The sequence below is a fragment of the Zosterops lateralis genome (assembly GCF_965231275.1).
Source record: "Zosterops lateralis genome assembly, chromosome: 5".
Classification (NCBI taxonomy): Eukaryota; Metazoa; Chordata; class Aves; order Passeriformes; family Zosteropidae; genus Zosterops; species Zosterops lateralis.
This window is the reverse complement of record NC_139766.1, coordinates 27,817,247-27,961,425: the sequence shown is the minus strand read 5'-3', so window position 1 is coordinate 27,961,425 and position 144,179 is coordinate 27,817,247. Positions and strand designations below refer to the sequence as shown.

The following is a 144,179-nucleotide window of genomic DNA, read 5'->3' as shown; positions in this document are numbered from 1 at the left end:
TGAACCAAAGCCCTGGATCAAACTTCAACTCTCATTTAAGCAGATCCTTTTAGTCAAGAGAGTTTTATTTGTTAATCTGTGTTGAAACAGTCATTGACAGGACACCTTCCCAAGTGACAGACACTATATTTTAAAAAAGAAAAAAATAAAAACCAAATGCCAGAGGAATAGATTCCTTGTTGAGTGGGTGGCAGCACACAAGCAGCACAAGCCACTGCTTTGGAAGGGAACAGAGTGATCCTCTGGTAGCTAAAGATGTTCTGCTTACATATGTTGTCATGAGCAGAGAGAACATACAGGATTTATCTTCAGATTTTGGTGGCATTTCAACTGCCATGTTCTCCCAGCTCTAAACACATCTGCTGAGCACAACATCCAAGTTAGTGGGAGTCTGGAGTCAGTTATGAAACCCCTACCTGGCCACACCACTAATCCTTAAATTGCAGGAAAGGATTACTAGCCATGATGTATCTAAGCATTTAAAAGGTGAGGCAGCAAGAAAGGAAGCTAATCCAATCCTCATATTAGCAGCATAATTATTTTTAGGAGAACACCTCCTTATGCTGCTGCTGTGTCTCCTACATGGAGACACCCTCTCCCATCCTACAAGGAGATACATTAGCATGGCCATATGTTTTGAGGAAGGCTTGTCAGCTGAGGCACAGAGCTGCTGCTTTGGCTTCTGGAACAGGATACCTCCCTGCCAGCCAAAATCTTTGTGTATGTGTCTGTTCTGCACTACACAGTGAGACAACGGCACAGAAACCCCAGATTCTGTTAAGTGGTAAAACTAAAGCAAACAGGGAATGGCAGGGAGGTTCTAGAAACACATCAGAGAGGTAGAACCTGTAAAAGAAAAGTTAATTTAAGATAATGAGCAGCTTGAATAAGAGCTAGTATGTATTCACTGGTCATGGGGAAAAAGTCAAATACACAAAACTTCCTGCCCTCCACTCCCCCTCCCCCAAGATATAAAACTATAAGAATATGGGGGGGAAATGCCCAATATATAGAACAAAGTATTTGTAACAAGTTTCAAAACTGGAATGAGATGAGCTCATGAAAGAAATGCATGTCATAGTTGCCCATCACAGGAGTGGACCGCAACTCAAAGGCTAAGGAAAGTAAAATGCCAAATTACTTCTTCATAGCGCCATGAAAGTTGTGTGTTGAAAACATGAAAATTGAAAAAATCCTAATGAACCAGTCAGAAAATACAAGTATAAACATTCTTTAGCAAAGCTGGAATTTGAGCAGCACTCTAAATCAACCACTGTTAATCCCAACTACATGGAATAAACATGTTATTTTCCAAGAGTGGCAAAGCAGTGGCTCATGATGACAGTATTATAGTAAGGCAAAAGGCTAAAACTTCTCTGTATGCAGCAACCAAACACTTTTCTGAGCAGGAAGAGAAACCCTTACGCAGTTTACCTTTCTGTCTTTATTCTTTTACCATTTACTGCTTAACACTAAAAAAAATCATACTCCGAAGGTTCTTGCTGCACTGTAGAACGTTTAAGGCTTAGTCTTGTTCTGACACTTATTTTAAGCCTTGAAGTAATTTCTTCAGACAGTTTTTCTGTTCTTCCATTACCATCTAGGCTAAGCAACAGGATTCTTAACTCCTCCTGCAGAACTGGCTCAGGCAAAAGCAGACTCTTTCCATCTCTTGGGGCTCTATATCAACCCAGTATATAATTCCCTATAACAGTCTGTTATTTGCTGCAATAACATAAAAGAGAGCAAATACATGCAGGGGAAAGAATTTAACAGGGTACAGTCATCACATGCAAATTCTATATTCTTCTCTATTTGTTTGAAGGCTAGAAAGGCAAGCTATTTTAAAGTGATAATTGACTTCTATTTCAGCCCTGTAAAGAAAAGAAATGTCATCCACTTTGGGTAATTAATTGCATTACATATTCCCATACACCCACATACATTTGGAGCAGGAAAACATAACTCTCTGACAGCTACACTGGCCTAAAAAATAAAAACCCGACAGAAACATTTAGAGATTTCAGATCATCCAAAATGAAACCAGACCGTAATTTTGCTGACTAGTACTGGGGGCAATAAGCTTTAACTAATATTTTTCTTTCTACAAATTTGTTGATGGGCACAAACCAATTTTTGCATCCTCACTTCACAGATCTCAGTCCTTTGACATCATTGAGGTCCCTACACTTCAGTTGAGAAGAATATCAGCTGTTCTCTGTTTTGGGGGATTGCTGTCTCCAGCTCACTTGAAAGTACTGCTCAGGTGCAAATTAACAGAGTTTTTCACATCCAGAGTGAAGTAGGTCTTAACATTTCCTATGGTCAGAAAACAAGGATTGGAAATAGAAATATCAGTTAAAACATCAGCAAATAAATTGTGATGTCAGATGTTGTTACAAAGCAGAATTATCATCTCATATCTCTTCATCTTCCTTAAGTTTTTGGAAGTGGGTAAAATTTGAATACCAAGCAAATTTTAGTAGGTGTAGATGTTGCTTAGGAGTAGATGTTACCACTATTTTCCTTTTCTCTGGGTGAAAGGTCAGACCTTCTTTTCTCAGGCCCTAATTTACCAAGTCTGACTTCCTACTTATTTCATTTTGAACCATTACACATTTAGAAAGATACCCCGGCTAAATATAATTTTAAAAGACAGTTAATTTTTCACATTTAAATATAAGTAAAAATGTGGTTCTTGAGGCAGTCTGCAGAAAATACATGGTCCTCCAGAGTTGTTGCTATCCTGCCTTCACACAATGATGCTGTCCATTGGAGTCAGCTCCAAAGGGGAAGACTTGGAGAGGCCACAGCCCTGGACCCACGTACACATGGCAATCTTTGTCCTCCCACTCATTGCTTCCCACTCCCTCCAAGAGCCTGCAAGTGCAAGAAGCAGCTCATCTGGCTGTTGAGTAGCAGAAGAGCAAAAGGGCAGTAAATCCTCCAGCTTGTTTCTTTCCACTTTGCGCACAGACCCAGTCCATATGTTCTTTTCTTCCTGTAGGGTCAGTGGCAAACAGCTGCATGTTCTCCCTGGCCACAGCTGCAAGCACCCAAAATGTGCTGCAAGACTTACAGGGACAAGCAGTAGCATCTAAACTTAGTTCTAACACTACTTCTTCATAATTCTTTCCTCCTGTAAATCAAGAAAATCTAGGGCTTGTTATTTGAATGAAAATATTAAAGCCAAAAAGCATGCTAAAATTTTCAATCTTTCCCTCAAGGAAAGACATCCAGTCTCTAATCTCATCACTTTAGCAGCCAGATCTAAGAGGATATCATGCATATAGGTGGAGTTCTTCAGAGCTGGACCACATTCTAGGCAATACCAACACAGCACATCAGTGCTGCTGCCCAGCCTCTCTTTCACTGAACCTCTGTGCTGTGTTTCCCAAGTCAGCTGTGGCACAGATCACACTTTGCCTGCCTAAAGAGATCTCTCATGCCAGCTAACGTATATAGATAGCCTCCTCTAATTTTTCAAAGTCGATACCACATTTGATGAGAATGAAATCAAACATTAAGAACAAGAAACATATCAAAATCCTCTGTTCCAATATGAGGATGAGGCCCACATAATTATATTCCGAAATAAGAGATACAGATATATGTTACAGTTACATGATGTCAGAGATATCAGTGCTTTGGGGAAAATTGTAACACAATTGTAACAAAAGTTGCTCAATGCTCAACACAAAGAATACAGCATGATTTAAAACAAATGCCCCAAGAAGCTGGAAAGGAACCTGTCACCCAGACAGATGCATGTAGAAAATACATCTCTGGAGACAGATTTATGTGGATTAAAAGTATACAATTTGAATCAAAAGTGTCAGATCTGAACAGAAGCCCAAGACTTGAAGTGATACTTGTTCATTCATCTATGTATTATTTTATATTTGCTGCTACTGAAACAAATTGCTAAGCCTCCACCAGAGCAGAACTGGATGAAAGCTCTAAGGCATTCTAGGACATAATAACAAGGATCAAAGCATCACATTTAGAGATGAAATGATTGTCACTTGTCTAAAATCATCTGCCAGTGTTGCCTTGTGAGCAAATGAATGCAGACCAGGAAAGCAAAACAGAAACAGGGAGTGTTTATGATTCATTTCGTTGCTGGCCATGATTGGTTTATGATACCTTTTATGTAACCCCACAAATTGGAAGGGCAGAGTTACATGAAGGTATGATCCTTATTTCTCCATTTCTATTGAAGAAAAAGACACCTGTATTTCATATCTATTTAAATACCCAGTTAATTATTGCTATACCATGTCCCTAGCCAAATGCACCCTCATTTAGATGATTTTTTTTTGTTTCTGTTGTTCATGATGTTCCTTTTAAGCAGCAGTCATTTCCATTTGGTCTTAGCCTAAACAGCTTCTCTGGAAGACAGCCCAATTAAGCAGATTTTCTTATTAAGCATGCCCCAGTTAAGTGATGTACATCACTATCAGATCAGTTCTTTTATGATTTTTACATACTGAGCAGAGCACAGGGCACACTTTACATTGTTTTCAAGCTAGTCTGTCCTTGCACAAAGAAACTATGTTTACATTCATTTTAACAAAACAACATCAAAGGTATGAAATCTAACCTAAATATGAAGACTTCTACATAGTCCTGTGGAATTTTTTGATAAAACTAACCCATTTCCTCTTTAAGTATTTTATTGAAGTGAGTCTCTGAAGAGAAACTGACTTCTGACACCCCAGCACTCCCAGCAGCACATCTCTGTGGAAGAGGGAAGGGGCTCTGTTTCCCTGGGCATCTGGAAATCACCTTCACAACTCGCTCTGTGCTCCAGCACTACATAAAACTTTTTAATATTTAATTTAATTAAGTTTAATTGAATTAAATTAATTACATCTTTTTTTTTTCCTGTGGGAAAGAGCAATTCAATGACAGCCTCACAGTCATTTCCTCAGGTTATATTTCTGGCACTTGGCAAGGAATCTGAAAAAAGTGTTGGACACAGGTCTTATTTTCACAAGAAGATTACTGTTAAAATCAATGACACTTGTACATTATATTCAATTAGAATACCAGTCCTTCTGCAGCAATGAAATTAAAAATAAATGCTGAAAAGGTAATCAAATTAAAAGCTATCACTTGCTTTTAAAGAGTGTTTAGGTGTGTTCTGAGCATTCCACAATACTGACCTAAAGTCCTTATGTGTTGTTTCAGTACCAAATGCGATTTTCTAAATCAACTGCAGTCAAGCAACTGGGATCATTTTGCAATCCACATATTTTTAATTTTTTTTAATGAGTGTTGGAAATACTAAATAAGTTATGCCATAAAACAATTTTCTGATTTGATTTTTCCATCAATTGCAAATAAAATGGTACTAGGGAAGAAAACCTGACTGTCACTATGAATTGTTGTTTTCTGAAGTGTGCAATAATTTCATTATGTTCATATATTAGTCCAGTTTTCTTATTTTATCATAGTAGTTCAAATTTTAATTGCAAACATTACTTTTGAGTTTGAAAAGATGCAGCCCTTGTGCCAGAAAGATAAATGAATTACTTTTGTACCATCAGAGGTTGAAACACAACCATCTGGTCCACCAAAATTGGCCTGAATTTTTCAGTATTTTTTAAATGGCACATGCTGAGAAAAAGCCTGCTCCAACTGAAGTAAGTGGCACAACGCCCACTAATTTATATAAAGCCAGGATTTCTTCCAACATGTCCTAGTGAGAACACTTTGCTTTTCTGGACTATGCACAGATTCTGTACTGGCTACAACTGTGTTGGTTGGGTGAGATGAGATTTTTTTTTTTTTCCCTCTCCACACAAACAACAAAATCAAATTGTGAAGATATATTCAAGGTGGACAGAAACAAGCACTGGCAAAGAAGCATGTTTCTGGTGTTTGAATAGCAGGAGATGGAGGATTATTCCCCTGAAGGTATAGGGGAAGGAACACACATTTCTCAGTTTCTGTCAAGTCCAAAGTATTGACAAAACACTGAGAAATATCTTTTCCTGTTGTAATACAGTATCTCATTGACTGTCAGCAATGTGTGGATTTCAGGTTTCTTAAACTGGACAACTACTGTACTACACTTCTGGTAATACACTTCGTTTAAAATGGACACAGAGAGACCCACATCTCACAAAAAATTCACAGTTTAAGAAAGAAAATTATATATTCTGGAGTAAGCCAGTGATATTTTCACAAGAAATACTCTGCTAAGGAGTGATACCTGCAGTTGTTTCATGTAATTTAATTCTGGCTTTACTTTATTTACAGAGAAAATGCTGCAACTAAAGAGCAAAAAGGTTAAGTGAGCAGTGGTTTTAGGTGCAGTGGCACCATTTCCAGAGACTTTATCCCATGCTTCACAGCAATGGGACAAAGTCAGGCAGCCACGCTGGCACAAAACTATTCAGTGGAAGCACGATAAATAGACAAAGAAAGTAACCTGTGATTTCCATGTTCAGTTGTGGTTCATTACCCAAATATGTAACTATTTAAAGGTTATTTATTTTACTGCTTATACTGGAAATAAGGTAGCAGCTGCTTAGATGTATATAAGCAGGCACACACATACACATTTAGAAGTATATCTACACAAGTTGGATTGCTTTGTAAATAAGGTTACTCTGAATATTTTTAGATGCAAATCAATTCTATTTTCCACTCTACCAGTAGGATTAAATTTCTGACATTGATGAAATCCAAAGACGCTAAATTTAACTTGGTGATTCGAGAATGATTCATAATGAAACCCTTCTTTTTTCATAGCAGTGGGATGGCACCTATTTTATTCTGCTTTATTCTAGAGATAGACATTAGAGTGTACCCATGATGAGTGTAATAGCAGTCAGATTTTAGTAAGCCTACCAGATAATGATACTTCAGCCATATTCTGGGGGAAGTAGAGAGGCTAAAATTTTAGCCAGAAGATTCCACATCTATTGCAGTAATATGATGTGAAAGAGATTATTTGTACAAGCATACCTTGTTGACTTTGATAATTTGTAAAAAAACAGACCTGAGAGTTTTTCAGGAAAGAGAAAAATAAATATCAGGTCTCTACACATTAAAGAACTACTGAATTTCCCTCAAAGATTAAAAAGGAAAAAGAAAACCCAACCCCCCCAAAAAAAAAGAAAGTCAAGTCTTGAGGACTAATCTGACTTTTCTTTACAATACTTTTCTTTTTTTTTTAAAATAAATATTTCTATTCCTGTTACAGGTCAAAAATTCCCAACATATTTACCACAGTGTCATGAGTCTGCTGTAGGCATTAGTGAAGTGTCTCGCCTACTGCTGCCTAGCAAGTACATATGTGGAACATCTGTATGTCATCAACAAACACATAAATTCATTATATTGGTTTTCTGTCAACATTTTGTATCTTTTAATTCAGGGGGTTTATGCACTAGGATTAAACATTTATTGTAATTTTTATTTCATTGCTAAAGATTAAAACCAAGCAAATTTTCCTCAACAAGACAGAAAGTGTGACTCAAGGTGTTTTCCTGGAGGAAAAAAGTTGAAACAGTTAAACAGAGATACTTCTGTAAACTTTTTAAAATTAAAATAGACAACAGTTATTTCTCCTGCTATTTTTACATGTGAACAACACCATATTTCTCTGCAGACAGTTGTCATAGAGAATCAGAGAATATGCTGAGTTGGAAGGGATCATTGAGTCCAGCTCCTGGCCCTGTTCACACACCTTAGCTGATGTTTATGACACTAGAAAATTCAGCCTGTAATCAATCATGAAAACTAATGGTTTCCAGTCCTCCCCTCAATTAATTACATCATATAAATAAAACTTATATTAATTATTTAATTTATAACCTATATAAATGCATATATTATATATATAAAACACATACACAAACTTTTTTTATATATATATATATATATACACACCACACTCCTTTCTTAGGATCTGGAATTCTACAAATGAATGCATACTGTATAAGACCAGTTTCCTATGCTTAATCAAGATATACAAGAATATCTTCTCATGTAAAATATATGGCAGTCCTGAATAATTTAAAAAGGCTCAAACGTTTCACTCTCTTTGATATCTAAATATTGCCTACTAGAGGAAAACACAAAGAATATCTCTCCCCCTCTTTGAAATTAAAAAAAAGTATCTTTAGTGGAACCTGAATTTTATTTAGACTACATACAAGCAATTTGAGGGAGAGAGGAGATGGGGAGCTGCTCAGGCATTTTATGATTATTCCCAGAAAAAAACTTTATGCTCCCAGAATTTTAAAGTAAGAGAGACCTTTAGTAATGGTCCAGTCATGTTAATGGAAAGATACTGAGAACTCTACTCTGAAATGACAGAGTTGCAAGAAAATTAGGACATATTTACATTAGTGTTTCTCTTATTACGATATTGCACAGTATTCCATCAATCCCATGGTTTTCACTTAAAAGTCAGTTTCTAGGTTTTCTTCCATCTACTGTCACTATTTTTCATAACTGAAGATCATTAGTATGTTAAAAGTTAACCATTTGGGATTGTATTACACTTTTAATAGTAATTTTTGAAATCATTTATGTTGAATTAGAATTTATTCAAAGTAATTTATTGAAAGTCAATAAGCCATCACCCTCCCATTCAAAAAGGTTCAGACCCTAAAGAGACAAGAGCAATTTTAAAGGAAAGGATTTAAGTAATTTTGAAATGCTGTCACCTTCAAAGCCATATTTTTTTCTGGGCAGGGACACCTTCCTCTGGACCAAGTTGTTCAAGACCTTATTCAACCTGTCCTTGAACAGGGATGAGACACCCAAAGCTCTTCTGAGCAACCTGTTCCAGTGCCTCACCACCTTCACAGTAAAGAATTTATCCTCTATAACCAATCTAAGCCATTCCCTCTTGTTCTAACACCACATGTAGAACCATCACTACATAAAGAATCATCTGTATTATTTATTTTTCTAATCAAGATTTCTTTAAAAATAATTCAGTGTTTTTATCACTCTCTTGCCCTTCATAGGCTGATATATATCTTTCAAAAATGTTAGATAATAAACTAGAATAATAATGAATAAATGGTTGTTAAATGAAACATTTAATTACAGCTTTCACAGGCAAAAGAAAAACTATTGTCACTGGCTTTAAAAAAAAAAGTCAAATTTATTCCCAGAAGTGCTGACAGAGTACTCTGAATTATGTATGGTTTGTTTTGAAACAGGAACTCTTAGAAGAGTAAGAACCTCACATTGAAGGAACATTAAAGTTCAATTTAAGGATGAAAAATTGGGCAAGTATCGTGACAAGGCAAGGTTCAGACAACCTTCAGAACTGATTACATTGTAATCTGCATAAGCCTTTGCATCACTGAATCATCACATTTCTTGTAGAAAAAAGGCAATGAACTCCTTCATACACATCTGTTGACAGTCAATGGAGACATCTTAAAGAAACATCCAGAAAAGGAGAAATGTACAGAAAGGAAAAATGACACCTGCCACATCAGTCTGAATCTTCCTGCAGCACATTCTAGTGTTGTCTATATCTGTTACACTTTTAGGATTGGAGAGTACCCAAAGACCAGAACTAGCTCTGGTTCATTATTCCTACCAGGGCACTTGGTGCAATGCAAGTTCAGAACAGTGGCCTGCACCAGTATCATCTGCACATAATGCTAACTCAACAGCAGAGGGACACAACACCTCATTTCCATTCAGGCACTAACACACCTGGTCAAAGGCAGAGCTACTGTTCCAAAAGCAGCTCCAGAATTATGAGAAAAAACCCACCTACAAGCAGAAGCAAAGGTCACTTGTAACTATTTTCCAACTAAGTATTTTTAAGCATTTCAGCACTAAATATTGCCAAACACACATAGCCTGGACTGCCACTACACTTAAGTCCTGTCTCTGAGTGGCAGCCCTAAACTCCCTGCTCATCTCCCAGGCTGCTGTCCCTCTTCCCTCTCAGCAGAGAGCTGGTGGAGTGCAGTCAGCTGGGCCATATCCCAGGTGTGCTCCTGGGCTTCCAGCTCTGCAGGCACTCATGCCATCAACCTCAAGGCAAAAAGAAGTCAATGTTTCCCAAGAACATGCTCTTGTGTCAACTGCTGGGATAATAATCCAAGGGGAGCCATAACAGGGGGGTATCTCTTAAGCTAGTCTGCTCCAGGTGGGTTGGCTCTCAACAGGTTCCCACAGGCTGTTGGAATATTGTCCTTTTTCACAGAAGAAACATCGGTGTGCTACTCCTTAAAAACGTGACAGGATGCTGCCCCACCTAGTGGGAGCACCTCTGTCTTCCCCTCTGCTTCCAGGCAGACCTGGAGAACGTTGTATAAAGACACATTGTAAGACACTTCTAATGGTTTGTAAAATTGTTAAAAATATCCTGACAAACAGATGTGGGAAGGATTCCACAAGTGGTTTAAATTAAAACATTGAGATCCTAAAAGCTTAGAAAAGCCTTTAATGGAGGGGAAAGTATTAAATAAATGCTTCCTACATCTGAAATGTTTTCATGTGCAAATACTAATTTGTTGTCTATTAAATTATGTTAAGCAAATGTAATTTGAGAACCTGCAGCATAAAAAAGATAAACCTTCTATCTTCAATGCAGTTATTACTCCATGCTTATTGGCTAGAAACCAGATGCAGTCTCATGTTTACTACAGATTACAGGTAAAATTTTCTTTTTTAGCTATTTGGGTTGGTATCATTTGCCAATTCCAAGCTTTCATAAGTTCTATCAGTGCTACTGAAAATACAAGACCAAAATTCTGTCAGTTCTATGCAAGTAACACAGAATTGAATCCAGTCTTTCATTTTCACCTCCCAGCTAGCTGTATCTAATGCCAAATCTACTACCTGCATGGCTGCCCTCTCAAAGAGTGTGAACTGGGTATTTTTTTCCCCAACATTTCATCTGCCTTTTTCTTTCCAAAAAACCTCCACATGTTTTTTGTGTCTTGAAGACAAAACCAAAAGCTGTTTCTAAGTCAAAATTTTACTAACTATTCTATCTGGCACAGCAGAGCTGCTGCCTCATTGTCTTCAACTACTAATGTTCTAATTAGCACTTCACACAGAGCCTGAACAGAAATCAGTTCCATGTTCAGGTGTGACTTTTTTGACACTTAAATTTTAACTGCTGTGTTCTTCAAAACACTCACTGGCTTTTATTTGAAGAGTCATTCTTAGGAACACCCTACAAACTAATAGATTTTGGAACCTCACAAAGCAAGTCCTTAATGGTCTGCTTTACCCTCATAGAATGACAGCACAGCAGATGGAGAGGGACATCCCCACAAGATGCTCAAAGGAACGACAGGTCTTGGATGCAATCCTCCAACATAAGAAATCTTCCCCAAGAAGAAGAGAACCCAGCCTTTCAGTTCTAAAAGTCCTCCAAACAAAAAGTTACACTAAAGAACATTAAGCTTACTGAAGTTTACCTGAACAGCTAAATGCAATTTAATTACTTAACTCCCAGGACTGTCTGACAGCTTAACTAAAAACAACATAATTAATAGCAACAACTTAGAAGAAGATGCTATTAAAGTTCAAGCACTTCCTCCAGACTAACAGAAGTAATACTTCTCAAGAAGAGATTGTTCTCTGCCTGGTGTTTTGGTCAGCTCAATGCCTATCTAGCCCCAGCAATGACCTTCCAGCACACGGCTGGCATGGCACACCATACCATGCTCTCCTGGAGTCCTCAGCCATGGTGGTACACAGCTGACCTGAACTGACTCAGGGGACATTCGATACCAAATGATCTCTGCTCAGGTGTATAAGCTAAGGGACTGGAGGCATGTGTTATTTACAAAAAAGTTTGTCTTTTGGAGCAATCACTACATGTGCTAAAGCCCTGCTTCCTGGGAAGTGACTGAACATCTCCTGTTGATGGGAAGTAGGGAATAAGTCTCTTGTTTTCCTTTGCTCCCACACATGGCCTTTGCTTTATTAAATTGCCCAGGAGATTTTTTCCATCTTACTTTCTCCTTTCCCTTATCTGGCTGAGGAAGGGACTGATAGAGCCCTTTAGTGGGCACATGGCATCCAGCCAAGGTCAACTGACCACAGTCCTTTTTGGCACCCAGTATGTGACATGAAGAATTTGAGATAAAGAGTGTGAAGAGTCCTATTCCTGAAGACAAAGGAGTGGCAGAGTTAGCAAGTGATGAACTGACCTGAGCCCCGACTCCATGTCCCCCTGTGCCTCTGGAGGGAAGGAGGTAGAGAATGGAGGGGTGAGGAGAAGGTGTTTTAACACTTAGTTTTTATTTTCTCACTATCCTACTCAGATCTGATTGGTAATAAATTAGACGAATTTTCACAATGTTGAGGTCTGTTTTGCCCATGACAGTCATTGGTGAGTGATCCCTCTCTTATCTTGACCCACAAGCCTTATATTTTCTCTCCCCTGTCCATATGAGGAGAAGAGTTACAGAGCAGCTTTTGGGGGCACCAAGTGTCCAGTGTCTAGCCAGGATCAACCACCATAGGAGAAGCAATGGAGGCACCCAAACAGAGAATATCCTTTTGCACTTGAATGGAAAATTTTGTTTCAATTTATAGGACAAATTTGGATGATCCCCATAGCCTTTTTATGAGGAGCTATAGTCTCAGCATGCTGCTCCCAGCACAGTGTCCCAGAGCATGAGGCAATGCACCAAGCTGAGAAACTGTGAACAAGAACAGCATGGGGTGCCCTGGAAATACAGGGATTTGGAAAGTGCACCTGCAGATATTTGTGGTACATTTTGTAGGATGCCTCTTAGCAATGTCCAGCTGTGGGTCAAAATCAACAAGGATGAACACTTGACAGTTCACTTCACCCAGAACCAAGGGCAAATGCAGAGTGGATCCATCACTTTGGCCTGTATTCCAGTAGCTGGATGGCTGACAGGAAAGAGGAGGCCTTCACATATAAAGTATGACAGACAGCCACCAGCAAAAGACAGTCACATTAAGCCTGACATTATGATCCCAAGGTGTGGGATATTGTCAGTTGTCTCAGTGACAGAACCCCCCACCAGGCACAGCTTTCTCATGGCAAAGCATGTAAAGACCTTGTGCTGCTTCCAACAGGAAAATGCTTTCTAGAAGTGACAGCTATTCAAGCTATAATAAATAAACTATTCTATGTATTAAAAATAAAGTCTATTCTATTAGATGGGAGTGAAGGCATTGATAAAATAATAAAATTTGATCAAAGCAAACTCAAAAGGAGCCAGACAAACTCATTAAACTATCTGCATGGAATGTCAGATCTAAAGAAAAGTTCAGAGTGGGTTTACTGGCCCCTGACACCCGAGTGCATGCAACCACATCAGATCATTCTGCTCCACAAAGGATTTTCCTTTCCTCATTAGAGAAACTAAGACAAGCATTGCTTTTTCCTGTGTTTTCAAGTTACTGAGATCTTAAGACTTTTTCCTTCCATGAAGCATTCCAAACAGAAAAATTTCTAAAACCAGAGCCTGTTCACCTGGCCTACAAAGAGACTGTAAGACCACATATTACAGAAATCTTAAGATCTATGAGATCTTATCATCACCAGAGCACAGACTTTTCCAAGACTGGGCTGTCAGTAGGTGTTGGAACCACCAACTCCAAATAAAATCCACAGAAGCTCTCCAATGTCCAAAGTACACCCTGGCAGCTGGCTGTCTGTAAGGATCTCTGTGCCCCAGAGCTGTGTCTGCAGACTTGTGAAGGACTTTGTGGGTTACAGCTGCTGTGTCCTGGTGGGACAGATGGAAGCTGGACCTGTCCCTCTCTACTATCAGTGAGAGCCAGCAGCAGATGGGGGTTCCTCCTGCTCTGGGATGGGAAAGGAAATGAGAGGAACATAGGAAGAATGGCATACCAGGCATGACTTTTCAGAGAAGTGCATAACTTGGATCCTTCAAGCAGGATTATGATACCATCTAAGGACTATTACCAAGCAGGATTTGCAGATAAGGTTTTCTAGGGTCTTCAATTGGTCTCCCAACAACATATCATAATTAGATTAGAGAAGACATTTGGATAGCTCGACTGCACAACTCAGTCAGCTGCACAAACTGCATCTCCCCTTTCAGTCCTCATTCTTTAACCAAAGGCACACATTTGAAAAACAAAATACAATGTTAACTGTGAGCATGCAAATGACTTTAAAATCTGGACTTTTAATTATGGTTCAATAGGTTGTTTTGTTCATATCCTCCATTTTCTAGAAATAAAAAATAATTTCTTGAAGCTGAATAGATTTCTGGACAGTGAACTTATCTCCATATAACCACTACTGTTCCAAGATTCTGCCTTCAGGAAAGAGAAACAACACTGCAACTCCAAAGCATTTCAAGGTATAAATGGATTCCCATGCGTCAAGTCTAAAAGCACCTCTGAATCACTTAACCCATGAGCTTCCAGATCTGTTCCCTGTCCTACATAGTGAGGACAGAAATGATGACTGCTTTTCCACTTGCTGCTGTTAATTGAAACTAACAGCCTGATACCATGACATAGCATGACATCCTGTATATATTTATTATTTTGGTGTGGAATCATCAGTCTAGTAAAAGGTATTTCACATCTGGGTGAAAAAGCAGATACGACTTTTTATGAGATTATAATGACTTCATAATTCTTACAAAGACAATTTTCCCTAATGAACAGAAAATAATCTTCTTTTTCTAATCCAAAGGATGAAAGTAAAACACAGCATTTGTTTAAATAAAGGATTTCCTATTTGGGACTATTAGTGTGTGCAAGAACACAGCGCAATAATCAAAGGCAAAGGAGAGTGAAGAAGAATGATTAGCACAGAATAAGATACAACACTTCTGCTTCATATTTGTTTTCTTTAAGCAGGTTTTAAAGCTTTTAAAAATTTTCAGTAGCTTACTATGTTAGAAGAGCATCATTATGACACTTTGATTTACAAGAAAAAAAAACAAACCCAAAATACTCCTATAAGGATTTGTTGAGCTTGTTCTATCATGCATTCAAATATCTCTATATGCACAGATGGTGTTATCCAGAGTTAGTACATCCTAGCATCCTGCAAGCATAAGAAAAGGCAAGAAGTTGTTTCAAGAACATTTCCAGATTTGGAAATAGACACAATCTAATTGCAGATATTTCCTCTTAATAATTAAATTTACTGAACACTTTATTGAAAATTCTTCCACAGCAGAGATGTGAACTCTGGTGAAAACATTACTGCTTATGGAAAGGAAGGCACAGCAATATGCAGCAATATTTAGCAAGAGGATCTGAAAGTATATGAAACCTGTAGTCTGAAAAAGAACTCTCATAGCCTAGTTGAACCACTGACTGCCTAATGACATTGTGACTCTTATTTTTATGTTATTCACCCTCATTTTCACTGATGGTTATGCAGATAAAAGTATTCGTGATGAAATTTTCCCACCCACGATAATATATTAAGGACACATTACTTATCACTTATATAACACCAGGATTATTTTTTCAAAAGAGGATTGTGTAATACAAAGGATTACCATTCTTCAAAACAAAAAGTATATGCAGAGCAACAGCAGTTACAGGCAGACTGATCAAATGCTTCTTCTGCCTAAAGTGCCATTACATGTCAATTTAACACAGCACTGAGTAAGCTGGGACTAAAGGAAAACACACAAGACAACCGCTATGAAAGGCTGAAAATCTACTTGTTCTGCTAATAAGTTTTTTAATTATATCAATAATAACAAATGAATGAAACATTTAAATTATTAGGGTCTTTTGAACTGCCATTGATGTCACTAAATATTCTGCTGTGGAAATGCAATTTGGTTAATAAAGCAATATAAATTTACCTTTCCCATCAGGTTGTGGGTGGTTATTTCAATATCCTTTCTCTCTGCTGGGGCAGTGGCAGCTCTGTGCCCATGCCTTGCTGGAATTTCAGCAATTTCAGCTGACAGAGAGCGTTACAGTGAACAAGGCTTTATAACCTCTCTGAATTCTTCCACTTTCTAGCAAAAGCTTTGCACTCACCCACCTTTATTTTTGTCACAGTTGCTAGGATGCCTTGGCGACAGACACCAGAAATATCTATGATTTGGAGACAAAGCTGGAGGCAGGTGTAATCCACACCAGACCAAAAGGAGAGCAGGAGGCTCCTGCCAACAATCATTTCACCAGCAGAGATTCCTTGCAGCAGCAAAAGCACTACCAGGGATAGAGCAAATCTACTTGCTGCCATCTCAGCCTCTGTATCCCACCTGCCTCACAAGGAGCACAAGGAACAGATCCAGCCTCCCATCACTGGGGAAGAAGGAAAAGTGCCTCTCAGTTTGGACACCCACCTCAGCCAAGAGCCCCGATACACCCCCCAGGCTTTTCTCCTCCTTGCTGTTGGTCATCCCACTGAAGTAGTAAAAATAGATCCTGGACCTTATTGTTCAGGGCTGTGCTCTAGCTTCAGCTGCAAAATCTGCCTCCTGCATGGGGTGTTACAACCAGACACCGCAAGTCTTTACAGAGGATCAGAGCTGGCCAGAACAGCTTCCAAAGACCCCAGTGATGCTTCCTTAGTGAAGCTCACACAGATGCTGGCAGAGAGTGTGCTAGAAACAAAGCACAAATGATGTATGTGCTTGTTTAAAAAGCTCACACAAAGAGGGCTTTTTCTTTTAAATGTTGCTCATACACTTCTGCATTTTAAAAGTCAAACACAATCAGGCAATTATTTAGAATAAAATGCAATTTTTCTGGGTGATAAATGAAAATAGTTTCATTAAGTATTAAACATCTGTTTTGAAGGAACTTCCCCTTATTTACATAAAATCTGTGTGCCATTTTACAAAATGAATGCCTTCTCTGCTAACAGTGTTGTGGAGGAAGGGGTTTGTTGCACTGGACTCATACAAACAACCTTACTTTCTTCACTTTCTCATTGAAAGAACTTTTATTGCCAGACTGATTGTAGCAGGAAAATTACAATGTAATGCTACACCATAGTTAAAAATCCTTTTGGCCTCTAATGTTAGACAGAAAAATTGTTCTGAGAATAAAAGAACAGATGCTGACAGCCATAGCAATTCTCGATGCTCATGCCAGGAAGCCATATTTTTTTGAAAAGGCTATTCATAATGTGAATAGTGCTTCATGTGAAGAGAACTCTATTATACAAGACAGTACATATTTGTAGCTAAAGGGACCCCCCCTCCAAACATACCCATTGATTTTTTTTTCCCTTTATCCAGATTTACTTGTTTTACAACCTCTTTTTGTTCTATTAGTTGCTTCAGTGCTCTGAACACTTCTTGTTTACACATGTTGCCTAAAATAACAAACACTAAGCAATTCTTAATATAAGCGGAGAAATGTATTTGCAGACTGGTATAAGAATCCACAAAAGGTAAACTTTTAGAAGAGAAAACTCTAAGAAATCTGACCTATATATTCTTTTATGAAGTAGTTTTCCCCCTAAAGGCATCCACTGTTGCTCACCCCCTCATACCCTGAAACAGAAGCATAAGTTGTAGCACTAGTGTAAATAGACTGCTGGAGCCTTGACAATGTTTTCAATCATGATGTCCAGACTAGATACCAATGACAAAAATATCAGATTTTCCCAGTCTACAAAGGAAACAAACATTGCCAGGTGCTTTCTCATTAGAAGGAGTATCCTGCACTCTGTGCAGAGTAGGACCTTACTCTATTACCAAGCTATGCCAGCTGTACCTCAGACACAAGAGAGCATTCCTCCTGCCCACGTCTGTGCTGTCTATGCTCCTGGCAGCAGAAGCAACCTTTCCAACTTCTGGCACCATCCAAACCTTTACAACAGGCTGGTCCAGGTCAGAGAGCACAGACGTGGCAGCCCAGTGAAGTTCCCCTCCCAGACAGCAGAAGGAAGTTCATCATCTCGGTGAAAAGAAGAGGGAACATCCTTGTTACACCATCCAAAAATGTCCTGCCACCCTATATTGCCATCAGCCACAAATCTGTATAGGCAAACCATGGAGCAAACCAGCTGGGCACACACTGCTTTTTAAAAGTTTCAGAGGTTTAGGAGGGTACCTCCAAGTTTTGGTGCTCCAGCATCTCTTCCCCAGTCAAAGCTGGAGATGAACCTCCTTGTTTTCCACAGTCAAACACCAGAGCAAAGTGTTCTTTTTTCCCCCACAGCCCTTGCAGCTGCATCTGCAAGATTCCACTCCTGAGTGAGAGTGCTGTAGGAGAGTCATGGCTAAAATAATCACTGAGAGAGTTTAAGTGTATAAGGAACTTCATAAAGGCTGAATAATGGCAGCTGAGACAGGATTAAAATACATATTTAAAAGAAAACACTGTCATGTTAAAGCGACATGTTAAAAAAACCTCATATATAGGAACTGAGCTGAACTGTATAGAATATTAAAAATTCACATGTAAAGTCCTTCTCTCTTTCATCTTCTCCAGTAACTCTACATTTCCTTCTTACTTCCACACATCACTTCTCTTTAGCAGTTACTATAAATCTTTTGACAGGTACAATGTCAAAATTATAGAATAAGGTTTTTACATCACAGTAGGCAGAAAAGAAAAACCACATCTTTAAAATTATAGTTTAGAACTTAATGTTCTAAATAACTACCGGTGAACAGGCTCCTGATTTGACCAAAAGTGTATCCACACACTGGGTTCATATCTCCTGTTTTCTGAGTTTAAAAAATCACTAGAAAATCTCAAATGCACATAAAAACTTAATTAAATATTTGTTTCTCTGAATCTGCTGAAGATTCCTGTCCTACTCCTTTAAATACACAGAAAGAGTTATTAGAAGGATTTTCCCTGATAGAAGAAAAGTTGTCTTCATAAACACTTACTATGCTGAAATCAAGCCAGCAAAAGGCCCAGAAATACATATCTCGTTCATGATAAATGACTTCTGTTTCATATAAGGTGACAATTATGCAAAGTGGACATGAGGACATTCCTTATTCTCTGTCACATAGGCATGCATTTTCTACTGAATTCTGAGACACCATGTTCACTGTAAAACAGATGGAATGCTTTCTTTTTCAAAAGTTCTTTTGTGGAAAAGCAGCCTATTAGTCTGTACTTGAAATGTAGCATTTTACAAAAAAAAAAAAAATCATCTCTCATTTATCTGGATAGAAAACTGATGATGTTGGTACGTTGTTGAGTAAGGCCGATAACCTTTCAGAAAGCTCAGGCAAACAAAAGGTATGAACAACATAGTTTCTCACCAAGAACAAAAAAAATTATTTTTATATGGCACATTTTTGATGCCTGTATTGATATGCTACCCAAGCCTGCAGCCCATACAAGTGGCATTGTGACTTTGTCCTTGGGGTGACAGAATGCATTTATTTAGATTCTAGCTTTTCATACAGCACAGTCTCGTGCCCCAGAATGGCTTGATTTAGTCTGTTTTCTAGCACAGCACAATAGCTGCTTTCAACAACAAAACTGTTTTCTGACATTATATTTTGTTAACTCCATTTGCAAAGAGCCAACTTGAAATGACTGCTGTGGATGGAAAACATGCAGGGAAAACTGGGCCTGCTTGACAGCAAGCCTTACTTTGGGAGCCAGGTTACACACACACTCCAAATTTTGTAGTGTGTCACATTTAATCTGTAATGTGCATAGTAAATCACCTAAGCACAAAAAATGTCATATAAAACCAGCAATGGTTTATGATGCAAGTTACAAAGTCTGCTGGTTATCCTCACAGTTTTGAAAGGTCTTCATTTGCAATGGGCAGCTTCTGTGACTCATTTGTCATCTTGCACCATTTTCTTTTCATACCTTTGCCTTATTCATTACATACATTAGAGGGCTGTCTTGGGCATTAAAAAGTAAAAACAGAGTGTTTCAGTAGTCCAGCAATACTAAATACATAGTATCTGTGAAACCACACTCTTTATAGGAGGCAGCATCACTAATCCATTTAAGTCCTGGTGATCATTCCAAAGCTTTTCAGAGTAGAAAGAGATCCTCAGAAATCAAGCTAAAACAGAGATGTTTGAATGAATTTTTCAATACCAGGAAATCTTTGAGTGAAAAATAAGTCACTGTTATTTCCAACAAGAATCCAGTGCAAAGACTGGATCAGTGGACCCTTAACATATGCCAGGATACTGTATTGGCAGGAAAATACACCAGGCTTATTGTGAAGACAGGAAGAAGGCCAGTTTCTGCACAGAAACTACTAAGAGAGCTAGGGATTAATTTCAAAAATTCTGATGCTCTTCTGAATTTAAAGCTTAAAGCAGACGCTCCAGGTTTTATGCCTTAATCTAGATTTGCTTAATCAACTCATAAATCCTTCAGCAAGACAAAAGAACAGTTTCTAGGAAGTTGGTTTCTTTTTTGCTTCCTCTTCACAGAGACAAAGTCAGCTTAAGGTCAGCATAGCTCAGATGACTTCTTGCTCCCAGGCATATCACTGAGACCTCTTTCTTTGTTTTAGACAATAAATTTAACATCTGGCTTGGACTGTCATAACTAAGTCATCACTTCTTGCAAGTCCTAGCAAGGAGCAGATCCCTCTTCATCTACAAACCCAGAATTCTTGTCTGAGTCAAGTCTTGTTATCTCCTGTGCTGACCAGAGAAGGCTGTTGTTTTCCAGGTCTGGCCCAATGCAATTCCAGCCTTGCTACTATCAGTGGCCATGCTGGCAGACTGGACACTACCAGAACAAATGTCATGCATATTAAATGTGGGCATGCACAGGCATATACAAACCTATAGCCTAAGACATTGCCAGGATCCTCTCTGCTTTTATGTATGTCTTAAAGAGAAATTTAACTCCAATTATACACCACAACAGATCGCTTTGAGAAGCTGAGAAGTGCAAAGGCATTTAACAATGTAATCAAATTGTTGAGTTACCAGATGAAGCAGTACAGATGTTGCTGCATGTATTTTCAGAGATCATCAAGCAGAAGAACAATTGTTAAATGCTTGATCTAAAACCACACGTGCATAAAAGCCAAAAGTACAAAAAAGTCTTTTGACTCTAACCTGCTTTTGCATATGTCAGTGTTTGGTCATGACCTGCCTGATATTCCTCATCTGTTGACTTAATGTCATGAGTCATTTGCCATCCCCCACTGGGCATTAAGTCACTTGTATTGCTTTTCTTGAATATACACATAGATAAGCTTTGTCTGCCAAGAAAAGGAAAAACTAGGATAAACAGTTTTTTAAATTTTATGCAACCTAGATCAGTTACTAAACAACCTCAATTATAAAAGAAAACAGAAATAAAAAAATTCATGATACCTTTCAATTTAATCAGCTTCAAAATATCTTCTCAGATCAAGCTGTCACCCACTTTTCTGAAAGCTTTTTTCTAAAGCAGGAGAAGATAGATCTGGGTGAGCATTATTCTTCGGCAACTAGTAGGTGCAGAAAAAAAATGCACCACTTGCCTGAAGGAGCAGACCTACTTCATGTGGGCTTTTCAAGAAGCCCACCATTATCTCACTAATGAAAAATAATCAAAGTAGTCTTCCTGGTTACATTATTAATGAGGGAAAAAAAAAAAAGAGTAATGTTTAGAAAACAGCTCTTTACATGAGCACATAAGAATAAGAGACTCCAGTGCTTCTGTATATGGTACATCCTAGAGTTTTATATTATTCTGTATTTTCTAATGCATTGGAAAGCTTTTTTTTTTCAATTCCCAATGTCAGAAACCTCCACAATTACTCTTCCTTAGTCCAGTATGTTAATCCCAGGCTCTTGTCAATGGGAGATCTGCCAGCTGAGAGAAAGCAGAGTACTGCCTTACAAAAGTAAGCAAGAAGAGGAGCATGCTTTCCAGTAATTGGGCACACAGTATGACTTGATCCCACCACCAATGAGAAGTCCATGGCTTTCAGTCCAGTCAAGGCTGGGGCAAAAAGGACATACACACTTATGTTCCTAAAAGTAAATGGCTGGGTTAAACTTTCCACACAAGAGGAAAGGCTGCCATTTTTCAGTGGATATGAACCTGCATACAAGCATCAAAGCCAACTCCAACAACTCAGAGAGGACCAGCAAATGAGAAGAGATTGAGACCGGGAAGTTGGAGGGCCTGGCTACTGGACACAAAGCACTCCTCACACTCCCTCAGCTGCCCCATCCGGGCATCAGACAAGCAGAGAAAGGTTCTCTTTTTTGGATAGATCAGGACAGCCTATTGTGTTTGCTGTACTTCCTCTGCAGAATAAAGATCTTCAATCAGAAGTGTTTTAATGGGACAGTCTGAATGACAGGTCCAAATTCTTTCACCATTAGTTTCTCAATGGATCCAACACTTCTGTGATTAGCAGAGTGCTGCCCTAAAAAAGTGTCTGCCCAGCCTTTGAGATAAATCACTCATAACTGGGAACAGCACAACACCAGCCAGCTGCGAACCCAGAAGTGCATGCCCCCTCCTTAGCACAGTGCCCACAACCTGAGGCTGTAAAAATCACAGAATGTTTAAGATAACAAGAGACCTGAGATTATTAAGTCCAACTTTGGACTAGACACCACCTTTTCAACTAGACCATGGTACTGAGTGCTACACTCAGTTGTTTCTTGAACATCTCCACGGATGGTGACTCCTCGTGCGCAGTCCATTGCAAAGCTTAAGAACCCTTTCTGTAAAGAAAGCCTTCCTGATGTCCAACCTGAACCTCTCCTGGTGAAGCTCAAAACCATTTCCTCTTGTCCTATTGGACTCATCCTCTAGTCACCCGGGAGAAGAGGCCAACCCCCACCTGGCTACACTCTCCTTTCAGGCACCTGTGGAGAAAAAAAGGTCTCCTCTGACCTTCCTTTACCCCAAGATGAGCAACCCCAGCCCCCTCAGTTGCTCCCTGCCAACTTGGAGGCCAGCTAGAGTTCACATTCAATTACAAGAAACTGCAAATTACCTGAAAATTTTAACTATCATGTTCCCTTTGCTAGCAGTGAAAACTTAGTTTATATTGTGGGGGGAAATATTTCTATATTGTTTCTTATTTTTCATTATGACAATAACTGACATGACACTATTGCTATATTCAACTGTTCATAATTAAAAGCAGACACAGATGTAGGAAGATGTACAGAGCAAAAAACCATCTGTTACTTTTGGGGAAAAGGGGGGAAAATCTGATTAGGTACAGTCTACTTGATTTTTTTAATGAAGTTTATGAACTTGTCAGAAAAGATTTCCATATATTACAAAAGAAAAAGAGCTTTGAGCGACAAATGAACCTGAAGAGATGTGTATATTTATTTATATATATACACACACCCATGTCTTTTACAAGACACAGTAATTATGTAGGTGATCAGGAAAGTATTTGCAGAGAGCAATGCTTACTAGTACCTTTGGTGGAGAGGTCTATTATACCTTATCTTGACAATTATCTAAGACAACTAAAGCCAAGCCTGTGTCCTAAACAGCGTATGCGGCCTGAGAATGCTCTTTATGTCCTTCAGATACGAAAACATCTGTAAAGAACTCATTGTAAATGGCTTTATGGATGGATCTGTATTTCACAGCATGTGAAATAATAAGATGTGACGTTAGTAGTCATTTAACATAAAGACGTAAAGAAAAATATTATTCTCCATATTCTGTGTTATTTTCTACATATACTCTACACATAGAATTTTCTCTATTCTAATGTCTCCCTAGCAGACATTAGAATTTATAGAGAAAAATTCTTTTTCCTAAAGCAAAATATTATTCTCTACCAATCTGCTATCTGATACAATATGATATATGATATAATAATATCTGATATAATAGCTATTGGATATAATAATCAAGGCCAGGTTGGACAGGACTATGAGCATCTTGGTTTAGTGGAAGGTGTCCATGTCCTTGGCAGGGCAGCTGGAACTGGATGTCCTTAAGGTCTCTTTCAATCCAAACCATTCTATGATCACAATGTGCTACAGTTAGAAGTGTCAAATCATTGTAGCATGTATTAACCTATAATTTGTTAGAATATTAAAAAAAAATCAGTGTATTAAGTATGGTATTAATACAGTAAGCAATAGCTGAGCAAAAATACAGGCAGGAGACAACCAATGAGTTAGATTTGCCTTAGGCACTACTTTGTTACACCCTCTTTCAAAGTGTTTGCACATGAAGCAAAAGAACAAATAACTCACAGTGAAAATACTTCATGTCATACCATGAATCAGTTTTGCATTCCTTCTCTAGATGTGCTGCATACAAAACAAAGAGAAAATATCCCTTTTGTAAACAGATGTGTATTTCTATTGGTCTTGCTATTTACTGTGAAGTCTGCTGTGAGGCAGTGTTTATTTACATGCTAGAGCACTGGGAAGAACCTGAGTTTCACTGTCAGTCCCCAGGTTTCCTCCATCAGAAAATAATTTGGGTTTAGACCAACCCATCTCCCCAGGCATAAAACAGATGTACACATTGAAAACAGAAAATACTAATGAATAAGTTTTTATGGGAGAACTAGTGACTGTTGATGAACATTAGGTCTTTAAATATTTATAAAATAAGGAATATTTTGCAAAGCAAATGCGGGATATTTACTTGACTCTTCCTAAAAAAATAAAAAAAAATTTTAAAAAAGTTGAATATTGTGACACTGGAATCCCAGGGGAGATGCAAGATATTAGTGCAGCTTGTAGGAGATAAAAGAAAAACAAGAATACCAATTATTTTTTGAGAAAAGTCCATGACAAATAAGACTAAACTGTATGAAAACTTAAAGAATGAGACAGTACATATAGCCCATTGGCAAGATCTTAGGCATTCCCTCATCAGAAAAAGGGAAAAGAATAAAGTATGCACAGGTTATAAGAATAACAGCAGCTCAGAAAGAGCAAAAGTACCACGCTCAGTCAGGTGGAGAAAACATATTTGGCTGACAAGAAAGCAAATCTATGTGCAGCACAATGCTGCTTCTCCTTTTAATCTTTTACAAACTTACCAGAGCATTTTGCTGTGAGGATAAAAGGCACTGACCAGTGGAGCCACCCCAGCAGAGGCATTCCCTCACGCTTGGCAGCACTTTACTGCCTTTCCATCAGCTGGGGACCTGGGCCAGCAGCTGCCTGTGCCACCCCTATGCAAGGACAGAAAGGTATCCTGCACTTTACATTTATATCAGAATTGTTGCCATTTAAGTAAGAAAGCTGTCATGTCCTTTATTGTTCACATTTTGCCCATATGTAAAATAAATATACCATTTATCAAGGGGGATCCAGATTCAGCAGCACAGACCAAGAGAATACCTCAAGAATTACCTGAAGTGGCAAACTGCTGTTTTAAACCCAGTCTCTGTGCTTTCATGCTGCTTTCTCCCCAGTCTGACCACACACACCAAATTACATGGCTATCAACTGAACAAAAAGCCAGCATTCTTCTTTATTTGTGGGAATGATGAAGGACCAAACAGACCACACAAAATTTATTGTCTCTTTCTTGTACATCACCCTGTGCAAGTGAGATTGTCATCCCTATTTTTTAAACCTACTAAGCGGCTTCAAGTTAATTTATTTACTTCTTATTTTATTATTTTATTATTTACTTCTTATTTTAATATCAGTTGATCAGTGACATTATTTTAATATCACTGATCAAGCAGTCTTCCAGATCTTGGCAATGGTTAAAAAACCCAACAAAAAATACCTAGGAGCCAGACCTCTGTGCAAGCACAAAATGTCTCTCTAACCAGTTCATGAGGCTCTTGACAAGGAGTAAAATGAAAGGACAAAGTTGCTGCCACTGTCACCCATGTCTAGGATCCACAAATGGAAGCTGTTGTATTTCACACCAGTAACAGCTCTGGAAGAAGATTTATGCAAAAGTAACAGAGAATAAAACAATACACTTTCCTGAAGCTCGAAGCCATAAGATGTTAATTCTTCTACTAAATCCAAAAACTCACAAAATGCAGTCACTTAAACCACTTAAACTCACCACAAAAGTATTACAGTGACATTTCATTCCTGTTCTAAAAACCTTTATCAGAAGTCAAGAGCTGACTACTAGACACCTGCAGGTTTTTGCATCCATCTGTATCTGCCTCCTGCTTCACAGGGGATCCCTGGTAGTGTTTAACAGAAATATCAAAAGTAAACATAGCTGGAATGTTTTTGAGGGTAATCTTTGAACAGTAAAAGAAGAAAAGAACTCACTTTCTTCTGTTACCAGCTCCAGAAGATTACAAAGTGCCGACACATGGTATAACCAGTCTGTATTTTCCTGATTTAAATCACCCAATGAAAAGCCTGGGAACAGCTATTGAAGTTTTAATTCCTCTCCTTTTTGACTGAAACAGAAGACTGCTTCCCATCCCCATATACCAAGAGGTTAAAAAAGAAAAAGAACTTTCTTGAAGAAATTAATGTCTTCAGCTTCTTACCTCTCTAGGAAAAGTCTGACATCAGTTGTCTTCTTACCCACATCATAGTAACCATTACATGATTCTAATCAATCAGCTTATTACTTACCATGCAACACCAATAAGCATTTTTCTGTTTATTTTTAGTATTATAAATTATTTCAAGTTTAGGGCTTGCTTCTTGACATTTTATAGGCTGCTTGTTGAAATTTGGTAACTCATTTTAACAATTACTTTTTTCTGCAATTTTATAAGATAGTTGAGAAAAAAAGACCAAGCTGCTTTTTTTCTGCTGACTGAGACCAAGAATGCAAGGTCCTACAAATTTAACTAATGGGGCTTTAAAAAAATCACAGTTGCACTCAAGAAAGGACATAAAAAAAGGTATCCAAATGTCCTCTTTGTTTGCAGACTGATAGGTTAGCAAAAACTTCTGAGCTTAAAATTACAGGAGAGAGCTGAACCTTGTAAGTGACAAGAGAACAACGAGTAATTGCAATTAATTGTGAGAAGAGCAAAGCTGGCACTGCAGTCCCCCAGGCACGAGGAGCAGAGGCAGAATTCAGCATGAGCTCCAGCCATGGAGCACAGAGACCAAAGCAAACACGTACAAAGCAGCACACGTGAAGGTCACCAGATAACAGTCTAAAATTATTAAACACAGCTAAAGCCCTTCCCAGCACCAGTCCCCAAGCAGCCTTGTCTTCCCACCATTTGTAGGTTTACTTATGAAGGTACAGCTATCTATTCCTTTAAATTTTGGCACCAGCCACCTTCTCCGCTGGATCAAATGTCTCAGATGTGAAACCACTGATGCTCTTCAAGGCACAACAATAAACATGTACATAGAAGAGTAACTCATGTTCCCCAGGGGCCGAGCTGACTCCTCACAGACCTCACTTTTGAAGTGTGTAATAGAAACACACACTCCTCTTGCCTCTTTCCTCGAGCAAATCTGGCACTGCTCCAGTGAGCATGTAGTGAAACCTTGCATGAGTTGCTCCTGCTCCCATGCCAGCACATATTTCTCCCTGCTGAAATCCCTTCTCCCAGCACTGGCACTTTGGGATGGCAATGCAGTGAGGTTGCTCTTCAAGCAGGTGCTGTAAGGCTGATATTTACTCAAGGACTGCAGAAATGAGATTAGGCAGGCTAGTGCTGATCTATAAAATTATGATGTATTAAGTGGTTTCCCTAATTTGTTATTTGGGATAAAAATTAATTCTATTATGCATTACATTATATTAAACAACATACACGTGAATTTATGCGCACACACCTTTACTGTGTAATATTTTAATAAATATATTATTCTATAATTCAATATCTCCTAATAATTAGAACTGCATATGTAGAACCAACTTTTACAAAACTACTATTAGTACCAGAATTCTTTCTGCACTTGTATGTTTTTTGAAGATTTAAAAAAAAAAAGTAAGATTCTTGGGGAGTGGGAGTTAAATGCTCATTTGGAAGAGAGGATTGAAGAGAATTAAGATGATTCACAAAATGACAAAGAATAAAGCCAAGCCAAAGCATTTCCTAAGGTGTTTCCCACATTATGCTCATTTTCCTTTTCTTTCATTGTGAATCAAGCAATTTCACTGTCTGAAAATGCTGAATTTACAATATTCTAAAGTTGAACTCAATATTTAATCCTAAACCATTCAGCACGACAAAGGTGCAATGAATATTTTAAAAAAGACTTGTCAAAAGTTTTTTGGTTTGATTTTCTTCTCTCCCTACTAGAAATCAAGGTTGAGATTTGGGCATCGCTTTAAGAATTATTTTTTTTATCAATCCAGTCCACTTTCCCTCATATTCACTTAGAGTTATCTATTTTTTTAAAAAAAACCTCTTATTTTAATATTTTGTTTAAAGAAAAATCTTCAATCTCTCAGTTTAGGTATTTAGAACATCAAATGCCTTTCAAAAGTAAGAATATTCATTATTTGGCTAACTCATTCTGAGGTTTGGAGCCTTTTGACAGGAGCCTCAAGTCATGCCATGTTGGACATCAGGAAGAATTTTTTCTCTCAAACAGTCATCAAGGATTAGAATGGGCTGCCCAGAGAGGTAGTGGAGTCACTGTCCCTGGAAGTGTTCAAGAAATGCCTGGATGTGCCAATTAGTGGTGCCTGGTGTTCAGTCAAAGATCGGACTCAAGGTCCTTTCCAACTTTAATAATTCTATGATTCTATGGGCCAAATAAAGCAAATTCATTAGAGGAAGAGTAAAGTGAATTATAGGCAGACGCTAAAAAGAACATAAGACATCTTCTTGGCATCCTCTGCCCAAAAAATCCAAAACACTGCACAAAAGTATCCAATGGCATACAAACATACACAATATTGCACTCAAAATGTTACTTAAATTATTATTATTCATGAGATAAGAATTAAGAGGTTAGAGAACTGAAAAATTGAAGCTGACTTAATGGGCAGTTAGGCAACGTTTTTTCTTCTTGTTTAGAAACAAAGGCTTGATTTACGAGACAGCAGCCATGCTCTGCTCTGCAGACCAAATGATTCATTGCCTCACAAACCTTCCTGCTGCAGTCAGTGTTGTATCATCAGAATGCCACATGCAGGCTCCAGCCTCGCAGATCTAGTCACAGTTCTACAGTATAGAAATACTTAGCATTTATGGAACATATCTTTCTCCCTACAGAAAACAAATATTAAATTATGCTAATTATTATAGCACTCCAACTAAAGCAGGGTCAAACTTAAGAACAGCACGTTCTAACAGCTACATAACATGAAAAAGCAACAGTGCTACTAATGTAGGGAGTGTGCATTAGTAGTTTACATGTGGTAAAAGTAATGAATGAAAATTTGTAAAAACTACACAATAATCACACGATGACCAATAGCGGAGTCCATAGTACCATGTGCAAAGAACTGATTGCATATACACAACAACAAGCTGTTGCTTGGGCTTTTATGGATTTACTCCTGGACACCTGGGACTCTGTTGCACATTACAGTGTACTGTTTTTATTGCCACGGGTAATAAAGTTTTGCATTCAAAAATGCACATGACGAATTTGAAATGCAGTTCAGTTCTATGCCTGGGCAAAACTGAGTCTGTTCCCTGGGAGAAATGGGGTTAGACACCTGTGGTCAGTTGTTCCCATGCCCCAAATGAGTAGTAATACAAAAGAGTGTAAATCTCAGAGAGTCAAAGGTTCCCAAAGTTCAAAAGTGGTTAGGGAGACAGACTGGACATGCAGCCAAAAAACCTCAAAAGGGAAGGTTAACACTGCAGAGCACACTGGAGGCAAGGAGGATGTTTTTGACTCACCTGAGAGAAGTAAAGCCACGTATGAGATTATAGCAAAAATGTGGTCACTGGTATTTAGTCTGCAATTTAAAATATTTATGCTTGCTTTTTTGAGACTACTTAACGCTATGTAGTTATTGACACATTTAAAACGCAACTGTTAACTGCAGTCAGTTATAATGTTCAGCAATTCTATTATTGGATTTGATTAAAATTATTAAAATTAGTTACAGCTTCTAACTGAGGTGCATACAAAGTGAAGGACATGGAATGTAGGACCACATGAACAGATTAGTTCAAGGGATGCAGAGGTACACAGAAAATTTGTGGAGGTGGAAAGTCACTTCTGCAACAACTGGAGTTTCTTCAAGGTATACAGCCTTATACGCACATTCATGTACTCCATGTACATATCACAGACTCACAGAATGGCTTGGGTAGAAAAGCATCTTAAAGACCACCTAGTTCTGACCCCTCTGCCATGGGTAGAGGCACCTTCCACTAGACCAGATTGCTCAGAGTCCCATCCAAACTGCCCTTGAACACTTCCAGGGATGGAGCATCCACAACTTCTTTGGGCAACCTGTTCCAGTGCATCACCACCCTCACAGAAAAGATTTTTTTTTTTTTTAGTTTCTAATATCAGTATCTAATATCAGATACTATATCTAGTATCTTCTCTCAGTTTGAAGCCATTCCCCTTTTTCCTATCACTACATGCTCTTGTAAGAAGTCCCTCTCCACTTTTCTTGTAAGCTTCCTTCAAGTGCTGGAAAGCCGCAATTAGGTCTCTTCAAAGCTACCCCTTCTCCAGGATGAACAATCCCAATTCTCTCAGCCTCTCCTTGTATGAGAAGTGCTCCCTCCTTCTACTTGTCTTGGTGGCCTTCCTCTAACAGGTTGATGTCCTTCCTGTGTTGGGGACCCCAGAGTTGGATGCAGTGTTCCAGATGGGCTCTCACCACAGCAGAGGGGCAGAATCCTCTCCCTCCCCTGCAGCCCACTCTGCTGTGGATGCAGCCCAGGACACATTTGGCTTTCTGGGCTGTGAGTGCACATGGCTGGGTCATGTCCAGCCTCTCACCCACCTGCACCCCCAAGTCCCTCTCGGCCGGGCTGCTCTGGGTCTGTTCATCCCAGCCTGTGTTGATACCCAGGAGTTGTGCTGACCCAGGTGCAGCACCTTGTCCTTGGGCATGTTAAATTGTGTGAGATTCCCATGGGCCCCCTTGGACTGTCCTGGTCCCTTTGGACTGCATCCTGTCCTCCAGGTGTGTCAACGGCACCACTAAGCTTGGTGTCACCTGCAAACCTGCTGAGACTGCATTCAATCCTATAGTCTATGTCATTAATGAGATAATAAATAGCACTGGTTCCAATATGGACTACTGAGGACCACCACTGATCACTGATGTCCATCAGGACTCTGGATGAAATGGTCCAACACATTCCTTATTCATCTAGCACTACCCCCATCAAATCCATCTCTTCCAAGTCTAGATGTTGTAAAGGATCCTGTCAAAGGCTTTACATAAGTCCAGATATGTGAACAAACCCTTCAGCAAAAAAAAAAAACAAATCACGTTTGACTGGAGTAGTAGTGAGGGTTGTAGGAGATTGGAGGAATGACTGACTGGCTCAAAACAGCTGGGAAGTGGGAAGTGCTGGGGGGACAGGATGAGTTCTGTGTACAGGGAACGATGCACTGCTCCACACCCTGACCCCACTGAGCCTTAGTCAGCCTCTGGTCTGGGCCAAAATGATGGCCTGACCTCATGGGGCCTGTGGTGAGCCCCAAAATGATGCCAGCCACATCTGGGAAACACTAACGCACAGGCCTGGGGGAGCACCCAGCAGAACAGAGCAGAAAAAAGCACAGCAACACATGTGCTGAGTTGGCAGGCTCCACTGGATCCTAGAGTACTGATTATATACCTTTCTTTCTTTCTTTGCTCTCAAAATATATTGGAAACCAGACTAAAAAAATTCCAGTCAATGCCTTAGTAAGTGCCTTGTTGTGTCTAGAGAAGTTATAGTTCACCAAGTTAAACTTTTCTAAGTGTGTGAAGTGCCTTACTTTGTCTGGATGTTGTTGTAAAATTTGCCAAGTACATTATTCTACCTGAAAGTTCTATGCAAGTAAAAATTTGTTGTCAAATTCCCTGAGAATTTTGTTTTCTCCCATGCATCACCCAAAGTGAATCAAACTACCTTCCACTAAACCTGCTGAGTGGGGCGGGGCATTACAAAGATGATTTCTCAAACCAGACAAGCTGCAATTTGTAAATAAGCACACTGCAGATAAAATGAGGCAAAATGCAGTCTAGCAGCTAATGCTGCCGTCAAAGTTCTGCTCGACAAACAAAAGCGTTCAACATCTTCTCAGAGTCACAAATGGGTCTTCAGCTTCTCTTTCACTTTGACAATGTAGAACAGTCACACAAAAACACCTGGGCTGAGAAAGAATTACTTCAGTGACCCTTCTGGCTTACAGCCCATCTGCCTCTTACTGACACAGCCTCTGTCTGGAAAGGCTCCCAAAGAATGCCAGGAATGGGGAACTTTAAGGCATTGGGAATCTATCTTTCCTGCTGGAAAGGGTGTTCCAGCAGGCAGGTGCACGAGGGGATGTAACCTTGGGCCAAAAGGAGCTTTCACTTCACATCTGAAGTAACCGTTGTGTGCTCCAAAGCTTACCTACATTGGCTTTTTTCCAGCCTCCTATCCAAGGAAACACAATAACCTGAAGCACACAGTTTGTCAGATATCAGGTGTTGGTATCAGGCTACCAGATCCCAGCACTCGTGACAGTGTTCAGCAGGCTGTGTGGGTGGCTGAAAGATTAATCTACTTGCCAGAAAAAACACAGCAGGGCTCTTTAGTACAACCCACCCTTGTGCTGTCAACAGGGGATGTTGGAACAGGGTGGTTGGGAAGAACATCAAAACCCACATGTATGAGCTGAGGGTATCTGCCCTTCCTCCAAACATGAGCAGTGGATGAAGCAATGACTGCCAAAGCTTCAGGGCTGAGAGCAGTATGGCACTGTTCATCATCATAGCCCCCAGATGGGCCAGCGTAGGCTACTGCAGATTATCTACCAAGCTTGGAACAGGATCCGGAAAGGACAAAAAAAATCAGCTTGCTTCTTTCTTTTTTTTTCTTAGCAACTGACAACTCTGACAGCTCTGTGAAGTTCCACCACTTCTTTTATTTCATTTGCAAACTTGTCAATCTCAAAAAAAAACAACAATCAAAAAACCCAAGAAAACCAAAATAAATTGAAAAATGCTACTTTTACATCTTTTATTTTGCTTACCTACCTAAGACCAGTATGGTACAGAATAGTCTCTACATTCGCAGCACCACTCTCTGGAGTAACTGGTGGTCATTCTCCATTTGAAAAGACCAAGAAATCATTTATGATGGGTCTCCTAAAGCATGAATGCTAAGATAGAATTGTGAGCTCTCAGCTAAGATTTAGAAGACAGTGTAATCTTAAGAAGAAAGACTTTGCAATTTTCTTCCAGCTTTTAATTACTTCTGTCCCATAGTCCCCAACATAATTTTTCCAGTCATTAATTTCATCTTCTTTGGCTCTTTGTTGACTTCTTACTTTGTCAATCCTACTTTGCAATTGTCAAGATTTCTGCCAGCAACCCAACTTCCCACCTACTAGTTCACCCTGTATCCTACTCCTTCTCTAGTCCCAGTCATCTATCATCTAGGTCTTAGCTCCCCTTCACATTCATCATGCCCCATGTTCATGGACTATCCCACTAGCCAGTTCCTTGTGATAGCTGTACCCGTGCTCTCCAAACTTGCTCTTTCCCATGTCAGATGGATCTCGGGCTCCTCCAAGGATCCCATGGTACTTTCCTCCCTCACACTTTCTGCCCAAACACCAGCAGAGGAATCACTATGAAAGGAGAGAGGAGTGGATGTCAGAATTGATCCAAATCAAGAGATCACAACAAAAGCTCTGAACTGCTCTGCTCACATACCCTGTTCACTTTGGAGACATCACATACAGGCAATTCTGCCACATGCAGCACTGATGGGGGAACAAGGTACAATCTGATCAACACCAGGGTGCATAGATGTTGAAGATTCAGGAAACTAGAAGAGAGCTCAAAGAGTAATCTGTTCCACCACACTGCTCCAGAAAGAATTCAACCATATTTATGTCATTCCTGATTAATACTCAAACAACATTTAATGATCTAAAATCATGAAAATTCAAACTCAGTAATCCTTTCCATTGCTTCAACCTCATTATTGCTGAGCCCACTACACATCATCTGGTTGGGCACAGGTGTGGCCAGCATTGCTTTGTGCCATTATAAAGTTATCATGTCTTGTTAACCATGACACTCTTCATTCTTTGAGCTGAAACAATTCCAGATATTTCAGCATTCATTCATAAGCCATATATTCTAAATCTTGTAATTATTTTCATTCCTCTCCTCTGGATACTCTCCAATTCATACACATTTTTGTTGAAGTGTGTAGCCTACCTGGACACGGTGTTACAGTTGAGGAGGACTTCTCATGTCTTCCATGCTGTTGTTCTGTCTTATGTATCACCATACATTTGTTTTTATTGCAGCAGCAACTTGACTAATCTACCATAAACCACAGCTCTTCCAAAGAATTACTGCCCAATCCCTTCCTTGTACAGTTCATAACTAAGTTGTCTTTGTCCTGTTGAAAACCTTAATTTTAATTCTGCCTCCAGCATAGTCACAGTCCCATTTCAATTGCTACCACAAATAAAGCAAGTACCACGGAGGTCCCTGTTAAAAATACTCTGTAGCACTGGGTTGAAGAAACATGTAATCTCTCATTTTATTTGCTAAAATTTTCACAGGTATGTGAAAACTACAATAGTTTGTAGACTTGGTATTTTAACTTTATTTGTAGACTAACATTTTGTAGACTTAGGACAGAAAATTTGGGCAACTTTCATGAACACAGTAAAAATGAAGATCAGATAAAAGGACACTGCCTTAGCAGGATCTGGAGCCTAGCTAAAAAGCAGAACAGTACCATGTTTCTGAATTATCTTAGCATAGTTTAGCAAGGCAAAACAACTAGTCTAATTCTCAGATAATTATTAATTAAAATAAAAATTTACATGAGTCACAAATACATGTGATGAACTACAAACCACATGGCTAAAATTTGGCAAAGTTACAAGCAGCAGAAGAGGTTCTATAACATAGAAAGCAGTTTGGTTTTGTTGGCAGATGAATCCTCTCAACCCAACTATCACACATATGTGCCAATAGATACCCAAAGATAATACAGATTCACAGGCCTTTCTATCACTATTTTTCTCATCTGGCCCAAACTGTTTCACAGATCACTGTAATTGTACCTTTTTTTTTTTTCTGTGCTGAAGTTTCAAATGCAGCTTTCTCAAAAGCTGCAGAGAGACAGCGTGTTATTTTGAAGAAAATCAACTTCCTTTGAAGAGCAACATGAAAGTCAGAATTTTGTATGGTTCATTTCACTTCAATTCTTTTCATCACACTCCCTCCACGTTTCAAGTTAACAGTAAACATAATCCTTAACGTGAAGCATCCTCCTACAGAAGCCTTACCACAAATCACTAGACTGAGCTGCTTTATGAAGCTGCCCAAGTCTGACAGCTGACTTTCAAAATATGCTGAGTAATGAAAGAGATGGTCAAGCATGCCAGCAAAGTGCACAGCAGTTTGCACTCCCAAACACTCAAGTGTGAGGAAACTCTTTGCTTATTTTGATAATTTTCTTACTGTTTTGCTTAAGGCAATAATGAAGAAGAAAATAAAGCTTTCAAATGTGTCAGCATTAAAATGATAAGCCATTTCAAGGCAACGTTGGGATGTGAATTAAATGAACTAAAATCATCTGCATGACAGTATTTTCTTAAATGTCTTTATTAGAGGCACGAAACTTTTACTCCTGTAATTTGGTACACAGCATACACATACAAAGAAGAAACTGAACTATATTTAAAAACGTATTGATGTACTTTACACATTTGTAGTGGCATCTGAATTAGCTTCACTCAATGTGTGGCAAAATAGCACTGTAAGCCACTTACCCAGCATAATATGCAGCAAGATCTCTACATTTTTCTTCCCACCCAACTTAATTACCAAATCACTGTGATTTGGCTCATGTGATGCACCAGTCTTGAACAGCATTGACTAAAAAATATTTGTTACAAGTCACTTTTATTTCTTTGTAAGGATTCACTAATATAAGTGAAAATGCTGAATGTGAAGCAAGGGAAATGTGTATGCTTCTAACAAAATATATTTTAGCTCTTAAAGAAAGAAGTCGTGTGATGCAGAGAACCAAAAGGAGTTACATCAGGAAATGATGGAAAACAATAAGAGTAAGATCTACAAAACAACTGATTGTTCCCTAAAGGCAGAACTCATGGAGTCTCCACAGAAACAAACACAATTTTTATCCATCACTAATTAATTTAAATAACTGGCCCCTCCAGTAGAAGCAATAATGTAATTAAAGTTAACCATATAACTTTAGGTTGCCTTCTATCATAAAACTTAACACCAAGTATTTCTATTTTACAGTGTACTTTATACAACTTTATTATTTTTTGTTCAAACACATTGGCTGGATGGCAACATGCAGGTGTTTAGAGCATCTCAACATTTACATCATGCTGATGGCAGCTATTATGCAACTACATTGCCCTGAGTCTGTTGATTCCAAAGAAATTGACTGTACTTTTCCAACATGCCAATAGTAGGCTTATCCATTTTTGCCATTATTCTCCTACTTGGCCCTTTATGGAATAAAGACTGCATTGATTTTATGGGAGGGAAAAAAAAAATCCCTCTCAACAACCGGAGTCAGCAATTTTCAAATATGAATAATTCAGAATATGAAAAAAAAGTATTGTCTCTTGGCTTGTGAGGACAAAAAGTCGAAACACAGTCATTCAAGCTTACACTGTCTACAGAAATTCCGTTTGTGTTTGGTTTCATTCTAAAACAGCAACTAAATATATTCATATTCATAAATTCATCATCATTTCATTCAACACTTATTATGCCATGTGTTTCTTGTTTAAAAAGAGCTTACCTGACACATCTATAATAGGAATATTGAAATAACTCTAAACTACATTAGTCACAGACAAATCCATTTTCAGTGACTGAGATAACTGGCAAAACACTATTCAGAGTGACTAAGAGCCAAAGCAGAAGAAACCACAAAAGTTATTTTTATTGCTGTAATCAGAAGTGTGAAACCAAAACTACTTTTTAGAGTCTGTATTTAAAGTGAAATATTATTGCCAAACAATATTTTTAATAGTTAATAAATTTTGTTAAAGTTTTAAGAAACTGTATGTTTAAAAAAAATTATTTTACCAAATGCTCTTCCATTTCACAAAGGCTACTACTTGTGTAACCTCACAAAACAATAGACCAATATAAGACCTATAAGGAACAAACTCTGGGAGGGGGGGAAAAGAAAGAGAAAAGTCAATGTCTTAGCACGAGACTCAGCAAGCCATTCATACTTCAGACCAACTGTGCTACCAGTGCACTTCTAAAAATTCTGTTATACAGTATATAAATAAAAAAAAATAATAATATTTGCCTGTAAGGGTGAAGCAATTCTCTTTAAAATGCAGGGTTGCCCAAGTGGGTATTTGAAAATGGTCCTTAATTTTAGAACACGGTGCACTAAGAAAAAATTTCCTATTGGAGAATAATAGACCCAATACCAACCAGCAGTGACCTCTTTGCTACATACCATATTTACCAATAAATATTTCCAAGGTAATTCTTGCAATTATCCAACTGGAGCACAAATAAATACACAAATCACTTTCATATAAAATTTCAATACACTTCATAGTGTTCAATTCAAGCTAATTGTTGCAATGAAATACTCAACCACAAGCACAACCTCTAATCTGATAAACTGATAGCAGTCAAAAAAGAGTTGAATTTGTCTATTTGATGAGTTCTTGACCTGGATTGAAACCACCCAAAGTAAATAATACACAGAAGTGCTAACTCCTGCAGTGTCAATGGCTTCGTTACAGAAACTCATGATAATATTAACACCCATGGATTAATGTTTTGGTATAGTTACAAGACTTAATTGTCTATGCAAGGTGCAATTAGATTTATTTCAGTGATGGGAGTTTACTGAGCATGCATTGCTAAATACCAAATAAAAGTCAGTTCTGGCTCTAATTTATCATTTTTAATCTGTTAAAATATGTTACTGCTATCAGCTATCTTAAATAACCCGGAGTCTGAGAAAAGAGCTCTTTTCAAACAATACCGTTTAAGGTATGTACAGAAAATCTGTAACAAATTACATTATCTATGTATCTATAACCGACAGAATATCTATTATTAGGCCTGTGGTTGCAAATTACTCTTCCCTTTCTCCGTGGTCCCATCCCCCCAACAGCAGATCATTTTCAGTGCCATTATTGTCAGGCATATTAAATTTTCACGATGGACAGTTGTGGTTTCCAGGTCTCTGTTTACCCCTTGAACTGTGTTTTAACTGGACACTTTTACACTTAAAATGACAGAGCAGAGACACAATAACGCTTTACGTGCTACAGCCACGGAGAACCACATTTGTAACTGACTAGAGGCAATACCAGCAAAAATAATTAAAAACCCCCGAACCGTCATTCAATAAAAATCATTCTGTGGCATAGAAAAGATGCGTGTTACACGCATTTCTGTCGCTGAAACAGAGGTTCTCCAACTGAGGAGATGGCGAAACGAAGGCGATGGGTTTCCATCCCCCCGGCTTACCTGCTCCAGCTGTTGGGAAGGCTGAGGAGAGGCAGGCACGGGCTGGGCTCCTGGCGGGAGAGCACTGGGGTGACAAATGCCTCACGGGAGCCTGAACAAAGCCACGCTGCTCTAGAGAACAAAGTCACCTCTCTGACAGCGCCTGCTTTTTTTCAGTGAAGCCGAAACAATACAGGACTCCCCGGGAAAACGCTAACAAAGGGGAAGCAGGAGGAATGGGAGAGAGCCAGCCCAGCCATTGAATGCCGCGGCAGCGGTGAAGTGACACCTTCTGACAATGGCCCGCGCGGCTCCTCACACCTTCCCCCGAACAAAGGCAGCCCGAGAGCGCCGGGGAGATACTCACGGGGTGTTCCTGCCCGTCCTCCGGCGCAGCTCCTGCCCCTGGGCTCGCCGCCGGCCTTGCCGCCCCAGAGGGCGCATGCAGCACGGACGGGCGGCACAGAGCGGCGGGGACAGCCCGCACGGCCCCGCACGGAGCTCCCCGAGAGCCGAGGCCGGGCTGCGGACCCCGGGGAGGCTGCGGAGCTCCGCTCTGCGCCGCGCCTCCCTCACCCCGGCACCGCGGCCCTTGCGCGGGGAAAGGGGTGGGGCGAGGGTCCGACCTGCTCCCTCTCCCCGCTGGCAGAGGGAAGCGCCGGTGGCTGCCGCGGGCGCGGTGCCGCCCAGCCCGTCCGATGCCGCCCCCGCCGCGGCCGCCCCACGGCAGCCCCGCAGCGCCGCGCCCCGGCCAGCCCGCATCCCTTCCCGGCCCGCATCCCTTCCCGCATCCCGGCCCGCATCCCTGCCGGCATCCCTTCCCGCATCCCGGCCCGCATCCCTTCCCGCATCCCGGCCCGCATCCCTTCCCGCAGCCCTTCCCGCATCCCTTCCCGCATCCCTTCCCGCATCCCTTCCCGCATCCCGGCCCGCATCCCTTCCCGCATCCCTGCCCGCATCCCTTCCCGCATTCCTTCCTGCATCCCGTGCCCGCATCCCTTCCCGCATCCCTTCCCGCATCCCTTCCCGCATCCCGGCCCGCATCCCTTCCCCTCCCGCATCCCTTCCCTTCCCGCATCCCTTCCCGCATCCCTTCCCACATCCCTGCCCGCATCCCTTCCCGCATCCCTGCCCGCATCCCTTCCCGCAGCCCTTCCCGCATCCCGGCCCGCATCCCTTCCTGCATCCCTTCCCGGCCCGCATCCCTTCCCGCGGAGAGCGGCGCCCGGCCCCGGCTGTGGGCACGGAAGGGGTAGAGCTGGGTTTATCCGCATCCAGCGGGTCCCAGCACTGTTGCCCTGCCCCAGGAGGAGAGGTCCGCAGCCCCAGATGCCCCGCGCTCTGAACCCCCGTTTGTTCTCCTCTCGCCGCAAGACCGAGCCCAGCGCCCGGCCCGTGCTGGAGCTGGGCAAATGCTTATCCCCTAATTTACTGAAAAATAGGAGGAACTGCAAGAAACAAAACCAAAACCAATTGTCCCCCAACACAGAAGCACAGGAATCAGCCTCCCTTCTTTCTAATAAGCTTAAATTCGGTATTTGGATCAGCTCTTCTGGGGCCCCACTCTTCCAAACCAGCTCTCTACTGCAAGATTTTACCAGTGCAGACACCTGTTCCCTGAGTTTCCCAGGAAGAATATGGTAAAAGCAGATGCTGCACTTGGTCCCATCCAGACTCTTCCACTTTTGGAACCAGAATTGATCAGGTGGTTCATGGTCGCCCACTGCTGACAAGGATGTTCTGTCAGCCAGATCTCCACATTCAGATGGTCCCCGGAGAAAAAGGCCTTGCAGCTTTACATTTTGTCCACTCTTTAATTTTTTGGCCCAGCCAGAAGTGTTCTTCTGATATTCTTAAAAGGAAATGGGTTGGTAAGACCAAGGCTGGGTCAGACCAAAGAGCTATCTTACCATATTTTTTTTGTCTCCAACTGTGCCCGATACCAGAAGTTTTAAAGGAAAAATATAAGTTTAGGGGGCATTAACTGATATTCTCCCACTCCTCAGTGAGCTGTTGCTCAGTGAATTCCTGCATCAAAGTGATATTTGTGTAAGAAACTAGTCTATGACTCTGAAATAAATACTAATTGCTAGAAATCACTTTTTTCACCTGCAGTCTTGTAAAGATGACTAGTCATACAAGCCCTGGGAGGCACAGTCTGTTTGTTCCCTGCTCAATCCCACCACAGGCTACCAGGCACTGGTAATTCATAGTTTTAGGCTCGTGCACCAGGTCTATTTACATGTTGTTAAGTATATGGACTCTGTGTGTGTGTGTATATATATATATATATATGGATTTATATCCAAAATATGCAGATACAAAGCACCTCAATTACCAGAGCTCAATTTTGTAGCAATCCCCAAAAGATTCAGGGGGTTTGCTGTGTTTGGCTTTACTGCTCTCTGCAGAACTTACACATTTTTAAGAGGTAGAATTGGGTGATAGAGATAGAAAACTTCAAAAGTAGCCAGCAGGAAAGAGGTGAATCCAGCTTTTGCTAGTTACTTCAGATCGGTCAAATTGCTCAATTATGTCAGATCTTTGTTGGCAAAGGTCAAACTTTTCACTTTCCTGGAGCAGGAAATAAGTAATTTATTTTTTTTCTTAAGAACTGACAATTTCTGGAAAGCGATGCAATCACAGATCTCAGCAGCAAAATTATGAATGGGCTTCAGGCATGAAGCCTGAAGGCTTTATTAGCAAGCCTTTTGCTTTGAGTTCTGTGTATTTTATTATAGAAATATTAAAAATCTATAATTTCTGTAGAGAAACCCAAACCTGTTCAGGATGTGCCGTGATTGCTGGAAAAGATGCAGGTCCACTAGGTGGCACAAAGACGCCATGTAAAAGCCAGCAGCAAGCCGGGGGTGCCTTCCCTCCCATTCGACATCTTTATGTATTTATGCAAACCAAATGGGCACAGATAACGACTGCAGACACAGCTATAGTCCAGCAACTCACACATGTCTTTTCAAATAAAAACAAGTTCAGATGTCAACATGCTCCTTTGGACTAGAAGCTCAGTGAAAATCTCCCCAAAGAGCAGTATCTGCTCCTGCAGACCTTGACTGACTCACAGCTGAGTAACCATGCTGAAACTCATTTCTGTGCTGTATTCATGAAAATACAGCCATTCCTGCTCAGGATTATTTAAACCAAGAAGAAGCTACCGATAATCTCATTTTCCTCCATTTCCTCCATTTGCCATCATGCCATTCTACTTAGTTTAATTCCTGTGCCATCACCTTGAAATGGTAAAGGACACACCACTGACAGCACATGGTGGGGCAGCTCTGTTTGGAGGATGTCAGGCTTGCAAGCACACACAGGTGGGAAAGGCAACCACCATAATAAATTCCAAAACTCACCCAAGCTCTAATGCAGATATAACTAATATTGAGACAAAACACTGGCAATTATTTTTATACTTGTAAATTTTTAAAATGTCAAAGATCATAATATAGATAATAAGGGTCAATTTTACTACAGCTGGATAAGCAGTTACCTGATCACACTGTGGGAAACTGTACGAAGGTTTCCTGCAGCCCCAGGAGTGTTACCCCTTTGAAGATTGCCTAGTGCAATAAATACTTATTCAAAACAGGGTCACCTACATCAGGCTGTCCAGGACTATTCCCAAGTGGGTTTTGAATACCTCTGTGGAGGAGACTCCACAACTTCTCTGGGTAGTCTGTTACACTGTTTGATCACTCTCATGGGGAAAAAAAATAATTCTTAAGTTTCAGTTGAATTCCCTGCATTTCAATTTGTGCTCATTGTCTTGTACCTCTGCTGGATACAACCAAGAGGACACTGTTCAGAGGTTTTACTCTCATCCATTTTTCTCCCACCCAGTTACACATGGAGATGCTCCCTCTCTTGAGCCTTCTCTTCTCAAGGCTCAACACACCCAGCTTGCTCAGACTGTCCTCACGGGAGACATGCTCCTTAATCATCTTTGGGCTTTGCCATACTTTTCAAGAACATCCATGTCCATGTTGTCTTGGAGCCTTACGGAAGACAGTATATGCTGGGGAGCTGATTACCTTGGGCAAGGGTAACAGGGGTAACTGTGCAGGGAATCTGTTGGAGCTCCCTGTGCCAGCTCTGCTGCTGCCCTGTGGCAGAGATAATAACCCTGCAGCCTGACAGGAGATGGATGGGTTGGTTGTTTGTGGCTAAAGCCCTGCGGTAACACCGCAGCCACTGACACTGTTCAGCTATTGCTGATCAAGCATCAAGGCTTTCTCTCCCCCACACCATTTATACTGCAGGATGAATGGTAAGGCTTTAGGTCCAGGAATTAATATTGCTGCAGCTACTATGATCTTTGTGCGCTCTATGAAGGGTCAGAGGATGAAATTAAACTGGAATACCTTTTAATAGAAAAAGCTGCAAGACTAGAGCACCAAAACCACACTCCCCTGGCTTCTTACACTGCTAGCAAAGACAAAGAAGTATAAAGTTCTCTCCCAAGGAATGATTTAACCCCCACCCAAAACCTGCAGGTTTCATTAAGCATAACAGCATTTGCCTAGGTCAGGCTGCATATATACATCAATTTCTGTATAAAATATTTTAAATTGGAAGACTGAATCTCTCAACTTTTTAATTAGCATCCCACAGGAATGTCAGCATTTCTCAGACTGAGGATGACAAAAAAAGAACAAATTTGGCTTCTCAGCTGAACCCTAGAATTACTTACTTATCTTTAGGTTAATTACCTAATTTTAGGGACATAACTTAAGACAGAAAACCCCCTGAACCAACTAATTCTAAGAATTTCTCAAAAGCAGATTATGTTTAATTGAGAAACTCAGGTTTTAATAAACTGAAAACATCTGACCTTTTATTATCTCTAAATCCCCTTGCTTCTGATGCTAGACTTTCATTGTTTTATAGAAAAACAGCCCTAACGATTATTGCTTCTCCTTTATTATTTCTCTAAAGCTCTTTTTCCCCTCTCCCCAGCTGCAGACAATAAGACAGACAACTTGAGTATATGGAGTTTTATCATGATTTCATGTCTGCCACACTTCCTCTGCAACTCCCTCCAGCTGAGGACTACACACAAGAGCCAAGGGAGCTTTTGATCTTCCAGAAGGTGAGAACAGCATGGAAGCCTCTTGGAGCAGAGTCCAGGTGAGCCACATTAACATTGTGCCCATACAAGGCTCATTTCGTACATGGCATATGCACCACTCCACAGATTTGAATCTTCCACAAATTTGTGCTTGTTTTCTACTGCATGAATTCAAATACTTGATTTAAAAGTCAATTTGTTTAAAAATTACTTTTGTTTTACTCTAGTTGCTTTTAAAAATGTATATAAAATAATAGTAACAAGAAGGCAAATTGACAGCTATGCTACAATCTGAATATTAGTACTGTTTTAATATTAGAAATCTGCAATAGGCTTTGGTCACTGAAATGATACCAATTTTATTATGACACCTGTGTTCAATGAGGTCCTAATTCTTTGTAATTGATATATCCATGCAGGAATTACTATTAATTGAAGTGTTATGGTTTTAATTGTAATGCCAAAATATGCATTTTTCAGTAAGATGAAATACACTGTTTTCAATAAAGTGGAACACTAGCTTTTAAAAAATAATTCCAATTTAAAAGGGTTTATTTACAAAATAGGATGTTTAAAAGTCACCACTGAAGACACCAAGAGCAGGACATGAGTTTTCCCCTTCTTACTAAATCAACCTGAATAATTAACACCAACTAGCATGAGTGGAAACTACTGACTTAATTACAAACAGTATTAATAGGTAAGTAACAGAGACAACAATGTCCTCATTCCTGTAAGTGGCAAACGAAAGACCTAGAACGCAAAAAGTGTAAGATGCACCCACCATGAGTACACAGTTCCCTACATGGCTGAGAAACCTAAAGTGATACAAGTATTTTCAGGTACTTTGGAATAAGCGTTCTAAGCTGGTTTTAATCAGTAAAATTTAATATATGATATAATATTTCCAGCTAACATAATATTCTTCATAATTTTAAAGTGGAACAATCTTGTTGCAAACTAGATAAAATCTAAGAGCAAATAAAAGATTTTTTTCCCATGTTATTTTGTTTGCACCTTAGAGATGCTTGCAATGTTAGCTGGTAATCACAGTTTTTGTACTGGATGTTAGGCAAGCAGAACAGGACCTTTTGGCCAGTGCAAGGATATGCAGCAATGCAACCTCCCATTTCTACTGCTCTGTATAATTCTTATGAATATCATGTCACCCTGCTGGCGTGGAATTATTAGAAAACTGTATGTTCCTAACTGCATCTTACTTCAAAGCTCAAGTTTGAAATGCTCCTCTGCTAAACATAGCAAACACTTTCAAGATTAGTTCTCACTTCATTTGCCTAAAATGTATGTCACAACATAAAGTCCTGTGTCACCTCTCCAACAGTTTGAACTTAACTGTGTGAATGATTTCAGGTGTTGCTCTGAGCTTTTAAAACCAAAATTTGAAAAACATCTCTGGATATGACTCAAAAGTTTGAATATAAAATACTTGGAGAATTTTTTAATATTTGAAGTATTTCAATATGTCTTTAATTTTTTTTCTCTTTACTTTTTATTAAATATGGGGATATTTAAAATGCAATTTCACACAAAGGTTAAACAAAAGCAGATTGACAGAAACAGGAAGAAATAACTGACATATATTTTTATTAAGAAAAGATACAATAAACAAAATGAATTCACAAAATAGATAATCAATACATTTAAATACCATAAAGAATAACCTGAAAACAGAAAACACTTGTTAGAAGCACAAACATAGGAAATCATCATGACTAGAAAACATACACTGGCTCAGCATTTTTAACACAGTTGGGGATGTTATCCTATGTTAGCTCACATTAAGATGAATAAACTGTAATCATATGAAATAAGCAAACAAATAAAATAGTAAAATGAAAATGAGAGATTGTCAAATCAAGTACTCATTTCCTTCTTATAATAACTATGTTTCCAAAATAGTAACAAAGCTTAGCTGGGCTTGACATAAAACCTGTCAAACAGCCAGCAAAAAGTCAGTCACTCCTGCCAGTTGGGAAAGCAGAATTTTGCAAAGTTGATTACTTCACCCATTCTCAGAGGTTTAAAGGTCATCACTGATTTGAAGAAAACAGAGGTAAAATACAAGACAGTATTCATAATTTATAGAAAAAAGTCCTTGTAACAAGGTAATGCTTCAGTTACTCAAGTACTGGTTATGCCTTGAAGGTCACATTTCTGTGGAGAAAGAAAAGATGTCAAAAGTAACTATTATATTTTACTAATTTTTATTAGGATTAAAAGCAGTTACTAGCTTTAGCCTCCTCAGATGCTCTTGTTATTCCCAAATATCAACTACTAGCATATTATTTAAAACCCTACACCACTGACCCATCACTAAAATGATTTACAAAAGTAAAAGTGAGACGAGGAGGAAGAGAAAATTTCTTGAGAAGATCAAATCAGGTTAGAGAGAGACAGCTGTAACACTACAGAACAGTAATTACAGAGTACACTTTACTCTGGTAAGCTCCCAAGAAGGAATAAACAAGAAGGATGAAAGATGGTAACAGTACTGCTGAGATCACTCTACTGTAATTGATACATTTAAAATGCAAGATACGCATAACAAATGCATGTGAATTCAATTGTTAAAAACCACCTTCTTTAAAAATACACATTTCATGACAATGGAGTATTTTTTGGTAAGATATGGTACAGAGCTGACATTCTGAAAACTAGGGATACAAATATTAGATAAAAATAGTGCACTACATGATAACACTGTAAAGCAAAGAAGACTAAAGACAATTCTCTACTAACGATAATCATTCTCAGAAATATATTATTTGTCATCATCTCAGTCAAAATGTTGTTTTGCAACGCAACAGGGTATGCCTAGGGGGCTCACCAGTAAAGCAAAAGGCATATCTGCTGTTTCATCCCCACTGTCAGTATCTCATTTGCTACAGTTTCCACTTTTTGCTTTGCCCAAAAATTCTCAGAAGAGAAAAATTGCTGACAATGGGGGTTCATGCCAGGCTGAGCTCAGTTCTCAAGAAACCTGCGGTTTTGTTAACAAAAGTAAGCTTAGAACAAGCCATATGTATTTACCAACAAAAAGAAACTTTAAAATCTGTTCGTTAGATTCATGAACTGTCACAGCACACATATTTCCTACAACAACCACTCTTTATCTCTCCCTGTCCTTCCTCTTTTTACTACAATTTATTATTCAATATAGGACAGGCGGGATATACAGTCAATAATCAGGCCTGTAACATATAACTGGCATAATCTAGAACAGCAATAACCTCTGAAAGAACAAAAATGAGATTATAAAAGAACAGGTAAGAGGCTGATTTTGATTTCTTTTTTATGGACTATAGTGATCACAATCTTAGACACTCATATATTCAAGCACTAAAAATGAAAAATATATTAATTTTTTTTTATGCACTTGTTTTGGAGATAGTTTTATCTAATGTGTAGGGTTCAAATGCATTTTAGTTTGACTCTTCTATGGAGTGTCTCCTTCATTACTGTACTTGGGAGAATTTCATGGCATTCCTCTTAATATGAACCATTCATTGTTTGGAGATAACTATTAACAGTAATAAACTGGTAAAGTATATTTGGATATAGTTATTGGTAGTAATATGAGGCAACAAATATTTGAAAGCTGTCAGGTGGTGCAAGACATTAAGAAAAAAAAGGAATGAGAATCCACTATATTATATGGTCTTTGGAGAGCACTTTGCATTTATTGGTTGCAATCAATATTTTATAGTAAGAGAGACAGCAAAAGCAGAACTTAGAAACATCTGAAGTGTGTAACAATTTCATATAATCACAAAGGTATTGTTTAGGAACAGTTTAAACCTAACTCTTGAATAGGAAGTATCTGCTGAAATCAAATCCCTTACTTTTCAGCTGCTGCTTGATCAGCTCTTCCAGCACTACGTTCTGGAGAATGTGAGGGAGACCTCAGTGTGGAGCAGAGGGGAGGTGAAGCCCGGAGAGAGGACGTGGAGAGGCCATGGCGACGCATCTCCTGAACTGCTCGCTCTCTGCCAACAAACAGCAACTTCAGTTACAAAACACCTCTGCACCAGGCTAAAGGAGGAAAATAGACCTTTGCAAAAAATCTCACTTACTTGTAAAGTCACTCAATTCTATTTCTATTTTCATGAGAAGGGATTTTTTTTATTTTGAGAGGCAGTGGTAAACTCACAAAACTTAATGAAGAAATTCAGAAACTGTGTGAGATTTTTTATTTTTTTAATTAAGCAGTTTTCAAGATGAAAATATTAGATTTTGCACAAGAGGAAGAGAGTTTCCATAAAAGTTCCTCACTATTGAAAAAAACAACAGCTTTAAAAGTGAGAAAGAAGAAATAAGGAGGGAGAGTCAACTCACTGAAAAACCAGCATCTTACCGTTCAAATCGCTCAGTTGTCAGTTTCCTTTTTAAAACATCACAGTCAGTCTGCATCTGTGCAACTTTACTTCGAAGCATGGAAACCTCTCTATTATTGCTGCTTCTAAAAAAAAATCATGAGAAGCAATAAAGTTTTCTTTGAACAATGTCAGCTAGGAGCTCAGAGAAGTTAGAGCAAGATAAAACAAAACCAGATACTGAACGTGTTGTTTCACAGACTAAATCAAAGACAAATTAGAAGCAGCAAGAATCAAATGAATGCAACAGAACGTTTCTGAACGAATCTAAGGTGAGAATGAAGCAAGAAGCTGGCAAGCCTCTCACTACATCCTGACTACATCATGCTCTTTTTCAGACAAAGGTAAACACAAACATGTTTGGTAAAGACAAAACAATTAAAATATTAGTTTATTGCTTTACTGTCCTCTGTTGCAATTTGAGATGGTTTTTATGTAAAAAAGAAGAAAAAAAGCAGTAAATATCCACAAAAATTTACAAACTTAACAGATATGGCTTCAGTAAAAAATGTATCAAGTAGGCTGGAAATATCTGGCTAGCCATAAACACAACTGAATCAAATCTAAGTAAAAATTGTATTAAAGCAAATACCAGACTAGCAAAACCCAGAGTCTGAAAGCATGTTAACTACACCCTCGGTATTTGGGCCCAACTGTTTCCATTGTAAGAAACAAAATTAAAAGGACCCTTGAAAATCTTAAGAAACATGATTAATATACTTTAAAGTAAATCATCAGCTTGGCCTATTCAATGCTTAGTAGCAAAATACCATCTATTACATTATAAAGGAAGAAAAAGAAATCATTGCATGTAAAATAAGTTGTCTAAACATGAATCTAGACAGTTGTGTCATTCCATACAGTCTTCAAAGCCACTGTGAGGTGGAGTGCTCAACAGTAACTTCTGGAGAAGCAAAGTTGTACTAGTTTATTGGTAAAGCGCTGGATTGGAATTCTGAAAAATGAGTTCCACTCCTAGCTCAGTCACAGACTTCCTGTCTGGCACCCGCTGGTCTTTGACTCCAGGAAGATGAAAACTACTCAAGAGATTTGTTCCAATAGAACCGCAGAATATTTTTTCCTGTGTTCCCTATTCATCAGTAAAATTCCTAGAATGGTATCTTGATCCAGATGTTGAGAACAGATGCAGAAGACAAGGCATCTTGATGATATTTTATAAGTCCTTCAAAGACAGGCATATACTTTCAGGACGGAGGTAAGAATTCAGGGCCCAATATCATTATTGTAAAATAAGGAAAGAAAGCAAACAGTTTGTAAGTTCTGAGGTTATTCCATGTTAATGACATTTAAACAAAATTAAGAGCATTAAGTAAATCACTCCAAAGTTTAGAAATATTTTGAAACCCTTTATGCACAGTAATCATCATATAAGTTTATATGATGATACACAATTTTAAGAGGACATTTGTCTCTTTCACAGTAGATACAGATAGCTCTCAACAAGTAGTTTAGCTATTCCATATTCTCTATTTAATTCTTTAATCACTCTAGAACATCAGATCTCATTTATTGTACTATCATCCATGTAGTACTCAAAGTAACACAACCACTTACTCTTTACACAACTCGTACTACACTGGAGAACTTCACAAGTTAAACTTAATTCTGAGAATCCTTTTTAAGTCAGAGATTGTAGCAGTGACATTTTCTAAATAAAGTGGAAGGACAGATACTATAAAACCAAAACTTTAAATAATGTTCAAAAATATTGGCACTTGATTTTTGTCAGCTGTGACATACTCTAGTCACAGCTGTGAGCATTTAAAGTTCCTGCTCTTCAGACAGCAACTACCACAAGCCAAATATAAAATAAGGTATATGCAACTAGTTCTCACACCTGAACCTTGCCTAGTAACATGCAGAACCATTGACACAGAGTGGAAGGCAATTCAACAGAATGGCCACTCTTCCTCCAAGAGAACAAGAGAACATATTCCTTCTTCCTGCAATATCCAACCCTATTAACACTGCAGATATTGACATTTACAAAAAACAAATGAACCCTACAATGTCTGCAAAAAAAATTGAAAATCTTACTATGGACATAGTTAAACAGAGTTTTACAATGTTTGTACACAAAGTAACTGAATTCAATTTAATTTTTAAAATTCAATTTAATTTTAAATCTCCTTCTTTGCTTTTCTTGGTGGTGGTTTTGGTTTGTTTTTTTTTTTTTTTTTTTTTTTTTTTTTTTTTTTTTTTTTTTTTTTAAATTTTTTTTTTTATTTGTTTTTGTGTGTGTGTGTGTTTGTTTTGTTTTGTTTTGTTTTTGTTTTGTTTTGTTGGTTTGCATTTTTTCTAACTTTCACATTGAACTTCATAATCAGGACATTCTATTAGTTTATGTTTGTTGTATGCAATTAACATTTTGTCTCCCAAGTAAACAAAAATCAACAATACTAAAACATGAAGCAATTACTTGCACAGAGGTAATTATTTATGTAATCATCTCCACATTCACTGAGATCACTGCTACTTGAAGAGGACCATCATAAAGCCACAAGTTGCAGCCTCAACATAAACCAATCAAAAGCATATTTCTTGTACATCTGTGTTACCAAGTTCCAGACAGTTTAACTGGGCTATATTCTATATCTCATAAGGAGTATTACCTGTTCCATTGACTTCCATCTGTTTCCTTTCTCTCCCTATGTTAGTGTTTACAAAACAGGTGTATCTCTATGTCTGAAGTTCTGCTTTGACTTTACTCTTCACCATCATCTGCATTCAGCTGCTACTCCCTTTTCTTGCTATTTAATGCAGAGCTACCACTATACCTTGCTGATGTATCCTAAGGGGAATTATCATGTCATGATACTTGCAGGTTTTGTTAAAAGCTTGATTTGATGTTCTTAAAGGTCTTTTTCAACCCAAATAATTCTAAGATGACACATCATGGACTCTTCAAATTCTCTGCTCCATAACATGAAGAGAAATTTTTAAATTTCCGAATTCTCTTCTACATGAATTTCACACACAAATACCTCCTCTCTTAACATCATTGTTCCAAACAGATTAGTCTTATACAAGTGTTGCTAAAAGTTATTGCTTTTTAGGCAGATGCACAGCAGAACTTGCTGGCCACTTTTAGTGTAAGTGTCAGGTTTAGTTCTGTTTGCATTTCAAAGGAATAATAAGTGATACGGGACTTTTTCCTTAACAGTTAATATCAACAGCAGCAAAAGTACTTATGTGTTTTTAAAGCCCTATGACCTCACTATTTATTATGTAAGTGAGTCTTTAATCAACAAGGACAACAGGCATCTTCAGTAGATAAGCAATCCACATTTACCATGAATTTCATATACTTCAGGGGTTTTTTGTGAGCAGTAAACACGTTAAAATTTTATGTAGAGGATGTATCCTTTGGAATTCCTGTTTAAGTTTACTGCTTGCACTAAACTGATGTCCACCAAAGTGCTGATTAAGAGAAAGCACTGTAAAGACAGGAAGGACCTGTAAAAAAACTTTAAGGAAATGATGTCATGAAAGGCCAAAAGACATTCCTACAAAAATCTGCTCAGCCATACCAAACACACAGATTTTGTGAATAAGTATTGTCACACAGAAACAGTTCTTTTGCAAACCACAATAACACACACACACACACATTTGTTAAAACTTACAGTTTGCTCTCAGCCAGTGTTAGCTTGTCTTTCAGTAACTGAATTTCGGTATCTTTCTCTTGGGACGTTAATTGATTCTGAAATTCTTTGTCTCTACTAGTAGCCAATAACGTTTCAAGATTCTGAACTGTAAGTCTCTCACTGGATAGCTGCTTTTTCAGCAACTCTACTTCTGATTTTATATCTTCTAATTCTCCTAGAACCTAAGGCACAAATTTTATATGTTATTAATACACTAATTTACAAACACAGAGAATTTTATTTTGTGAAGAGCTGTTACAAAAACTGAACTGATTGGAAGTTAAATAAAAAAGAATAGGAAACTGAGCTCACAAAATAATGTAAAGCCTACAATTATTTTAAACTATATTTAATTTAAAACTATTCAAGCTGTACATCTATGATATGTTTTACTGGGAGCTGCATTACTGAGTGCTGGAAATGCTTAGGTAAGTATCTGAAACATGAATTGGCTTTTAACAGTAGAACTTTGCACATGTACAAAAAGAATATTTACTGTACTTCATTCTATTTGACTAGGTGAGCTCACAATTAGCCTCTTGGCTTTTGCTGAAAATGGAGTACTTATTTTCCTCTTCAGTTCTGTGAATATAAACAAATTTTTCTGTTCTCAAAGTCTTGAATATATAGTCTCAGAAAGGCTGACAAAGTCACTAAATGAAGATGAAATCAGCTGTAAAGAAAAAGGTTTAGAAAATATGAATATTTAGAACTATTTAAACTATTTTGAAATATCTAATGAATTCCAGCTGTATCTAAATTTCTTAATTGAAAGTAAGTCATTAGGATAAGGTCTTCACTATCTAAATAAGAAGTACACTATTTGCTTTTTATAAAGTTTGAGTAAATTAAAAACCAAAAAGTAATATAGATAATCTATCTATGGTACAGCTAAAACTACACCAGCAACATTTTGCCATGATAATGAATCAAAGAAACTCCCTCTTTTTGTACAAAACCCACAGCTACAGATCTGTATATCGTAAAATTTACAATTTATATAAAAAAAAACAAAAACAAGTGATGTAAACTAACTTACCTTGCTCTCAGAAGTAATTCTTTTCTCCAAAAACTATTAAAAGCAAAGGGAGTTACTTTGTTATTGCAAATTTAATTTGTCTTTGCTGCTTACCCTTTCATAATCCATACTTTTGGACATCAGCTGTCGAGCTGCAAGTTCTTTGCTAGCCTCAAGTTTCACACAGAGTTCTCTCACAGAAGTGAGGTCTGCCAACACAGCAGCCTTATCCTGATTTTCACGTTTAAGATCCTCTTCCAGTCTGGACATATTTTTTGTTATGGAGGAGATCTGAGATTCATACACTTGGTGTGCAACAATATGCTAAACAAAACAAAATATGGATACATTTTCAATGTTAAATTTAAGAGTTTTCTGTTGAATAACCTGGGTTTTTTAACACTTTATCCTTCATTCAAAATTAATTTTCCCTATAAAATTAACTTAATATTCTTTCCCTCTCCCTAAAACATAGCTAAGGGCAACTAATAAACCATCTTTGCAATTTTTAATCACCAACTTGAATAATTATACAACTACTATAAAAGGGTAGAGCAAGAATTAAAAAGCTTAAACCCCAAACATACAACCTATTTTTAACTCAACTTACAATACAGTCTCTAACTCTACCGGGCTAATTAAAAGTATGGGACAAAATGTAGCCATTCTACAACAATTATGGTCTAGAACTTCTCTGATGCCTATGAATTTATTGCTTCTAAAATATAAACCTCATTATGTTCTATGACATTGGTCGAGGATTCAGTATTATGGAATCCTGATTCTGAATTTGGATGTCTACCAGATTTTTACCTTGACTCCAGCCACCAATGCTTCAAATACTTCATTCAAAACTTCAAAGAAACTTAAGAAAGAACTAAGCTTGCAAAATACTCATAAAGCTATATGCAAACATTCTGAAGCAACTAAACAGAAGTTTCTTACAATGTCAGAGTAAGAGTGATAACCCAAGAGGAGATCTAAAACTATGAAAATATATGTCACGATTCTAATTTTGGGCAAGCAGGGGTGAAGGAAAGCACATCTAAACAGAATCAGTTACTGTTTCAAAAACTCCAGTGTTCATATTTGAAATATTCACATATGGAAATTGTTTTCCATTAAGAAGTTAATAATCATACATTGACTTCATTAAAAAGCACTTGGATGTATCCCACTTTCCTAGATGGAATTTCATTGCACAAGTTATTACCCCTTGAATCTCTTTTTCCAGAAGTCCTACTCTCTCTCTCAGATGTCTCCGATCTGTATCTACTGAAAGGAGTTCCAGTCGTATGGAGCTGCTTTCTCCTTCAGCTTGATGAGCCTTCATTTCCCAGTCTTCAGCTTGTGTATGGAGCATCCGGAACTTCTCTAACAATTCCTGGTTTTCTTTTTCCTAATGAAACAGTAAATCACTCTGCAATGATCAACATACCCTCAAGTTACTTGATCTTATTTCATGCCTACTCCTTACAATCTCTCTTCTTTTTTTTCCCCCAGAAAGTAGAACTTCCTTCATTTTCTTAATCCCACTATCTGGGAACTACTAAAGGGCATCTCTTTTCCAAGTCCAAATAGCAAATAAATACAGTGATGGCATTCAGTTTTATTAAAATGGAAGTTCTTACACTTAGAAGTTATTTTGAATCCAAGTATCAGGATAAAGGACATTTAATCTGAGCACTATTTTACCAGTACTATTTTTTCATTTTCATGCAGAACAACAGATAATTTTTTTCTTTTCCAAAAGGGTAAAATAATTAAAATCATTGCATAAGCTGCTTGCTGCCCACAATAATGAAACAGTACTTGTTATTTTACTGATTGCCTGGTCAAAACCCAAAAAGCAAAATAACATTCAAATATTACATATCTGTCATTCTCCAGCATTTTGGCCAACTGAAACATGATCAATGAAATTGTGATGTGCTAGAATTAATCAGTGCTTCAGATCTAACAAGATGCTACATGAATCCCCCACTAGTAACTTTAAACACTTCAGAGAAAAGCAGGAAAAATAAAAGAAGGAAATGGGACAGGCAGGGAGAACAGCACCCTAACCATGCAATTCTTACTTTGTTTTACTGAATGCAGTAATGACTGCCTACAGATTATATTTTTACCTTTGAAGCTATCAAGGTCTCAAATCTGGAGACTTCAGTTATATAATTATGAACCCTGGTTTTCATTTCTTCTTTTTCACGTATTGCATCTTCAAGCTCGATACTGATGGCCTGAAGAGATTGCATAAAGGCAAAATTGTGCTTTGCAGTAAATTAGTCACTATATAATACTCCAACAGATGAAATCAAAGTAATTGCATATGCTCTCAATTTTTTTTCTATTCTACTTACAAAGGTCTTTGGGATTTGTAGGGTTCAGAAATATCCTGTTACCTTAGATACACCAAAGAATTTCCAGGCAGGAATAATCACAAAAAAACAATGCCTATCCCACCAGTCCATAAAACATGCAGCTTGCCTGATGGCACACCCTTCTGAACTTTGGAAAGTTTGACAAACTGGTGTTTGGGAGCTGGAATTTTTATAGCCTTAAGATTCACTATCCCCGAGTAAAGGAAAGTTTTAGATCAATAGAAAGCCAACTTTATAACAAAATAACATTTATTTTAAGGCAGAATTGCAAGATAAAATAACTAAACGCACTACTAAGATCATATGTAAACATCAAAAATGCACCATGGAATCTGTTTGAGATATTTGAACTGCTAGCTCTGTCCCCCTCAGGTTCAGCTCTCATCTCCCTCTGAGTCCTCTAGCCTAGAGAGCCAAAACTGCAAGTAGCTTTTTCTATCTCCATAATCAAGTGTGGGGAAAATAAAGGATGCTACCTTATTTCTTTCCCTTCTTCTTTTTGTGGTGTATTACTCCTCATTAGCCTTTTTACTGTATGCCTTATTTAACATATGCTAAAATCAGTCTGCTTGTCTCTGTGGTATCCTTCAAAAACACTGGGAAAACTCTCATCATTACGTTATGATAATATTCAGTATTTCATCTTATTAGACACCTGTGAAGAGCAGGTCTAATTTCAATAATACATCCACATATTTATACATTGCACTATAGGTTTTGCAGGAACTGTTCAATGTCCTACATCACTTCTTTGAAACATGTTACTATATTATAGTTTCTGGCATCAGACACAGTCAGGTTGACTGAGGTGAATTGAAATAAATGGTTTAGTTAAAAATGCCCTGATTGTTTTTAGTGTTGGCACTTACAGTGAATTCAGACAGACATTTTTATCTCAGGATCAAAGTTGTAAAAGGCATTTGAGTCTCATGAAGAGCTGCAACAGTTGTATTTGTTATACAAATTGAACGTGTGAGTTGCAAAAAAATTCCAGGTTTGCTCTTAAGATAACTCTCACATACTCCCTACATAGACTTTCTATGCCCAATAAAATACCTTTTTTACCCTATAAAACACTGGACATTTTTGTTATATATTGTCCATACAGACATTCTATACTACAGGGACATCCATGTCCTGCACTTGGAGCTGGGAGGATTTTGGTCAGCAATAACCAGCTGGTGCACAAAACCAACTCATTATTCCTCCAACACCCTAATCTCCAAAACAGCCTCGTCTCAAATATGGCATACCTTACTCAATAAATTCAATGCTTCATGGAAACTAGATGGATGAAATTAATGAATCACTGCACCAGAACAAATTCAGATGTGCTACCAATCCCCCTTCTCTCCCTCTTCCCTGATAATCTGATGTCTGCCTTAGGAGTTTCTTTCTCCCTCTCAATAATCATTTCCACAGATAATAAACCCCAATCTTTACCAATTAAATACCAATTTCCAAGTGATATAACCAATTAACACAATTTCATTATATTATAAACAATAAAGTCCTAGATTTGTTTTACTTAGAATTCTTTTTTAATCTGAGGAAGGGCTACCAAACCGAAAGCTTGTCTATTTCTCCCTCACTGCATTGACTACACTTAAGTATCTGAAGGATTGCTTTTACAATTTCTGCCCAATGATTTTCAATAGCCCAGTGCAAGAAATACCAATAGTTCAACACATCAATCAAAACTGAGGATGTAGCAGTTTTGATGCAAGCAAGCAATAAATAGTTTAATACAGCAGTATCATGTACTGTCTTCATACCTGGTTTTCTCTGGCCATTGTAGCCAGGTCATCTTGCAGTCGTCTGTTTTCTTTCAGAGCCATTTCCTTTACTCTTCCCATTTCTGCAAGCTCTACCTGAGATGTATCAAGCTGGTGATGTAAGCTGGATATCTCACGGTCTCTGTTGTTCAGCATGTCCTGCATCTGGCTATCAAGTAAAAACATTATTAAAGTTGTCCCTTCTTGTACTATACCACATACTGCTGAAAATAATCAAGTAAAACTCTTGCTCTCTGAATGACGACAAACTGAGTCTAAATAAAATGTAAAGTAAGTATGTAAAATGTCAGTACACAAAAAATAAGATGGTTTTAATCTTCAGTTTTGAAGACATATCTGGTAAGATGTATCTTATTAGACAAAGAGCAATTACAGATTATGTTTATCTATGTTTGGTAGTGATTATGGTAATTGCATATTTTATAAGCCACAAAGGAAGAAGACAAATAATTTACACTTGAAGGACAATTATCAAAAGAGTAATGAAAAGACTAAATAAAAAATTAGAAATATAAATATCTATAAGTTTAAGTAAACTTTTGCTTTATTTTTTGGTCACATATAGTTCATGCATCAATGCAGCAAATATTCAGTTACATTGGCCTTCAAATATTTAAATATTGGTGTTTAAATTTTTGCTTTTAAGAATGCTATAGTTTAAAAAGAGGAAAGAATGAAAAATCAGAGGAAGCCCAGCGAAAAACTACATAAATACATTTTAATCAAAACTCTACTGGTATCTTAAGCTAGAAGAATTAGATTGCCAATCATTAAGAATTCAGCTCTGAATCTTACCTGGGTCATTATAATATCTAGTGGAGTGCGAGAAAACTATTTCTTGACCAAGAGTTAGGAAACATTACCAGTTTAGGGAAATGAGTACAGACAAGCAATTGGTAATGGTCGTTGTAACAGTTTCTTAACAGCCTGCAATGTAATTGCAGAGGAAATGTCTTTGAAAGCTGAGAACATCCTTCTCAACACAGTACACTCAAACGGAATTAACTCAATTTCATCAAAATAACTAAAAGAGCCATCTACTTTCACTTTGAAGCTACTATATAAAACAAAACCTCCAAGGAAGGCATCCTACTCTTTACTTACTCTGTTGAGGACTCCAGCTCAGAGAGAGTTAAACGTAAATGAGCAATTGTTTTCTCCTATGAAAAAAGATCAAAAGTTGATTTAGGTATTATTATATTGCAACATAAGAAGATACTTCAAGTGAAAGAACTTTTAATGTAAACCTTTATTGTAATTCTTTACCAATAAGTAATTTCCAAGTTTCTTTTCTTTACTGAGAAAAGATTCTCTTGTCATTGAAAGAGATGGGAGTCCACTATAGATTTTGTCACCTCAGGTTAGTACTTTACACCTCAATAAATACCTCCACATGCAAAATGCAAACAAATGCTTCTTTATTTTCTTGAGGTATTTAGGGAATACAATAATATTCATAATTAAAGTTCTGCTGAGTTGGCAAATGACTCTATTGGGTCCAAGCATAGTGTTTATATGCTCTGCACAGGCTTTGTCATCAGGGCAAAATGTCTCCTTAAAACACAACTGCTTTAAAAATCCCCAAGCGGAACGCAAAGTAGTACTTTTACTGGACATACCCTGTTAGCTAAGTTGTCATCTAAGCATGCAATTCTTTCTGTTTTTTCATCTACGGTTTCTTGAAGACTGTCCTTTTCTTTGTCCAAAACACTAATTGTACTTCTCAGCACACTGACTGCTTCTTCCTGTGAAGTGCTCCTCTGGTTTAACCTATCTAAAAACAAAAGAGTAAGTGCTTTCTATTTTAAAAACAGGAAATAAGCACAAAAATAGTTACAGATTACCTATTATTTCCTTCAGCTTTATAATTTCTTCATTAGCTGTCTGCAGTTCATCATTTTTGAGGGACAATCTGTGCTGTAAATCTTCAACAGACTTCTGGAGTTGGTCATTTAAGAGCCTGGAAAATCAGTATAGAGTTGAAAAAAGTTTGGGACCTATTCTGGGTCTTCAACTGTTGCTCTTAAGCTGCTTCAAGGGTTGGAACAGTTCCAGCAAAACTTCCTGACAGGGCTGTATCACCAACCAGCAGCATGGGGTTGTGCCATACTAACCATCTTCTCCCTTGAGGAGAGGGAGGACTTAAGGATTACTGAGGCCAACACCACTGGGTTGCTCTGGACTCCTGCTGCAAATCCACCTCAACAACAATGCAAAATGGAGTACTGGAACCTGGGTGGAGCAACCATGTTAACCAGAAACATCCACCTCCTCTGGTTTCTGTTACTCTTCATAATGTTACTTGTATCTTTTGACTCTTGCTTTATAAAGGTTTTGATATGTAGCTCATAGCAGTAATTATCAGCTACACCACATTTTAAGAAGCAACCAAATTGACAGCTACAGTTTTGATCCTACTTTTTAAAAATAAAGAGCCTGAAAGATATTTGAAATCATCTACCTACATAGTTGTTTTTCTTGGAAAGAAATATCAAAGTTACTTAGGAAAAAAACAAAACAAAACAAAACAAAACTCCAAAGTAACTAAATGGATTATTTATTAAACAGATCAATAAAGAATCCTTCTCGAGTGGGATCCCACAAAAGCTAGAGAAGCTTTTCATTCTTTTAAAAAACTTCACCAGTGCAGAATGCAGCATGTCTCTTAATAAAGATTGCTTTCATCTAGTTCAAAGTGATACTTTAGAGAGGAAAAAAAAAGGGCAGGGCAGCAAACACAGCATTTCTACCCCGCTCAAAATAAAACCAAATGCTAAAATGACTAAAGCCCTACTCCTCAACTTCTTTTTGCAATATCAGTGCTTTACACTGAAATTAGAGGAATCCAATGAGATTTTTAATTTTTATGATTGTTGTCACAATTTTACCAACAAATACACCAATTGTTTTACCCAGAGTCCTCTTTGTGCAATTGGGAGCATAAGATGAACTGCAAGGCCTGTTGCTCAGCTTCAATTCTTCCTAGTAATCCCCCAGGTGCTGTGCTGTTCAGAGTGCAGTACTGCTCAGGTGGGGAATGGGGGATACCACACAGATCCTGGTTTCCCTTGTAAAACATCCAAAAGATGTCATCTACAGCATTATCTATCCTAAATGATCTGTTACATCAATGGCTCTCATTTCCACCTCTGTTTTCCAATTTCTGCCTAAATTTATTCAATACTGTTGTTATATGTGTGTATTATAAAATTGGCTTTTCGCAAGATGTATGCTATATGATTAATAACATAGTAAAGATATAAAGGTATAAGTTTATTTCTGCTATTGGTAAGACTAGATATAAAGGGAGTAGTTGATGTAGCAGCTGCTTAAACTGTCTGTTTGGTTGGGATAACATCCAGTGAACATGTAAAGAAGACTCTGCTACTGATAACACCAACTATCAGCATCTACCACCCGCAGAAGGCACGGACCAAGGCCCAAGCTGGACACGATAGAAAGGACACGGCCACGAAACACGCATGCTCTAAAAAGGCGGACCCAAGGAGGAACCATGCAGGGCAGTTCCTGGAATATGGAAACTAGTTTATGGAATTTCATATATCGATATAACGAAAAGGGTATTTAACGAGTGTCTCTGAGAAAGCAAGGTGTGGACTTGGCTGAGTGCCAAGTCACCCGGCCGGCCGTTTTTGGTTTTTTCTTATCTCCTAATTGTCTTAATTATTTTATTAAACATATTTCTTAAAATTTACTAAAAAGTGAACCTCGTTTTTCACAATTTGGGGGCTCTTGCCGGGATATACCTCGACCCTGAAACCCCATGAAAAGCAGAGCGAGGGAGGCGCCCCGCCTGGTTTTTGGCGGCCCAAAACTTTGTTTTTCCTGGTGAGAATTGGGGATTGCAGGTAAACATCCAAAGAGACAAGCAAGGAGAAAGAAAAAAGCAAGTAAGGAAAAGGGAAAAGGCTCCCTAAAACTGCAGTATTTTTTGCTCCGTAAAAACCTCGTGCACGAAGAACCTGAGGAAGAAAATGGTTGTGAGTAATTCTCAGGGGAGCGGGTTAAAAGGGGGGTCTGTGTGCTGTGTGAATGGGACACTGGCTGGGTACCTCAGACTGGTGAAGTGAGTGTGGTGTGGCTTCTCATGCTGTTCGTTATCTCGCAAGGGAAATGGCTAGCACAGAAGTGAAGCAAAAGATAAAAAGTGTGAATGCGACCCCCGAGTGATTGGGACGGGATCCCAGAGGAAAGAGGGGTTGTAAAAAACCCTGGGTGGCTGGGACGGTCCCAGGGAGGGGTTGGACCCTCAGGAAGGGAGCCGATAGTTTTCCTATACAACCCACTGGGAAAACGGGATACTGGGGGGGTGGAAACGTTTGAACCCCCTGGTCTGGGACGGGGTCCCAGGAAAAGGGGCTGGAGCCCTTAAAGGAAGAGAGCAAAGGACACCTAGACTTGCTGCTGAATTAAAAGGGTTACGTAAGACCCAAGAGCATTTAGGGTTTGGCCAAATATAGGTATTTTGGGGTTTTTGCCAGATTGAGGATAGAAACACAAAAAAGCCTTGCAGGTGTAAGGTCCAAGACACCTGGGCTTTGGAAAAGGCTGCCAGGTTGAGGAATTCTAAAGGCTTGAAAAGTGTGATAATCTAAGAACATCTGGGGGTTAGTCAAATACCTATGAGTAAAAACTAACAATTTTTTTTTTTAAAAAGGGTACCAATCTTTTTGTGTTGTCTTTGTGTAAGTGGAAGTAAGTGCAGCTGAAGAGGTGTGCTTGTTGTGGAGTTTATTTGTGTTAAGGAAGTGAATTGTTGAAACGGTTAAAATGTCTGAATGGAAAAGGGGGAACTGCAAGGGAATTAATGAAGAATTCAGGTTCAAGAGGGCTGTCTAAAAAGAGGATTGGTGCAGTTTTGCAGATTAATGGGGAAATTAATTTTGAAGAGTTTTTATTGTTGTTGTTATTGTTGTTCTTGAGTGAATGTATGTGTAATATAGAGTGCTGAAGTAAAATAGGAGTTTTTGTTTTGAAAGATGGTCTATGCAGCACATGGTGCTGTGCTGCTGAGCTGATGAGTTTTCTGTGCCTCGGGGGAAAAAAGGAGGGGGTGATGTTCGGGCTGTTGGATGGCAGAGAGGAGACCAGGCAGTGACTGGATGGAATCCTGAAGGTGGGACAGAAGCTTGGAGAGTCTTATGTTAGAGGTCTTGAAAGGTTTTTTGAGAATTTTGGAAATTCTTAGAGGTCTTAGAAGTTGTTTTTGTTTGGTTTGGTTTTTGGCTTTTTTTGGGAGTGCATTGAAATTGCCTAAAGAGATAGCTATAAGACATCAAATGCTGGGGGGTGACCTCAGAAATAGGAAGAAATAGTTTTAATGAAACAGGAGATTGGAGTCAAAAGAGTTGTGAGAGTTCTGGTGTTTGATAAGAAGGAATTAGAAGAAGAAGGAATTATGGATGAAATTAGATCTTTTGTTATTGGGGATTTTTTTTTAAACAAAATTTATGCTCAAATGCCATGAGTAAAATGTATGTTGGGAGTCCAGATGCAACCCAGATTGGAACCTGAAAGTAACACCCTATGAGATAATGTTTAAATTATGAAATAAAGAGAAATTAATGTTAAGAGGGTATAGCTTTACAGTTGCAAAAATGGGAGAGGAAGTTCTTTAACCCCACAGTGGGAAGATGCTTTTTCAGGTATTGCAGGCAACTGAAGCTGCGGTATGGCTGAAAAGCTAAAGCTGCAAGTTTTAAATCAACGTCAGCAAAATCAAGAGACCGGTGTGAGAACCCAAGAATGAACTGTAGCATCTAAACCAGGTGATACAAAGTTGAATTTTAAACAGAGCTGAGTGGTCATGAACTGGAAAAGACTCAAGTAAATTTGGAAGTTATGGACAAAGGACTTTCTCTGTTTTACTTCTCTGCATAACACCTAAAAATCAGTCCGGTCTGTCAAATGCTACCTCTGTTTCTTCACAGCTACAAAGGAAATGGACTTTCAAGTAATTCTAGTGTGGGGAGTTGAAATTGAAATATGTAATATTGTTTTTTTTTTGAAAGTGTTTATGTCACTCCACTGTATAATATTGCAGGTACATGAAAATCACAAGAAGAAGACGGGCTCCATATCCCTAACATTTTGGCTAATTTATTTTAGGTTTTATATCTTACAGAACAAACAATATGTTTTTGCCTCCTTTATTTTTCTTATTTTTGTGTGTGTTTAAGGTACTTCTTTCATACTAACTTAAAGACATTTTATTACTTATTAATCTGTTTTGTTTAAAGAAGGAGGGCAGAGAAGAGCGCCTATGTGAAATACCAAGAGGATATGTTAGTGCTCACAAAATATAGGGTGAACTACTACCCGGCAGAGTGGGAACTAAGGAAAGAGTTTTCAACTAAACTGGTACTGTGTCAAAGTTAATACAGGAGCTGTGATTCCTTTGTGTACACACACAACATTTGTAACCAATACAGGACATTCTTCAGTTACGCTGGCAGCGTTGTCCCCACAAAAAGGTACAGATAATTACTGATAGAAATCTAGTTCTGTCAGGTTTATTCTCAAGAGCAAATTTTTCTTCTACTATTTAGAAGTCATGAGAAGGGATATAAAGATTTGTTCTTCAAATGGGTGGATCAAAAATAATTTAAGGTACTAATTATATAACTTTATAAGGTGGAAAAACTTTGTCATTCGCCTCTTAGACAGAGGTTGAGATGTAGATATTGGTTGAGAAGTTTTTTTTGTTGTTGTTGTTGTTTGTTTGTTTTTTTTTCTTTTTCTATGGGCAGTTCTTTGTGTGTCTTTGTTAAGAAACTTTTGAAGGTGTTTTGGTTTTCTTTTTTTATATAAGAAGATGTCAGATTTTCTTGTGGAATATAAGGAGAGATAGTATGAATGACAAGATACTTGCTGCTTGGAAATATTATTGTGGTATATGCAAAATTTTTCTAGTAGTTTCATTTATTTCCCTGCTTGATAAGTTACTATGAATTTTGCAGAAACTGTTTTGGAAGGTTTTTTTTCTTAGTTTTCCAGCTGGCTGCAGATAAGACCTAGCTCACAAAACTGGTGGTGTTGATTGTCAAAGGGGGTTCTTATCGAAGTTTCTAAGGAGCATCTAATCTTTCAAATCAATGCATGTCAAATTGAGTGAGTGTGTTTGCCTTAGATAGAAATAAATCTTATAGTGTATGTATCTTTCTGAGTTCTCCTAAATAGTGAAGGAAAATCTTCTAGAATAGCAAGAATTCATTGTCTTCCTGCCCTAAGAATAGGCTGAGCAGAGGATTGGCCCAACAGAAACCTTCAATATGATAAAACTCTAACATCAGAAGGGGTAAAAGAAGTTTCTGTTGTTTTTTGTTGGTTTTTTTCTCTTCTTTCTCCTTTTCACTCTGTAGTTTAAGTTATTTTTTGTTGAGTAAATTTTTTTCTCTCTTTAAATTTCTTTTTAACCTGTCCCTCAATCCTAGTTACAGTTAAAAGGTGGAAGCTTTCAAAAATTAAATGGTAGCAGAAGTGATTCCTCAGAGAGGAAGATGACACCCTAATTTCAGTAAAATCATCATGCGGAAAAATCACAGTACATGGAATAGCTGAACTAAAGATGCAGTTTTACTCGAAGTGCAGCTCTGGCCAGCATAATTAATTGTCAGTTCTAAAAAGGCTTTGCAGCTGGCCTTTGGATTAAAAGACTTTACTGCCTTTTAGTGATGCATGTGTACATATATCCCAGTAAATGGGGATTACCAGTGCCTGTTGAGTGGGAAATACCTGAGGAACAGTGGAGAGAATTACGGTTTAAAAAAAAAAAAAAAAAAAAAAAAAAAAAAGTCAAAGGCAATTTGTCTGAAAACTAACAAACAAACAAACAAAAAGAATTGACAAGGAAATAGAGGGCAAGACTGGGTTGGCCGCTGTACTTGCCACCAAGAAGATCATATACTCCTGCTGTGGGTAGCAACCCCATAGGCATGGAGGGTGGAGGTATAAGCCATACCAGACCTCTGTTACTCCTTTTTCTGTCACTTCACTCATTCTTTGTCTTTTGCCTTATAGGATATTGGCAAAATCATGCTACAGATACTACTGAAAGTTCTATATGAAAAGACACCGAGGTTCCTTTCTTATTACACATACCCGTATCGACAGTCACTGTTATAACCCATCCAAATTAGATAGTTGTATTCATAATTGGGAAAATATTAAATTGTGGAAAACTTAAGGACCAGTGGTGACTGGTTGGAAAGTAAGTGTCTATAAGAGGAAATAATGGAAGCTAGAAAACAAGAAATATGGCTCAAAGCCAAATGAATTATAAAAAAGAAGAGGTGGGGTTTGTTATATGTGTGTATTATAAAATTGGCTTTTCGCAAGATGTATGCTATATGATTAATAACATAGTAAAGATATAAAGGTATAAGTTTATTTCTGCTATTGGTAAGACTAGATATAAAGGGAGTAGTTGATGTAGCAGCTGCTTAAACTGTCTGTTTGGTTGGGATAACATCCAGTGAACATGTAAAGAAGACTCTGCTACTGATAACACCAACTATCAGCATCTACCACCCGCAGAAGGCACGGACCAAGGCCCAAGCTGGACACGATAGAAAGGACACGGCCACGAAACACGCATGCTCTAAAAAGGCGGACCCAAGGAGGAACCATGCAGGGCAGTTCCTGGAATATGGAAACTAGTTTATGGAATTTCATATATCGATATAACGAAAAGGGTATTTAACGAGTGTCTCTGAGAAAGCAAGGTGTGGACTTGGCTGAGTGCCAAGTCACCCGGCCGGCCGTTTTTGGTTTTTTCTTATCTCCTAATTGTCTTAATTATTTTATTAAACATATTTCTTAAAATTTACTAAAAAGTGAACCTCGTTTTTCACACTGTTTTCACTTTCTTTAAGCCTTTTTCTTGTTCTATGACATTAGGACAGCTGACTAAAACAAGTTTAGAAAAGCACAATGATCCTGCAAGTTTAAATAGGCCTTACAAACACATGAGGACACTTGAATCCTCCAGTTCCTCTGGGTCAAATCCCCAGAGACTGTGTCTACGGATTATAAGATATCAGTTCTCAAAACTCTAAGTCCTACTGCTGCAGTTTGAAAGGCAACTGCCTTCTTTTTAACAAACAGTGTTTGGGAATCCTTTTAGAAATTTTCATTCTGCTACATTCATAAGAAGAAAATATGGTTATTGATGGAAACAATTCTAAAATGAGCGATAAAAATTATCTGTATATCTGGTCATCAAGAAAGTCCAGGTGAAGCTTGCTATGAAAAGCTACCAGAGCACTTGCCTTACTCACACCTACTTTTCCTTAACATACAAGCTGTACCAAGTGATTTTAAAAATATTTATAAATATAATCTTTCCCAGGAACTCAACTCTGCTATACAGTCACAGAGTCAACAAAATTCTTCTAGCATCTGTAAAAGATCACCACATTTTGTATCAGACTTACTGAAGTGAGCAGATCTCAGCTTTAAATTGAGAAGAATCATCAGAAGTCTGGGCAAGTTTACTTGACTTCAGTTTTAATTCACTTTCCAAATAGTTTATTCTTTCTTTCAGGATAGAGACAGTAGTCCTTAGTTCACACTTTTCAATCTGAAGCTGCAATTTAAAATAAATAACCAAATGTTATTATTGCAGAAAGCAATCACAACTTGGCTTTTAAATAAATTTAAGTTGAAAACAGGTATGAAAATTAATTTCTGGAACAGTCTATCCTACTTTAGAAATAATAAAACCTTACTTCCTAAAAAAGCACTTACTCCTTGAATAGTATTCTCCAATTCTGAAATATCATGCTGCAGCTTTGATTTTTCATGGTTTGCTGCTTCTTGATGCATCTGAGAAATATAAAATTATATGTAACAAGACAGACATTTTTAGATTTAATCAGAAAAATTTAAGCTTCATGTTTCAGAAAATACCGCTTTACATTCTTAGATGAATGACCAAATGCAAAGTTCTCTCTGTAAAACTACAGAACATTAGCTGAAAATACCTTACTGTAATTTAACATCACTGATTTTGGGTTTGTTTCTTGGTTTAGATTTTTTTTAAATATTATATTTATATTTGGTCCCAACTAAAATGATATTTATAAGTTGTAGAGTTTACTGAGCTATATGAAGTTGCACGTATAACTTAGTACCCTAAAATATTTTAAATAAATTTATTCAAATATTATTCATTACAATATGTAAGGCATACTACAAAGCTAACTGACCTTTCCCTAAATCAATAAAGAAACTTTTAAAGATTACTTATCTGTTCCCTGACTTCTGTGCAAAACTGCAGTGAAATAAATTCTCAAACTTCCTATAAATGCCTTAGATTAGTGTGTTCACAAAGGTATTTCAAAGTGGCACACATATAAAACATTAGTAGTCACCTACAAGAAAAAATGATGGAGCTGGAAACACATCTCTACTACTGCATGCACATGTTTTAAGCAAAGAGGTCAGATTTACTGCCACTGCATTCAGATACACAACAGGTCTTTATTTTTGTGGTACTAAAATCCAACTATGGTTATGAATTACCAAGTTTTCCTTTAAACAGCTTGGGACTCTGTTTACAGGAAAACTTGGTAATTCATAACAATAACAGTAACAGTAACAAAAATAATAAATACTCGATAATAAAATAAATTCATTGAGCTCCTGAGGGAGTTTGAAATCAGAAGTTATTGAAAAGGGGAAGTGACAGACAGCCAAACACAAACACAGCATTATTGTATAAGCCTTCCCTGTATGCCACCTCAATGTAAGCAATGAAGCTATAAAAGCTCACCTTTAATTTTTCTTCAAGACTTTCTTTTTCTGCCATTAGTATTCTAAAGTCAGTCAGTGCACTGTCTCTTTCTTCTTCTATGTGACTTTGAGAAACTAAACTGTGTTTTGCTTCTCTTCTCATTCTGTTCAATTCACTCTGAGACTTTAAAAGATTATAGATTGTTAGCATACATGGACTGCAATATAGTGTACACACTAACAAAATGCTGCAATTACAATGTAAGTCCTATAATAGTCTTATTTTTTCATAGGTAACTAAAATGTATTCCCTAAATCACTCAGTACCATGACAACTTATGCTGTCAAAATAATCATCATTCTTTTACTGTCCCAAGTATAGCCTAACTTCACTGTTCTCTTATCAGTTAACTACTTCTCTCTTGCTTCCTTGCTGTATATTACACATCTTTCTCATGCATTCTATTGATTTTTTCCTGATGTTTATAATTTCCAAATGCCAGTACGATAACTTTTAATAGCTTTAAAGTTAATAAACTAAGTAGAATACATAACTTAATTAACAAGTAATAAAAATAGTAATGTATTCTATTAGTCTTAGTTGTGTTCTACTACGTTTTTCATTTTAAATAACCAACAGTACAAGTGTTAATTGATTATTTCAATGTTAACTATAAACAATTTCTTACCTGCTCATAAAGAACATTTAATCTATCTCTTTCTGCAGTCAATAATTTGACATTGGACTGAATTTCTATCATGTGTTTTTCAAATCTGTCTAACACAGACCGCAGCTCATCTCTTTCTCTAATGATTGATTTAAGCTCTTCACTCTGAAAAGTGATCCATAAATTTATGTTAAAATTTGCTAATTAAAACATCTGAAAAATTAATACCAGAAAAGAACTCCTACTGTTAGTAATACATAAAAAATATATTCAAAATAATTTTAATCACAAGAAAAAGCCTAGCACTGGTGGTGTAATCTAAGCAAGAACCAGCTGTTAAAAAGGAAAAGCAAAGGAGCTAGCAATAAGATTTCAGCCTTTTTCTGATTATTATCTAGTTCTATTTATTTAAAATAAACTGATCAATAAGTAAAAAATGTTACTGTAAAATATGACAAGGAAAGAAAAAGGCAAGTTCATTGGAGTTTCTCTTAGTTGATTTTTTGCATCAAGAACGTAATTTAGCAAACTACTACAGTCATTTAATGCCACTGAATTTGAAATTATATTTGATGACTTCTTAAATGTTTCTACAGTATTTTTTTCACTTATCCTGACAGCAAGAACTTTACCTTCTCTGCAGCCTTACGGCTTGGGCTAGCCCTGAGTTTTATCATTTTCTGAAGATAGTCTAATTCTCGCTTATAGTAGTCTCTGTCATCTTCTAAGGTCTTGACAAATGCATCTAGGCGAGATGGAGATTTGTCTCCTAGGGCAATACCACACTCTAATCTCATTCTTTCGATTTCTAGGACAAATTCTCGTTCTGGAAGAAAAAAAAAAGAAGAAAGAAAAACAACTCTATAGGGAAGTCACAAATTTCCTCAAAGACACTTGCATTTGGGATGGATTAACTCCCACCATTCGGGCAGCAATCCTGCTGAAAAGGATGTAAGAGTTCTAAAGGCTAAAGCAAGCTAAACACAAGTGGTTTAAGACCAACAGAAGCCTCACAGCACCTTGGGCTGTATGGACAGAAACAGAGGCTAAGGGATGTGATTATTCCCCTGTATTTAGCACCCATGAGATTGCACTTAAAATACTCTTTTAAGGTTTGTCCCTCCTACAACAAGAAAGAAGTGGATAAATTAAATCCAAGGCAAGCCCTGCAAGCTGGTCAGGGAGCAGAATACTTGCTCTGTGAGGGAACTGGGTTTATTTTCAGCCTAGAGAAGAGCTGGAGAGCCAAAAGCATACTGACAGTACCATGAGGGATTTAGAGATAATGTGGAGCCAGTTTCTTCACAGGTGCATAGTAGGTAAATACGGAACAGTGGCAATTAATTGCAACAAGCAAATTAAGTACATTATAAAATTACAATTACAAAATAATTACAAACAATACAGGGAAAAATATTATTCTTTGAAAAATGAAGAACATTAGAGATGTTGTGGGATCTTCAACCCTGGAGGTTTTCAAAATCTAAATGGATAAATCTCTCAAGAAACAGAGTCTGAAGAGTTTTGGAAATTACTTTGTATGAAACTGCCACAGTATTAGGATAAGGATGTCCTGTGGGATCACAGTAAAAAGCTCAACTTTCAGTTCTCACACACAGAACGAAAATATCTTTCTATAACAAGAGTTTTGACTTCAACTATGACTGGAGACCTATCGTGTTCTTTTAATTTACATATATTAAAAGTCTTTTAGTACTATCAACTGTATGTTAACAGGGTAAGTATTCTATTTCAAAAATTACAGAAAGGTAGTTTCCAAGAATTTACGTTTGATGATTTACCTTTTCTTTCTAAGTTCTCTGTTTTTTCTGTCAGCCTTTGCTTCTCTTGTTGAAGCTGGTTTAACAACAACTCAAGATTCCCTTTTTCATCTGTTTTCCCAAGGAGTTCTTCATTCAGTCTCTCATTGTCCTTATGACATGAGCACAACTCCTGAAGTAACAAGTATTATAAAAATTATAAGTGCCAATAGAGATAGTTGGGTAAAAAAAATTAACATTTTGTTCAACTTTTAATATACAACACTGTTTACTGTTGCTTGACCTGGATGCTTTATGCTTTAACATTTGTTGCAGGCCATCATTGTATTTATATTACCTTTTATTAAATCCAAGTAAGCATTACTTTTTATGTGGTTTGCAACCAGTAGCAAGAAAAGCAAACTAACCAGTAGTACAGTGAGATACAAACATGGGGAAAAATTAACAACTAAAGCAAGAAATAATTTTAATGGCATTTGGTAACAGTGTTGGTGTCAAAGTACATTACAATACAGCATCTCATTCAATGCAGCTCTGAAGCCAATCAAATGCTATTTGGCACACCTTCCCTATAATCTGATGTGCTGAAAATTAAGTATTTTTGTATTTGCAAGTTCCCTAGATAGGCTAAAACAAAACATTGTACTCGGCTAATAAACAAGCTGCTATATATCCTAGAAAGAGTCTGGTCTTCAAAGAATTGATAATAGTGATGGTTTTCATCTGGACCCTATGCTTTGTCTCTGAGTGAGCCAAGTATTGAATAATTTTTCACATCCCAATTAAGAGACAAAGTAGTTTCTAAACAATGAAAATCCTCTAAGGATGTTATAACTAATTTGTAGTGAAAATGATTATGTCACAAGGAAATTATAACTTCAGATAGCAGAAATAAGGAAATGCACTATAAGGATATAGTCAACAATACTATCTACAGATATTTCCTTCAGCTTATTTTTGCAACAATATGATGCACTTCTCTAGCACTTTCATTTATTAATTAGTAATTTTTACATCAGAGATTCATGGTACTAAAGAAGTTCTCTTGCTAATTGTTAAACTGATTTTTTTTTTATAATAAATGAAACAATCACGTGGATGACAGCATGATAAAATGGTAAAAACAAGAACTGAAAATATTTTTACTTACTGATTTAAGCCTCGTTATTGTTTCTTGTAGATCCTGTATTTCACTGACTTTTCTTTCAATTTCTTTCTATCAACCAAAATTAACCTATATGTTAAGAGTTACATATTCAAAATGACAAAAATCCCTTTGTTACAAAAAAAAAAAAGGAAGCAGACTATTTTGGTAAGAAATGAAGTACAATTAGTTCCTTGTAAGAAAGTAGTAAAGTTCCTATGAAGTGAAAGCACAAAAAAATCGTGATCTAAACACCCATGCTCTTTTGGAACACAATGATTAAATGAATCATTGCATGACTCCTCATGGAAAAAATACCCTTCAAATATATGCATTGCTGTTGCAAATGTGCATTACCTAGCAATAGCTTTTTAAAGCACGTCAGCATTTTATTTCATACTAAGCCAAAACAAGAAAAAAGACAGATTGCCCCTTAACTAAAATAATCTCAACCTAATACAGTAAAGAGACAAAACCGTTGTGGTTCATCCACTTTAAGTGAGAAATTCTGTGTAATGTTAAGAAAATGAGGAAAAAAATCTTTTTAACCTTCCTTTCACAAGCCAAAAAGTCTTTCCTTTTAATTAGAAGATACAAAGCCAAGTAAAATGGAGCAGATCCTTCACACTTTGACACGTTAGTGATTACCTTTGCTTCTCCTATCTCCTTATCTGCAGTCTCAAGCACTATTTCTTTGTGTCTTTCCAACTGCTGTGCCAAGTGATCTATTTCATTCAGTTCTTGACACAGTTCTTCATTTTTATTGCTTAAATCCACTACCTCACTGGTCACATTTTGTTTAGTGTCCAAGAGATCTTGAATGCGATTTTCAAGTTCTTTGTTTTTTTTCTGAAGATACTCAACCTGAAAAACATTTTTCATTAAAATATTAATATGCATTGTTAAATTAGGTAGCAAAAGTTCCTCCCAATCTTCTAAAATACAGTATCTCTATATCCAAAGTAAAAAAGTCATATCCTGTTAAAAATGGCAAGATTTTCTATTTTTAGAATTTAATGCTTATCCACTAGAAAAAGAAATACAATGTTACAAGCTCTCTCACAGTCATGAATATTGCTATCTAAAGACAAACATACATTTCTTGTCAAATAATTGGGACCAAGCCTGAGAAAATATTCTTGACGGTGCAAAACAGCTTCATGCAGCTCTGGGCTCATTCCCTGTACAATCAATTTGTATTCATCCTGACTTACTAATTCAGGATCACTGAGCACAGCTGTCCTGCTTCCAAGACACAGCTCATTCTGTATTTTTGTAGCACGGAACCTAAGCTAATAAACTCTTCAATGTGGCTCCCAAGCCATTGTACATCATGCACAATCAGTACACAAAACATCTAACTCATGTGAGAAAAACCTGAGAATTGATGGCATAAATCCAGAGATGGGCTTTACTTGATTTGTACTCCAGCCCATCCTTAAATTCTCATTTGGAGACCAGTACTGAATACTAATACACATGGTAAACACAAACACCTTTACCCTAAGCTTATTCTTTCCTCACAAGTTTGTGTTGGACTGAAGGTGGGGACCATTTGAAATCCATGAGGAAGATTTCCCACTCTCTCTTAAGAATATCTACAGGGTTACTCCTTATCATATTTACATATACCATTGTTACTTTCCAAAGCATAAATGGCATGTATACAATAACTTTCTAACTAAATAAAAGGATTTTCAAACTTGCTGAAAAGAGTGTGTCATACAAAAATTTGCTGAATACTTTCAGATTAATATACTATGTACAGACGTAAGATCATTGAATTCTTTACGAAAACCCTTCTGACAGACTTTTGAAACAGGAAATGAGATTTCCTTAGACAAGAAACACTGCCACCTAGAAAGAAAGGCAAATTGATTTTATTTCTATAGTGATTTTTTGAAGAGTTAGAAGTTTTGTGGGCTTTTTTTAGATTGCTATTTTTTTAGGTTTGACTAAACAACTATAACAAATTAATTACCTGTAAATTCAAGTGAGCAATAAGCTTTTCATTACTTTTAGTTCTTGATTCCAGACAGAGAGCCTCATGAGAACGCCCACCATCCAACGCCAGCATTAAGCGCTCGATTTCTCTGTCTCTTATCTCAACCTTTGAGGGACAAAAAAAAATGCTCTGGTATCCTTATACACCATTAATAGACTCTTCATTTAAATAAACACACACATAACAGTCAGTAAAAAGAAAAGCAACTGAAAATGAAATTTCTATCTTGGTTTTTTTTTAATTTTCATTTCTTCTGAAAAATATTGTATCTTTGAAAGAGAAATAAATTAATCAAACACAATTTGTAAGGAAAAACTGAAACAGTTTCTACTAGATTACAATCTTGAAAAAAACCGAACAATTTTGATTTAAAGTGGAGTTAATGAATGCTACAACTTAACTGAGACTAGCACTTAAAGTTAGGGAAAAAGCTTCCAAGTAAGCTAACTCAGTGACTATTCCAGTCACTGAAATAAAGGAAATATTGGAAGAGGAAAATCAAGATGTGAAGAAAAAAGGAAGACGACAGTGTCCACCAATCCCTAGATTTCAAAAGACATAATGATGAACATTTGATGTAATTTCATTACTTAAAGCATCTTATCAATCCACCCTCATTAAAATGTTGTAAAATCTGTTGTAAATTAACTATCAAAAATTGAAATAATATAACCAGTTTGACCAGTGAAAAAATTAACCTAAGATATATGCAGATCAAAGTACTATTTTGGACAAGCTAACACTTATGCACTAAAAAACGCAGACAAATTCTACTTATTATTGTCAAGTTTAGCTTATTTAATATAATTTCAATAGACAAAATTTATCAGCAAAACCACTGGGCAAGTATTTTGTCATTGCTGCTGTCTCCAAAAGAAAAGGAGGAAAACTGCTTAACACAAGCAAGTTAGAATAATTATATTTCACATGCCCTACAATGCACTCCCAAGAAGGTTTTTTAACACACCAAGGCCATTGCCATGGCTATGACACCCAAATAATAACAATAATATTAATATTAATAATAAAACAATAATACCACTACTACTGATGATATAAACATACCTGTTTGCTATAATTTTTCATTCCATTTTCAGATGACTCCAGTTTTTCCTGTAGTTCTGTTACTTCTGACTGTAGTTCTTGAATTCTGAAATGTAGCATTGTATTTTTAATATGAATTCATGGAAGAATTGTACATACACAATTCAATGCTAGCATTTTCTCTTTGTTTCTGTACCCAAATGTTTCACAGAGAAATAGTTTTGCTCATGCAAAATATGAAGGCAGAAGCTGTTGTTTGAGATACTGCAGCAGGTTGATCATGTCTGGCTGCCAGTCTCACACCCAGATGCTCTCTTACTTCCCTTCCTCAACAGGATGAGGGAGAAAAAAAAAAAGCTCATGGGTCAAGATTAAGACAGGGAGACCATCTGTCCCCAGTGACAGACTCAAGTGCGAGAAGATTAATTTAACTTACCAATCAAAAAGAGTAGGACAGTGAGAATCAAAAACACACCTACAGTTCAAAGTTAAGAAGCCCTTTGGCTCACCGATTGTCAGCCACCTGGAGAAGGTCAGCGATGTAGGGATCCTCTGGCTGGGGCACGGGGTAGGCACTGACTCGTGATGGGGGCACGAGCTGGTCTATCTGCATGCGCTGACGCCTGAAGGGAATGCTTTTCTTCTTGCCACCTAAAAACCCAAACACAGAGGAATATTAGTTGAAGTTAAAGCAAGAGAGTCATCTTCTTTAATACAAAATTAATTTTCCTATTTGTTCCACTGCTTCTGAATGGGCACATTTCACCATTTTAATCCTTCTGATAAAACAGGCTGATAAAGTTCACATATTTTAGACAACACCATTTCTGCAGGTTAGTACCAGTTTTGCTGAAGTTTGCTATTATGATACAGAAACACACAAAGTTCAGTATAAGTTTAGTATCATTTTCTCCAGTGTTTAAGATTGCAAATATTCTATAGTTCAAACTTGTTGAAGCTGATTTACCTTACTAAAACAGCTAAATCAAAACATCACAAGAGGCATTTGGTTTTTGCATTTAAGAACTATTTTATGACTGAACTAACCTTTGCATTGTTTAGCAATATTTTTATTCCTTCTACTCTGTGTTCATTTCAGTGAATATCATATTGTACTGCTTATCAGGCAGAGTATGTTATTAGCTTGAATGATAACATATTTAGAAAAAAGCAAAACACGTATTATTTCCAGAAAGAATATTTCCTCTTCATCATATGATTAAATAAGAACATGCAATATTGGATGATGTAGTATAGAAAAATCCTAGAAGACCGGTCACCAAGGGGCAAGTATGCAGAAAGGTAGACAAAAGCCTAGCATGTCATCTTTGAAGCAAACTACATGAAGTGCAGAAAGGTATGGGAGAATAAGGAGGAAATTTAATTTTTCCTAGCTATCTATTGATTTTCCTCAAATGCCAAAAATGCATATGTAATGCAATAACTTGGAAAAAAAAAAGACAGTTTCAAAATGTCACAAGATAATTCTATATACCTTAGCTTCAAAAAAAAAAAAAAAAAAAAAAAAGAAAAAGGAAACCGTGAAGAAAGAAATTAACCTGAAAGTAACATCTAGAACATTTTAAGTTATCAAAAGACCCTTTAAATATAGTAAATCTCCAACATAGAGAATTGGCATACTTGTAGACATATTTTGCATCTTGCTGTGTTTAGATCTTGGTTCTAAAAATCTGAATTTGTCACTTACACATCAACTACCTGTCAAAAATATACAAGTGTTAAACAATCTACCTCTTAATTAGCTGCAGCAATAAAAGAAATAGCTGTTTATTAATAGTGCTTTCTAATCACATTTTAACTTAATAGTCTTCTGTTGAATCTAAGTTTGCATTCAAATTTGTCCCTAATACAAGTGCTGACCTAATGAAACTTCATACAGAGAAATTACAGAACTCAGAGCCCGAACTTCAAAGGGTAATGTTACTCTACTGGATATTTTACTACAGTAATTTCTCTTACTAGAGGAAAAGACACTATGTTCTGAAGATCCTAAAAAGCCCAGAAAAAAGTTGAAATATCTGTGATTATTTAGACTCACCAGGTGTTTGCACCACTGCTTGCAGATTCTTCTCCTGAAGCTGCTGAATTTTTTCAGTCTTGGCTTTGGTCTCTTTTTCCAGCACTTTAATTTTATGCATATACTGGTTATTCAAAAATTTCAAATCAGATGTTTCATGTTCAACCCTCCTTAAGGAAGCTTTCAAATCTTCAAGGGAGAGGAAAGTAGTGTTATCTCTCTTATTCACTATTTTTTTTTCCTAGTAACACCAAAATAAGCATAAAGAAAATCCTATATTCTTTTTCTATAGCTCAAAATTATCAAATACACATACCTATATGCATACTTTTACAAACAAACACACAAAAATATGTAATTATATGTATTTTACAAATAAACACCCATTGTAGAACAAAGGCATATTTAACAGCAGTAATTAATTTTCAACTAAAAAGTTGAAAGTTGAAAAGTTGAAGTTTTAAGATATGAAAGTGTATACATTAAGATTTCTAACATTCTCATATCTTATTAAAACAATAATTTGCAGAACTTTCAAAAATTTTTGACTGCAAAAGAAACGTCTGAGTGTGAACCTTGGTTCATTAAAGGCATCAAACTCCATGACCACTCACACTCACTTAAAAGTACAGATAAAAGAATCTGCAGATCAAGGATTTAGCCACAATTTTATTTTGGTATGGAAGGATTTAAAAAAAAAATCATCATCTGTATATTACCTTTAACGTGACGATCAGACTGCTCTTTCAGTTTTAGTATTTCTAAATGCAGATCATTATTTTCCCTGGTAAGTCTAGTATTCTCTGTTTTATAAGGTTCCAAAATAGTATCATAATTGCTGCACTCTTTCTCAGTTTTTCCAGAAGATAACTTTGCTCTGCGCAAGCTCTCAGTTGTATGAACTAAATCACTGGGATAAAGGAGCATCAGATGTGTTAGCAATGTTATCAGCCTTCACACTGCAGATGCAAATGTTTATTATGACCTGAGAAACAAAACCCTTTCCCCAAAAGGGGGAACAAATGAGTTCAAACAAAGGCAACAAAACATTCACGTCATGTAAGAAAAACTGAAAGACAGGAACCATCTGTTCAAAAAAACAGTAAATAGGAAAGAACAAGGCAAAAAAAAGAAGACAAAATGGTTACAAAGCATATCAGGAGTTTACATCTGGTAAGTATCAAAGCTAGTGGTGGAGAGAGTAAACCTACATGGTTTAAGCATGTCTACAAGTAGACATATGAATGAAACTTAATGTTGAAGACGGATTACTCCATATTTGCCTACCTATGTTCTTCCATGTGTATTACATACTAGAGAGCAACAGAACCAGAATAACTACATATGTGTGTCTAGTGAAATATAACTGGATTACTATGGAAATTACTATGTTCTTAATATCAAAGTCAAAAATGGCAGATGTAATAAGAAGGAAATCTGAACATTTCTGAGTATTTTTCTTTTATGTATCTTGTAAAATGGCAGAGACAACATATTTAAAATTCTCTAAATGAGGCCATAATAAGTGGAGATGTGAATGTTTTATTTTAAGTTGCAGAACAGGCAATACAATCAGTTATAAGAGTGTGTCCTTTAAAACACGTATCAATAATGACTATTCTTGGCTCTCTTACAAGGTTAGAAAAGTTGAATTTTCCTATGCCATAGAACCTTAGAAGCAATTCTACTGAATTAAATTAAATCTTAAGATGTTCCCATCACTTGAGCAAACCTATTTGACTTCATCAGACACTGGAACTTAATGTTAGCTCTGGAATAACACTGCTAGAAAATAATCCTCAAATTAAGCCTTCTTCCTTACATGTCAAAAATCAAACAATACCTACTATATGATTACTATATTTTTTATAAATCTCCTTTTGAATACCTGAAAAGCTTTTCCACCAAAGGCAAACTCTCCACTACCAGTGCGTGCCGATAGCCCAGCTGATCCAGACGTTTCCTGAGATTAACGAACCTTCGCTCTGCGCTTGTACTCATTGTGAACACACCTCCAAAGCTGCTTTGGTCACAGTCTAGAAAAATGGGACACCTGCAAAAGATTGTTGGTTACAGCATCTGTCCTTTAGAGAAGGAAAAACAGAAAAAACTAATGGAAAAAAAACCTTTCTATTCTGTAGGAAACGCAATGCATAAGCATGTCCTTAAAATTTAAATCAAAACGGGATCACTGTAACTGAAAAGTTTTAAACATATTTAGATATTCCTTTAAAAATAAATATTTGCCTTGGCAGTTAGTTTTCTCATTATATTCTGACTTTTTTTAATCATGGTCATCATTGTATCATAAACAATACAAGTTGAAAGATTACTGTGAAAAACTCATACTTTTTTCTTTCATATATAAATCTTACTTTCCAAGTTTACAAGCCAGTACTTAATACAATTTATGCCAACCATTTCTGAAGTTGCATAAAATATGTAAAATGTTGAAGATTAACTTTCAGCATCTATATTCTATGATAGAAAATCAGAAAGATAAAATTACTGGTGTACTGTAGTCATAGCTGCATCATTTTCTGGAAAATACAGTTCAAGGATCAGATAGTTGGGGTTTTTCAATTGAGTGATTAGCTATCTTTTATTATTAAGCTGATCTAAAGGGGACTGGATCAGCGTTACTGTGTCTGAATCCAAATGATAATTTTGGTTTTTCCAAGTACATTTGAGGGAAAAAGAACTTTTACATCATTATGTCCTTCTGAATTTAGACATAGAATGAGAAGACAAATCAAGTACTAAAGCTTATGTTTCTTAATCTGTGAAAACACCCGTTCAATAGTTAGAAGTATTTTTGAAAAGTAGTTATTTCTGCAAAACATCTTCCCTCACATTTCTTCAGAACTTTCAGTATTAGCCTATTGCCTGCAAAGACCTCAGCAGCCAAACAACCAATTCAAGATGTTGTTTGCATCTCATATAAAAGGAACAGAATACAGAGATCACCCAAACTATCACCACAATCCTCCAGATTTTAAAAAGGTATTCAATAAACACATGCAGGTATTTGAAAATAAAATGAATCATTAATAATAAAGTGAGGAAAATGTGCATGTTTCTCTCATAACTAATGCTGGAAAGTTAAGGTTTCATCTCATTTTATTAAAACATGACAAATAAGTCTAGCAACAGACCTGTGGTTGCCGCGTACTGCTCTGTAGATGAGAATCCCCAGTCTTACAAGCACGACATCTGTTCTGGGTACTACCAAAAATACTTGCTTGAAGAGGTTTGAGTTGTTGGGATATTAACTAAGCAATGGCCAACAATCCCTCGGATACTGTGCTGGGATGGCTGAAGGAGGCGGCCGGTGCACTTTCTTTCCACGGGTGTACTAAGTGGAAGTCAATGTCCTGTTGTGTAGTAAATGTTCTTCATACTCCTCTGACAGACAAAGATTAAAGTAACAAGTTCTTGGTATTTCTGCATTAAAGTTGAAGATTCTGTGTTGAATTCAGGAAACATGTGGTTGTGTTAGTGTGTCTAGATTGAGTCTCAGGAATGCATCTTAAATTACTACAGAAGAAAATTGGTAACTCCTGAGCCCATCTTCTCCTTAAGAAGACTTTTATCAGTTAAAAAGATTAAATTCATTTAAAATAGTTCATCAGATTTGCTTCAAAGCTTGTTTTAGAAACAGCAAAGATTTTTTTACTAATTGAATTGAGAAAGTTTTACAGAAGAAATATCCCTAACAAAATCGTGTCAGCTTGTACAGGAAGATAGTTTTTCTGCAGTAACTGCAAAGAAAAATAAATGGACATATGTTAGCACTTCAGTAACTGTGGCTAGGAAGTACATATATAATCTTACTAAATCCCTGCAATGAGCATTTAAGGTAGAGTAACCTAAACATATTCCAATACTGGAAAGAACTGACAAATTGTTGATTGAATCACTCTCCTTCCCAAAATCTGAAATTTTTAATTTAACTCATTATTACCACTGGAATCAGTCCAGTAAGGGTATCATCTCAGATCCCCTAGAGCCACATCTGATCCACAATAAACCCAGGAAATGAACAGCTGTAGTATAGGTCCAAAAGGCATCCTGGAATGAATATAAGATTGCGGTTTTATTTCAGAGAGCTTAACACAGATATTAAAATCTTCAAAGACAGTAATTGTCATACACCCTTTGCTGGAAAGAAATTACATGTCAGTAATTCCAGACCTCTGCCATTACAGACTACCATAATTTACATCTTATATCCTAAATTTAGTCTACCACTAGTCTTACCAAGACATGAAAAAGTACCTAGTAACTTCTACACGAGGAAAATTTGTTTTTCTGGAAATATAAAATTAATATATTAAATGCACTGATTCAGTTGAATCCAAGACCTATCTGACACAAAAGCCTGTGTCTCTAGACCGTTGCCACAGCAAGAGTATAAAAACCTAAAAAACACAAGTCAAATCTTACTCCTACATATGTTTTCTTCATATAAGCCTTGAAGGGCTTGAAGTTGGACTGAAATAGTTATAATAGTACCTGATAGACCTTTCTCTGAGCAGCCCTAGAGATACTTGGCTGTAGCCTTCACTATTCATATTGATTCCTAACTTACCATTTGCCTTTTTGATTGCTCTGAAGCATTGATAAGATGCATTCACAGTGACACATTTCACTGAGTGGTTGCTACCACTTCAGAGACCACAGCATGGATCACTTTGCCTTTACTAATTACTCCTTAATTCTGGCATCATTATTCAGTACAGCGAAATTCTTCTGACACCCTTGAACTGCACTTAACATGGCCACATAGTGAGCAAATTTTGTCCCCTGCTGTTTAACCTACTCTTTCACATTACTCACTGATCAGTGTTTGTCATGGCTTAACCCCACCTTGGAACCCAGCAGCACACAGCTGGCTTGCTTACCCCCCCACTCTCACAGGGATGGAGAGGAGAATTAGGGGAAAAAAGGGCAAAACTTGTGGATTGCCATAGGAACAGTTTAATACTTGAAACAAAATAGAAGAAGAAGAAAAAGAAAAAGAAGAACAAGAACAAGAGAGATTGATAAAATCGAAGAGATGCACAATGCAATTGCTCACCACCTGATGACTGATGCCCAGCCTGAGGTTTGTGTCCCCAAAGCACAATCAGCCCTGCTCTGGGTAATTCCCCCAGTTTATGTACTGGGTATGAAGTTCTAGGGTGTGGAATACCCCTCTGGCCAGCTCAGATCATCTGCCCTGGCCATGTTCCCTCACAGCTTTCCGTGCAGCTCCTCACTGGCACTGAGAAGTCCTTTGCTGAGAGCAAGCACTACTTAGCAACAACCAAAACACCAGAGTGTTATCAACGTTATTCTCATGCTGAATCCAAAACAAAACATTGCACCGGCTACTAGGAAGGAAACTCACTTTATCCCAGCTGAAACCAGAGCACTTGGTCTTTGTTTGCTCTAAAGCATAGATTAGAGGTATTCACAGTGACACATCTTTCTGAGCAGTTACTGCCATTTTAGAGACCACAGCATCTATCACTTTGCCTTTATTAACACTATTCTTTAATTCCTATTTTATTACTCAGTCCAGTGAAACTCTTCTGCAATGTGTGAGACTGCATATAACATGTCTATAAAATGAGCACTTTTTGTCCCTTGCTGTTTAATGCATTCTTTCAGATCACTAGTCAGTCTTAAACAGCAGACAATCCTCTGCACATTCATTGTAAGGCAGTACTTTCTACTCTCTCTTTTATCCACCAGCTTCTTTTCTCCATTTCTGACAGAGACCTGCTTCCTTAAAAGCATTTGGTAAAAAACCTTCTCAAAAAGCTTTTTGGAAATCCAAGTTTTCTACATTATTTGCACCTAGTCAATTCAATCCAGAATTTGCTTTTCTTTAAAGAAGCTTAAATAGCCTTGTGATTCCCAGCTGAGTCCTGATGAATGGTGTGTCACACCTATTAGATGTCTGTAAGTTTACAAAGTACTGGAAAGCACTCTTAACAGCTTTGGTATTTCCCATGAGATAGGGTACACTAGCTACATAAATAGTTCACATCATTTATCATCTAAATATTTCTTGCAATTTAGTGCTGGTGTGAAAACACCCAAATTTCCATTTTGGATGAAAAACAGAAAAGAGAAAATTGAACAGTACTTTAAATCAGCCATTTCCTAAACAGGATTTATTAATATATCTAAATGATTACATCTCTCAGCTGCTTGCTAAAGAGTATTCAGAGCCAATAGCCTCATTTCTTGTTCCCCCTTTGCTCATGAAGACTGCTGAAGGTTACAACATGCACATGCTTTATTTTAGGACATCAGGATGGCTGTGAGCAGTCTTTTGAAAATATAAATATTTATGTAATAAATATATATAGCACCTAAGAACTGTTCCCTACTATTTTAAGTCACCAACATCTAGAACTGAACCTTGATGTGCAACAGTGGAACCTTATATCCAGCTGCTCTAGGCTTTAAGCAGAGAATCAATTGGCATAAAATTGTGTGAAAGAAGCAATGTTTATAGGTATTAGATTAGCAGATTGAAGTCTTCCTTCTAGTCGAAGAACAACGCAGACTGAACTGCAGTTTCAGTCTCAGTTTTGGGAAATACCAAAATGCATTTTTCATTCAACAGAACTTACACGTTAAAGGTTTTTTCCTTTTTGTTCCTGTCCTGTTCGCTCGGGTACCAAAGGCACTCAGGTGACCTGGCATTTGACTGCGGCAGCGCTTTGGGGCTGTACCGTGACACAGCTGCTGCAAATTCACGTTCGAGGAACACCCAGGAGCCAGGACTTGCTTTAGGAAAGTGTGCTTCCAAGGGGATTTGGCTTTAGGAAAGTGTGCTTCCAAGGGGATTTGCTAGGCGTTCATTTCTGACTAAGACATTCATACAACACATTTGCTGTGAAGTCTCAGCACTTTGCCGATGGAAAGAGAACTGAAAGAAACTGAAGAAATCTGTTCTGAGGAAACTGATTTCTTCGCTAAAAATGTCATGAAATGCCAGAATGGTTAGGCTTGGAAGGCACCTCGGAGATCACCCAGCCGACACAGGGTCACCTGGAGCAGGAGGGTTTGGAATGTCTCCAGAGAGGAAGACCCCAGGACCCCCGTGGGCAGCCCGTCACCACGTCCTCTCAGTTCCCCCTACAGCACAAGAAAACTCTTTCGATTACGAGCCTGCTCATCACCCGTCTCCCTAAACTGGACGCTTTGCGGACCTTCCAGCAACCCCAACCTGTACCTACAGAGGGGGGGTCGGTGCCTTTCCAAACAGGTTTAGGCCACTTTTCCCCCACACTTACCCCTAAAAGCAGGCGCCGGCCGCGATGTCCCAGCGTTTGACAACCTTTGAAAATGGCGCGCGGAGCAGCGGCCGCTTCCGGCCCGTCACCGCAGCAACGGGGGGGACGCGCCCGCCCCGCCGGGCGCCGCCTCGGCCCGGCCCTTCCGTTCCCTTCCCTTCCCCTTCCCGCCCGCCCCTTCCCGGCCCGGCAGCCCCCGCGCAGGGCCCAGCGCTCCCGGCAGCCCCGGGACCAGCGGAGGAACCGGCCCCGCCGGCAGGGCCGGGACCAGCCGACAGCCCGGCCCCCAGAGCCTGCCAGAAGGACGGAGAGGGACGTTTTCCATATGGGCATGTAGTGACAGGAGAAGGGCCAAACGATTCAGAGTGAAAGAGGTTTAGAGTGGCCAGGAGGAGGATGCTCTTTCGCGTAAGGGTGACGAGACGCTGAACGGGTTGCCCAGAGAAACTGTGGATGTCCCACTCCTGAAAGTGTTCAAGGCCAGGCTGAACGGGGTTTTGAGCAACCTGGTCAGGGGTCTCTGCGCGGGGAAGGCGATTGGACCTAGAGGGATTTTAAAGGTCCCTTCCAACAAAAGCAATTCAATGAAATCTATGAAATTCAGGTGTCTTAATGTTCCCGAGTTCCATCTAGCAGGTTTGTTACAAAACTCAGAAGAAAAAACTCACATTGATACTGGTTTTTTTTTATTCTTGGCATCTGCATCTCAAAAGATATTTTATCCTCTGTCTGCATGTTTATTTTATCTGTTTCTATCCTATATACATCCAACCTCGGTCCAACAACTGGGCAATTTCACCAAGCTGTTCAGAAAACCTAGGTCCTGAATCTCTGGCAGCTGAAGCTCCAGGAGGAGGAAGGGTTTACATGAGGTTGGAGTATACTGATACTACATCATATTTACTAAAAGGAAGAAAAACAACATGGATGCAGGGATGCAGAAATGGAACAACTCTTCAATAGCCAGCGGCAGAACAATGGAATTAACTCCTTCAGGTATTTTCACCTTTTTGCAATAACTCTCCACAGAAATAAAGAATATGATGAACATAGTTTAATTAATAATTATAGCCATAGTCACATTACATCTCAGAACATGAATTCATTCTTCCCACTGCAGAAAGTTCTACATCCATACTTCCTAGAACAAGGGAAATATCTGATAGTCTTCAATGCTTACATAATTTCTAAGATGGAAAATATTAATGAAAACAGTAGTATTCTCTTGGCATACTATGAAGGTAGTGCTTACTGCTTTTGGCAAGAGAAGGGATTATAAATAAAAATATTTGAATATTAGGGAAAGGGAAAAACTGTATCCAAACTCTTTCACGGAATTAATGCTTTCAAACAGGACTTCAGCCCAGTAAAAGCACAACAAATCCCCAAAGGTTTTATTTTGCCCTGAAAGGCATTTGAAGCAGGAGTGTTACTCAACATATATGGCAGTTAACCACACACATGGAAATCCACCTTTTAAAACCCAATTATATTAACATTTATAGTGTTTGATTCCCTTATACACAGGCACACACTTGGCTAGCTTCTCTTTCCCTTTCTAGAATTTAATGAGACTGTGCAATACTGGAGCAGTAGTCTAAAATATCCTGTATAGTGAATTCCATAGTAATTCCTGATCCAGGGTAGCAGCGAGCTATCAGCCCTTCAAAGTGCTTGTATTGTCGTATGAATTCATCTTGCATGGAATGCCACACAACCTGCCAAAGAAAACAAACTTTAGGAAAAGTCAACTGGCACAATACACTATATAGGGGAACTACAACACATTGGCTCATTAATTGATTCTCAGTTCAGGTGTCATTTTACAGTTAAAGATTACTAATAAAGTTCAAGAGATGGAGTTACTGCATTAAAAAGATTGACTTTTTTTACCCATTAAGATCTGTAATGTTGACATGACTTGTAGTAAGTGTGCAAAGCAGAAAATAGTGAAGAAGATGGGGAAGTTTTCATAATAGAGGTATTGCTTTTGTCTTTCACGAAAATACCCTGGACAGAAGCATGCTATAATTCACGTTTCAGACTTTAAAAAGCTGTTTGAACAAGTTTAACTCAAGTCTACTTATTTACTCCAGCAAAATTGTTTACTGAGTGTAAGAAAAACATTAGATAATACAACTATCAGAAAATATCTAATTGAAAGTATTCTGCTATAGTGCACCAGCTAAGTTTCACATCAGGTTACCCATTCATTTAAATCTACTATTTACTTCCAATATATTTTGCAGAACAGACATCATCCATTAATGGTCAGCTAGGGAATTATAAAGGAAGTTTCTTTCTGAACATTTTTTCTACCACTCTGGTCCAAATCAGTATTAAACAAATAGAAATTTAGGATTTATAGGATTATAAAAAAAACCCAAAAGCTGTACTCAAAGTTTATGTTTTTAGAGTAATGCTGAACATTCTCAGCAAATACATATACAAAAGCAGCAATAAAAAGCCTCTGTGTAACATCATAGGGTTTTTAAGACATGATTTAGTTTACCTGAAGTAAGTTTTCTTCTTCACAGAGATGTTTATCTACCTTCTTGTAGAGATTATCCAATCCTTTCTTCACTTCTTTACCAGGATATTCCTTTATCACTTTACGAAGCTCTTGTTTATTAAAAGCCAGCTGATAGCTTACTTCCTCTTCTCGGATACCCTGTGCCACACGAGCTTCAACACCTTCAAAAAAATGCTAATAACAAGTAATAGTATTAGTCACTATCACAAATCTCATCTAATTAACTTAATTTAACAAGGATATGTGTGGTTAGATCTTGATTCTGCCTCATGACTGTTGTGTTCTCCCAATTTTTGTTTTTTAATTGGGCATGAAGTACTGCTCAGCCATAAATATTAAAACACAGCCCAACAATACAGCAGTCCAAGTACTAGCATAAAAAGTGAAACCAATCATTTCTAGAAGCAATGGAGCTTTCCTTTGCAACCTTGTAACTAATAACCAATCAGCCTCAAAATCCTTAATTCATGAGCTCATAACCAGGGATCCAAATACGGGATCTTTTGGATGAATTCCCTAAGCAGCTAAGCATCATTTAAACCATAGTTACACAAGAGCATATTTGTTCACAATTCCTGTCCCTTCTCACTGCCATTGACCAGTTTTCTTAACATCATAAATAGAGAAGTTTTAGTAAATAGAGGGAAGTATTTCTGTGAACATGCAGGTTGAGCTCAACAGTGCATCTGGTCTGGCTAGGACAGAGAGAACTCTCTAATTAACTTTCTTCACAGCAGCCTATATGGTGCTGTGTTTTGGATTTGTGGGTAAAACTGGGCTGATAACACAACATTTTGGTTACTGCCAAACAGGTCAAACCTGATCAAACCATAGCACGTAACACCATGCTCAGCTATAAAAATTAGAGTTGGAGGACACAGGATTGATGTTTGGCTCCAAGGTGGCTGTTGCTCAGAAACTGCCTGGGCATCAGTCTGCTTCAATGACTTCAATGACTATCAGTCAATGACTGCTTTTGCATCACTTACTTTATTATTTTTCCTTCCGTCTCTCCTTCTCTGATTAAACTCTCTTTATCTCTGCCCCCAAGTTTTGCTCTTCCTATTGTCTCCCCTGGAGAGGGGGGACTGAGCAGCAGTTAACTGCGTGGCAGCTTAGTTGTTGGTCAGAGTCAATCCAAAAGTGGGAAAGAGCAATAAAGCATTTTAATTTTCAAAAAAGGCAATACATCTTAAATGTCTCTGAAAATGGATGCCTGAAATCCTGTTTATAGAAAAAGCCATGAGATACTTGCATGGACAAAACTGAGTTTGAACCTAAATCACCATTCAGTTTAACATTTACTTCAACTTCAAACATACAGAATTTTCCTGGAACTTTTTTTTCTTGTTGAACAGGTCAGAAACTACAGCAATTTTCTCTGCAGTTGAGGTGAGGAAGATTATCCCAAAAATCCTGATTACTTTTCCCCTCACTTTCTTTTTCCTCAAAACCATTTGCTTAAGACAGTGATAAAGAGATCAAATAGTGGAAATAATACATTCAAAAACTACCCTGTACCATTTAAATGAATACTCAAATATACTCACATTTAATTTCTCAAGAGGCTGTCCGAGTGAGTAGATTACATAAGACTGAAGATGATCAGTGTATTTCTGTTTGGCTTCTTTTTTCTCAGCCTCCAGACAAGAAATTTTCAAACGAGAAAGTGTTGCAAAAATATGATGGAAGTTCTCCATCATGACGACATCCCTGGGTGTCTTCTGGCTTTCATTAGCTACTTTCTCAACTGAAAGAAATGAGAAGCAAAATACTTAGAATACCAGGAGGACAGCCAAATTCAGAAAAACATAACAAATAACCGTAATACTATCAAAAAAGGAATTCTGAATTTCATGTAACTGATTACCATTTGTATGAGTAATTGTCAGAATTGCCTCTAAATAAAACACCCCCTAAGAGCCTTCAAAAGAAGCAACAGATACATACAGGCTCTAAGACAATGAAATTTGTATGGCAAAAAAGTCACTTATAAAAAGATACAAAATAATGAGTAGGTATGGTCTCATTTACAGGTGTGAGGAACATTCTGGGGAGACTTAAAAGCCTGCTTTCAGTATCCCTAATAAATTGCACATGATAGAATGATTCAAGAGAAGTCACAGCAAAATCAATTCCCATCTTCACTAGGACAAAAATCTTCAATAAGGTAGTGGGGTTTTTTTAAATGTACTTCTTAGTGTCAGTTTTTGCTTATTAGCTTTATGATCAAAATTGTCAGTTCCTAAATTTAATAATAAAAATGGATAATACTGCACACAGATCTTTTACTTCCCCCTCTCCCTGCCAAAAAGAACCCCAAAGTCAACAAAACCACAAGCAGGCAAAAAATATTCTACCCATCCCTCCCTTACTGCACCTAGAAGCAGGCTGAAGGAGGAAGGCTTCAACCAAGAGCAGTTAAGTCTCCATGCCTGTTCATCCATTAATCATTTTGTTGAGACTACTGGGATACTCATCATGAAAGTGATCCAGGGCACCAGAGTATCAGTAATGAGCACAGATTCATTCCAGTCAAAACACTGGACTGCTAACTAGGAAAAATCTGCTACTGCCAATTTTTGTTCTTCCTATATGATTCTTTACAGGGAAAAAAAAAAAAAAAAAAAAAGACAAGAAACCACTTCAGATTGAGCATACCAGGTTGCTTCCATCTCCCCTCCTTCTTCAGAGTCTTAACCACTTCCCTCTGTCACAACTCAAAGTTACTTTACAGGTATGTACAAAGGGAAGTATCTAAAAGTCAAAAGGATTACACTTGCTCACTTACAATAACAGAGACAACCAAAATTACAGTACAGTCTTAAAGAATCACCTGTTAACTGGGGCAAAATTATATATAAACAGGTGGAAACAATTATTTTAGTAACTATGACAGCCTCAAAGACCTACCACTGTCAAAGACAGCTCTAATAAGTTTTATGTAGGCTTTATCTAGATCTCCTCGTCGTTCTGCATTTTTGAATATTGATTCAGCAAGGGCTGCAAATTCTTCAAATTCAGCAACGAATGGAAGGATCCCAACTTTACTCTTCTTTGAGATTTTTACTTCATCCATCTGCTTCATCTGATTACTCTTTAAAACAAGAACAAGTGTTAGGCTTCAGATCATGTAACAACTATTAAAAGAAAAATGCAGACATACTAAAAAACCGACATTTATCCACCAAAGACAGAAATAATTCTTTGAATTAATACATCTATTTAGTCTTTCACGCTTTTTATCCTTAAGTTTTTTAAAAGTAAAATAATTGGAAAGAAAAAGGAAAGATGGTCTTTTATTCCCCTTTATTTACTTAGTATTACAAAAACAAACACCCAGTGAAAAAACCCCCAAATTTATGCACCAGAAGCAATTAACAATTTTCACTTTACAGTCTAACAAAGTTCTGATTCAGCCAAGCTAATGATTCCCTTTGCTACAGCAAGTTTCTTTAGTCTTCTTTTGAAGAAATTTTATTACTGAGTGTAATAAAAAAAAATCAGTTTCCAAATATTTTAAGTATTAAATAGATCGAGAATGGTCAGTTTTATGATGTTTGCCTAGAGTCAAAATACATTTATGACAATAAAACAAAGTTGTATCAACAACTCTGTTTTCAGTAAGCCTGCCATATTTAATATAACGGTTGTAACTGCATTGGCAAAAGGAAGTTTCAGACAGTAGAGACTGCCTCTGCTACTGCGGAAAGAACTCACACCCTCCTAAGTCCACAAGGTTTGGTTTTGGCAAGTAAAGAAGGCAGAGAGCTATATTTTACTCAATGCACATCAATAATCTCAGTAGGAGTAAAAGTTTAAACAAACAACTAAATGTCAACTAGCTCAGAACTGTAAACAAGTAGTCTTATTTGTTACAAAAAGCTACTTATTGAGGAAAACTGGAACGGAGAGGAAAAAAGAAACATAACCACCATTTATTTGAAGGCTTGGCCAGTAGAAAAGCAATGAATTACTAATTTTTACTTCAAATTTAAAGCAAAAATTTAAGTATACAGAACTGTAAAATCAAATTGGGTAGGAGTGGGCTTCCTACAATATTACGGTTAGTTTAATCAGAATAACTAAAGAACTTACAATGCACTTATCAAAGTTCCTTTTGACAGTCACTAAAACATTCCCAAGTGTTGTGCTGAGAAAAGATGCAGGGTCCACATTTTGTGCTGTCCATACATGATGGCTCATCTTAACTAACATATAAAGGGAATTAAAGCTATCAATCTTGTCTCCCAGTGCTATAAGGTTATTCAGCTCAGGTTCAATACAACGAAATATTTTTGTCATCATTTGTCGGATCATGTCCTTCCTATTAAAAAAGCATAAGAGGAAAATATCACTATGATAGTTTACCAGGCTATTTGACGTGTTTTTTGATATTTGATTTTTTGATTTATTTGATATAGTAGTCTCATTTGCATTCAACAAGTCTCATGACTTTCAGAAAGTCAGTATCATACAGTAAAAATCAACAGTCAAAGGACAAAATATTCCAAAAAGTATTTTCTCTGTGGAAGCTGCCACACACTCTCAGAACTTTACTAAGCACATTTTCTATATTATAGTGCCTAATTTCAATTTGCAAACTACTAAGTGAATTAAACAACTATATACAGAAACAAAAATATTCCTTTTACTGACACACTCAATATCTAGGTAAAAATTAAAAGTTCACTATTCGCTTCCACTGAAAGGGAATAATTTCTGACTTTAGAGAAAAAAAATTATATGCCTAATAAACTCAAACATAGACTTAGGAATCAGTATTAAAAAACAGCAGCACATACTCAGATGATACTGTTTGTGGAACAGCAGATGTGTATGAACGAGATAAAGCTACTCCATCCGTTTCCTCCACTTCGTTCTGTGAGAACAAGGAATGTATTGTAAAGATAAGGTTTGTCTCCAATTGTGTATCAAGGCAGTTACTGTATCTGACAAAACCAATGTAAGTACCAGCTCCCTACCCCCAGCACCCCCTGCCTCCAGAGTAGAAAATAGAGCAGTTTGCAAGTTTCTGGTAATTTTCCAGTCATATTCCATGGAATTCAATATTATCCAGTTACTCCCCACTGTCTTTCTACATAGCATGATGGAATGTTTGCTGTCATCTTACGAGGAGACAAAGCCATGGTAAAGGAAACATGTCAGTCCTTATTACATAATTTTTGTATTGGTCAGCCAAAAATAAAGATCCTTCCAGTTGATGAAGAAAAACTAAATACTTATCACTTGGATCACATAATCACCAATAAATTACAAAGTTTTCTTTTAAACAGGTCTCTTTTGAGGCTTGGTCAGTACTTTTTTTTTTAAAGGAGAATGTAAGTCATACCATTGTTGTTCCAGAGGTGCTCTGATGTTGTTGTAGTTTGAAAAATTTACTAATGAAGTCCTGTTCTGCCAGACACAGAGGCTCTAGTTCACTTAATACTTGCTCAAAAATCTAAAGAAAGTTAAAATATTTCATCAACACACCAAATACTATGGACAGTTAGCAATACTAATTTTAATTGTTTGTTGCATATATTTTCTATCTTCATTAAGCTTTAGAAGGCTTACTACTACTTTAACTTAGATCTTTAAAAGTAAAAGCTGCATCTTCAACATAGTCCTTTCTTATCCATGTAATACTGTGAAGAAAAGAACAATTTATGTTTTTCCACAACTAGAAGTTTTCTAGTCGCATCCTGAGGAAGCATTTTTGTGCTATACTGCAAACACTCCCATTTTAAGTAAATCTTGGGTTCTGCCACCATCTTTTCTGCCTGGGTTGCTGAGTGGAGGAAGACAAAATTAAGAACCTCAGGGAAGTAAAACAGGTCAACTCTGTATGTTGAAATTAACTGCTCTGTAGAAAAAGTTTCTACATAGCTGCTAAAGAAACAAATAAATAGGTTTTGTACTGAAGTATGCAACACAATTTTTAGATTTAAACTAAAGTGAAACACTATTTCAGCAGTAAGTAACTAAAATAATTTAATTTTATTAATAAAAAAAAGGAAATTCTAAGTCAGATGTTAAATATATTTTTCTTGGAATTTTCTCTGCAAGTATTTAGAAATTAAGGCATGCAATAATTTACATAAATTAAATCAATCTAGCCACATGGGAAATCCATGCTAATGAAAATTCCCATAGGAAGAAAACCCCAGCAACCTAGTAGGTCAGCACAATTAAATCACATTCATGTATCCTCAATGGGTGTGAGATACAAGTTAAAAATTGAAAATAATAGCACAATAATGGTATTAACCTGTTTTAACAAGTTAGCTTTTTAATTCTAGACAAGTTGCTGCTACAAGTTTGTAACAATGTAACAGTTAATATTGTTTCAGGCAAATACTTCCTCCAAGAAAAAGACTGAGCAATGATTTGAAGAGGTCAGAAGAAAAACATTAATCTCCATCAAACAATTCAACAGAGAACAACAAAATTATTTTTCTCTCCAACTGATAAATGCTTGTTTTCCTTCCACAGCATTGAGGAGTTAATTCCATAAGAAATGGTGAGCACTGTCACTTTTAATGGTTCAGGAAAAAGGTCAACAGGTGCTGAGGACAGCAGGTTTTAAAAGTAGGATGAGGCCATTCCAATAACAACTTAGTGCTATTGGTTAAAGTTGAAAACTGATGATAACTAATGTGAAACCAGTAAAAATAAAATTTTAGGGTCATACTCAAGTCCTGGCTAAAATTCCTATCTTCCCTATCTTTCACTTTTGCTTACATACTGGCAAAATATCATGGAACACTGAATGAGTTGAAAAAAAGAAAACCAGTGGCGAATCCATCAGTTCCATTCCTATTTGCTTAAAAACACACATTTGGCTTAAACCTAAAAGAACATTTTTAATGCTTGATATTCTTTAAAGACCACACACAGCATAAAAATGATTTAAATAGAATCTTACAATCTGAGAATAATACTGTGATCTATATATTTCTTAGGAACCACCTTTATTAGATCTGTGGTACATACAAACTTTGAAATTGGCATGTTTTAGGATTTAAAAAGAAGAGATTTTTCAACTATACAAGAAGAATATGTAAGATACTTCTAATACAAAACTAAGCAGGAATCCTATGCAATCTTTTGGCTTTACCTTATCAAATTTTGTTCTGTCAGCTACATCCAGGTCAGAGGCAGACATGTTTCCCATGTCTAACAGTGAGGATGACTGAGATCTACGGTTTCCTGAACTCTGAACAGACAGTTTATTTAGACTAGAAGTAGACCCAGTTAATTTTCCAGAACTTCCATGAAGACCTGTGAAACAAAGACACTATGAAGGAGAAAAGTGAAGGCAGAATAAAATACTGAAGAATAGGTTTGTTACAGAACATATGAGATCAAGAGTTGCTAGTAGTCCTATATTAAAATCAAACAACTTTTGTCTAAGCTATAAATGCTTTTGCTGTAAACGTATTCTTTCCTCATTATAAGGTAACTGAGATTCTTCAGCAATTTTCAAAGTACAGTAAAACTATTTAAATTTTCATTGTTAAGTATGGCAAAAAGGTATAAAAGGAACAAAACTCTAAAATACACAGGGATCGAATACTTGAAAGCTAAGATCAGTTATTATACCTGTGGATGTATTTTGGGCAAGGGCTGCCACAAGCAGAAGAACTGAACCACAGGAAGGAAAAAAATTACCAATTTTTAGACATATACAGATACTTTCTCATCTCGAACTTTCTACTGTTAACATCCTTTTATCTACAGTTTGTTCAGGTATTTTGCTGGAACTACAACCCCATAATAACTCTGCTGCTAATTCTCTCCCCTCCTTTTGATCATAAGTAACATTCAGTCATTTCTTCGTGATATTGCTGGGCCTTCTCCTAGGAACATGTATTTTCTTTTTTATTTATTTTTCCCCAAAATTTTTCAGAAATCTTGGACCAAGAGGGAGAAAACTAATAACAAAACAACCAATTATCATTATTTGATCTCAAGTAAACTTCTCACATCTAAGTCACAAAGAAACTCAAAAGCAATCCTGCAAGCTTCACTTAACTGCTGTGTTGGTATCTAGTCTAGGGACACAAGACGGTCTATAGATCAAATCTAAATTGTCATTTCAACCTACTGGAGGAGTGGAAAACTATGACAAGCTCTCAAACATATTCTCAGGTACAAATATATTTTTACTATCAAGTAGCAGCATGGGAAAACCAAAACAAATTGCCTTTATGTGCAAATCTTCGCAAATTCTATATTGGGACTTCGAGCTCTGTTTTCTTTTTGCCTTGCAAGCCCAATGGTTCTGCCAATGTTCATTTCATTCTGAACAGAGTGCTTCAGTGTTAGGTAGATTCTCCCTGATGCAGCACTACATTGTAACATCGACACACGTGCATTGACAACACCAACTAATGCAACTAGTTATACTCACTCTCAGTTTCCTGTTTGACAGCACTTTCTTTTCGAGGCAGTGTAGCTGGGATGGATTAGGTTGCAAGCATCAAAGACAAAGACAAGTTAAAATGCAGTTTGCACAAACCATGCACAAGATGCAAGTTAAGCTCTAACTGGAAAGAAACATGCAGAGAACTATAAGCAGCAAGTAACTACATTGCAAACACATTTAGTTGGAGAGGCACTAGTCTAGAAATTCAGTATCTAAACTACATGGAAAATAGGGGAAGTTTCTAGGTATTAAAATTTGATTTTTCTTATATAGTATGTTCGAAGAACACTTTTGTTAACATGTACTTAAGTTCTTCCAAATTGAGAAGTCCATTAAATTATTTGTCAGACTCAGTTTCCATGATAAATCATATCAAAAACAGACATGAAGAAATTAAATATACTTATGGAATTTTTTTTTACTGAGTCAGAGATAATGTTCACCTTTTCAATTTAAAATACACATGCAATTAACTGCAAAATAATTCATATCAAGAGTAAGACTGGCTAACCTTTTCTTAGTTGTTGCAAATCAGGTTTACATAGAGAATATATCTTTTGCATTCATGCTGCACAAAAACAGATGACTGCAAATTTGGAGAGGATAAAAATAATAAACATATAGTAAAAAAAATTACAAAGAGGTTTTTATATTTTTCCTGGGTTTTTCTTTCAGAATTGAAGTTTCCTCAAGTGGACTTCAATATGAAATTTAAAGTAAATGGGCATTTGTAGAAAACATAGAATCCCTAGAGTAAAAGGCATTCGCATACATACACTAAAAGCAATATGTGGTTTTAAAAAGATCTCGATGAGGATGGATGCTACAAGCCCCTCAAAATGGAGCAGGCAAGCAGAACCTACTGTAATAGAATGAGTAGATACTTCTAAATGCCACAAACATGTCTTAAATACCAGATGTTCTCAAGTACACAACACTACTGAAAATTGTACCATCAAATTCAAATTTAATTCCAACCTAGTTTTTAGATCTTGGGGGTTTTGGTAGATTTTGAATAAAAAAGGTTCAGGCATTATATAATTGGCATATGCAACTGTCATGCATTGGTCCCACTTCTACATCATCCTCAATTTCTAAACACATGGGACTTATTACAGAATGTGAAGAACTACAAAGTTCAGGCCCTGGACAATCAAGGGAGCCTTAGTGGCTTTTGACAAGCTACATCATATAAACATATGACATTAGTAGCACTCTTTCCAAAGCTGACTTTATGGTATTTAAGTATCAAAGTCTTGGCTTCATCAGAAAAGAAAAACAAAAAAAGAAAAGAAGACTGCTTAAGACGAGTGTGAATGCTCATGACCCAGGCTGGTTTTTTTGGCCATAAAAATGCAGACAAAGAACCTTGCGCTAGCACAGAATGCCAGAACTCTCCCAGCATCCCCTCTGCGTTTGAGGCATTCAAATAGCAGTGCTATTCCCAAAGCACAAAAAAAAGGCAAGAACACACACCAACACAACTTGGAAACAGGTCATCTTTAGTATTTGAGTACAACTGGAGCATTATGCACCTACACTACTCCTTAAACAAGTTTACTATTAAGAAGTCATATATTCTGAATAAATGTGCAATTAGTAGTAGTACAATCATTACAATGAACACAGAAGCCTTTGAAATTACACACCCTTATGAGGTGTTACAACATAAACAAATTTGCACAAATACATGACAGAAGTCTTCTCAAGGTGCAGCTTTTACTCTGGTGAATTGAAGGACCTCTTTCTCCAAAATGCCTGATTGCTCCGTAACATTTACACAAGTTAGGGAACTGCTACAAAAGCTGTCTCTTCACAAATACAAATCACAAAACAAGTGTCAAGACAAAGTGTTTAGAATGTTTCAGAAATCAATTTGTATTAGAACTAAAGGTATTTTTTTCCTCGCAGTAAGATTGCTTTTCAAGGTTTATGAATTACAATGTTCTGACAATGACATCTTATGGGGCCTCTTACTTTCCATGTCCAACAGGTTGCCAAGACTTATCTTTCCAGTTTTCCTCTCTCAAACCAGCCTTACTACTTTCCTGCTTTCTTCCTTTCATTACACTTTTCCGATTTCTACCATCAAACTTCAAAGCATAAATTCATAGCTCAAAAGAGGCTGACAGAACTCAGTACTTACAGCTGCATTTTGGAATTCAGAATTTTGGAACTCAGAATTTGCAAACTGGTAAACCATGGCAAATGTAAATATTTCAAACAAGTTTTGAAACACTGCATCTCAAAATACAGAACAATACATAAATACACCACTGTTGCTTTTTAAGTATGCAGGTTATTTTTTTTTAAGCTTTACTTCCTATTCACACTAGACTAATCCAAGCAGGAATGCTCCCTTAAATATAAATACCTACACGTTAACAAAATATGATTTCTAGTCTCAGGCTACATACGTAAATCCCCCTGAAAAAAACACATTGAAATATGTAAGTTTCACTAGGCAGAATTAGCATTAAAACTAGTTTCTTAAAAATCCACCCAAGATTTATTAAAAGCAGAAATAACAGCAGAAGGGACACAAAACAATGCTGCCCAAACTCCCTTTAATTACAACAGTTGACTTTTCAAATTTATTCAGGTAATAGAGTGGGATAATTCAAGTAATAAAAAGTGAGTGTAAATTTAAAAAATGAGAGAAATAATGTATTTTATACTTTTATTTCTACCAATTTTGCAAGATTTCCATTGTGCTACTTTGGCCTTGTGGAAGTCAGAAGTTTTACCAATAATATTTTTTATCCATTTTCATGCATATTTTTCTTCCATCTTGCCAAAAGTAAAGAATTTTACACCATTAAAAAATTAGCCCTAGGTGTCAAAGTGAGTGTTTTATGGGCAATAGTAAGATTCAAAGAAATATATGTGCCTTCTGGAAGCTTACCAAACTTTTTTCCTTCTCTGGTTGTGCCTGTCATCTTGATCTTGGCAACTTCAAAGAAATCTTTAATTTCCCTTTCATAAAGTCGTGATAAATAATCCATATAATTCTTAAAAGAAAAAATGTAAATTTAGTTTACAGGAATTCATACCAATTTTCTTCTATTATAGGTAAATAACTCTTATTAAAACCTGTGCATTTACAAGTCCTACTAAATAACAAACTGGTTTGGATTACATAAGTATATATATTTATGAAGCATGCACAAAAATATATTTATGATATTTAAACAGCTTATAGTCATTTTCATAGTGAGTTCACTGAGCATTAATCAGGAAATTCTACTTTTCCTTCATAAGGAAAAATATGCAATGCAGCACATACAGATAGGATTACTAGTGGTAGAGCATCACAGAATTCAATTAAAGGGTGGAATAGAGAGAATTCAGCACCCTCCTCCCTCTTCTATCAAACTCTTACTGTGCCCCCAAAAGCATACATAAATATGTAATTCTCACATGTTTTTATTAGAAGATCACAAAGATGCCAACTATTCACTATCTGCTCTACACTGAAGGCAAAGGAATAACTATTCCAAAGCCATTTTCAAAGTCTAATTTAAACCTTCCATTTAAGAATGACAATATTTTGATTTTAAAAAGACTTGTTTTGTAAGGATGAACTTTTCCTTGACTTCTACCTGAACATTTTATATACTTCTGTAGTAATTTTTTTACTCCATGTTAGTTTTAAACAAGGTAAAAGTTAAAAGTTTCCTAGATACAAGGGAAAAACATTTATATTTTATCAACTGTACAAGAGACCTCTGAAGTTTTTGACAGTACCAAGTGAAATGAAGGTCTATTGAAACAGACATGTTACACAGGTAATAAACACACCGATTTGAATTTAGCTTAATTATTTTTCTTACTAGGCTGTATAACAGTAAACTTGTTTACATAAATATTAAGATAAATATCTTATGCCACTTCAACATAGAATGCTTGAGGAAAAAAAACTAGCAAGCAGAGCAGAAGACACATAAAAAATGAAGCTTCCTATTCTAAAAAAGGAGTCAAAAAAGAGGAGCAGTGAGTTATATACTTAATATATGGCAGTATTAAAATAACATGTACATGCCCACAGGCAATTCTTTTGACTCTCAAGCCCAGTCTATTATGTTATTACGTACATTCTCTAGCATAATTTGATCACTTCACATACCTTTGTTAGCCCTTCATATTTTCCATAATCTGTGTTCTTGAGCCACTCCATCAGTTTAGCATATCGAAGTAAATCTCTGTGAAATGGATGATGATTGGGTAATGTCAATTCAGCAGAGTGCTGGGCAAGAGTAGAACTCTGATCGTGACCCTTGATAAGAAAAAGTATTAAAGTAAATCTGGAAGCATTACACAGATGTACTACAGGTTTCCTGAAAAATTTAATGTGAAGACAGTATCTCATTCAGACAAACAGAAAGACCTCAAAATACCTTGCATAAAAGAAAGGTATAGAGATGCAGACTGAAAAAGACACCTAACATAACACAGACATTGAGTTATTACAGCCATGGCAGGTAGTGTTTCTTAATAAGCTTGTTCATTTTATGGCTCTTTGCCTTCAGGATGAGTCACTTCAGCACTTTTTGTGAAAGAATGCATTGGACATAACAAGTCAGCAGAATAAGCTATACAATTTTAAAACTGCCTTTGTCTGTTTCTAGGTTGGAACAGAAGCCAGTTTGGATCAAAACTAAAGCAACTTTGTCTTACTCTTTTTCTGTTGCACTGGATACTAAACAGTTCAAGCCTTTTGTTAGAGAAAGTTCTTCCACAATACATTCACAGACTTGTTGTTTAAAATTTTTAATTTGTAAAATACTAACTTTTACTAAGTAATGCAACATGAACACTACCAGATTCTGGATAAAGCTTAACTACTACATAACAACCATAGAATGGTTTGAGTTGGAAGGGATCCTCCAGACCATTTAGTTCCAGCTCCCCTGCGATGAGCAGGGACACCTTCACCAGACCAGGCTGCTCAAAGTCTTATCTTTGAACAGGGTTTGAACACTTCCAGTGATGGGCTATCCACAAGTTTTTTGGCAACCTGTTTTGGTACTTTTTTGTATCCAACGTGAGCATGAACATACACTGAGCCTTGCTCTTTTAACTATATAAACTGACATAAAAATAGACCCAAAGAAACAATCCTGTAGACTGACTTCAACAAAAAGCTACTATAGTATATAATTATTGGAACATACAACTTGGAATTGGAATCCAGCCAGCATTAGCAACACAGCTGCTGTTGTGGCTGCTGTTGTGATTACTGATTCTCGATACTGTGGGCATACTTTTGGGCATACATATAAAAAATCTTTTCAACAAATTTTTGCTATGCCTCTACGAAGAAGAGATTAGAGAAATTCCCTCTAATCCCTTGTTTGTTACATTCCTACACCATGCATTTTTAATGTTCATTATAGTTTAACATAATTTACCTGGTGGCTTTCACAGCTTTCATTAACTACATCAGTCCAAATGCTCATTCATATTACTGCTAGGAAATACTCAACTATCCAAATTTTCATTTCTTCTTTCATGTAACCATTTTATTCGTGTCCCTTTATTGCACACAACTTTTCTGGTTAGTAGTTGCATTCTTCATAAAGCTATATGACAAATTCCCTGACAAGGTAAATTTCTCTCTCCAGGCCAACTTTTCCACAGGAGTAATCATTCTGGTTACAGTAAATTATGTCTTGTTCAAGTCTGCTCTAAAACATTACAGAGTTTCTAGAGGTATCTTTCCCATCTCATTAATGGGCTTTCTCTCATTACACATAAATTTATACCATTACCAAATGATACCCCAAATTTGTTATTTAACTATTTCATAGTTACAACCTACTTTATATTTCGGAGGCAGAAAGCCCAGAATTGCCTTTAAATTGAGTGCTGAATCTGATTTTTAAAAAATCTTTAAAGTAATAGGTTTATTAATTATTAGTATTACACCATAAGCATTAACTGTTAGTAAACAGTTTTTAACACTGCAGCAAATGGCAATCTGAAGTTGCATTTGTTTAAAATTTTTAATATTTATTCTCCTTTTAATGTAAAGGAGGTGAAGTACTTTATAACCTTACAAAAGTACTTTGAATCAAGCATTGATTTCATTTGCTTTTCAAAAAATAACGAGCAATCTCACATTTTCAAAGAAAGATATTTAGGCCCAAATACAACTATGCTTTTCAATCTAATGACTTCCAAATCAGAATGTCTTGCTTATATTAACAGCTGCTGATTAACATCATTGGGTTTTCATTTCTCTTTTTAATTTGGACTTCTTTATCTTAGTTTTTCCTGAAGTGCTTTAAATTAATTTTTAAAGAAACATTCTAAACAAACAATGCAACTCTTCAGATGGTAAAGGTAACAAAGTATTGGAGTTGAGGTTTTCAACATCAGACTAAGAAATTGCTATATTCCTGAAACTAACGAAACAAGCTCATTTTAGTAAGATTACACAAAAATCTGTTATACCTCCAGCACTTGAATCTCTATCTCAAAACAAAGTACAACCTCTTTTTTTTTCTCCTTTTACAACAATGAAAAAACGTTGCAGAGTCTCATCTCTTGCAATTAATGAACTCTTCCTGCTTAAACTTAACACCAAAGTCATAATTTTTATCTGTTCATTAATACCTCACAGCTAACAGCAAGCCGAAACTTTTCAGAGGGCAAGTTCGTATGAAAAACAATGTGAGGCCACTACTAGTATCAGAATTTTAAAAAAGTAAACTGCCAGTTGATAATAGCACTCTCAACAGCACTGAGAAGTGTCTTAAGAATAATAATTTCATCTAATACACATAATATTCACAGTAATAATAATCTCTTACCATTTTTTTTAAAATAACATCCTCAGAAGAGAACATCAGAAAGACATTCTGTTAAACAGTCGCTTCCATACACAAGTCCAATATTCAATGTTTGTGGATGCATTTACACAGGACTTACACAACATAGCTTCTGCTTGCTCATTTAAGGGCTGGGACACATAGTCTATACTCAGGTTTTCAAAACATAGAAAGTGCCAGAGGAAAAAATACCTTCTTAAGAACAGAAGCTAAAGGCAAAAAAATTAATATGCTGTGGAATTCTTCTGCGAAGGGAAGAAAATGTAGGAAGCAGTTATCTTTGCCATAAAAAGCCAGGCTCTAAATGCAATTTTCTATACAATTATCCAGTGTCACGCTATTCCATTTTCTGCACACAGTCTAATACATAAAATTTAGAACAGTAAAACTTTTATTGTCCTAATATCTATGCAACCAGAATTATTGCTTTTTATTTATAAATACTGCAATTTCACACAATTGCAATACCTGTACTGTTGTACATTTATTACTATTTCCTGAAAATATTTTTCCTCCATGCATGTCAATCTGTGTTTCAGCAACTTTGGGGATGAGATCAGGGGAATGTTAGCTCATAAACAAATATAACAAAGCTTAAGGGCTGACAAAAATAGTGTAAGTCTGATGCTCTGTAATCAGTAGGGACAAATTTCTTTTTGCAAAGTCAAAAATGCAGCTGCTAGTTAGATAATTCAAGCTCAGGAAAAAAAAAATAGTTAGAAAATCTTGCATCAAACTCAATGTACTCACTGGAACTGAATGATAGGAGGACCTGTTATAGAGTTGAAGGAAGGTCTGAGTAAACTAATTGAAGATAAAAAACACATAAATTAAAAAGCTGAGGCTACAAAAAACACCCAGACTTTAGGAAACAAGTGTCAGGACAGTGTTTTATGAATAATTCAAGTTAAGAAACAAAACCAAGTTCAGGCATTTTATTTTGTATGTTTGGTTTTGTTTTGGGGGGGTGGGGTTTATGGTCTTTGAGGTTCAGACAGCAAGACCTTCTACATTTTCAGCTGTTAACATCCCTAAAAAAGGTCAATGCTTTTTCTCCTCAAATATCACGTTCTACAATTAAAATAAGTCCTTGTGTATCACATATTGCATTTAATTCAGATAGCAAGCCCATTAAAAAGAGATGCTTGGGGGTTTTTTTAATGTGAAAGACTTCTGCAGGCAATTATAGTTTGGGATGCTTAGCAATGTCTCTGCCTGAAGACCTTCTAGCATTTACTGATTACAGCACAGAATATGTCCAATTTTAGACAGATTGTTTTTCTTCTCCAGAAAAGTCTGTGACCAAAAATTTCATAATTGATAGTAAGAAACAATACCTGTTGAACAAATACGCTGTTCAAGTGGCTGGCAAGTCTCCGTGCAAACTGCTCTCGCAGGTCACTGAACCGCTGCTGCTGCTGCTTCACTGCATGAAGCATATCATGTCCTACAAACAAAAAGGACTTTAGAGTGTACAAAATACAGAGTAATATATTGTATAGGGGAACCAAGAGGACCAGAGATCACAATTCCTTCAATCAACAGAACAAAATCTGAGATTAGTTAGCACTACAAAAATAAATTTTGTTTGTTAGACAGTAGTCTAACAAAAACATTACCTGGACGAAGAGCTACATTCATACACTGCAGAAGGGCATCTGCTGCATTAGTGCAGGCCTCAATACCTCGAGAAGATGTCAGATCTCCCTCCTGAAGGGCCTTTATATGTCCCTTAGCCAGATCCATGTGATTCTACAAAACAATAGATAGTATTGTCCATAAGCTGGAAGCAAATTAGTTTGCAATGCTAGTGAACCAAGAGGAATAAATACAATTTTGTCATTATAACTTACTGAAAATAGTGCAACAACGAAATAGAAAAATAAGCTCATTATTTTAAAGGAACTCCATGCTAAAGAGGGTAGCAACCTAAAAAAATTTTATACCTGATGAGAACAGCCTAGTAAACACAACAAAAATGCTTACCACTAAGAACTCTATCTCTGACAGTAGTTTAACATTATTTGTGTTGCTGAGATGAATTAGGTGGTTGCTTTCTGAAATTTGATCCATTTGCTCCTTTACGCTCTGAAGCATCTCTTCATAACTGCTCAGCTTTAGCTCGATTTGGTCAACTTCCTTTAGAGCTTCATCCAACAACTTCATCAAGATATTCACCTGTTTCTCTGAGGCCATAATGGACTGAATATTTGCCTGTACAGAAAATAAAGTCAAATATCAAATATATCTCAAAAGCATTCTAGTATCTCCTTCTCCCTCTATTACTGTCAACTCTTGATGAAATCAACAAAACAAAATAATATAAGCCATAGTGTTACTGAACACAGAAATTCCTCCATCTATGAGGCTTGTTTCAAAAAGGTAAGATATAAAGCCAAAACTTTGCTCAAGTTCTTGGAGCTGAAGTATTGATCTGCAGAAATACAAAAAGCCAAACAGTAATCCCTACTATACCAGAACATTTCTAGTTCCAAAAAAAAAGAGCGTAAGTGATAAGGGCAGATTTTCTGTTGCAAGATCTGCCATCGCCATGACAGCAGCAACTTTCAAAATATATAAGAAGCACACAACTTGACAGTTTGAGGAGGTTGTTGATGGTTCCCTCAAGTCTGTACCCCCTGCATCTCCTGAGTTTCCCAAGTGATCTCTAGAATGCTGGGTTGTCTGAAAAATATTTACATGAAAGTATGTGACAGGTCACGTTAACTACCTTTTCAGAGAATGCTATGTGGCCAGCATCAAAAGAGAACAGTTCAGCTTGCTGGCACACTGTACATTAGAAGGAATGCTTACCCCATCTAGCACTTGCAGCTCTCTTGACAACTTCTCTGCAAAGGCTTCAGCATTAGCAATAGCATATTCACAGCCTTCCATCATTATTTCAATATCCTGTTCCTCTCTTGCATTTAACTCCTGGTATTCATCCACAGCTTCTTCATCACCTCCCGCTACACTTTGATTCTCTCCACTTGGAACAGATTCTTAGGCAAAGAAGGAAAATAAAACACGTTATCAAGTCCAGAAAGTCACAAGCATTTTAAGAGTACTTAAGTATGCTTAACTACCTGTAAGTAAATCAATCCATTAAACAACTCTCCTAAAAAAGCACCTGCTGCTTATGAAAACATTTTTTAAGCTTCAGTCTTCCACATGCTTCATTAAATTTTCAGAGGTGGTGTTTTCCAAATTATGTAACATAAGCAAAATACCAATAGCCACCTTCCCTTATTCCAAGGAACAAACCTAGTCTCAGCTTATTCACCTCTTACACTGGTAATCAGCACCAGAATATATTACAGTATTACACTCGATTTGTTAGTGGAAAATCAGTACAAGTTAGATTCTCTCTTTTGATTGACAGAGCATAAGGGAAACATACTGAAGTTGATTAAGATATATACCACTGAATGAATAAAACTTATCTTGACACTTGAGATGAGTTTCACAGCAGGAAAACCAGTACTGAGTTAAATGAAAAACAATGGTTTCATTAACTATGATTTCTCACAGCAGTGCTTAATTAATTTAACAAGCCACTCAAAGGCTGATGAATATTAACACAGTCCAGCCAGAAAGTGTTAAGGACATTTGAAATATCTCTTATCTCTAGCAACTTGACAAGCTAACCAAAGCACTAAAAATAAACAAACAAACAAAGCATATTATTTAAGAAAATTGCTTACAAGGCAAAATAAGAAAAAAGGTGTTACGCACCTTCTGCAACTTTAGGAAGTTCTGAAGAATTAAAAGGTATGGAAAAGCAGAGGAAAGGAAGCAGAGAATGTTAGCCAGACAAAGCACGAACAGTGTGTATACATTAAAGTGGCAGTAAGTTTGGATGTTTTGTAAGTGCACAAACTTGAAATGTTAGATGTTGGTTTAAAACAAATTCTGGTCAACACCAAAATACAGAAACATTATTATCCTTCCTGATTCCTATTTCTAATTCAAATTTTTCTGCACAGGCCAGTCTAGTATTTAATACCAGCAGTTTCACCACTTCTGACAGACTCCATGTGATATACTCTTACTTGCTACACTTTACTATAAAATGTTACCTATTTAAAGATAATGTGGTTGTAAAAATGTTTACTACAGGATAAGCAAACAAGAGACAAAGCCTTCCTAGGAACCAATCAGTTACATAAATTGTAATAGAGTCCAGCAGAATTTAGCACATGCCTCACAGTCAATAAACTAGAAATCTCATGTAAAACCCCATTACCTTCTAGAATGCTACAGATGCTCGCTTTTTAAAGCATTTTCCTAATTCAGGGGAAATTAAATGAGAACAAAAGCAGATTTGTTACACATTTAGACCTAGCAGTTCTTGGAGGTAGATTTTACTTTGTTCAAGAAACAGAGTGTCTTAGAAATACAGTAAGTTTATCAATATTTATAACTTCATTAATGAAGTATTTTGTCTTGGTTCTCAGTTTTCTAACAGAAAATCTGTTATATACTCATCTTGCTTATCTGAAGACTTAGAAAATATAAAGTTGAAAAGAAATAAGAATAAGAAAACTCATCAGGACTGAGAGTATTTTTTTAGTATATCTGTTTTACATTGGTAATTACTAAATTTTATACTCCAAATACAGTTGTAGAAATTTACCTTCCAATAGCTGTGAACTAACATTAATAAAGTCAATTTTCTTCCTAAGGTATCTCTGATTGAGTTTCCAGATACATGAAATGAAGGTGTTCTTTTCCACTGTGCTGCTTGCAACCCATTTGTACACTTTGTCAAAATGCAAATCAAATTCAGGGCTCTCCTGCAAAAGATGAAATATGTTACAGGCTCCACAGTCAAACAATTCTCTAAGTAGCAGAGACTGTCCACACATTTAATTATAGAGATGACAGGATAAAAATGAAATTACATAGATGCCAACCTTAAGCTCATACAGCAACTTTAGGACTCTCATGCACCTTAGAAAAGGTGCTAAAATAGTGATAGTGAAAAACCAGAATCCATGCTATGACAGCAGTACTTTGTCAAGGCAGGTAAGATAAAAAAAACACAATACAGAGATATGTAAGATCTTCAAGAAAGTTTATGACAACAAATGAATTTAAGTGGCCAAAATTAGGTTGTTCCTATTGTTCTGCGGAGAAGTCCACCATATCAGGACTGTATGCTTCCAGCTCACCCTCAGGTTTATATACTGCTCATTGAGGACATTTTAAGTGTCCCAGCAAAAAAAATTACATGTAGTGGAACATTTTGGACATTTTGACAAATTTATGACTGCCATTAGAAGAACAGTCATACATTTGGAAATTAGGCTTGGGTGAAAAAATTTACATAAGACTTAAAACAAAAAAGTACTATTGGTCCTTAGCAGATGCTCTCTACAGCACTGAGAGATCACTAAAACTAACAGGGCAGATATTGAGACTACTGCTATTCAAGCATATCTAGACTACTCAATTTACCAGGGTTATATTCTTGCAAAGGCTGAAAGAAAATGCAGGTACAGATAGCACAGGAATGTCTCATCCTAATTAACCTCTTAGCAATCTAATTTTTAAAGCAGCCAGTATCAAGGAAGTTAAGTCTAACTTGGAATGAAGGGGATATTGTGAGCAGAGGACTAAACAAAAAAGTGACACATACTTTGACGGCATCTTTGGCATCAACAACAGCAAGGTCTCGAAGTGCCCATGCAGTCTGCCTTTTATAAAAATCTCCCTTGTCAGATTTTTTCACTTTTACCACATTTACTTGGACTGGTCGTTCCGTTGTCACTATTAAATGAAGTAAGAGAGTAATTTCAAAACACATATACTACTTTAACACACATACTACTTTCACATCTGTTTCTGCTGTACTTCAACTTCTCAAACAAACTGTCTGTGGGGGAGATTTCAGTATTTATTTGATGAAAAGAGACCCTTTGAAACATTTTCATCCACAATAACCACAGCTCAGTGTAAGGCTCAGCCAAACAGGTGAACATCTCTACACAGCTTGTGAGGTAATGAACCCAATTTACAGCTGTTTCTTTGATACAGCAGATCTTGGGCCATGACCATGTTACTGACAAAGCACAGACACAACTGGAGAGTACAGTCAGAATAAAAACATTTTCACACATTTTTCAGTCAAAAAAATATTCTAGCAAGCTAAATTATCAACAGATCAACCCAGAGCACCTAATATTTTTAAGACATATAATGTAATAAACACACACTTAAAGGAAGAGTAGAACTCAATTCAGTTGCTGTGCCTTTTCTTGAACTCTAACTAATAGTCTTTAAAGCATTTTATTTAGGCTTATCAGCTTAGATGATTACTAAACCCTGTTTTAAGCACTACATAAAGCCTGCTTCAAAAGCCCACCAGTCCCAAAAGAATAATTTTTGATTCTTTCCTTTCAAATTAGAATGAGGTCTGTGAATAAAAGTAGTGGGCTTTGTTTCTTTTCTTAGCAGAAGCAATAATGAAAGTACAAGCTATAACTAATTTTCTCCATTAGGAATAGAAAGCACCTGTTTTACACAAGTCAAGAATAAGGATTGTACATAGAGCTAAAACAAATGCAACCAAATACAAAACAAAGGTGAAGACAAGAAATACAGTGTGGTATTCCTATGTACCTGTGGCACACAAAAAGCAGTTCCTCTTCTTTTTGCCTGCTTTGCACACGTTCACAATGCTCAATAAACGTTCATCATTGGGAGTAAAAATATCCCTCTGCAAAGCATGCTTGATCGCAGTCATTTTCTCTCAGCTGAAAGATTTTAGGAGGTAAAAATAAACTCGAGCACATTTAAGACACACAAAACAAAAACCAGTCATGTACTTAACTACAGGGTTTTAACATTTCATTTTACAGGTAATTTAATTACTTGTCATCTAGACAGGCATGACTTGGGTAGAAGACCAGACCACTTTAGGAAAAACTCAGAAAGAAGTTTACTCATTTATTTCAATTAGAAAACTAATTTTTAAATTATGGATTCAGCTAAATCCATAATTAAATGGATTCAGCTTCATTTAATGGAGTACAAAAAGCTTCTCTGTAGTAGAGGGAAATACAAGGCATCAACATAAAAAAAGTTGAAACTGGAATCAAGAAAAAAAAGACCATCCAATGCTCAAGCTTATAGAATTCAATTACATAAGAAAGCACAAAAAACAACAAACAAAACCAAAAACCCCACCAAGCTCCAGAAAATCAAGGAATTAGCAATATTCATTTGACTCAAAACAGTTCCTCACACTACACAGAGATTTCATCTAGACTGAACAGAGAAACACATTAGACATCATATTCCAGGGGTTTTATTTATATACAGAAGTTTCAATATTATCTGTGTCTTAAAATTCTACAGTGCATTAAAAGCATGATTAGTACACAACATGCTACACTGCTTGATGAGACAACATACGGAGTTAAATTTCAGATTGGCTTGTTCTCTTGAAGACACTCAAGTTGCTTTCTCTGATAAACTCACAGAAAAGACAAAATCTTGGGCACTGCAGTAATTTTGAAGATTAGTAACTCAAGAAGTTTGTGAAAAGAAGGACTACCATGCTGAAGTGGAACCAGTATTGTCAAGTGCACAGAGCTCAGGGCACACTGTTTATATGACACCCTATGGCAATGTACCACTCCATGGCTGCTAATAATTTTCCTTCTCTTCATCAAATGCTGAAACCACCTTTTGTTCCCCAAACTGTACCCAGTCACCATTCCTGTTACTCTTCAACAGATGTGTAAGACGAACACACAAAATACCAATAACCTGCTGCATTTCAGATTCAGATGCCTCTTTCCTTCCTTATTTAGGATTTTATTTTCTGCTCTAAGTCACAATCAAACCGCTACAAATTGCTAACTCTCCCATTTTAGTGCTAAAACAAGTTGTCCGGATTAGGCAGAATACAACTTTTCCATAAAGCACGGCAGGATAAATCCAGGACTGGCTCTCACATACAGTTCAACTTCTGAGTTATTAACTCAGTCCTTTTAGTCACAGCCACCAAAACCTTCACAGTGTGTCAGGACCAAGCACGAAACTAACCTTTTCGCATTTGAATCCTGCTGTCTCAAAGGAACACGGAATTTAGCCTAAGGAACTGGAAATAAAGCTCCTTCCTTAGAAAAAGAGCTTCAAGAAAGCAGAGACCACACCAGACTCAGATAAACCCCTTTAGACATTGCTGCGTTTTTCCCCTCTAATGTTCCAGACAACGGCTACGTGAAATCCTGTCAGAGACACCCCACCACAGCCGCGGCCTGTGCAGGAAGCACACCCCAGATGCGGCACAGCGATGCGGTAAGGCTGCTCGGCACGGCGATGCGGTAAGGCTGCTCGGCACAGCGATGCGGTAAGGCTGCTCGGCACAGCGATGCGGTAAGGCTGCTCGGCACTGCTCGGCCTCTCAGGGTGCGAACAGGAAAAGGCGCTACTCCTGCATCCTACCGGGTCAGAACGTAACAACACAGCATCCTCCACAACCAATCAAAATATCAATAATGTAACAGAAAAACCCAGAAGAGCTACCTAGAGCAGCGGCGGCCTGCCGAGGGCCCGTCTGACAGCGCTTCGCCACCTCCCCCCTGCGAGTCCCGCACCAGCGGCTCCCGGCCCGCCCCGGAGCCGGCGGCACGGCCACAGCAGAGCCGGCCCGCCCGGCCGGGGGAAGGAGCGGAGCGTGCCGGGGCCGCCTCGCTCTCACCGCGGCGCCGGGACAGTGCGGGAAGCGCCGGGACAGGGCCGGGCAGCGCCGGGAAGGGAAGCCCCGGGAAGTGAAGTGAAGGGAAGCGCAGCAGGGACGCGGCTCCTCCCGCCGTGGCTTCCGCCCACGTGACGGGGCGCGCGGCTCGGGGCGGGCTGCCCGCACAGCGCCCCCTGGCGGGGAGGAGCGGGGCGCGGGGCAAAGCCGCCAAACTGAAAGTGACGTCAGCGTTCTCTGTGAGGGGGCTGTCGGGGCCAGATGAGTCCACAAAAGACGTGCGGGTAAACCTGGTGTTGAAAGATGTGTACAGTGCATTACAGTGTCACACAATCCCAATTTTGAATTACAACGTCCAGCTCTGACTGCATGCTGTAATTCCATTTGGCCACAGCACCAGGGCTAACGTCGCTTCATAGGATCAGCAAGGTTGGAAGAGACCTTTAAGATCATCAAGTCCAACCATCCACTCAGCACTATCACTGTAACCCCTAAACCACTAAACCTTGTCACCCAGCACCAGATCCAGACACCTTTTGACCACCTCCAGGGATGGTGACTCCACCACCCCAGCTGACCCATTCCAATGCCTGACAACACTAACAGTGAAAAAGAAATTCCAATATCTAATCTGAATCTCCCCTGTCTCAGCCTTAGGCCATCTCCTCTCCTACAGCCTCCTTTCAGGGAGGTGTAGAGGTGAATGAGGTCCCTCCTGAGCCTTCTCCAGGGTAAACACACCCAGCTCCCTCAGCTGTCCCTCACAGGACATGTTTTCTAGACCCTTCACGAGCCTTGCTCCCCTCCACTGGACTCACTCCAGCACCTTAATTTCCCTTTGAAAGTGAGGGGCTCAAAACTGAGCACTGTACTGGAGGTGAGGCTTCCCAGTGCCCAGTACAGGGGGACAGTCCCTGCCCTGGTCCTGCTGGCCACACCATTGCTGACACAGGCCAGGATGCCATTGTCTTCTTGGCCACCTGGGCACACACTGGCTCACATTCAGCTCATATTCATAATCTGTAAACAGCATTCAGATTTTTGCTTTGTTCCTAGGTAGAAGAATCTGGACTAATTGATAGTCTTTGATGTCACTGATAATCCAGATGGGAAAATTATGCTGGAACTAGATTTAAGATTTGGCCTCTAACCATGAGAACTGATGTCCAAATTGGCTATAACTTCTTGTAGCCACTGATGAATTCTGTGAAAACTGGAACTACCTTCGCTGTGACAGAGGTTCTCCACATGATCAACACACCTAATCTTTAGCATTGTTAATGTAATGGAGTGCAGAGTTCAGGACAGACTGAAATCATTCCAGATTACTTGAACTGTATGTGATTTATTCACTTTAGTGTGTAGCTGATAAAATGTATTTGTGAGGCCATGACCAATAAAGAACAATAGAAAACATTCTTTCCAAGGGATTGTTCTAAATTGCCAGTATGTGGATTTTTAACATGTAGATTCTGTAATTCTTGTATCATATTACCACTTGATCAAAAGTATCAATTGGGATGAGCTCAGTTGATTGCAGCATGGTGCTAACATCACCAATGTTGTGGGTTTGAGCCGCACATGGGCAATCCACTTAAGAGCTGGATTTGATAATCCTTGCATGTCCCTTCCCAGAATATTCTGTGATTAAATATGACTGACCAATTAAGTCTTGCTGAATGTATTTTTTATTTTCTGACTTACAAAACAATATGCTGTATAATTCTGTAATATATAATTCATGAGGGCCATGGTTAAAACTGAAGTTATAGTTTGCTAATTTCTCAACCAGCCACAAAATGTAACTCTCTGTCTATAAAGACTGGACAAGGCAGCCACAAAATAGTGGACAAGATTTCAAAAAGCTGTTGTTATTAAGCCGAACCCGCTAGTTTCCTATCTTTTAGCTTTAATTATGCTAAAAGAAAAAAAGAAACCATACCAAAATGCACTTTGTACTGCTAAAATGCACTTACACATTAATACGGAGGTGAGATCATCTACTAAGATGCACAGTGTCATCCTCTCCCCTCCTATTTCAGCTTTAAACAGATGCTCTTTAGAAAGCGTCTTTGATCTTCCAATACTGACTTTAAGTCATGACAAAATATTTTTAAATTACATATTAAAAACTGCATAATACAATCACTTTATTAGAAAAAGATTTATATGCTTAAAGTGACTAAAAGTATTGGGAAATAGGTAGATGACAGGGAAAGCAATATAGGCTTGTGTCGGAAAGAGGTATGTTAGTATATGTGCAACTCCAAAACACAAAGGAGTAGAAGTATGAGAAATAACCTAGTAGTCACAGTCCAGAATAGGCTCCCTGCTCTGTTTCACTTCCAAAACTTTTTTTAAAATTCTGCACTGATCTGTATTTGCTTAATTTAGGATGCAAGAAAAGATTAGTTACCCATAAAATAGATACTCACAGGAGAGGAGTATTTCTGCTTTAACTAAATAAAATTTAAATAAACTCCATTGTCATAGGTTTCCCTGTATTCTTAATTCTGATGTTGGTTTAAGTGCTTAAATATATATATAAAAAATCACCTGTCTTTTATGACAGCCTCTATTCCCTTTCTGTTATGTGAGCATGAATTTGTTTGCTTATGATCACTCTTCTTCATTTACAGGCTGCCATGTATTTTCTTCTCTCTGGAACAAACTTGGCTAATAGCTATTCCTGCCTTCTGAAGAAACTCTGCATTATATCCACAATCTCATATTTTCATTCCATCATGTAGGTGAAACCCTTTATAGGAATGCTACGTATGCATTCATGTTAAACCTTTACTCCCATACGTTTCTTCCTATACGTTATAAAATTCTTCAGTATGTTCCCATACATTACAAAATTCTTTAAATTTTGTAGAATTCTTCCAGGAGAACTAGATGAATCCTCAGATACTTTATTTCAAACTACATTACATTTATCTAAGTTCAGGAAATGTGATGTAGGAAATAATTACACATTAACTGAAAAATGGGCTATTTAGCCTGTTGGGTCTTTTCCATTCATAATTTAGCATATTCTCTGTGTCCTGTGGTACAGCTGTGCTCACCACAAAGTGACAGTGTCCCTCAGACTTCCCATAGCACAATCAAGCAATTACCATGTCTTGGCAGTTGACATCTTATAGTGAACTGTGGGAAAGTAAGGAGTCCCTAGATTAGGTCCACAAAGATCTTTTAAAGTGCTCTTCCTTTTGATAGTAACTGAAATAATTGACATGGACAATGTCTCTGGGTTTTCCAATCCTTTTGTTCAGTCTGACTTCTCAGTTAAGAATGTATGAAATACTATGTTATCAGACAGAAAAAATGCCAGAGATATTTTAATTGTATATTCTTTCACATAAGAATATGCATATGCACCTTCGTGTCTTCCAATATAGTTCATTACATTTTTATATAGTACAAGAATAAAAATGTATAAACTAACGATGAAACGTCCATTAAATACAGTTGAATGTTAAAGTAACATTTTAGCTATCATCAGTTTTTAAAGTTATAGAGACAATTATTGGGCAAGAATTCAGTACACATGTACTTTATTTCCAAAAAATGCTCTAAAGTGCTCATTTTTAGGGTTCTATGTTTATTAAAATTACAAGATGAATGATGAAAGCTTTTCCACACAGAAAACATTTCCTTGTGCCTATTAAGCAAAGAATTTGTAAATATTGTAGAAAACATTGTGGCCTCAACAATCAACACACAACTCAAACAAGACAATATATCATGAATAGCAGTAGTATGTATTATACATTCTGTATAAGATGGAACCTGGATGTTGGGCAAATACTTCTTGTAGTAATAATCAAATGTCACAACACACCTACTTGCACTGGATTATCCCAAAGACATTCTCAAAAGAATAACTGTATTGTGCAAACAATCACTAAAATTACATTCCTTCTCTCTAACAGTATTTAGGTGGAAAACTTAAGAAATAAGTCCTTACAAATGCCAAAGGATTTGTGTTACCCACATAAACTGCCCTCACAGCTGTCTTACCATACAGTGATACTTACTAAGATCTGTGTTAGAAGCAATGTAATTTGCAATATATGCCTAGAATAAATATCTAACTTCTGAACATTAACTAAGCAAAGGTATGAGCTTTCCTACATACACACAATAGGATAACATTTAAAAAGTAGAAAGCTGTACATTTTACAGGTTTTCAAATATATTCTCACTTATTTGATGTTATTTCAAATTTGAATCCAAAGTACATTTACATAAATGTTTTCAAAGGCGGGAGTTTACATGAAAGACAAAATCAAAGTTCAAGCCACTGTACAGCAGAGCACCTTGCCCAGCTATCCCATTTTAGAGATGGCAGGTGCTGAGAGAGGACATAAACCAGCCTCTGATTTACGGGGAGCTGATATCACTCAGCGCGTGGTCCGTACATTTAGTCCACAGCCTGCCTTCCTGAACTCTCTTGGGTACCAAAGGAGAAAGCTAATTTTCTCCTGCAGGACATTCTGACCAGAGGCTTCTCTGAATGGAGCTTCTTTTGGGTTGGCATTTTTTATTTACTATGGGATGAACAGCCAGCTAACTCAGCTGACTGGCACTGGACAGGAACACTATGCTTCTTATCATTAACATTGTTTCTCTTCAGCTTCCCGTCAACACAGCTGCCACTTATCCGCTGTTTCTGTGATAGTATACCAGTCTCACAAGCCCACCTGTTACGTTTTGTGAGCATTCCAAACCCCTCAAGTACACTCCATCCCATGGCAAATGTGACTCTAAGTACTAATCTGCCTTTAAGTAGTGCACTGAATATGCTTACACTTACTTAGCTAAAAAACTCTCATAATTCTATGAATTTTGAAAACTCTATCACTCACCTACAAAGTAACTGTAGTAGCCAACAACTACTGTTTACATAGTATTTTCTTATATTTTGGTTCAGAGATGGAGACAATTTCTGTTCCCTAAACCACACCTGTTTATATCCAATGAAGGGTCAGAAAGGAGACTTTAATGATACGGAAGGTCTGAAAGGTCTGACAAATAAAACAATGCTGCTTAAGAACATTTGTTTTCTAAGACAGTATCACAAATAACATGAAGGCCAAAGGGAGTACTAAATGTTCTGTGGGAAAAAAAAATATAGCTTCATAGGTAAAAAGTTGGTCCCATGGTACCTGAATGCCGTACTCCTATTCATCAGAATAGGAAATGGATTCTTGTGGGGATGTAGGTGTGATCTCTTTAGTGGAGTTCTGTGTTTCAACACAATTGGAAATGGAAATGTGCATCATTCTCATACAGAACTCAACTGATTTTTTTTCTTCTACTTCCGAGATATAAACTAACTGTTAATGCTCTTAATGCTGCAAAAGTATTTCAAGCTGTTAATGAAAGATAACTTATACCTCCATGAACAGATAAGCAAATGCTGAGCTCTGCATAAGCAATTACCACTGACCATGATAATTACTGGTTCTATGTTTCCAGTCTCTTGTATATATAATATTTGCTAGAGTGAGGACCTCAATATATATAAATGAATTATCAACTATTTATGTAAAAAGTGTGCTCCACTTTTTGCTTACATGTAAAATTAAAAAGGAGACAGTGCATACCACTTATGAACTTTTTGATCAGATGGTTTATGAAATGCTAGTCAGTAAAAGTCAACCAGTCACCTTAATGTTAGAAAATACATCTTCAGGAGAAACGACAGAGGGAGAGACATAAAAGGTTGGAAGCATAGAAGCAAACCCTCATAACTACTAAGAAATCTCTATTGCTGGATGACCAGATTGAATCATCATTTAGATAGGTGTCATCAAAGTTCACAACCTTGAAGTCCTTCTTAAGGTACATCGCATTCAGTTTGTTTAGTGTTCGAGCAAAGGTATATTTAGATGCACAACTATATGCTTCCATATTGTAGACTTTGTGGAAATGCATATCAAAATATGGATTATCCTAAAAGAAAAAAAAAAGTTGAGAGAGAATGAAATTACTACACACATTACAGTGTTAGAATTGCAATCTGTTGCTCTCAGTATGATGGGCTCTAAAGGACTGCACATACTTCTGCTATTCATCTTAAACGGTCTTTTAAAACTTTAAAAAATAACAGCTGCCATTCTTTGTCATTGGGAATTTTTTCTGAGTAAAATTTTCTAAGTTTGCTCAAGCAATACACTGTACTTTACTGGGATTGTACAGTCTTGTTTTGAACTGAATCAATTCATTATGTTGCCTAAAACACAGTACATGAAAAGCACTTGCCTTGGACTATAACTCTCTATGTCTGTGGGAGAATAAGAATATTGATTGCCCTTCCTGCCTCAGTTGTATTTCTTTGTGCTTTCTGGCTCTTTGACACAATTAATCCTGGCAGCAAATAAATTCTTTTAAATTCTATGGATATGAATATCTATTATGAATATTTATAGTAGTGCTAATTACCCCATGACTTTGAGGTTCATTTAGGCTTTTCTTTAATCAAAAATGAGACAGATCTTGATCATCACAGTTGTGAAAGGCTGAATCATTTCTAAAGAATATTTCAGCACAACACTTCAGCAGAAAGTCTCCATAAAATTTTTAATGAAATTTTGTTTTCAAATACACTCTAAAATCTATTGTATTAACTGCAGTTTACACTGGAAGCTGCAAATGGAGAACTTTTATTGCCAGTTATAATGACCAAATTAGAAAACATCCAACTTCTGCCTCAGGTCTCAACCAGAGAGATGAAGGCTATTATAATAAACTAACAAACAAACAAACAAAAAAAAAATCTCACCTTTCTCTGCCCTTTCAACAGTGCAAATGTAATGTGGAGCCTCTTACATGCAATAAAGCCAAAATTCCTTGGTAACATAACTTTATTTTTCAGATAATGTATTTTAACACTTGTATCCCAAATTACAAAAAGGAAAATTATTCTCTATGTACATAATACATAATGTAACACTTACTGTATCTGCTTCTTTTCCATCAATCATCTCCAGATCTTTCAAAAACCACTTTTCAACTATTTCATATTTCTCCTCTCGGTCCACTCGCCAGTGTTTAACCATACATATTTCAACTTCTTTACTTTTAGTTACTGCAAGAAAAAAGTAGTTTAGATATGCAAGCAAGTATTTCCCAAAGTTACAATAATTAAACCACGACACACAGGGCTGTATAGGATTATACTGTACTTGACAGTTTTATTTTGCCCAGGTAGCAGGAATAGTGCCATGTTGTCAGTCTATGAAACCTGTCAGATGTTAGTAGATTTAGGATTTACCTCACCCAGCCTGTGAAGAAAGAGTCTTGTCTGTTTAAAAGCCTTTCATGTGAGTTCACTAGCACCGCAATGAAATTCTCATTCGGCATTATCCTACTTACTTCAAGAGGGAGACTCTTTGGGATGCTGCAGTTAGAAAACTGCAAAACTTCTACCAAGGTTCTGTATTTACACAACTTGTGCTATACTTTCCATTCAGCAAACGAAGTTCTCTTACGAAGCCATTACTTTTTTAAAGCAAAACTCTTATTTCCCTATATAGTATGTAAATTAAATTAACCTTGACATTTTTTCTTAAAGCTTCCGGTTGTCCAGAACTAAATTTACAGAAATCACTATTTTCCAACTTAGGCAGGAAATGAGATTAAAAACAGCATGAAGATGCTCTTTGCAATAACTACCATTATTAATTGATTACCTTGAGTGCTGAGTAGGAGACTGGATTTCTGTAACAGACCGTTATGAGTGTGAAAAGTACCAGAGCCTGAACAATCTCCTGCATATCCAGCTGCTGATGGCTGCAGGGCAGGCCACATTCCCAAGCTATCCAGTAGCCCAAGTTATGGTCAAGTAGTCACCTACATCTGGCAGGAGCATTTCGACTTCACAGCACAAGGCAAGGAACACAGGAGAAAAATGCTTTTATTTCTAAATACTGCCTGAATTTTTGAAATCCCATTTTGAAACTTCATTGGTTTTACCTTCCTCTTGTTAAAACATCTCTTATTATCACCTGCTTATAAGAAAATGGTTATTAAATAACAACAAAGTACTTGGAGATATTCCTTCTTTCCATTGCAAAGAAAAACAGTGGAAAACACATAAATTAATGGTAATTTCTCTCAGCATATAGTTTCCCTGCCTAGGAAATACAATTTTTTTTCCCTGATCCCAGGAATTATAGTTACTCAATCATTTTTAACCAGAAGACCACCACTGTGTTATTTTCCATGGAGAAATTACAGTGGTTTTCATTTGGAAGCAAATCTAGCAGATTAATCTTAGAAAGCTCTCTTCATACTTTCAGTTTCACCCATTTTGTTTGTTGGTTTGCTAGCTTGCAAGGTAATATGTTGTCTCCCTCAGAGTTAAAACTAAAGGAAGCAAGCCCAAACCCTAAGTCCTCTCAAAAATGCCAAGGGATGTTCTAGGGGCCCCCAGATCCCCACACTGCCACTGCTCTACCCCTGTGACAACAGAAAACCTATGACATAAGGAGAGAGCACAGATGTTATGCATAATGGATCCATGGGTGAAAGTTGGGTGTGCTATTTTCAGTTAAGGAAAAAAAACAACTTCCTGAATTTTGCATACAGCTTGATCTTCCACTCAGTTAAAAGAGTCAAATTTTTTTTTTTTTTTTTTTAATAGAGAGCATGAGCTCAGATCCACCATGTCATTCTATTAAGCCCTACAAGCTTTGCTTGAGGAGGGCACAGCTATGGCAATGCCTTCATAGATGACAAAGTATTTCTTAAAACCTTCCATGGATTAAACACCTTTTCCAGTGTTTCTGGAGGACAATAAAATATTATTCCCACAGTTCTTTCTTAGATATACCAATACCGGGTTGTAGAAGCCCCTAAATGGAGTTGCATTTCAGCTCTACAGTCTTCCAGGGTTTATAAACTGTTTTGTGAAAGAATGCTGTCACCTTCATGCAAGAACTGGGACTTGCTATTGTGAAAAGGAAATAGTGTTGGCTATATGGTACAAAAAAAGATTGTTCAGTTACCCACACCAGGATTTTGCTGTAACAGACATTTCAAAAGGCACAGACCTTGGAAGTTTTGCCTATAGTTTGACCGATTTTTTTTTCTTATGGTAATTTGAAATCAATCGAAACACACAGAGGTTGCACTGCAGGGATAAGATTTTAGATAATGTGTTTTGCTCCTACAGAATCACAGCAGAACACAGTAGTTGCTGGCAGCTGGATGCAACCCATCTTTCAGAATCATATTTCCACTCTACTCACCACTTACTCGACTGTGCCTGAATATATTAAGAGAGTTTAATATTGGATAGTGCAGAGATCCTACTCTTAATACTCTACATGAGTTTTGCTTTATGTCTGTAGAGACTTCCAATCAGTAAATCTGATCAGAGGCTTTCTTTAATGGTGTGTTCTCCCCTTCCTGAAAAATAAATTTTTAGTAAAGATTTTAAAGGTGGATAATAGTACTTCTCTTTTTTGGATGTTTCACAACAGTGGGCTGCTTATAGACCTCCAACATGCAACTAATGATACTTCTATTGATAAACTATGAATGAGATTGGTATTTCTGTATGTTTAGAAGCGCTATGATATTCAGAAATTAATTCCTTAAAACTGTTTTTACAGTTCTAACATACAAAGCCTGTTCTACCAAAATTAAAGGAGTACAGGGAACAAAGGTGGCTCAGGGTTTCCAATAATCAGTAAAACAGCTCATGTATTCTAAGGACTTCAGGTGTTTAGAAAGATAATGAATATAGAATACTGGATGCCAGCCTCATCTATGTCTCAAGTACACAGATGATTTCTATCTAATACACGTATTTAGAACCTAAAGAGGAAACAGACTGACAGACTCATTCACTTCAACCTAACTACTTACAGATGACATTTCTCTTTTTAGTCTTTTTCAGTGGTTTAAAATAATAATTAAAAACCCACACACAAACCAAAAACCCCACGCAAACTTTTCTGAAACCACTATGAAACAGATGATTCACTTGAAATTTAGAAAAATAATCAGCTATAACTACCTGCAGTGGTTTCAGTTCACCAAGATTTCCTTCTCTGTGGGAGTGCAGTTGACTTCTTAAAGAAATCTTGTTTTACTCGAAGTTTGTGCTAATTACTAATTCCAGTGTGTATTTAACTAAACTGTAAGTCTAATTTGTTGTTCAAAGTGTAATAGGGACAATATGTGGGACATTAGACCAAGACGAGGTATAGTGCAAAAAATTTACTAATGTTTCCTGCAATGTTACTGCATTGTTACACTTTTCTATAGAAAACCCGATTAGAACTATTTGTAAGGGTTTGCTCTTCTCAGAGCAGCTCGGGCGCTCACGGCACTGCCACGGCCAGAGCACTGCCCGCAGCCCCGGGGCAGATGTCCTGTATCCCCGCCGGTGTCAAAACCGGACCCGGCGTGACTGAGAACTCGGCGAGAACGCGGTTCCGGGGCCGCCGGGGCGCGGGAGCAGCGAGCCGGGCTCCGTGTGTGCTCTGCCGGGGAGCGGCGGGACAGGCGCTGCCCCGCTCCGCCCCGGGGGCGCTGAGCCCCGGCCCCGCATCCCGCATCCCTCGCATCCCCCACATCCCCGCTCCCCCGCATCCCCGGCATCCCCGCATCCCCGCATCCCCCGCATCCCCGCTCCCCCGCTTCCCCACATCCTCGCTCCCTCGCATCCCCGCTGCCCCGCATCCCCGCATCCCCCGCATCCCCTGGCAGAGGCTCTGGAGCCCGGCTGTCCCGTACCTGCGGCGCACAGGTAGTAGCGCTGCGCGCCCGCGCCCTCCACCTCGATGAACTCGTGCAGCCTCCGCCGCCGGGGGCCGAACAGCCGCTTCATCAGCTCCTCCTTCACCAGCGAGGACATGGCACCCGCGGAGCCGCTCAGCGCCGGGCACCGACCCCCCGCGCCCCGCAGCCGCCTCGGGGCTCCACGGCGGAGGCCGCGCTCCGGCCGCCCGGGGCCGCGGGGCGCGGGGGAGGCATGGCCGGCACCGACCCCGCTCCCCCCCGGGCAGCCGCCGTTAAAACTTGTGCCGCCGGCGCCGGGAGAGGCCGGGCCGCGGTCTCCCCGCCCTCCCCCGGCGCAGGGCCCGGTACCGCCTGTCCCAGCCCAGTCCCGCAGCTGCCGTCGGGCCCCCTGTCTGAGCTGTGCCCGGCCGGAGGGAGGAGACAACGGGCGGGCGAGGGCGCAAAGCAATCGCACTAGAAGCGTTTACCAAAAAAAAGAGAGAGAGCTGTGAACGCAATTCTTTTTATCCGTTGATGAAAGCGCTGAGAATTTATAAAGGAATTAGCTAGCGTTATGGCTGTCACCAGAGTTCCTCCAGTAATAGCTTTTTGGCTATTAATAGCGTTAAGGGGAAAATTACCTTATGACACTCCTTAAAACAAAAGGTGAACTCACGTCCAGAGGAGTCGTCAGAGGGCAGGTATAGCCTGGGCACCATCCCCAGAATGTTTGCACATGTGAGAGGTCTTTCATGTCATACATAAATGGATTTGCAGAAATGGTTGCTGTTTCTGCCATTGTGCAGGTATGTGGGTGAAGTTCCTGGAGTTGGGTGCTCTTCTGATTACAGTATCCATGAGAGCCTGTGTTAAGAATTTTGCCCTTTTGACAAGTTTGTGGCTGCTTATAAAAGTTTGGATATTCTTTTCTAATTCTTATCTTCAAGCTGAGTATATCTGAATACCTTATTGAGTTTTTCATTCTTGTGATCTCAATGCTAAATAGAAAGAAATGTTACCTTGGAATGAAACTGAGTGCCAAAGTGAAGGCAAGATTTAGAATCTGTGGATTTTTTTAAAATTGGAAATATTAGAATTATTTAGTGACATAAGTCTACATGATGCTTTGATGATGTGAAGCAAAATGGAATCAAGTTAAAATGAGGTAAAATTATGGAGAATCATCCTCTGCTATAGATACTAAGAATATTGGGTTGACAAGTGGGAAAAGATCAAAAAGAAACTAGGCTTTGATTTATAATGCTTTTATTTGGTCCCAAACTGTGTTTGGAAACACCATTGTGATTTTTAGATAAATAGATTAATTTCCAACCCTGATTTGGGAGAGTAAAGTTACTCTAAGCTTCAGGTTTTATAAGTACAGGGTTTAGGGATAAATTCAATCTCTTAGCTTTAAAGTCTTATTTTAGGAAAAGAGCAAGATGCTTGCTTCCGAATCAAGACATCTGCATATCAGGAACATGCCTTCTTATGGAGGCTTTGCAGAGGATATCTGAGGCACAGGGATGCCCAGGTTCCTGCCCACGGTTTTGATGACTTAGCTACGCCTTGAATATGAGACTGCTGTACAAACTGGCTTGCAGTTCACTATCCCTCTCTGTCTGTCAGAAATTGGCAGAATTGTCAAGGCTGATACCCTAGGCTTCAGTTCATCACCACCAGTGTTAATAGTGCTGTGGCTGGAGGTTTCAGTGCTCATACTCAGTGCCAGACTCCTCATTACAAAGCTAATTTTGGCTCCGCCAGTCTGTAGCTCATGTTGCATCTCAGATGCTTCAATTTTTTATTTATTTTTTTCTGAAGTTCTGAAGCAACAAAAGTACAGACAAAAATACCTTCAGAAAAATACTTGCAGCTCTGGAATAATTTTCAATCAGTTTTTCCCGTGTAAAGATTTGGCTGGTATCAGAGAAACTACCTAGAGGGCAAGTGAGGCATCACTGGTATCTTGAATGTGATGGAGCTAAGACAAAAGCGGTGCGTAGATCTGATCTCTCTTGAATCAGATTTTCATTTTTCACAGTTTGATAATACTGTGAGTTTCCACAAGAGTGTTTTGAGGTCTGATATATTAATATTCTTCCGCAATATCCTTTATTGTATTCTCAAAAGCTGCATTAAACAACCCCTCTGAGTATATAGGTAGAAAGGTGCAATGATGATTTTTATGGGTAATGTTTTAATAAGAAGCATAAAAATTTGTAATTCACTATTCCTCTTGATTCTTTCAATTCTTTATTCAACCCACCCTCTGTTCCAACATAGCAGATTTCAGATCCACCTTAGCTGTGATAGTATAAGCCCAAACCCTAACAGTCTGAAAGGCAACAGTTGAGCTAACTCACACAGCCAGCAAGGATACACTAACTGTGGACCGGGAACAGCTTATCTGACACCCAACATCCCAGCCAGCCATCCCTACCTCAGATATTACCACCCCTGAATGAGGGTCTTAAAAATCAGAACAAACTAAACTAATTGTTGCAATGACCACAAAGAAATTTACATCCAAATTTAACTGGGATTTACATGTAACTGCCCAAATAGATGAATTACAGATGATTGTGAAGGTCACACAACCCCTAACCCAGGCTCACAGTGATATACGAAGGGAGAAGTAGAGACTGAGGAAGTGTCTTAGTCCCTTCTGCTAAATATTAATTACTTCTGTACCCTTTCCCTCCATTTTTCCCTTGCATTTTTTCCCATGTCCAAATACAGTTTTCTTTACTGTACCCAGGATATTAACTATAACAGATGTAGCAGCAGATCCTAAAAAGATAAATCTCTTTAACCTTCATTGTTTCTTAGTCACACTGTTATGGTAAAATCCTATTCACCAGCTTTAGAAACCATATTTGTGATGGGTCCCTCTACTTCTTTGGATCTACCATTGGGCATTAGTGTATGCATGTAGCGTGATTATTTGAGGCTTGATCCAAAATGCATTAAGTCAATAGCAAAATTGTCTTTGATTCTTGTAGACTTCAGAGTAATCATTACAGGCACAGTAGAATAGCTGCTGTGTTTAGGTGGGACTTCACTGTGGTCTGCATGCTGAAGCCCTCCAGAAGATGTACGTTTGATCTTCCTCTCAGTTCCTGGCACACCTTACAAAGTAGTGTTTGTTGGGAGCACCTTTCCCATTGCTCCTTGTTAGACAATGTCATGAAATAATGGGAAGGAAAATGCAACATAAAGAGTAATTTCTCAGAGCTGCAGAGAATCCCCATAGACGGAAAAATATAATTTATAATTAGCTTTGCTTTCCAAGAGCTGCTGTTTCTCTTTGAGCTTTCAGCCAAGTACAGTTTTCTCTGTTAACAATTAGTTTATTATCTGTAATTATTCTTCACAGCTTTGAGTCTCCAGACCACTTTTTTAGCATGACAGATAAGATTTTAGAGTGTAAAGTAGAAATTATGGATGACATTCTACAGCGATGTAGCTGTACAGAGCAGTTTCCAAAGCTGACTTCAGAAAACTAGCTCTGAACAATCATCATTTTTCCCCTGTGATTTACTAATGATTTTTTCTCAGGTCTCTTTCCCCAGTGGCATTTATAGAGGATTTGGCTCCTAATTATGGCTAGTTATTCCCATGTTTTTGTATCTATGCCAATAAACTTAGATCTCTGTGGAGTGAAGCCTAAACCTAGCTGTGTTGTCCCGAAAACTCTTTGAAGCAGCAGATAGCAGGGTTTCATGCAGAAATGCTATTCAGTAAGCAACAGCTTGAGACGCTCTGTTTTAAAATAGAGGCATAAAAATGCATGAAGTAGAAGACATCAGTTGGTTAAAATGTTCTTGCAGAGCTGCTTTTCACCTGAATGTTTTGGGGATCCCATTAAAAGGGTCTCATACCAATGCCAGGATATTTGGGTGCTCAAACAGACCGTGGCTCAAGATCTCATCAGTTCTGGTAGAGAACATTAAACCCCAAATATGGCTGGTATCTCTAATGGTATGATGCAATTACTTGGTTTTAAAGAGCAGTACTGTACTGTTTTACATGGAAGAAAGGAGGTAAAAGAGTTTATTCTTGATTTAACTGATGCTCAAATTCCTCAAGTTTATGCCGACTTTATACTGGTTTATCATTTTCGAAATCTAATCCTGAGTGTCATTGGGATAAATGGTCCCATGCCATGCCAACATCCCATCCAAAAATTGCCTTTCACAAGAAAATAAACACATGTCCTTCATAGAATAGTAACCAGATGCTGTTTTATGGGTGGAATTTGAAAGCATATTTTGAAACATAACACAGAAGTATGAAGCATCCAACTCTTCTATGAAGAATTTACACATGTTGAATTTTACACATATATGAACTAAAATTTTGGACTGTAAGTAAATTAACTTAAGTAATAAGTCTTTCAGTTCCTGTTCAGCAGAGCACCTAATAACACTTTGATGAATTGCAGCCACATTTAATTAACAGTGTGAAATCCTGGCATGATGGATTCAGCACTCTGTTCCTCAAATATAGCCCATTCAATATCATAGTTTTCTTTGTGGAGGTAAAACCATAAAGAATAAAGAAAAAAAAAAAAGGGAAAAAAAGTTAAATCCTATGAGTTTCTAGGTATACAAATGACAATTAATCTTCTGACAGCTGATAGCTTTTGAAATTTTAGCTAAGGATTTTGACAACTATGGCATATTTTTAAAAATACAGAGGAGAACCCATAGTAGAGAGTTACATTGATCAAGAAGTCAAGAAGTATCTTGATAATACATTAGAAGTAACTTAGGGTGCGATGCCAATCAAAGTGCACTTTTATGTTCTCATTTCCTTGTAAATTTTTTAATAAATGGATTTTTTCTTCCAGAGTTACCCAGAGCAACTTTAACAGATATTCTGTCAAAAGCCTCTTTATACTTTTTAATAATGATTTTCATCTCTACCTCTGTAGTTACAAGTAATAAATTTCATTTGTCTTGGCACAAGACCCATTCTCTTCCTTCATGAAAATTGAACATTATTATTAATGTAGATAGTCAATTACTTCAGATTAATGTGGATTTATATTTTAAATCAATACATCAACGTGATGCAAAGCACTCCTAAAACACTATAAACTTCTGATGGACATCCAATCCATTTTTTAAAAATTCATAGAGTCGGGAATCTATACAACTGCGTAATTCATATGGATATTGTATTTAGGCCATGAGCTCATAGCTGACAGTTGTGTGGCTTAAAATATGTTATATTCTAAATAGATCTTTATAAGTTCTTATCCGGTCAGTTACTCAAAAATGTTATTGTCATTTTATTTCTTCTCACATTAAGTGAAGAAATAACATATAAACATGTAGAGAGTAAATTCAATTCGTCATGGGAAAATACTGATAAGAGAATGGTGGGCACATCTCCCAGTGCTTTCAGAGGTGGCTGCCATTGTCAAAGAGATCGAGTGGTCAATTATAGAGTTTAGTACAATGATAATTAAAGCAGATGTAATGACATTAATGCAAATGCATGAGCATTTGCAAGTTGTGTGATCTGACTTTAAACAAGCTCCCAGCTTCCTCTTCCTGGAGTGTTTAAATGAAGACAAATGGCCATTCTGCATTGTCCAGTTTAGTGGAGTCCTGCACATGGAAGAAACTACTTGAAGATAAAACTGTTCACAGGACTAGTAGATCGTTTACCTTTCTCTTAGCAGGATCAACTTGATCTAGCTCATTGGTCTGATCTGCTCCTAATCAGAACCACAACTTCTGTAATGGTCACAAAGTCTAATTTCTTGCATACCAAACTGAAGCACTTAAAGATTTCTAATCCTCTGTTTAGTTTACCCAGTGGGTATTCTTGGAACTCTGGGTTTAAAAAATGAGGAAGATTTGATGCAGGGTAATTGAAAAACAGAGTAGGTGTCCAGGCCAAACTTCTGCTTTTTATAACTTGAGAACTCCTTAAAATTTGGTGTTGAAAGCTTGAATTCATTATGGGTTTTTTTTCTTGGTCTTCGTTCAATTCTTGTATTTCACTCCAGAACTGAAAATAAAAAACTAAAATGACATATTTGTGTAAGATCAATAAAATAAAACTATGGGGTGCTTCATAACTTTTTCTTATCTGAAATTTGAGTTAGAGCTAGACAATATTGCATTATGAGAAGATTAATTATGTTGCACTGTTTAGTGGATCCGAGCTAGAGACTGTTGATTTTGTTTTCATATTTTGGTAAACTTTTCCAAAAGCCTGGAAACAATACTGAATAAAAGTATAAAATACATTTATCCTCCCACCCCAATGATTCAAGCATATTGCAACAGGTTAATGAATTTTCATTATGTCTGCCAAACATAAAAACATTTCAGAACCAAGCCCTTTTACTGAACTAATTAAATAATTTGCTCTGCAACTAATTAAACCTGGTTTCCAAATAATTTCTGCCTTCTGGGTTGTTGATTTTGTAGCTGAGTTGCATTATGGCTGTGGGGGACCTTCTCCCTGCTTGGATGTCAGACAAAGGGGAGACCTGCTATGAATTGCTAACCACAGAAGAAGTTTTGGTCATGATTAATGTCTTATTGGGCACTAGAGAAGCCACATCACCCCAGTTTCAGTTTCTCCTGGAGTGAGTGCTCTGATGGAGCATGGACTCCTGCTGAAGCATGTACTGCTCTGGGTGTGCTCTCTCCTGTGTGCCTTTTTGAACGCCTATCAATAACATTAACCAAGAGGTGGGTTAATTATGATTGCATGCACTTGCATGTGTGCCTTCTGTGCAATTGCCTTTTGGAAAAATGTTTTCTAGGCTAGAATGTTGCAGATGATTATATGATGGTTTAAATTATAAATGTACATTTTAAATAATGTACACATAGCAACACGTACGCCACTGTTTTCCTTGATGCATATTTTTTTCATTGCTTTGCTTTGCTCCTCTTCTCTCCAGCTGCTTACCCTTGAAGCAAATGAATAATCCCATTGGATTAACTGTTCTCATTTAAAACAAAGTGCATACATAAATATGTTTTGGAATATTTTTCTTTCATTCAAGTAATAACTTTTTGTACTGCTTTTCTTCTTACTAGATACACTGACAGGAGTGCCCTGCACAATGTTCAGTTTGGGCTGTCTCATGTTGGAAGAGCTCTTTACTCAAAGCCAGTGATTATTTTATAGATAACTTGGTTAACCTTATTGTCTATTATCTACAGTAAGAGTACACAGGAAGAGTATCTCTGATACCAAGAAGATAAAACAGTCATATTAAGCCAAAAGGGAGAGTTTCCCTGCTTCTCAATATCCTGCCTTGACTCTGGAGCAGTGGTAAAGAAAATGGAGTATTGGTACAGGAAGAATCCAAATTGGGCCCATACAAGTGCTCTTTCCTAAAATCAGCTGGATCCTGGTAGTCAGTGCCTCATGGACATTCTAACCCTGAGATTGTGTTCAGTCCGTTATGTTTAGTAACCAACAGTAGACCTATCTTCTATGAAATTATCTAACAATCTTAATTTTCAAATAATTTATACTTTTGTCCTCCTTAGCATTCTTTGGCAGTGAGTTACATAATTCTGTTATTATGTTGGATAAAAGAAGTATTACTTTTTTTTTCATTTTTAAACCTGCTACCTGAAAATATCTTTTGACATCTCCTCATGCTTGTGTTTTAAGACAAAGTGGAGGATTACTTTCTGTTTTCAAATGGTTTGTGATTTTGTAGGTTATACTATATCCTTGCCTTTAGTTATTTAATTTGCAAACTGAAAGACCGTAACCTTTTTACAGTCTCCTCATATCTCTGATCGGTCTTTCTCTGTTTGCCTCAAGCTTTTTCTCGTTCTATTGTTGAAGAGTATTTCTCAGCTGAATGTAGCAGCCCATCAAAATGCCAGCTATTTGTCACTCACTGTCAGCTCTAGATTTGGCCAACCTGGAAAAGTTGGTATTATGAATAATTTGTGTTACCTAATTGTTTGCTACCTTTTTTCCCAGTTTGCTTGTCCATGTATTGGAGAGTTTATGTTCCAATGGTGCCTGAAAGACCTGAAGTAAGTTTTTTTTTTAGTGAAAACTAACTGCTTGTTTCTGCCTTTTGTTTCCTCTATATTCATGGGTTCATGGAAGGAATTTCCTTTTTACCCCATGCTAACCTTACCTTTGTCAGTCTCTTTATTTCTAGTTCTCTTCAAAAGCCTGGGTATACTCCTTCAACTGGACAATGTGACCATAGGATTGTTTGCTTTTCTGGACAGTTTAAAACTTACCTTATGGTTTCTTCTGTGATAGATTTTTTCACAAGTTACTTTTAATCCTGTGAAATAATATAGTTTCTACCCATTTTTGTGGTATGCAATGTCAGACACAAAATGTTGTCAAATGTTGTCTACTCAAGGAGATTTATTCCTCATTTCACCCATCTGGTTGACTCTGCATGTATGTAAAGGCTCCTTCATTTACAGAAGATGTGGCCAGGTGTAGAGGTCTGCCTGGACAGATCACAACAAATTCTTTCTTTTTTTTTTCCTATGTTCTTGAAGCAGTAGTAAGAAAATAAATCACACCAGAAACTTCAACATGTTTCAGACACAGACTGTAGTGGACAGAGCAGGTAAAAAATCAGCTACTGTATAAAAGCTGAAACTGAGAAGATTGTGGTTATTGGTTGAATTTTTATTTGTGTGGTAGAAAGCATTCAAGTATTAAGTATTTCACAGCCCGTATATTATTGTATTTCGTAAAGAATCTGTTTTATAGGGTATGATGTACCTCAGGACTTTCTGAAGAAACCAAAAATTTGTTTCTCAGATACTTCCTTATCACTACTGTAGAAACTTTTATAATTAAAATGTGTTAAATGTCTGTGGGGAAAATGGGATGCAACCTACATATTTGCAGGGCCCAAGGTTTGCATATTCCCCTTGTTTAGAACACAGATTTTGAAAAGCTTAAGTATTTACTGAATAGTTGCTCCAAGCAAAGAAGCCAGCAAGACTGCAGGCAGGTAAGGAAAATAGATTTCTGCTGATAAATAATTAATCCAATAATGCTGCTGCCCGATACACATAACCATTGTATTTATGCAAATATAATTTAGAAGGAGAAAGAGCATTTGCTTGGAGTGTGCAACATTATTGACAGTTCTGATATTTTAGGCTATTTCACTTGGAGCTGTCATTCCTGCCTTGAGTACGAGCATGCTAACCTAGCTGGTATCCCAGGCTTGAGGGAGCACTTGGCAGCCTTTGCTGTGGTATGAAAGAAGAGCAGATGACAGTATTGACCACTGGCAGTGTGGATACTCTGGGGAAACTTGGCCCTTCAGTATATATTATTAGACATAAATACTAGAGTACTAAAATATGCCAGTACTTTAAGGGAACTGTGGCCATTTCATATGTTGAAGCAGCAATTTGGTTTGAGTCTGGGCTGCTACTTTACATTCTGCAGAGGGTAAAGACAGAGAACAAGAATGAAATGAGATAACTAAGGATAAATGAAAACAATTTTTGATATGAGGGCAATGAGTATTTAGTATGGGAGATTTATTTCTGATAGTGGGAGGGTTTTTTTAGACTTTCAAAGTAGTTCAAAGACATTCTCTATAGGGTTATCAAGTTTTTTCTCACAATTAAGCAGGACAAGAAAGACATAGAGGGCCAAGATGTTTTTCTGCACTCTAGGTTTTAATACATTTATGTAAATAGACTAATCCTCTATTAAAATAAAGAGCAAAGAAATTTTGATTCCATTTTTTTTAGTGGATACAAAATAAACAGGCTTTTTAGATTGAATAAGTTTTTGTTTATTTACATTAATAGGATAAACCTTTTTTGCAAGCATGAGACTTGGTCTATAGCATCTGCAAATATTGACAAATATTGCCTCCTTTAAGAGGCTGCAACATTAGCTGTCTGACTTATCATGAAGGTGACTGTTAAACTGGATATCACTAGATAGATTCTAACGCTTACAGTTCAAGCTGGGTTTTTTTGTAATTTCAGAGAACTGGCAGTATAATCAGTGTTCTGTTCTACCAAATATTTCTTAATATTTCTTAAGTTTCAAAGAGCCCTTTCTAATAAAAACATTGATTTATATTTTTTTACAAATAATTCCAAAGAGGAGCAGAACATTTCTGTATTTATCTAGTAAAACACACCTCTAAGCTATAATTTATTGAAAATTAAATGAAAGAACATTGCACCACTCTCCAAACAGGAAGTATTTTCAAATAAAACCATATCTGAAGTCTCATCAAAAAGTGTTAATTATACCTCAGGCTGTTGACCTTGCAAAGTAAAATGTTGACAAGTGTCTTTCTAAGCAAACTAAGCCACAGCCACATCAAACTGTGTCCAAAGTAGTTAAGAAATAAATATCCACTGTAGCAAAATCAGTGCTTTGCTGCATAGCAAAACCAGTGTGCCATATAGAACCCTCTTTAAAATGTTAAAGATGAATATTTAAATTTAAAATCCTTCAAATCGTTCAAGAGATTTCTTAGCTTCCTGTCCTATCCTATCCTATCCTATCCTATCCTATCCTATCCTATCCTATCCTATCCTATCCTATCCTATCCTCTGTGATTTTGGGGAACTACTACTTTGGAAATTTCTTCCTTTGTAAACATTTCTGAAAGGATGTGTGATGTGTCTGAAGACAGCATAAGTGAATTTTTCCAATTCCTTTGCTATTTCCTTTTTTCAGGTCTTTGAAAGACCTTGAAGATCAATACCTCAGTAAAAAAAAAATTAAAAATCAGTCTTTTAGAATGCTATGTGCTAAGGCTTTATGTGGAAATTGATATTTATGTGTTTAATATAAAAGTGTATCGGCGATTGAAGGAGAGACAGGGAGACTGACCATGATCAGAATCCAATTTTACTCAGGTTTTCCAAGATCTTATATACCATTTCAGTAAGGTTAATAATTTCTACTACAATAATTAGGTTAAAAGATCATACAAACAACTCATACATTTTTCAGCATCTTCATCGTAGGGGGTTGATTGATTCTTCTTCTGTAAGCAGGTTTCTAATCCCATTTTCTCATAAGCTCAAAGTTCTGTTTGTCCTCTCCAGGGCATCCTAGTCACCAGACTAGATATGATAATTAAGTCTGTCTCACTCTTGTGAATCCCCACAAAAATGTGATTGATATGCTGGAGAACAGATTAAGGAAATGTTACTGCAAGTTGCTAATCAAGTGTTTTGGTGTTTTATTTGATAGTAATTGTATAGGAGAGGTGCATACATGAGTGACTTTGTGGACTGTTCTGACCCTGGTATGACATAGTCTTGCTTATCATACAGCCCTTAATAAAGTCTCAGTGAGGGAATCTTTTGCTTGGTTTTATAAGAAATGTTCCAATGTCTACATTTTACTGCCAATATTTTATACTTATTTACTGATAATATTTCAGCATATTTAGTTTTTTGGTTTTATGTATGTGTCCTTTAGCTGTGAAGTTGGAACTGTTATTATAAGACAAGGACATGCACAGGTGAATACTATTTAATACTGTTCAGAAAATTCTGAAACAGACTAAAGCTCAGATTTTTGCCTCTGAAAGCTGATGAGGGAGATTTTATGTATGTACCTTCAAATTTAAAAAAAAATTTAAAAGTCCTTAAAATCTTTGAAGTTTTATTTTCAAAGGCAAAGAAGGTAGGTCAGTGCTTTAAAAATTACTTGCTGTCCTTTTTATTAATAATAAAATAATATTAATAGTGTCAAAATAGTGAAATCTGCACTTCTGCACACATTAATATATATTGATGAGTTTTATCTGAGAATTTTGGTGTGCACAGCTTCATTTATATTGGTGAATGGGAAAACTCAAGTGGAAAGCATTGCAGGCCCTTGGACAGTAATATTTGTTCTACATCTACAGAAAGAACATCTGTACAGGAAGAAATGGCATACTGGGGAAAACTTTGTCCTACAATTTAATATCGAAGTCATTTTAGATATGAGGCTGAAGATTTTTTTTCCTTTTTAAGGTTACAAATGACCAAAAGTTTTTGTTGCCCACTCCAGGATTCTTTTTTGTATTTCTAATCTATTTACCAAAGGCATTTTCAAATGTCCTAGTTTTTATTCAAATGATGAGTCCCTGAGGTTAGAATTCTCTCTAAGTAGTTTTCTAATGCTGGTGTATTCCTGTTCTAATGAAAGCAGTAGGGTTTATATCAAGACATGCCAGGTACTGGAGTTAATTGATTATATTCTCTGTAGGAAACTTTGAAGTAGGAAACCTGATTTATCTCCATTGAGAATGGAGAAATGGGAGAACTTACTGACCATATTAGAACACTGCAGTGTATCTGTAGGATACTTTGTGGTCTTCAGTGATAGCCCAAAAGTGCTTTTGGTTATTGGTGTGTTTAATGATATACATAGGAAAGAAAGGAGAGACTTCACAGAGTTATTTAATGGAATCAAATAATGGTTCTAGATGGTATAAAAGGTTGAGTATTTTAAATCAGACTCTTTTGTCAATGCTAAGCAAATAAAAGTCAATATTTAATATTCTCAGAGATAAGTCAGGCTTTGACTAATGCTCAAACTACTCTACGATAATGTAACTCAATCTGAGAATGTCAATGGCAACATTGTTGTAAATTTTAGCAAAGTTTATTGGTATGTGATGGTCATGGTTTTGTGGATTTTTTAAAAAAAAATAAATTAGCCAAAATATCGAAAACTATTTTTTTGTTTTCTGTTTTTCTTCAAAAAAACTGTGAAAATAGTACATAATTTATAATCATCTCCTGTACTGCAGAATATGCTGTTGAAGAAATTATATTGTTCCATATGTAAATACTGTAGAGAGGAATGGAGAAAGAATTATAGAATATCCTGAGTTAGAAGGGCCCCATTAGGATCATTGAGTCCAACTCCTGGCCTTGCACAAGACACCCCAGGAGTCACACCATGGGCCTGAAAGCATTGTCCAAACACTTCTTGAAGTCTGTAAGGCTTGGTGATGTGACCATTTCCCTGAGGAGCATGAAGAGTAAGCTGCATCCAGGAACTGCAAGAGCTTGAGGAAAACACAAAAGAGATCAGTGGAGCCCTTGAGGCACAGAACAAGCAAAATATCTTTTCCCTTCCCCCTCTTGTTGTTTTTTAAACCAAAATTATGTTAATTTTAGTTTTGGAGAATATCATACTTACTAAATGAGATGAATTTTTTTGATATTTTGCTCTAAGATTAAAAGTTTTTTGATTAATTTTAGTTTTGAAAGTGCTGTTTGAGACAGAAGTGCTCCAAGGAGCAGAGGAAGAGAATGATCCCATTTCATCATGAGATAGAAATGAATGCGGGAGACCATCCTGTATCCTGAGACAAAAAGATCATACTTTTAATAATTCACTCCCTTAGTATTAACTGTTTCCAAGACAGATAACTTTTCTATGAGGTGAATGCCAGTACCTTTGTGTACTGAAAGAAGCCTCTCATACACCTTGGAAAATTGGCTAGTAAAGGAGAAGCTAATCCCAGAGGCAGTGCTTGCACAGCTTTCCTTTGCAGATGAAATAGGTCTAGTCTCAGTTCATGCACCACAGTCAAGACTGAAAATGCCTAGTGGCTCCTCTTCTCCTCCATGCAACCTCAGTCTTTCATCAGTCTTGTAATACTGTAGCTTCCAGAGAGAAGCTGCTTTGGTTACTTTGAAAGCCTCATAGTAGCTCAAAAGGCAGGTATTGACCCACAGTAGTGTAAATCACTTTCTGCAAAGGACAAACTAGGTCTGTATATGTGGAAGATAGGTATGATTTCATGTCTGCAGACCTCTCTTGATTCATCCAGGAGGAAAACTCATCTCTTCCCTCTGATACCACCCAGCCACTAAAAGGCTTCTGTGCTTTGAGTCATCCATACAGGGACAGTGACCATCTTCCAGAACTGCTAAGCCCTCTAGCTTCTTCGCCACTCTCTTTATGATGACAGATACCCTTTAAAAGTTTAAGTGGTCTTGGGGAAAAATGTAACTTTTTTGTTGTATTTACAGGTATTTAATATATCCATAGCTCAAGAATGGTAGTCCAGCCATTTTAAAGAAATGTTTCTTCTGTTTTTTCTTTGCTCTTTATGAGATTCGTTATGCATATTTTGATGGGCGAATGCCCTCTAAAGCCAAGAGAATGTCTTCCACTCACATGGTAGATGTCCATCTACATCTTTATGCATTATTAATGTCATAGAGTCAGCAAGGGCTTGTGGTTCTTTGCTTTATAGGGAAAGAAATTAGGTTTAAACTCTGTAAGAACTTGTCTACTTAAGGTGAACTAGGTAATGGAATAAAGAAAAAGAGTTTAAGAGCTTGCTCAGCTCTTGGGATTTGGAGGCACGGTATGGAGGTTTTCACCTCTTGCATGAATAAACTGACGCAGAAGAAATTTAAAGCATGGACAAACTTCTTCAGCACTTTAGCAATGGCAATTACAGTCAGCAGATATATTGAAGAGATCTCAAAGCAGCAGCATCTGCTGTAAACTCCCCATTTTGCAATATTGTCAGCACTGTCCAGTAACAGCTGATGCAAATTGTAATGAAGATTCTGTCATATTCAGGCAAAGATCAAATTTGGTTTCTTTAATAGTAAGTCCCCATGAAGCCTATCAAGGTTGTTATCACAGAATCACAGAACAGTTGAGGATGGAGGGCACCTCTGGGCACATCTTGTCCAACCCCCTGCTCAATCACAGCCACTGAGGGCCAGCTACCCAGGCCATGCCCAGACAGCTGCTGAACCCAGAGGTGGAAACTCCACAGCACCTCTGGGCAACTTGTTCCAGTGCTTGGTCACCCTCTCAGTAAGAAGTGCTTTCTGGTGTTCAGAGGAATAGTTCTGCATTTTGGTTTGTGCCAACTGCCTCTGGTCCTGTCACTGGGCACACCTGAACGGAGCCTGTCTCTGTTCTCTTTGCAGCCTCCTTTCAGACATTTATACATTTTGATAAGATGTCCCTGAGTTTTCTCTTTGCTAGCTAAATAGTCCTTTTCTAATAGAAATGCTCCAGTCTCTTAATCATCTTCATGGCCCTTCATTGGACTCTCTCCAGTATGTTCATATCTCTTTTGTCCTAAGCATCTCAGTACTGGACACAGTATGCAGGAGCCTCCCCAGTGCTCAGTAGAGGGTAAGGAATTACCTGCCTTGATCTGCAAGCAATAGTCTCTCTAGCACAGCCTGGAATACTCCTTACCTTCTCTGCAGCAAGGACACATTGCTGGCTCATTTTCTACCATAAGCACTGCAGGAACATCCTTTCTACTGTTGTGGTATTCAAATCCTGAAGACATTCCTGGAGATTACTGGTGCCTGAAGCACACTACCTATTTTGAGATTCACAGGAAAGAGAAAAACCAAGAGTCCACAAAACTGTCATCAGAGATTTAGAAAATCAAATTGTTGAGAAGAAAATTTGCTTCACCTTCTTATTGTTTTTTCTCCACAGACCAAATAAAACTATCAGTGTGTATTGAAGTTTTCTGTGAAGGTTAGGGTGATGAAATTGTCCTGTCATACCTATAATGATCAAAACAAAATGTAGAGCAAGAAGATTTCCATTAGTACTCAAAAACTCTTTACAAAGACAGTGGAGCATAGGAACTTGATCAGAGAAAGGTTTTTAGAACCACTTTAATTGGATATTTTTTCATAAGAGATGAGTCAAAGCAGACAGGATGGGCAGCTAATTGTTCTTGGAGTTGTGATACTGACCGCATTATGATAATGTGATAATTTTCTGGCCTCTGGGCCAAAATCCAGATATGCTGTATCTTTCATGATTCTAGGTACCAAAGTACTGGTCCTTAAATCCTGACAGACCCACCCACTCCCAAAGGCAGCCCTTTTACTCCTGGACTAAGCAGTCACTAAGAGTCAATTAAAGGGATTTCAAACCATGTGTAAAATGTGTTTGAAGTCAAAACAGGATTTATCTTAATTCATTTTCACCTCCAAATGTTCTTTAAAGAAATTATTTGCCTAGTATAGGCTTTTTCCTATAGTTATCATGTGAAGGTCAGACAGTGTCTGGTTTTAATGCTAAATGCCAGTCCTCTATGATTTTACTTGGCTTATATTTTATTGCTTTTAAACAAATAATACAGAATAATTAGATTTAATAAACAGTTAATTACTGCAGCAAACATTCTAAGAGTGTATTATTGAGATGTGTTGATCACTGATGTGAATTCTTCAGGAATTCAATGAAAAAAATTCAGATGTCTTATCAAAGCCAGTAAAGCAAAATTATCATGCTGAGTTAAAATGTAATTCTGTTTTACAAAAGTACTAAAAGTATTGAATTTGTAACTCTCATACTTTTAATTGCATCTGTAAAGACATTTCTGGGCCCATCCAAATCCCTTTGGAATTCTGGATTCTCTTTAGATTACCTTTTTGGAAAAGAATAATGGGTAGCTTCTGGATATTTAGCTGCACAGCCAGAAACACAAAGGTTCAAACTCTCTTTCTTTGGAACCTCTGGCTCTTCTTTCATCTGGAAAATGCCACTGGCTCCTCTTGCCCTGAAAAGAAAAATTCAAGTGCAGAAAGAAGTGGAAAACACTCCGTGAATCCATGAATTTAGAATCTTCAGCCAAGCCCAACCAGGGATGAAAAAGATTGCCAGAATTAACCCATCAATGAGGAATCTTGAAATATCACCCTAAAAGAAACAATGTAAACAGGAAAGGAATGCCATCTAGAAACTTAAACCAAAAAACTGCAGAACAAAAAGTTTTCACTCTACCATATCTGAAATGCCCAAACTTCCACAAAATTGTTTCTGTTTGTTTTTGCTGTTGATTTAATGTGGAAGACACTTGAGTGCTACCACCTCTGACCAAAAGTTTTACTGTGGCAACTGTGTCTACTGCTTTATTTTGGTGAGTTTTAGAAATACAAGGATCTCTTCTGTAGTGTTTTGCTTGTTTTTACTTAATTTTGCCAAACTCAGAAGATTTAGCAAATGGCATTATCTAGCTCAAAAGACTTAAATTTAAGATCATAAATTTTGCTGTGTAATCTAACATTTTATAATGAGTTGGAGGAGAGGATGCCAGAGACCATTTTTTATTTCTTACTAAGTAGGATCCTTCAGTAATACTTTTTAAAGAGAGTAATTTGTTTAATCCTGAGAGGCAGCTACAATAATCTAAGGTCATTTAAGAGAAAAGCTGCAGAACAAGTCAGAGCAGCGCCACCTGGGTCAGAGAAAACATTTAAAGAAGTAGCGTGTTAATACTTAAAGAATTTATTCATGCATATTTTATAACTTCTAGCTTTTGTAGTTGAACATAATGAATGGATCTCCAAGAGCTTGAGTCATCATGCCCGTAGCTGATGCCAGTTTCCAGGCATTAACTTTAATTATTGATGCTTTCCCTAATAGACCTGATGGCACATTTTTAAAGTAAAGGTTCTGTCTTACTGAAGGCATGCCCTGCTGCTGGGCACACTGGCAGAGGGAAACGTGGAGCTTCCAGCTGCTCCTTAAATTAAAGCTTTGTTTCTCAGGTTTTGTTCTTTAATTACTCGGTGCGTGGCTGTCACCTCTAGGCTAGATTGTCTTTGTAAAAGTTTGTAATTGGAAGAAGTTTGTAATTGGAGGAGCAAACCAAGCATGAAGGGCTTGAGGGTTGTTTCCAAGCCCATGAAGCTCTGCTATGGCTTCACAATGTTATTGAACAGCAGCTTCCAGATTGATATATGCACCCCAAGAATTTTCAATGACAAAGTTTTGTGCTTCATATTTTTAAAATAGTAACTTTTTAGGAAGATAGCTGCGTGTTCCTTTCGCAAGATTAAAAAACAAACAAACAAACAAACAAACAAAACACGCAGTGAAAGGTGCACTCAAGTGCTAGATGTAGAGGTAAATTTGAGTAAAAGAATTCCTGGCAAAAGTTGGAACTGAAGTTACATATTAATTTATAATTCTACTTAAATAAGTGCAAACTCATATTTAAATCTATTCTTCAGTTCATGAGGTGAGAAAGAGATGGAGCAGTGCTCTTTCTAAAGAAATGACGAATAACATATGACTTAATAAAATAGCTCTTTAATAAAATATCATAAAAAAGGGACTATAGATGGTGAGTAAATGCTTTTCAGATTCTGAGCACACAGTATTCTTTCAGCACCAGAGAGACTCCAGACGGATATATTCCCATGGCACTCTGTATTCCTTCCATGGACAGAGGCTCCCTCTTTCTATACATCTGAGCTATTATATGCTTTTCTTACAAGAAAATAAGACATAAAAAATATCCAGGTGAGCACTTCTTCCTGTACTTTTTGATACAGGTGAGGTGGTGCAGGTGATGTAATTGCTGGTACTGAATGGGTGCTGGTGTTGCAGTGAGGTGGCTGAGGTTGTCCTGCAGCCAAGGAATGTGGCTAAGCACAGCCCAGCCTTGAGGCCATGCTGGCTGTGCAGCACCTTAGCTGCCAGCTCAGGTTAATAAGTTAGTGTGGGTCACTAACTCCTCCATGCAGAGTGGTCTCCCAGTCAGGATGGATACACTCTCCTATCTGGAGTAAGTTCTCTTTCATTTTGAGAATGAATGGCCACACAGGAGTTTTCACCAGCAAGGTTCGAACTGTGATTTGAGTATCCTCATGAACAAAACTTAAATCTTGTGTGTAAGATGCTTCTCTCATTTCTGTTAATACGAGGAATTTATTGCATGAGAGCAGTCAGGTGTCAGTGTAATTTTGTTTTAAAATAAAAGCATTAACGAACAATAATCATTAACTAAATAAGGCAGAAGATCAGTAAAATAGATTGAAAAGGGACTGGACATTCAAGATCTTGCAAAATTTAATCTTGGCATTATACTTTCATATTTAACAAGCCTTTTCACACTACGTTTCTCTCATGTTCTATAAAATGGAGTAATTTTTTTTTTTCTTCTTAAAATTATTGATTTTGAAACCCTCCATGAGTACATCTGCTCTGCAGGTGGTGGCTGGTCCCCATGACACAGCATCTCCTGGAGGGCCAGTGACACATTGCAAGTGGCCACTTTGTTCCCAGTGGTGTGTTGAGAGAAGTTTGAACAGAACCAGTGTCGTTTATGGCATGGGTGACTGCACAAACTTACCCCAACCTTTCTCACTCTTCTTACCTGGTGCAGATATGGGCCTCACACAATTTAAGTCTTTCATGTTACTTTCATCTCACAATGCTATGTTATATTGTTTCTTATAATCCTCCTTGAACAACCACCATTAAAGCTAATTAACACATCCCAGGAACCAGACACCAGCTTTTCTAGCGGAGGTTTACTGATATTTTTTTTTCTTACTCTTCACATTTCACTTTAATTGTTTTTCTCGCAGGTTGACACCATGCACAGAATACTCTGAGCTGGAAGAGACACAAGGGTCATTGAGTCCAACTCTTAAATAAATGGCCTGTGTGGGGATTGAACCCACAAGTTTGGTGTTATGAGCACCATGCTCTCACCAACTGAGCTAATCTCAGCATACTGAGCTGCTCTCAGTATTCTCTCTGCTGTATAAAAAATGCTGCACAGTAGCACTTTCCGAGGTAAAATTTTCTTCAAAAAGCTGATTTCAGTCAGACAGCCAGACCTGGCTATAATACTTTCAGGTGTTACAGATAAGATGATCTTTTGTCTTTCTTCATTTTCTTTGGATTTTATTTAGCTTCAGTGACAATCAGGTCTAAGTCCACTGATAATAACTGGAATCTTCTAGTTGGCTGCTGGGGTTTGAATCAGGTCCTAATGAATAGGTAACTGCAGAGTGCTGATAACTATTCCTGTGATTGAGCCAAACCCATCTCCAGTTTAACCATGTCCCTTCCATAGAGATGCTGCTAATAAATTCACTTGTGGCATTAAAAACGCCATTGATTTCATGAGAGGTGTCTGATTTGGAAACTGAAGATAAAAGGCAAGGTAGTGGAACATGCATCAATTGAAGGAGCAACATAATAGAAACATGAAAGAGAAGTACAACAGGGAAAACAACGGATATTTTTAAAGCACCTTAATTTTGCATTATGCTTGGCTTATGCCTATTTCTCATATCAATCAGGGGGTTTAAAATTTCTTTGTGTTAAATCATCATAGTTACATCTCAAGCAAAAATAAAAGCACACAATAGTCATGATGAGAAGCTTTATGCAGGACATCCAGGCACATTTTCTTAGTAATTTATAATTATAAAATCTTTATAATAATAAACTGCACCGCACTGCTGGCTGGCTACAAATAAATGAAAATGGGTATGTTACACCAAATTTACAAGTATCAGTCACATGAAACAGAATTAAAATTTGGTTTAATTGCACTTTGATTAAACTGTCACAAACTGTTAGAAGAGAAACTTTTATTGGTTTTAAAATGTTCTTGTGCCTCTTAAGTTACCAAAAGAGAAGCAGCCAGCTTTAAACTGAATGAAGGTTGTCAAGACAACACTTTTCATATTTTTGTCAGATAAAAATCCCAATTTTAGTTCTCCTTATAGCACAAAATGACAGCAGTCTGTTCTGCACTGATTTGCATTCACAAGTCTTTAAAACTGGCTGTATTAATATTAGGCCTACCATTTTCTGACTTCTGCCACCACATAAGTCTCTGGTATCTTTTACCGATTGTGTGAGGGACTCTCAATTAATAACAGCACATCTTATTTTTGTAATAATTTTATGGAAATAATAATTTTTCCCTGCTTTCTGGATATAGTTCACCACATGCTCCCATTCCTCTAACTGGATCAGTGTGGTCTTTTTACTATAACATCTCAAACACTTCAAAATATCATACACAGAGCACTACTTGGGACCTCCCACTCCTTTTGTCTTTGGGTGTATAAGGGATGGTGGTGCCATTACCCGGAGATGCCCACAAAAATTCGGCACCAAGGAGCGTGAGTTTTAAACTGCAAAAAATGCATGGACCCCAAATCTACACAGAAAAAACAATGTGTCTCAAAATGAGATAGCATGGCTACTCTAATTGTTTATAATTATACTTTCAATTTGCCAATGCATTTAATTATATACTTGTAATTTTTTCCCATCTTTTGAATTTTTTCATTCTATTCTATTCTTATAGGCTTCCCTAGTTTGTAGCTGCCAGAGGTTGCAAAGAATCTGGACGCAAACCAGGTTTTTCTCTTTGTAAAACTTTTAGTGTGATGATGAGATCTCTAAAGCTTGATCAGAAACAAGGAACCAAGTTAATGAATCTGAAGGGAAAGCATTTCCTGAACAACTTCCACACCCCAAATTCTTGCTCCAGCCTTCAGCTTACACAGGTGGTTGCTATTCCTGTTTGGCTTCCAGGCATCTCCTTTCACCTGTGGAGCTGCACTATGAGGATCTTAGGATGTTTCCATCTCCTGGAACATAGATTGTAAATTGAACAAAAGAGGTCTAATCTCAGAAGTTGTGAGACCATTCAAAACATTGTTCCAGAACTACTATTTTTTTCTGAGTCTGCTGTATCTTCTTTATATGACCTTCTTTCAGCTGTCTTGAAGTCCAGAATATGTTCTGGGGTTACTTTTGGCAACCTCAGATAGAAACACATCTGGTAAGCAGCATCAATCATGTCCATCCCTAATGCTTAATGTTCCATTACCACATTTGCTGTTTAGTTTTGCTTTTAGATGTGAGCACATTACTGATGTATACTTGTAGTTTGAATCCCAGCGTGATGTGGCCTTATTTTTTACAGTAACTCAGCAAACTTGGCTGAGGGAAGAGGATTTGTTCCCAGCATTATTTTTAGAAATGCTATGTGTTTAAACTTGGCTTTAGAATTATTCTATTTTATTTTGCTAAAATATTTCACCCTTTTGTAAGAAGACTGAAATACATCAGGCATTTCTGGCAGCAATTTGTGACTGGACTTGTTCACATAATTTTCATAAAGGCAAAAGATTTAATCAAATCATATTTTTTTCTCCATGTATATGATGAAATAAAAATGCACATCTTTTACTAGAAGTAATATTTTGAAGTAAGAGCTTTAAGGTTTCTTTCTTGGTATAGATATGGGGGTTTTTGATGAAGGAGATTAGTGGGGACCAGAGAGAGGGAGGTGCTCCATTGCTGCTGTTACTGATATATGTCATCCTGTCTAAATTTCTCATGTTGACTTTTGTGGTACCAGTGTATTATCCATGTGCAGAGATTTGCTTATCCTGTCTCTGCAACCTCCCTTGCGAGAGCAAAAGTTTGTGTTGGCTGTGCAGGAAACTGAACTGAGGGCTTAATCTTAAATTGAAAACAATCCAACAGCAGCAGGAAGCAATAATCTCCCTCGACCAGTTTGGCCTCATAATTGCTTTTGCCAGCAGGAGAGGTTGATGTAGATGTGGGAATGAACAGCAGCAGCAGGAGGTGAAATAACTTCTGGCTTATTTGATCTTAAAGTAAACCTCCAGTGAGCAACCAAGCCCCTAGAAATGTGTGTTTGTGGACAAAATCTTCCTTATCCTTTTGCATAATACTACCCATCCTATTCCCTTCTAGACTACATTAGGCCTGTTCTCCTCAACATTGATGAAAGATTTAAATGATTGTAAAGGGAGTAGGTGCACACCAAACATATTCCTCTGTGAGCAGCAAAACCACATTTGGTATAGGCCAGGCTCTTTACTACTAAATATGTGTGGGATTCCCAGCAGCAGAGTGTTTTCTTTCCACACAGTTGCAATTTTTAATTATGCAGCTGGTGACATCTGGTGCCAAGATTACAGGCAGGATTCCCCACAGCAGATGAAAGCTGGTGATGCTTTCGTAACAAGGAAATGGTGAAAAAAGGTTTATGTCTGGATTAGGCTCACATGTTACAAAACACAGGCATGCCCTGCTGGAAAGTTCTCTGCTGTTTTTTTATTTACTTTCCATACATGGCTAGCTTTGAGATACAATATCCTGTAACCTATAGAAGGCAATGTCCGATTTTCCTCCCATCTCTAATAGCAATAAACTTTTAAATACCCCTCTGTGTGATTATATATCTTTGTAGAAAGCAGGACAAATACTATTATTTTAGGTCATCTTAATTAGTTTGAAATAATGCTGTGAAATTGAACAAAAATCAGCTTTTAGTTAATAAGTCTTAAAAACATTGATTGACACAAAGCTTGCAGAATTACTGTCCAAGAGAGAGAGGGGGAACAGATTAGAGCCCACAAAACCGCTTGACGTTGTACAGACCTCAACTGATCTGCTTTGCCTTCACCTTCGCCAAAATGTTTCAGAAAAAAAGCAATTGGACGTCATGGGGAGGAAAAAAATGCCCAGCAGATGGTGCTGTCTGATCGCTCAAGGACCCAGCCTGGGCAGGGAGAAGCAAAAAGCCACTGATGTTTCTTAAAAGGAATGGTGATGAGACTGTAGTCGTGTCATTGGAGCAGAAACTGAAACAATTGCTGACATGACTTTTCTTCCTTAGAATTGAAGTGGCATTTTATAAGCAAATGTTT

The 144,179-nt window shown here is 37.4% G+C and overlaps 3 protein-coding genes across 6 annotated transcripts; all 3 read right to left on the bottom strand.

Moving 5' to 3' along the window:
• Positions 1-45,088: 45,088 nt before the first annotated feature.
• Positions 45,089-83,505, bottom strand: CEP135 (centrosomal protein 135). 3 transcript variants are annotated; one of them, XM_083862023.1, is made up of 27 exons: positions 83,450-83,505; positions 79,310-79,915; positions 78,043-78,207; positions 76,874-77,064; positions 76,176-76,343; positions 74,626-74,767; positions 74,138-74,222; positions 73,049-73,177; positions 71,716-71,931; positions 71,074-71,139; positions 69,945-70,095; positions 68,775-68,968; positions 68,164-68,307; positions 67,515-67,658; positions 66,488-66,565; positions 66,175-66,326; positions 58,564-58,679; positions 58,339-58,493; positions 57,824-57,879; positions 56,699-56,867; positions 54,672-54,782; positions 53,759-53,944; positions 52,660-52,869; positions 51,507-51,709; positions 47,841-47,945; positions 47,329-47,472; positions 45,089-45,640 (listed from the first exon to the last, which is right to left on the bottom strand). In XM_083862023.1, the coding sequence occupies exons 3-27, from the start codon at positions 78,153-78,155 to the stop codon at positions 45,619-45,621; spliced, it is 3,450 nt and encodes a 1,149-aa protein (XP_083718149.1). In that variant the 5' UTR covers positions 78,156-78,207; positions 79,310-79,915; positions 83,450-83,505; the 3' UTR covers positions 45,089-45,618. The 3 variants fall into 3 exon arrangements, 2 of the variants coding, with proteins under 2 accessions (XP_083718149.1, XP_083718150.1); XR_014590192.1 differs by lacking the exons at positions 45,089-45,640; positions 51,507-51,709 and having other exon boundaries at positions 47,361-47,472; XM_083862024.1 differs by lacking the exons at positions 45,089-45,640; positions 47,329-47,472 and having other exon boundaries at positions 47,838-49,061.
• A 310-nt stretch (positions 83,506-83,815) lies between these two features.
• On the bottom strand, positions 83,816-109,881 carry EXOC1 (exocyst complex component 1). 2 transcript variants are annotated; one of them, XM_083861743.1, is made up of 19 exons: positions 109,788-109,881; positions 107,874-108,007; positions 106,891-107,021; positions 105,886-106,045; positions 104,064-104,251; positions 103,236-103,463; positions 102,869-103,001; positions 102,587-102,696; positions 98,543-98,692; positions 97,322-97,427; positions 94,402-94,446; positions 93,106-93,269; positions 91,336-91,446; positions 90,788-90,864; positions 90,081-90,309; positions 88,896-89,079; positions 87,533-87,732; positions 85,962-86,156; positions 83,816-85,167 (listed from the first exon to the last, which is right to left on the bottom strand). In XM_083861743.1, the coding sequence occupies exons 2-19, from the start codon at positions 107,995-107,997 to the stop codon at positions 85,015-85,017; spliced, it is 2,688 nt and encodes an 895-aa protein (XP_083717869.1). In that variant the 5' UTR covers positions 107,998-108,007; positions 109,788-109,881; the 3' UTR covers positions 83,816-85,014. The 2 variants fall into 2 exon arrangements, with proteins under 2 accessions (XP_083717869.1, XP_083717870.1); XM_083861744.1 differs by lacking the exon at positions 94,402-94,446.
• Positions 109,882-113,388: 3,507 nt separating this feature from the next.
• EXOC1L (exocyst complex component 1 like) lies at positions 113,389-120,943 on the bottom strand. The gene is made up of 3 exons (XM_083862536.1): positions 120,715-120,943; positions 116,925-117,055; positions 113,389-115,920 (listed from the first exon to the last, which is right to left on the bottom strand). Exons 1-3 carry the CDS (start codon positions 120,833-120,835, stop codon positions 115,657-115,659), a joined length of 516 nt encoding a protein of 171 aa, XP_083718662.1. The 5' UTR covers positions 120,836-120,943; the 3' UTR covers positions 113,389-115,656.
• Positions 120,944-144,179: the final 23,236 nt, after the last annotated feature.

Bases quoted from the DNA above. Each gene is read 5' to 3' on its own strand.
- CEP135 (XM_083862023.1), bottom strand. From the start codon at position 78,155: ATGAGTACAAGCGCAGAGCGAAGGTTCGTTAATCTCAGGAAACGTCTG. The intron at 57,880-58,338 runs GTATGTCCAGTA...CTTTTTTCATAG, and splicing joins ATGACAACTTAGCTAACAGG to GAGAAAACAATTGCTCATTT. The intron at 47,473-47,840 runs GTAAGATGCTGG...GTTTGTTGGCAG, and splicing joins ACAACTGAGCGATTTGAACG to AGAGCGAGCAGTTCAGGAGA.
- EXOC1 (XM_083861743.1), bottom strand. From the start codon at position 107,997: ATGACTGCGATCAAGCATGCTTTGCAGAGGGATATTTTTACTCCCAAT. The intron at 103,464-104,063 runs GTAAGCATTCCT...TTTTCTGTACAG, and splicing joins AGCTGCAAGTGCTAGATGGG to GCAAATATTCAGTCCATTAT. The intron at 94,447-97,321 runs GTAAGCTTCCAG...AATCCATCCCAG, and splicing joins CAGAGAAGGAAAAAAGTTTG to CTACACTGCCTCGAAAAGAA.
- EXOC1L (XM_083862536.1), bottom strand. From the start codon at position 120,835: ATGTCCTCGCTGGTGAAGGAGGAGCTGATGAAGCGGCTGTTCGGCCCC. The intron at 117,056-120,714 runs GTACGGGACAGC...TTTTTCTTGCAG, and splicing joins CTACTACCTGTGCGCCGCAG to TAACTAAAAGTAAAGAAGTT. The intron at 115,921-116,924 runs GTAAGTGTTACA...TTTTTCTTTTAG, and splicing joins ATGGAAAAGAAGCAGATACA to GATAATCCATATTTTGATAT.